At 33.3% G+C, this 144,179-nt stretch overlaps 1 protein-coding gene and 4 long non-coding RNA genes across 16 annotated transcripts; 4 read left to right on the top strand and 1 right to left on the bottom strand.

The window, feature by feature from the left end:
• Positions 1–10,656: 10,656 nt before the first annotated feature.
• LOC127852780 (uncharacterized) lies at positions 10,657–14,653 on the bottom strand. Its single transcript, XR_008036262.1, has 3 exons — positions 14,377–14,653; positions 12,332–12,645; positions 10,657–10,802 (listed from the first exon to the last, which is right to left on the bottom strand). It is a non-coding gene; the product is annotated as an uncharacterized LOC127852780 (long non-coding RNA).
• A 3,487-nt stretch (positions 14,654–18,140) lies between these two features.
• On the top strand, positions 18,141–22,364 carry LOC127853463 (uncharacterized). The gene is made up of 4 exons (XR_008036620.1): positions 18,141–18,658; positions 19,069–19,179; positions 19,736–19,822; positions 20,887–22,364. It is a non-coding gene; the product is annotated as an uncharacterized LOC127853463 (long non-coding RNA).
• A 25,579-nt stretch (positions 22,365–47,943) lies between these two features.
• On the top strand, positions 47,944–139,278 carry LOC127853269 (receptor-type tyrosine-protein phosphatase eta-like). Of its 12 annotated transcripts, none has more exons than XM_052387622.1 (27): positions 47,944–48,172; positions 112,702–112,763; positions 113,515–114,979; positions 115,241–115,558; positions 116,111–116,392; positions 117,156–117,413; positions 117,709–118,020; positions 118,766–118,953; positions 119,435–119,603; positions 119,817–120,122; positions 123,049–123,339; positions 123,620–123,793; positions 125,264–125,404; positions 126,051–126,202; positions 127,952–128,026; positions 129,620–129,692; positions 130,443–130,554; positions 131,129–131,218; positions 131,531–131,618; positions 131,910–132,000; positions 132,450–132,526; positions 132,831–132,965; positions 134,150–134,275; positions 135,590–135,744; positions 136,168–136,303; positions 136,590–136,656; positions 138,495–139,278. In XM_052387622.1, exons 2-27 carry the CDS (start codon positions 112,731–112,733, stop codon positions 138,563–138,565), a joined length of 5,385 nt encoding a protein of 1,794 aa, XP_052243582.1. In that variant the 5' UTR covers positions 47,944–48,172; positions 112,702–112,730; the 3' UTR covers positions 138,566–139,278. The 12 variants fall into 12 exon arrangements, with proteins under 12 accessions (XP_052243582.1, XP_052243585.1, XP_052243593.1 ...); XM_052387624.1 differs by lacking the exon at positions 47,944–48,172 and adding an exon at positions 108,983–109,158; XM_052387626.1 differs by lacking the exon at positions 47,944–48,172 and adding an exon at positions 108,983–109,246 and having other exon boundaries at positions 119,441–119,603.
• LOC127853270 (uncharacterized) lies at positions 77,993–80,799 on the top strand. Its single transcript, XR_008036545.1, has 3 exons — positions 77,993–78,392; positions 78,801–78,867; positions 79,054–80,799. It is a non-coding gene; the product is annotated as an uncharacterized LOC127853270 (long non-coding RNA).
• On the top strand, positions 88,644–90,984 carry LOC127853271 (uncharacterized). The gene is made up of 3 exons (XR_008036546.1): positions 88,644–88,694; positions 89,136–89,225; positions 90,950–90,984. It is a non-coding gene; the product is annotated as an uncharacterized LOC127853271 (long non-coding RNA).
• Positions 139,279–144,179: the final 4,901 nt, after the last annotated feature.

The following is a 144,179-nucleotide window of genomic DNA, read 5'->3' as shown; positions in this document are numbered from 1 at the left end:
TTGAATAAAAAATGTTGTTTGTTTGTTCAATACTTTTTATCCTGATGTATTTTAGTTTTATTTTATTTTATTTTTCCTATATGATATATATCATATCTATCTATCTGAAAGACATACGTATGATAATGATTACATAATAATTAATAAATAATCGACATACAAGCATTCCTTGCCTAAAATTGCCAATTTGTGTTCGCTTTTTAATTTATAAATTAAAAAAATGATTAAAACTCTCCATTTGGTAATATCGAGATTGTTTGAATAGTGCCGTGATATTATATCTTGATAAATTAAATCCATGCCTTAAACATTAACTTCATCATGAATGTATGCAATCTGTTTCGCCCTAAACACAATCTTTATTTGCAAAACAAACGTGATCTATTTTTCATCAATAAACTAATTAAAATCAATAATATCAAAACGATTTGCAATTTAGTTTATTTTTTATACAACAATAAAGTAAGGTCTATCAGCTTGAAACGGTTGATGTATATTTATCCAATTATGGTCGAGACAGATGCGCATTTCTGAAACATAAATGATAATCATTATTGTAATAAATAAAAAAGGGAGTATAAACTATTCACTAAAGTATCATGCTAATTGGACAAGCGGGGCATAAGGCAAGACTGATCGTTAATGTGTCAAAGCACACATAAATTGAGGCAAATGGAAACTGGTTATAAAAAATGAATTTTGATAACATGGTCAGGTTGGCCAAACATATGCAGCGTAACAAAGAATCTTCAAAAGCTATGCATTAAACATAGAAACATCTTGTTGCTATATACTATATTGCAAATCAGACATGTTTTACATTTTGGATTTTGTTTGACTGTTTGAGATTGTGTGCTTCATTATTTCCCCTTTTTTTCTCGTTGCGACATAAAACTGTTAAATACTTGAACATAATATGCAATCACTGATGATCTTTATATTATGATGGTTTTATAGGAATGAAAATAGTCCACTTACCTTTAATCATACTTTATCACATTTATTTGCCCCATCCATATTTTTTGTTTTTGCCTCCCCATCCAAGGCCATTCCATCCGCCATAATAATCGTCATCATAGCCGTTCCAGCCGTTCCAGCCGTTCAAACCGTTCCAGCCGTTCCAGCCACCATAGTTTCCGAGTCCGCCATAGTTTGTGTAATCACCGTAGTATCCGGCGTTTGCGACCGGAGCATTGGCCAGAAGCACTGCCGCCGCCACTAACAAACACATCAGCAGTTTGGTATTCATCGTGTGTGATCGTTACTGAAATAAATTGTCAAAACATGTACTGAAAAATTATATTGTAAAAAGCAAATTATATATTTTTTAAATAAACAGCACTAATTGTTTGTTGTGTGAGGAAGTTATAACTATACGAGTTCTACTTTATATGTGATCATATTTTTTTTTAAGTTTTGATCATCAATTTTAAGGGAACCAACGTATATGTAATCAATACTATTAAATGATAAAAATACTTACAAGGAATCGAACATGTAATATCGTATATATGGTTTTATAAGCTTAGAAATAAGATAAAGATTGAGTATAAATTTGTGGGTACTTGTTGTTCAAAATCAGACACCGGAACTGAAGTAACGTTAAAAAGTGATTCGCGGTAACAGGTGTCAAACTTTTTCAGTATAAAAAACACAATTATCCAGTATACAAAGAGATCCTCAACAAATTTAAATTTGGATATCAAATATAATGCAATAAGATGGTCTGCATAATATTGTCAAAGCTGAAAATCCTAATCTGCCACCAAACTGAATGCGACAAATTTAATTATGTATTTTGTATTCCAATTTAAAACAAGAAAGTTGAATATTTCCAGACTATTTTCATATGTTTGACACAATTCCCCGCATCGCATTTATTTTAACTTCACCAATTAATTATAAAACAAAAACATAAAAAATCAGCAAAGAGTATATGTCGCAGACAAATCTAAATTATCATGAAAAAAACACTATTTTGTTGTTGTGGTATATACAATATGTTTATTATATTTCCCCTAAACGATTGAATTATCACTTACAGATTTCTTTAAATTACGATGTCTATTCAGTAATGAATGACAAATCCGTTTATTATCAAATACATGTTTTCAACGTACAACATAAATACATGATTGATTATGTTATATTCACAAGGCTATAATACATCAATTAACCATATTTTCCATTTTCGAAGGTGACATGCGCTAACTGACAACACAACGTTGACAAAGAGGTAACTTTATGCTCCATCTTTCTGAAGCACAGTAATGTATGTTTAAAGTGATGTTGATAGTAAAGATTTGAAATAATATACACTTCCGTGGTCCCAATAAGTGGCAGCTTCTTTTGTAGACCACTGTGTTATTTTCGTGCATATACTTCTTCATAAATGTGTTAAGTAATTTTCTAAAATTGCATTCAATATATTTTCAGCGAACTGCAATATTAAAAAAGATAAATGATCCGCTATCGCGCTTCCTGTATGAAGTTTGCGTTGGCCCTTGTGGTTAGTCACGTGACGGGTGTGCAAAAAATGATGACTTGCCTGAGTTTGTCAAACATGCCGCTGCGCAATAACATATACATGTATATCATTACACAATACGAACAACGTCCTTGTAAGTACTTGAATGAAACGGTAAAGAGTGAAATCCCATGGTATAATACATTCGAGCGATGCTTAACATGTGATTTACTTAACATGTAAAAGCTCTTAACTAAAGTCTTAAATGTTCAGTTTATTCATGTGTGTAATTCAGTTTTAAGCAACATTATTCGTTTGTTAAATGTATTTATATGAGCGTTTCGTTAAAAAATGAAATAAGAACCAAATAGCATGTTAACTTTGTAAAAAAGAATTTTTCCTCATTTACTCAATTTTAAATTTAAATCATCACGATTACTTTGATTAGTATTTCCGCTAAATCGTTCAGGAAAACGTTCAATTACAAAATAGATGTTCACGACTTTTTCTTTTCAAAACCTATTGATTAGAAAACTGGTTACGGTTTAAGTGTATGTTTCACGGAAAATACAAAATAAAGTATGGGAAAAAGGACCTGTTGTATATTATTGACACGCTAAGTTATTCTTACGACTTCTGTTTTGTTTTCAATATATAACGCAAAAAAGTTTTCTATAGTAAACGCGTGCTAATTTCATTTGCAACGTTATCAATTACACGCATTACTGATCACATTATTAAAAATGTTTATACCCTTAAAAAATATATCAGATAAATAAAAATACAAAAAAAGACGTTGCTTAAACAATCGTCAAACCATTATTCTTTATTTGTTCACCTTTATCCAAGTATTCCTTTTCAAATATTGACTTTGTAAATGCTTAAATGAGTTATGATAAATGATAAATTTTAAATTAAAAAAAACAACAACAACTTATGTTTAAACCAAAATAAACCGGTTAAACAAGACTCACCTTTGTCGTCGCTCGGAGGATTCTAAGCATTCGGCAATGAAGCTAAAATGCAGACGTTTATATACCTGAAGTATGGTGGTAGTTGCTCCATTAAATCTAAATCCTGCATGGCCAATCAACTTTCGGCTCATTAACTTGAAAGCTTATTAATAAACATTCGCAGCATTAACACAATGTGCAGATTACGTGTAATCAAGTATATTAAGATTATGTCTATTTTCGGTAATTGGAATAGCAGATGTCATATATAGCAGTGTATTTAATAAATGTCTGATGACTGTCCATCTCTTAATTTGAGTTCCATAATATGTATATATAAGTTTATGCTTTCAAAAAGCGTATGACACCTCAGAACGACACTCTAAAGAAAACGGAATTCAGATCCGTATTGACAATTAATTTATAAAGGCTGACGCAGTTTTATAATTGCATTGCTGGTTATAACAAACACACTTGCATCAATGGGTAATTAGAAAATGGCATGGCATGTTAATTAACAATATAAGAGTCCTAGTTACTAAATTATAAATCTGTATTAAATAATTGGTACATGTTTCAAATGTTTGCATTAGTATGTAGATGTTTTATGTAGGGCGACAATAGCAGGGAGCATTTGTTTCCATAAAATACGCCAGTACCTTTCAAAGTTCATCCATCAAAACTGTTTATAACTATTAATATTTACAAAAACAGCATGGTAACACATCCGTAACAAATAATGTGTGAAATACACATACAACAAATGTAACGTTGTAATTTCGGTGTTTTTTTAAAGCCAGAGCGTCTTTACAAAGGTGTATAATATGGGCGACCTGTTTTATTATAAAATTTTAATAATCGTTATTTGAAAAATATTAGCAGGATGATACGAATAAAATATATCTGTACAGTTTATACCACATTTTACATTTGTAACGTAAAATTTGAGTGCATAAGGAGATAGAATGTGATAAAAGCATACTCTATTTAATAGATTAGTGTTTATAATACTATTAGACAGCTGGTGTTAAAATAACGTACTTAATAAAATGTTGAAAATGCCCCGTAAGTCGTTGTTCTTCCAAGATGTGTTTCTCTTCTATAGTATATAAGCCCGTGTAATTTGGACGTTAATCACATCGTTACAGCGGAACAATTATTTCGAAATACCATAACATATGTTCATTGGATAAGTCTACTTAACAGTTCACTTCCGCCAATACAGTACAATCAAATTTATGGTATTGAGATGTTTCTTCCTAATGGAATCTAGTACAATCATGGTTTGCTGATACCAATTTGAAACTGTTTTCAGTTGCATGGAGTAGAGGTATTTTGTATCAGCATAATTATATAGATAATTCTTAATACTTCTAGAAACACCAGTAACAGTAAAACTATGTATTATGCAATCAATTTATTATAAAAACAAAAATATAACGTGATAATAAAGCTAGTACATTTTTTTCAAAATAAAGAGACAATAATTTTATGTTTTTACTCCAAATGCAAGTAATCGCTGGGTATTTAACATATGTTTCAGTATATGAACTTTAATATACACGTAAAGAAATTATTTTAAATGTAACATTGTAGGTCTTCTTCTTCATTAAAGCAATTGCCAATATACATGTAACAAATAAACCGATGTATTATACTAATGTATTGTGAAACGGGTTCACACGAGAACTTGGTTTTTAAAACAAAGGATTATTGCCTTACCACGAAATTAAAATGTAACTATATTTGAATGTCCTGCAATTACAGTATATAGTTTATATATTCTAAGGTAAACGTTTCCTTACTCATAATTCAAAAGTCAAATGAAGTTTCTGATAAGGCGTCGAACTTATATGGTATTCATGGTTATGAAGCAACTTTGTGCGTTAAGGTTAAGGTAATTAAATGTCATAATTCAAAAGCCACAGGAAGTTTCTGATAAGGCGTCGAACTTATATGGTATTTATGGTTATGAAGCAACTTTGTGCGTTAAGGTTAAGGTAATTAAATGAAACAGTACGAACCTGTAAAGTCATATTGAAAGAAAACCACGAGAACCGCTTTTTACTAGATTAACATTTTATTTGCAATCTGCAGGTGCGTTGTTTGTTTAACCAGGGAAACTATATAAATATTTGTTTACGTTGTTGCATTACACGTTTGATTTAGTTCTATCATATTATGTATTTTAAAGTATGTAATGTTGTTATGAAAATAATTCATAATTTAAGGCTTAGTAGAAATAGTGATGCGTGTACGGGGTCCGCAAACAAATGGTCTTAGCTTTCCAAAAACATTTTGTTTGTACTTCAGTGAATGAATTATAATGTTTTACTCTGTTGTATTGCATCCTGCTGCACGAGCAAGACATGTATGCGTATTTGTTGCTATATATTTCGTGCATAATATGTTGTCTGATTATTGTTGTTGCTTGCTTATGCTGTGTTTATTTGTCTGGATGGTGTGATGCTGTTTATGATTCATATGTAAGTATATAGTAAAATTTATGGCCAAACTAAAAGTTATTTTTTCAACGGAATCCGATTTCTGTGCATTTCATATAACTATTGAAAAGTGTACAACCCTGATATTTCTTATAGAGAAGAACTGATACAAACAAACAAAAAATGCTGGGCATTGTATATTGTCTTCCTGTCCCTCGAGATATTCTAGATACGGTTGCTTTCTCCCTTAATGTACCGTACTAGGATATTGCTTGTCTTTATATTAACGAGAATCGACTGTATGCGGTCCCCAATTTGCACCAGCTTTAATTGGTTTTATTCAAGAAGGGCACTTGTATACTGCTTTGGGCGATATCTTCCAGCAAGTCCAATTTGTGCCTTTCAGGTAAAACTATCCCTACGGCGCACACATATTTGCACATAACTACCAAATATATCCCTTAAACTTAATTCTCAAATATCAATAATTTCTCATAGTGTCACCAGTGTCCCAAAAGAGTATGCTGACAGAGTTACTTCTTGTTCTGTCCATCGCTCGAGACGGCGCTATTCTCTGTCTGGCTATCTTTCACGTGACTTTTATCATGTATATGTGCCTACACAGATAATAAATAAGACTCAGGATCCCAAATTAAAAAAAGCGTTCCATTTTACCTGGTATGGAATTTTCACCTTAGCCTTAGTTACGTGGCAAATGTTTCCCGCAAATTAAAAATAAGTTTTTCAGGATTAAGTGAAATATTATAAGAACGAAGTAACTACTAAGAATGAACCTTTTAACTCTAAGGAACCATGATTAAAGTTGTTTTCGTCCCAGAGCAGCAAGTAGACGGTTCAGTGGCAGAATTGGAGCTATCGTATGGTCTATATTTAGTTTCAGTTAAGTACACTTAGACCTTAGACGTATAAAAGGTAAGTGCTAGGTAATACTCATTCAAGAATACATGTCTTTGAAAACAACTTTTAAATAAAAAGCAGCCGGTTGCGGCAAGTATCACGGTTTTGGGCAACGGTAAAGTCTCCTACGTATCCGAAGGCAAGGGTAAAGTTTTGCATGAACATCCTATGAATGACTTTTATGTACAACTTGAAAAGGCTTGACACGTGTATTCCATGTAATATAAGAACTTCGAACAAATGCGCATGCATACACAAATACACATACCTTCACCTACATTAGCAGGATAGAGTCCTTATCATATGTTTTGCTAACGGTTCGTCAATCCATCCAACAATTTGTAAACCTTGAAAGAGGTTAATTTATAAGCATTTCACATGAGAAATTTATGATATTCCCTGAACTTCAGATAGCATTCCTTAAAATCAAATGACACAATTTAATGTTGTGTCTAGCAATTTTTACGGTCTTCACACAAGTGTAAACGAAAACAATTACAATCATACTAAAAGGGTAAACTGTTTCAGTAAATTGTTACTATTGATACATCGAATTGTTTGCTATGAATAACGTTACCGTCAACTGCACAGTGCTTCGTCATCTTGTTCAGGCTTGCTGTGTACACTGTCCTTGACCACAGGGTTATTGAATTTAGACGCCAACTCAGCTTACTGGCAGTTATAAATGAGTGAGACCAATAACATGATGAACACGTTTGTCATCAAATATGGAGCATTGTTTTGTCAGCATGGTATTTCTCGAGCAATCATGCAACTTATGCATGCACTATAAACGTTGTACTTAGGGGTCCGACATGAAAAGCTGTTATGATGTTCTTCTTCTGGTAATGTCCAAGTCATGTGTCGGTTACATGAACAAAAATACTGCGTCTCTTAATAGGTTCGGTGCGCATAACATGAAGTTTAACCCAAAACATACAAAAACAATTTAAACAAGAAGTTTTTGTTTAGGTTGGTGGTTCGCAGTAAGCTATTTATATCGCACAGTAAACAGTAGCTTAACTGCAAATGCCGCTCTTCTCATAGTACTGTGAGCGAATTTTTGGGGTTACCATAGAATATTTAAACATAAATTTGATGATCTCGTTATGCCTAATGACATCTTTACTTTAAAAAATCTGGCGTGATTATCACAAAACGAGTACGAAACGTTTGAAAAATTTCGTCAGGCGGTTTACCCGTATTTGTTGACACTGACTCTTAAGGCTCTGGTATTGTTGATTGTTTCAGAATGCACATAAAATCAAAGGATGTGTCGTTATCCACGAAAGATTCTAGATCAGACCTACCCATCATATCTCAGGGATAACGAAAAGTTGTAACTTTTGCACAATAGCATACCAATGATGGGGATTTTTCACTGCAGAAATATATTTGGGATGTCCACATGTGTTCCCTTGCACATGCTGACGTCCGTGCAGTTTAAAGGACTTCGCATGTTGGTTAACAATGATGTCAACCCTTGGCCGAGGCACGCCCTACTTTAACTAAGAGGACTCATGTAAGAATCCGAAGGATCCGTGTCTAATGGCATAAACTTAATAAACGAACAAAGCAAAATTTATCAATTTGGAAGCACCGCGTTCAAGTCAATATTTTACAGAAATCCTACAATTGGTATTATTATTAGGGGGCGTGTCCAGTTTAAACTTCAGTTACAGCAACGTTTGGTTTCAACCTCATCACGTACTACTCCCTACCAATGCTCTGCAAATGGTCAGGTAGTGAGGGTTAACGGAGTGGATGTCGGACGTAATATTTTGTTTTCTTTCTTTATTTATTTCATGTTATCATATTCCCTGGTATTGATATGGCGGCTTGGACTACAATTGAAAGGTCTAATGTTTGGGTTGTTTTGGGTGTTTCATATGTTTAGCCAATATTGTTTCAGTTTCATGTGATGTCAATGATTTCTTATTTTGTGCATTCGTGCAAAAACGAAATGGCGTGTTTTGGCATTTGTTTTCATTCCCCTTAGAATAGCGGAAATTAAATCCAAAAACATAAGTGTCAATAGAAGATTTTCTTTATATGCGATTGATGGTGATGCCTTCGGAATAAAAGGGTATTGTATAGTAAATATATTCAATATGTCCTAAATTATGTTTCATGGGAAGTAATTGTTCTTGCATACGACATTTCTGAATTTGAGCACGACTTATTTAGTCGTGTGACTGTCTTAATTAGTCGTGGGAACCACTTATAAAATATAACATATCATTCCAATTGTTCAAATCGGTAAATTCTTCGATGTATTGAAAACTAGAATAAAGTTCAACAGCAATAATACCATACAATAAACGATTGACGAGTTTTATTCAATTAAAAATAATTTTCTGCTGAACAGCAGACAAAGTCTTCATGTTAACAAAACAGTACAATTCATGTCTTTTTCCAGGGACGTAATGTACGCAAATGTTGTTTTGTTTATGTTTTTGTTGATGTCATAGATTGTTAGCCTGTCTCTATTTACGCAATATTAGTTAAACGAATTCAAACACGGTTTTTGTATTATTAAAAGATGGTTACTTTCAAATTTGTTGTTAAAAAGTTGCTTACGTCCGTGAAACATTTCTATTAATACAAACACACATGGGAATGTCCATTTAACTGGCAAATACTTAATGCCCACCCTTCTAAAAATATAGAACAAGTATTATCCGATTATACCAGATTGACACGTTAAATTAAAAAAAATATTCAACGTCGAGAGGGGACACCCCTCCCGAACCACCCCTATCAGCCCCGGGGCGCCTTACAAAAATCATGTGGAAAGCACTGACCAGAAATCATAACGCAGCACAATATATCTAACAATGACACGTGGCCACCATTTGGAAATCTTAAGATAGCAAAACAATATCTATTTTGCAATTTGAATACTTAATCTTTCAGGAAGTTGAACAGTTTTTCAAAAGTCTGTAATCCTTGCTCGTGTACGGCTATAATTTCGACATTGTATTGCTTTATCGATGAAAGAACATCTACAAAGCAATAAGACAGTGGTATTTACTACATATGTAAATGTCGGACACAAGAAGTTAAAGAAATAGATTCACTGTCTTGTATGCAATTGCATATATCGACGATAATTTTAGATATGTATATATTCGTATGTACATACTGAAACACATTGCATTGTGGTGTGTGCAAACCGACAAAACCAATGCAGCATTTGCCTCTCTAAGAAGGTTGCATACGAGAATAATAATGAACAGAACATTGTTCTGATGAACCAAAGCTCTAACTCTCTCTCTCGCCTCTCTCTCTCTCGTCTCGAGCATAGCGAGATAGAGAGAGAGAGAAGTCTCTCTCTCTATCTATCGATCTCTCTATGCTCGCTGCTCTCGCTCTATCTAGCGCTATCTCTCTCTCCTCTCCCTCTCCCTCTCCCTCTACTCTCTCTCTCTCTCTCTCTCTCTCTCGCTCTCTCTCTCTCTCTCTCTCTCTCTCTCTCTCTCTCTCGTGTCACTTTTCATTAATTATTTTTACATTTTGTTTTAATGTGAGCGAAGTATTCTATGATAAAATCTTCGTGAGAATGACACTATAAATATACTCAACATGCGGATTCAGGATGAGTACAGGATATGCTAAGCACACATTGTAAAATACGATTTAGGATATACAGTACAATGCTCTATTTGTTTCTCTGTTTTGTAAGCTTGACATTTATTTATTGAACACTTTAATTGATACAATCGCTGTCATTATGTCGCGATTGTTTAAATATTTTGGTAATATTACTTCGTTTTTAATAGAATCCATAGAATTAACACAGCTCCATTATGAAGTGAGCATTGCTACCTGTGTCGACCCAAACATTACATTTATTGCCGAATCAAAGGTCTTTCCGTGTGTATTCAAATGAAATATATAATACCAAGTCGATTTGCGATAAAGTGTATGTATTGTTTTGCAAAACAATATAGGACCGTCAATCACATGAAAACGGCTGCTGTATGTTTGTCCAATTATGGCCTTAGAAGATGCGCTTTTCTGAAACAGAAATAACAATGACGGTCGTTTTAAAATGCAACAACAATTTTTCGCTAAAATACTACGCTGATATGGCACGCCTGTCAAGAAAATTGAATTTTAATAATGACTTTGTCAAAGTAGAAAAGAAGAAGAAGAAAGTTTATTTGCTACACAGCCAACGGCCCTTGCATATACAGAAACACATTCAAAAGCATATAACATCAATATGAAAACATATAATTCAACAGTGGTACAGCAAAACAAGTGTTTAAGTTAACAACACTTTACGTCTTTCAAAGGCATAATACAAATACATGGCAATATTTCGTATAATGTTTTATGACGCGAGGCAATAACTTCGTTAAATTTGTGTATTGTTGGCTGATTATACAACCTGGAAGGAATATACCATTCACGAAGATCTTAGTAGAAAGAACATGCAAGTAAGAAATGATATGGTTTTCAATAGAATACTTGCACAAGGGACATAACCTTTCGTTACGTTCTAAATTCATGTATCGCCCCTGTTCAATCATGAGTTGATGTGATGATGTTCTGAAGCTGACATAAGCTTTTCTACATTTACGAATGTAAGGGATGTTAAGGTACTTTTCCCATTTAAAATCTATTTTAAATCCTTTATAACTTATCAATTTTGAAGTATCGTCGCAAGATTGTGATCACGACTGTATAAATATATCTTTCAAGCGTTGAAAATAATAGGTCAACAATAAGTTTTCGTGTACAACAGCTTGATCATTCAAGACATACCAAAATCCTACAGAAAGTAAATGTTCACGTAATGATGAGACCCAATTTGAAAAAGAAATATTTAAGAGGCAATTGATCTAAAATAAACGAAAAGGCGAATGAACAAGGCTATTGTCAAGCAATATGGCCTACCGGCTCCACCATTGTCAGAAATTCCACCATTTTCAGAATTATTTTTTTTGGTTGCCATAGCAACCACAATTTTTGACGTAGGAACAAACTGAAAAGTTATCGCAGGATCCAGAAAACCACCATTTTCAGCAGTATTTCTAGTCTATTTGTTGCCATAGCAACCAGAATTTTTTACGTAGGAACAAATTGAAATGACGTGTATAATGTCCATATTGTCATCTATCCATGTTTCAAGTTTCATGAACAAATATGAAGAACTTTTAAAGTTATCGCAGGATCCAGAAAAGTGTGACGGACAGACAGACAGACAGACAGACTGACGGACGGAGTGCAAACTACTGGTGAAACCGGTAGGGGACAAATAAATATAAACGCGCTCACTTTTTCGGAATCAGTCTAGCATAAGCAGCCCAACATCAAATCTTTTAACTGCATGCATTAATAGTAACGTTGTGTTGGTGTCAATTAAATTGTCAGACATCTTAGACAATTTGAATCGTGGTTGACTGTTTAAAAATGTATGTTTTATTGTAATTCTTTTGTTTTCGTTTGAGAAGTGTTTCGTTAAATGTCAAACAAAATTATAAATTCACTCCTGATCTGTATGTTAATAAGTCAAACAGAAATGAAGACATCAGACTTACCTTTAAGCACAACTTCATCGCAGTTATTATTTGCCCCATCCATATTTGCCTTTTCCAAAAAGTCCTCCCAACCATCCGCCATAATAATCGTCATCGTCATAGTCTCCCGCGCCGTTCCAGCCATAGTTTCCGAGGCCGCCATAGTATCCGGGGAAGCCATAGTTTCCAGAGAAGCCATAGTTTCCGGGGTAGCCATAGTTTCCGCCATACCCGTAAACGTTTCGGGCGTTTGCTACCGGAGCACTCGTCAGAAGCACTGCGGTCGCCACTAACAAACACATCAGCAGTTTGGTGTTCATCGTGTGTGATCGTTACTGGAATGGATATTCAATCAATATACTAAAGACACTTATTTTAACTCATGTATGCCTAGTGGACTCTCCCATCCTTCTAAATTTGATCAATTTATTTCTAAAATTAGGGATTTCTAGTATACTTTTTTATATTTTGAATATTTATTACAGAACTTCCTTTAAACAATTCGCGCAGACCCTGATGAGACGCCGCATGATGCGGCGTCTCATCTGGGTCTACGCTGTTTGCCAAGGCCTTTTTTCTAGACGCTAGGCAAAAATGGGTTAAAACTGCTAATACAATATCAAATACAAGACATATACAAACATACATTACAACATAAAGTAGTTTGTGGTTTGGGAAAAATAATAATTATACAAAAACTTCTTATGGGAACATTATATACTGTTTTGATCATCAATAATTAATACCTACAACCGTACCAGGTCATGATCACATACCGGGCAAAGCAGCTTTGTGAAAATGTATTTCTTAAAGGTTTATTCCATACGTTATATATTTGAAAAAGGTTAATTTAATTCCTTGTTGACATAAAACGAAACATAAATAGGTATAAGACATTCCTAGGCTGACATACGTGTTAAATAAGTATTGGTATTGTGCTTATTAGCAATTATTCTGAAACCTACACTATTTTTATATACAATTATGTATTACAAAAATATTATTATATTTTGTTCGACCCACATGTCTATTTAAAATGTGTTATTGTTCATGTTCGTTTCAAATAATAGGTTATGTTTTATTATGCTTTTTGTCAACAATGGTGATTCGACACTTTCTTAATGGAGATTACAATAGGATAAACAATATTCAAATAATATTTTCTCTGAACGTTTAAATGGTCACTGGCATATTTCAAAATATGTAAAAACGTTAATGTATATAAAGTTATAAAATACAATGCTCTGTTCAGTGCCTCCAAGAAATGTACTTCACGAACACCAAAAGTAATTGCGTAGATTGATTCCTTGTTTCTAATATGTACAAGCCTAATATCAATAAAGTCTATCGGTCATTGTCGTGTGCATGCAATACTGAATACATAGCGTTGACAAAGAAGACAATGTATGCTCCTTCTTTCGGGAGAATACGAATGCATGTTTAAAGTGTTTACGATAATCCACAACTATACTATTTTACACACCCATGGTCCCAATCAATGGCAACTTTCTTTGCAGGCCGCTATTTTATTTTCGTGGGTACACTTCAATCATAAGACCGGTATGGAAAACATAACATGAAAAATTACATGTTGTTGAATGTTTCTTTTTCAAAACCTATACATTAGAATACAGGTAATGGTTCGATCGCATGTTATACGGTAAACACAAAATAAAGTATGGGGCAAACGGACCCACTGTATATTATTGTCACGCTTAATTTCTAATTTCTTTTCAATATATTACACCAAGGTTGTATAAAGCAAACGCATTTTTATTTAATTTGTAATATTATTAATTGATCGTATTACTGACTTTATAATAAAAAATGTATACACCCATTAGACAAGGTATCTGTTAGATAAAAATGCAACAACAGAACCAACAACAAAATTCGCCAAACCACCTGTTTATATATATTTACTTTTGTCATAATATTCATAAGAAAACAATCAATTTGTTAATGCTATCAAACGATATAATAAACATTAAGTTAAAAAAAAATCAAAATATTATTAAATTATGCATATTATTTGAACCAAATTAAACCGGTAACAAAAGACCCACCTTAGACGTTGCTCGGAGGATTCTGAGTATTCGGTAACTGAAACTAAAATGCAGACGTTTATATACCAGAAATATGATTGTATTTGCTCCATTAATCTAAATTCAGTATGGCAAATCCACGTCCAGCTAATTTACTTAAAAGCTTAATTAGAAATATGCGCGGAATAAGCATACTTTGCAGATCACGTGTAATCAAGTATAGTCAGATGATCTCGGTAATTACAATAGCAGATGTCATTCCGGATGTACGCGTATTTAATAAAAGCTAATTACTGCTTTTAATTCAGTATTAATTGTAATTAGTGCGTATTTCAAATGTTTTCATTATAATATAGATGTCTTATGTAGATTGACTATAGCAGGAATCCTCTATACAAGCATTTGTTTTCACAAAATACGCCAGTACTTTCCAAAGATAATCCGTCTAAACCCATTGTAATAATTATTAAAAAATACTGGCTCTTAAACCAGCATGGTAACACATCCATAACAAATAATGTGTGCACTGCACATAACGTTTTAAGTGCGGTGTTTGTTAAAAGCCAGAGCGGCTTTACAAAATGTTTATATATTGAATTTCGAAACTTAATTTTTGCGACCTGTTTTAATATAAAATGTTAATACATGTAATTGTTATTTGAAAAACAAACATTAGCATGACGATACGATTAATATATATGGGAACAGTTATACCGCATGTTTATATTAGAAACGTCAAATTTTAAGTGCATAACACGTAGAATATAATATAAGCATACTCTATTTAATAGATTTGTGTTAATAATACTACCAGACAGCTGCTGTTAAAATAACGTACCTAATGAAGAGTTGCATTTGCCTCGTAGGTCGTTGGTCTTCCAACATGTGTTACTCTTCTATTGTATATCAGCCCGTGTAATTTGGACGCTAATTCCATTGTAACAGCTGATAAATACGATTAAATATGTTCATGGGATAAGTCTACTTAACAATTCTCTTCCGCCAATACAGTATAATGACATTTATAATGTTGACCTATTTATTCCAATTGGATTTTACTGGATTCTACTACATCAATGGTTTTGTTTAATCCATACCGACACTTTTGTTAAGTATCAGCAAAGTAAAGGTATTTCGCATCAGCATATATAAATAATTATAAATGATCCAAATGGAAACACCAGTGGAAATAAAGCTGTTATACGTCTATTTTAATTTTACCGGAACGATTTATTCTGTAAGATAGTGTTCACTCCAAATACAAGTAAATGCTTAGTATAACACTAAATTCGCAGTATATAAGCTCTGATAGGCACCTTACAAACGATTTTCATTGTAATATCATATTCTGTTTCTGGCAATTAAAACGGATTCTCACGACAACTTACTTTTGAAAATTATTGCCCTTCTATACAAAGACATATTCGTGTAATTTGCTGTCCTGAATCTTAATACATATCTAATATATTTTATGGTAAACATGTCCCTGCTCATTCACATATTTAAAGACAGATACTGATAAGACGTAGAAGTAATATTGGTACAACATGCTTATAAAGCATCGTTTTGTGTTTAAAGTGATTAAAGAGACAGTACGTTTTAAGGTTTCAATACTTGTATTAACGTAACAATATACAAGTACACAATAAACATACCCATATAAATAATAATATGCATACTGTTGATGAGTATTTCCATTAGATCGTTAAGGACAACTTTGAATGAAAAAATAGATGTTCACGAATTTTTCTTTTCAAAACCTATAGATTATAATACCTGTTATGGCTAAATTGTATGTTACACGGAACAGAAATAAAGTATGGGGAAAAGGACTCGTATATTATTGACACGCTAAATTATTCCTACGACTTCTATTTTGTTTTCAATAGATAACACCAAAGTTGTACATAGCAAACGCATTTTAATTTAATGTGCAATGTTATTAATTAAACGCATTACTGACCATATTATCAAAAATGCATGGACCCTTTAGGCCACAACAAATTGATTAAATGTTCGTCGGATTTGCCGCACCTAAAAATCTTAAAACTAAATAAAAATATTTTTATTTTTATTTCGCGCCCGCAGCAACAATTTTGCTCCGCATGTATTTGTTTACAGATTTAGTTTAATTTAGCCTACGTTTTTTACGACTTTTATAACGCTTTGCGCGATATGAGATTGGTTTATGGTAAAATAATGGCGGCGCTTGTCTGCATAGTCGTGTCGGCGAAAGCCACCAATGGTAATTCAATTTTTTCTCCTGCGGCAATGTGTCACCGGATTACGGATGATTTTAGCGATTTATTTATCGCAGCCGCATCATCATCCGGCCTAGAAATGTCGCCCGAATGCGTGAATTCTGTAAATATATCTGCAGTAAAGTTGGTAGTAGCGATAGAATAAAAATTTCGAACATCAACATGCAACTAAATGTCGCAGTAGAACTTGACAAAAAAGTGGTCGAATATACAATTAATTCTGCACGACTTCCATCAAAAAGTTCAAACTCCAATGCATTCACAGTTTTAATGAACAAGTCCAAGGTATACAGTATGCCCAAAAAATATGAAGTAAACACAAGCTCAAAAGTAAAGAAACTTTCTGGTCCACAACAACTGTACTGCGACTTGATTGATTGGGCCCAAAGTACTGGGTGTGGATGGTCATCTGATATTGTCGAGGACAGTGGAAAACAAGCCCCTACATCTCTAAGCAATGCCTTGTGGTAAGTAGATCACTGCCATGCAAGACTGAAAGATGCCGGTTGTCATGTTCCAACTGAATTAAACATATTTCAAAATTACAACAACTACAAATTACTTAGGCACAGACCACCTATTGTAAAGGCAGCCAGACTTGGCGAATTGGTTGGTGATCTATACTCCGCCCTTAGTTTGCCATCATTGAGTGATAAACGAAACACAGTGTTAGCCAAAATCATGGGTGAATTAGCAGAATCTCTAAAACAATACAAAGACAGACTTGAAAATGATAACCAAAAACACCAAAACATAAGTCATAAAAGAGAAACAGCTAACTGCGGTGACTCGAACTCGGTTTGCATAGATCCTGTAACACCGTCCAATGTTAAAGAAGAAAATAGTCATTTAAACGAGACAATAATGAAAACATCAGATTATACCTATGTGCACCTTGACAAGTTTTGTCCCAATAATCGTATTGAACGTCGCAAATTCATCAAAAACCTTCGTTTGTCCAAACCGATTATGTTGTATAGGGTTGCTTATGGAGGAAGCATAGGAACATTAAATTTCATTTGGAGTGTTCCAGTAGGTCAAACAGAAGACAAAACATCCCGCAACATGAAAGTTATCTCTCAAATTTCAGAAGATCTTCCGACGTTCTCAAGCAGGGCTATAAGACAAGAATTTATTGACAAGTTTATAAGTTATGTGAAATGCCCAAAGTCAGTCATTAGACACATGTATTTTAGCCTAACAGGGCATGAAGAAAGTGTCAATTCTTCCAGTGAAAAAGAAATTAATGAAAGGGTGTCGAAGATCATTGGAGCAGATGACTCTCAGTTATTGATTGATTTACGAGCAACTGGCACAGGCAAGCAATTTGTCTAGGTTATGGAAAGTTTAATTGTGTCGCTTTCTGAGAAAACTGGGCATAATGCATGTGCGTAAAGTGTCGTCCCAGATTAGCCTATGCAATCAGCACAGGCTAATCAGGACCGCCATTTTCCGCCTATACTGGATTTTTGCTAAGAAGAGACATTATTTAAACGTAAAATTCCATAAAAGCGGAAATTGTCGCCCCTGATTAGCCTGTGTGGACTGCACAGGCTAATCTGGGATGACAAATTATGCACAAGCATTATGTCCAGTTTTCTCAGAACAATACACAATTATTCAATTTTAAAAGTTAAATGTTTACCGGGTAACATTATTCATTTTTTTATTAAATATTGGATATTGTGAAGACTATGCTGTCTTATTAACAATATTAATGAAAACGTGTGTTTATTATATTTTATAATGAAAAATCAACCTATGTATAAAGATACATCTTGTTTAAAAAATGAAAAAAACAACAACATGTTTTTAATATGGAAGAGCGTCTATAAACATCAGTGTCCTTTCTTCTAAAGGATTTCTTTGAGAGGCATGCAGAATCCAGCCACTACTACTTCCAGTTAAAGAAGTGTTCATCCGATGAATGTGGCTACTGCTCAGTCAACCCAGTCCGAAATCAGGATGTTTTTGACCGCCTCAGGTTCCTCCCTGAACCAAAGCCGGACGAAAATGGTGAACACTACCTACCATTCAGTGAGGTATATTTATCGCATTTGTATTCAATTGTATGACATATTTATTGAATGGATGAAGTTGTGTAAATTACAAATATATTTTGGAAACTTACTTTGGCATTTGAAGGTTGTGTACCTGTGCAAATGGTCAATAGCTACATTTCAATTTCAATAATCAATTTACTCATGTTTACTTCATTGATCTGACAACATATTATGTTCTGCCTTTTGTTTAATAAAAAGGCATAAATATAATTAACAATATACCTTGTTGACATTTTAGTTAACTTAACTTGTCCAGCTGACATGTAGTTAATTTAATGATTTAAATGATAATGTGTGACTATTGTGTTTAGAAACTGGAATCAACATTTGAGATAAGATTTAAACATGCTAATTCAATTATATGAATTATAATAACATAATAATTCCAGTTGTTTGGGAAAGATCTGACCCGTGACAAGTACAGGCCCTCAACCAGACCATGTGGAACCTATGATGAGGAATTACAAAACCATGACAGAGAGAATCGAGAAATTTTGAGGGTAATGATGATTATAATATTTTAGAAGCTCGCAAATCACTTAACACTTAATTTCATGTTTATATTATTATATTTAGGTCAAACTGTCAAACCTCATTGTAAGGTCGCCGTGGAAAAGTGGATATGGTGTCCGCCTAGCGACCGAGAGGTCACGGGTTCGATCGCCATAGTAGTAGCGTGCTTTAGATCTCCACATAGACACCAAGTACTGGTTCTAGTCCCAGGAAAAGGACTCTAGAGCGTTTCAAAAAAGCCTAAGGCTTTCAATGCAATCGAGTTAAAATAAATAGGTTTAAACTAAACCTCATTGAATTACAACTGTGATATTAAAATAAAAATCAGAGAAATATTCATGTGCATTTTTGTTGCAGTATTAATCCGTTCCTTCTACCACCTGGCAATTGGCAACACCAAGAGAAAAAGTGATCATGTCAAAATGATGCTATCATGGTGCCAACATTTTTGCAGGCTGGAAAGTGAAGCGGGCATTTTGCCATAAAAAGCATTTTTAAAATATTTTTGCTTTCATTACACTATATCTTTCCATTTTGTTTTAGAATGATAAGCTTCGAGATGCTGTCCTTTGCGGAGAATGTAGCAGGCCAAGATGTGTCTTCAGTCCAAACAAGCTTGACCGACAACAGGTAAACGTTTTGTAAAAATACAATCTACAGCGTGTTTCAACATTATAGGATCATAACATGTTGGTTACATAATTTTTAAGAGTCTAAATTTACATTTAAACATCACAGTTATACACAGTGAGGCAGGATTATAAAAAGACACGTATTGATCCAATAAATTGATATGAATGAAACATATTTTTACAGATCAGAAAAAAGCTCTTTGGCTTGTTGGTTTGCAACTTAGAGCCCGAATATTTTTTGTTAATGTCTGATCAAACACGTTATGTGTTCATATATCACCAGATTGACATTGCAAAACATTGTTTTTTATTTCATACCATCAAAGGCCCATTCAAGATATAAATAGTTGTAAAACAAAAAATGATTTGGTAAATGATAATCTTAATATGAAGGAAATGCATTCGTTTTTGCTTTGATTTGAATAGGTTTCAAGTCTAATAATGCTGCAAACAGCAGTTTATTGGAGTCACTCTGTCGGTCAATCCTTCTGGCAATTTGTTTGCATGCGAATCACCATAAAGTGTAGATTAACATGACACAATTTTCACACATATTGATTCACTTATTCCTTAGTTACATGTATGTGCTCTTGAACTTAGCCAAGACATAGCTGCCATCAATTCCATGTCTATGAAGAGTCTTTGGAGAAGTATTACAGTAATAGAAATTTAGTAATATTCGAAATTTTACTAGCCTGAGTCAGAATTTTCGAGCGCAACCATTTGTGTACATTTTGTTCAAAATAAGAGACACATTTTTTATTATTATTTAATCCTTCGAATACATGGCAATTTTCTTCGTACTTTCATCTTTCTGAAAGTAAGCTTCTAATGGCAGTTGATTAAAGTTGCTCAAATTCTTTTTGGAAAAAAAATAGCGAAAATAAAATTAGAAATTGTTTAATATCTGTTTTTATGAATTTTACAAGCACTTCAGGCTGGTAAAATTGGGAATTTCTATAAGCCTGAAAAAAAGACCATACATTTGTTCTGTTTGGATAGGGCGAATAATGATGACTGTCAATTTTGTGAAATGCTCCATAACATTTCACTTCCTTGCAGGAGGAATTCTTGCGGAACATTTAGGCATGCCATTCGTATATCTGTGGAGATCAGTTGGAAGATGCACCTGACCTGTATGTTCGGAGATGCGTGACCTGCAGCTCTGAGGTGGAAACAGCTTATTACTCAGCCAAGTGTCGGCATTACCTTCCACCAGTGTGCATCCACTGTGGAACTCCTGACAGTGTGTTAGATGACAACGATGCATATGTTGCAGATTTGTATACAAAATATTCCATAGTCAGGCCAATTTGTGTGTCTTGTCGACATTCTGGAAAAGAGGAAAAAACATGAGGCGCCAAGAAGTTTGTAAAAAAACAAAAAGTCAAGTGAACTCATTCAAGCCTTCAAACGTTCCTACTTTGATTTGGTTTGTAAATGAGACCAAAGCAAAAGTATGTGTTTATGATGACCATCATCATCATGTTTATAAATGTTAACATTGTTTTGTGTTAAGATTAAAGTTGATACTAGTCATTTGTGATGGCACTGTTCTTGGAAAAGTATGTTTTATTGTAAATTGATGTGTTTTTTAAATAGTCATGCTAAATATTGTTATACTACTATTGTTATAAATATATATTATAGTACTAGTCATTTAATAAATATACTAGAACTGATACTAGTCTTTTTATGCCCCCGGTAGGGTGGCATATAGCAGTTGAACTGTCCGTCTGTCTGTCCGTCCGAAAACTTTAACATTGGCCATACTTTTTTCAATATTGAAGATAGCAACTTGATATTTGGCATGCATGTGTATCTCATGGAGCTTCACATTTTGAGTGGTGAAAGGTCAAGTTCATGTAAAAAAAAAATATATATATATTTTCAAAGCGGCGCAGTAGGGGGCATTGTGTTTCTGACAAACACATCTCTTGTTTGGCACTCAAATAAGGCAAATATATGTTACTGTGCTATGTTAAAATAAAGGGCTCCTACTAATCACATCTTTAAATAGTTTTGATTAAAAGGCATGTGTTTTATATTAAAATAAAAAACTTTAACTATTCATTTCTTATTGTTCTTTCATAAGGAAGTTATGTTTTTTTTTATACTTTACAAAACTTAAACTTCTCATTTCTAATTTTAACATTGCTAAACTAACCAAAGTAATGCATTTGAGTATAATGTATACTACTACATGTATAACCTATGATATTTAGAACTGATACAGATTCAAGATATTTCTTATGCTTGATGTTTAGCATATTATTTATTGTCATGTTATTTAACTTTCATTGACAGAAGACTGAGCTTCTTATATAACTTTGCTAGTGAAAAGTACAGTGTACCATGTTAACATTAAGTAGTCACTACCTGTTGTGAATAAGCAGAATAACTGTTGGAGAATATTTTGTTTATCATACTTTTACAAACATTGGACTAGAGTAAAACATAGTACTACTAAATGACCTTGTGTTTGTATTTTGAAGATATCATGCATTTATTTGGCAACAAATATCAATTTACAGAGACAATATATCTATTTTTTATTTTTCGCTCTTCGCTCGCCTGTGATTTTTTTATTAATAGAATAAAAATTAATTTATTTTTATTTCGCTCGCTCGCTCCATTTTTTTTGGCTAAAATCCGTAGAACAAATCATCAATTTGTTGTGGCCTTATAAAAATATATCAGATGAATAAAAAAAAAAAAAAGAATACGTTGCATAAAAATTCGTCAAACCGTTATTCTTTGTGTGTTCACCTTAAACCGAGTGTTAATTTACAAATATTAAACTTTGTATATGCTCATATACGATATGATAAACGAGAAATGTAAAATTAAAAAATATATATTATTAAATAAAAACTTATATTTAAACGAAATTAAACCGGTTTAACAAGACTCACATGTGTCGTTTCTCGGAGTATTCTTGGCATTCGGTAATAAAGCTAAAATGTAGACGTGAATGAAGTATGGTTGTAGTTGCTCCATTAATCTAAATCATATATGTCAAGTCAACTTCTAGCTCATTTACTTAATAGCTTAATGAGGAACATGCGCGGAATTAGCATAATTTTCAGATTCCGTGAAATCAAGTATATTCAGATTATGTCTATTTTCGGTAATTGGAATAGCAGATGTCATATATAGCAGTGTATTTAATAAATAACTGATGGTTGTCCATCTTTTAATTTGAGTTCCATTATATTTATATATAAGTTTATGCTTTCAAAAAGACCTCACTACAAATGCGAGAACGACACTCTAAAGAAAACGGAATTCAGATCCGTATTGACAGTCATTTAATAAAGGCAGACGCAGTTTTATAATCGCTTTGCTGGTAATAACAAACACACCTTTATCAATGGGTACCCAGAAAAAGTATGGCATGTAAGGTAGGTAGCCAAAAAGGCGATATATCGTGTTAAATATATCGTGCGTCGCCGCGACTGTCAAAAAAAAGATCAAGTATCGCCGCGACTGTCAAGAAAAATATCAAGTATCGCCGCGACTGTCAAGAAAAATATCAAGTATCGCTCCGTGTGTCTAGTGTCCCCCTTGATGAAAAGAAGTGCGAGATTATTGATGGCACTATTCGGAGTCCGTACTACTCATACATACATTGTTCAACACTATTTCATTTTGAAATTGGGAAAAGTTACACTTGGCACATTGCATTCTGAACATCCGATAACAGTCCACATTTAATCATGTAGGAATTATTGTCTTTTGAATAATATATTGGGTCTAATGTGTTTTGTTCCATTGTGACAGTCTGATGGAAGTCTCTTTGTTTCAGCGAACTTTGCATTCAACTCGGTTCTATCAGCATGTCTGCGATATACGTTCTTAAACCTGTTTCTTCAGCAACGAGATGATGTGCACACACCGGCAGTTCCGAGATGGCTTATGACCTCTGGGACTCTATGCTGTAAATTAGAATATACAAACCTAGTTTTTACATAATACTACTAAGTTCATGTTATTTATGTTTGTTAATTATAAAAAAAATCAACCATTTTCATGCATATATAGACAGTTTTATTTTGGGGGCACAATGGTGTTAATCCAAATAAATGACAGCATGCATTTGTGAGATGAATTATAACTAAATATATTCAATCGCCAATAATCCATAACAGTAGATTTGCATTATGCCTGTACTTGACTATTTCGAGAAAAAATAATGCAGCAGCAGTTTGAAATTTCTAAAAGTATTTCGTGTGGCTGCGTAGTTGGCAAATACAGACCGTAATGCCTTCAGGCAACAATCCTTCAAATTGAAATGTGTGATTACTTCAGAATGAAGTTGAAAGCAAAACAATAAACTATCCTACAGGAACAGAACTTTGACTTTTTCTATATTTTACTTCAATAAAAATAAGTGTGCGAAATATCCATAGCTCGTGCTCCACATCAAAGGGAACAACTGCTTCATTGCCTTCAACGCATCCACCAGGCTTTTACACTAATGAGCAATCCATGTTTTTAGCTAATCCTGCTTACATCCATACCATTGAAACGTGTGAGGTTGTCATTATAGTATTTACTATATTTCAATAACATTGATTCAAGTATGGGGTTTTTCCTAAAACTTCAGTCAGGTTACATTTACATAAATGAATTTTAATTGCTGAAAGATCTTACATTAAACAAGAACGTTAAGCACATATTTACATTAATAATCTGTTAAATTGCTTCAAATAAGTACACACCGATTGTGTGTCGTAAACTATGCTAAGACTTTGTAAATTCAGTATTATATGGGTAACACTAAATGAATAAACTAGGTAGTCAAATAGTAATATTAAATTGTTAAAAAATTAATAATAGTACAGTGTAACTACAATGCCACATGAATCAATTTCATCATCGGGCATCTGACTGGGTTCCATGACACTGGATGCAGCCAATACAGTCCTTTAGTTCGTCCTTAACTCATGGCTCACATAAGTCTGAGGTGACCTGTTAAAAAAGGTAAAAGTAGAAGGTTGTCATATTGTGGTTAGTTTTTCATCAATAAAAAATCGTTTTATTAATGCTGAAGAAATGTCTTTATGTCTGACCTGTGCACACAAGCAGGTTTCATCCTACAAGGCTGTCTGTAAATCGTATATATATTCGTTTCACTTTAAATTAATAATGTAATATTTATGCAACCTCACAAGCAGAAGAAACAGGTTCTTGAAGTAAATAGTGAAATTGTTACCATCATTGTTTGTCAAAAAATAGAAAGAAACTCTTAAAACATGTTGAATGATATTTTGGGATATTAAAATTTTTAAATACACTTAAATAAAATTAGAAAAATAACAACTCCTATTATGCCAGACGTCGAGAGCTACAAATCGAATAAGCCGGATATCCAGATTCGTAAAAATCTGTAGCTTTTGTATCCAGCAATTGATCAATTGATATAACCTGATGAATCTCCTTAACATTGCCTGTTTCTTTACTCACAAATTCTGCCTAACTGACGCCTGGTGTTTGTGAACGTTTTCAGAAATTTCATCAAATGATAATTCGAGCTGATAACCTCTTAAGACATGTAAAATGTTATCGTAAATGTATTTAATTATGATTAGGACACAATTTGCATGTCAATGGGAGCTGCAAGTTCTTCATCACCAAAATCAGCTACACGGCTTGCAGGCTTATACTTAAAAAAGCACCATTTTCATAACTAAGTTTCACATGGTCTTTGTTTTTTCTCGATTTTCAGCATCTTTTCTACCATTCCATTCTCAGCTTCTTGCAAATGGTATGCACTTGTCTTAGGATTGTTAGCATAGGTACATTTCATGTAACTAGTAACTGAATATTGGTGCTTTGGACTGTCTCCGTGTATATTACGACCCCTTGATCGATTCAAACCCCACATGTAAACACGCTGAGTCTGTTGACACATCTTTCGCAGGCAAAAATATGGCCACTCTCGCTAGCGCTTTAGTACATCAATTATTGATATTTTGGTTCGTATTTGAGACAAACATTCCTCCTATTATAAAGTAAACTGAAATTGACTGATTGAAATTATATTTGCAGATGTTTTATGACTGCACTACGTTCTTAATTGTTCGTTGAGTCATTTTCCTGAACATCTTAATCGGTAACCTTTGATTAAATAATCTGATGGACGCAAGGTGGATTCAGGAATGGGCAGAATCTGTGGTTTTCGCATAATTTCACAATGTGTTATGTATGGATCAGATTCACTTGGATATGTTTAATTGGGTCTTGAAACAGCTTCCTTTTATTTCTGGTTCTCGTTGGTTGTATAAAAGCCATATTTTTGTGTTCATTTGTATTTCATTATAAACGATAAATTTAGAACATTAATCATATTAGCCTGTGAGTTTCGTGCTTCTGTATTTTAACCGAAAAAACAAAAAGCTATCAGAATCTGGACTTAAATAAATAACTTTCACAGTGCGACTAATCTAGATTGTGTAAAAATACGTGGCACCCATGACAACCTCGTTTTAACAACGTTAGTTTGAACAACTAAGCACAGAAATACACGATGTTACCTCATTTGTTTTCAGTGTTATCTTAAACAATCGACAATATAAATCAAACATAATACATTAAACATATTAACCTGTGTCTCCTCGTTACCACACAGTCAAATAACGATCGATCATTTACTTTCTGTCGCTTATTTAACGACATTTATAGTATGTGATATTGCGCGACAATTATAGATAACGCGACAGTGAATCGTCGCGAGTAAACTCCCTTACCATGAGAAAACAAGAGTATGTATATGGCGGCTTCTATGGCGCACCAAAGGGGTCGAAACTTTAACTTCTGCTCGAGCAGCATTTAAATGCTGCTCGAGCAGCATATTGCTGCTCGAGCACCAATTTACTGGTCGAACAGCATTTAAATGCTGCTCGAGCAGCAAAATTCCTGCTCGAGCAGCAATATGCTGCTCGAGCAGCATTTATTTTTAGAATAAGCCATTGAACCCGTCAGCCAATCAAATTTGAGCTTACAAACGGACGACATTAGCTATCTCTACGGAAACGAAATAGACCGGTGAAGCGTCAATATTGTCAGATCGTGAGATCTGACGATTTTCACAGTACCCTCGTGATATTGCTCCGATCAGTTGCCGTGAAAAATGTGAGATTGATGAAAAATAATATTTAACGCATTGTTGTTTCAATTCAACTTAATTTCGCGTTTTAACAGCTCGCAGTTATTTTCGGACATCTTTTTTTTCGGACGTTGAACCTAAACACATTGTTCACAACAAAGATATCAAAACAGTAGTTCTAACACCATGCAAACATTTGAATTTTAAAACGATTTTCGTTTTAAATGCTATATATATCGATGATGTACATGCATTACGTTGTAAAGAAATATGGTAATGCCTAATTTACAGTCATGAGTGTTGCAGTTTTTTAATACAAAGATATAGCATTGATTTAAGAAAATACTTTCAGATTATATATATATTATTTCAGCTTAAAAAAGTTAAAAACTGATTATGAACCAAATTCAGTTCCACAAATGTATAATCCCAATAGGTGTTTTTATCATTATTTTAGCTTATTCACATGTACACTCAATTCAGGAAAACTATTGTATTATATTTCACACAATCATATTTACCACTGTCATCATTTATTTAACATGTCAATAAGCTCGATTGGTAATTGTTGGTTCGGCTCGGGTAATGCTTTAAAGTACCCCGTGTACCTTTAAGTATACTTTAATGTACCCCGGGTACGCTAAATATACTTAAACGTACCGTTGGTCTGTCTGTCAGTGCAGTCACTCACAAACTGTTCAGTGCTTTATCTCAGAAACTCAATATAAGTTTTCAACATGAAACTTTATGGTTGTATAAATATAGCTGAGGAGAGGTGCCATGCACAAGAACCATAACCCGTCGCTTTCTGAAATAAGAGTTATTTCGCTTTGTTGTTTTTGTATGATGTAACTAGGGCTATATCTCAGATACTATACAAGATTTTAACATGAAACTTCATGGGTGTATAATTATCAATGCACGAGAACCATAACCGTATACTTTCTTACATAACTGTTATTGCCCTTTCTTGTTATTGTTATTTTATAATGTAACTTTTCAGGGCTATATCTCATTTATAGAACCATGCATAAGAACCACAACCCTTCACTTTCTTAAATAAGAGTTATTGCCCTTTGTTGTTTTTGTATGATGTAACTTTTCAGGGCTTTATCTCAGAAACTATAAATACAAGATTTCAACATGAAATTTCATGGGTGTATAATTGTCAATGAGAATAAGTGCCATGCACAAAAAACATAACCCTAGTACATATGTACATGTCTGATGTTACTTTACAGGACTATATCACAGATACTATACACGATTTAAAGATGAAATTTAATGGATGTTAAGATATCAATGAGGAGAGGTGTCATGCACAAAAACTATAACCCTACACTTTCTTAAATAAGAGTTGTTGCCAATTGTTTTTTTTATGTTGTTACTTTTAAATAAGTGAGATAAGGGTACAACCCTTCAAATAAACTTTTCTGTTAGTTCTGCACCCATCAATAATCAAAATTTATTTGGCGGGGGATATCAATTAAACGAATTTGCTTATTATTAGTCTCAACGTTGAAAAAGACTTAATATTTTAAGTAGCAATGAGAATATAAGACACAACAGACTCATCAGTCATCAGTATTATGTTAGCATATCTTTAGTCCGTTACTTAACTAGGGCAAATAAAGTTGAAGTTTATCAGGTGGTCTAAAAGTCCTCACCGCCTAGCAGATAAGTCTACAAAGTTTTTAAAACCGGTTCATGAACATGAAATGATAAGTCATTTACGCCATCGGGATTATTTATTTTAAGTCAATATGTTTTTGGAATCTTAAGGCACACCACTACATAAATAAATATCTAGGTCAATTGTGATTCTGTCAAGCAATGATTATCATATCAATTATTATCTCCAGAGTTATTCTTTTTTTCTTGCACTTATCATAATCTAACCATCTGCATTATTTTTGCCTAACAGGTGGTTTTGCAATCTGAGCACCACAATCATCAATATATTTGTGTGGATATAAAGATGTTATAAAAATGTAGGATTTAAAACCTTAAGTTTTATTGTGCTGTACTTGTTTAGGAGATGTGTAATACCAACTGGCTACTTCTGTTTTCAGAACTAAAAGGCACAGAAGGATTTTATTAATATTTTGTTGAGTTCTCAGATTAATCGAGCCCAAAGCACTTCCTGCTACAAAAACATATTTTCGAGCAACAACACATATTGATAATATCCATTTTAATGCCTTGCGGGTCTTTACAGTGGAGTGATCGAGTCGCACAGATATGTTTGCCGCACTCCATGAATCAGAAGTCTGCGTCTCACGACTAGTCTGGATAAATCATGGGCCTGTCGCAACATTGTGGGATGCTTTTTCATGAGCAAATATTTGGCAGTCTGAAAATAAAGTAAAAGTCATTCATACTTAACTTAAAAAACAACAACATTTGTTTGCAATAAGAAAAGCATATATTCACTAGATTAAGTGTTCACAAAAAATACTATTTCTGAAAATAAAATTGCAAAAACGATAGTTTGACAGTGAAAAGTATTCATGTTTTATGCATCATAAATATACAATCACATTAAGACACTGAAAAACAAGTTTTCATACAAAATAATATAATGGAGCAAAGAAAATGCTATTTTTCATTATATGACACATTAATTAATTAAAATATGAGTAATCTTCTTGTTTAACCTTTTTTCAGGGTTATTTGACAAAAGTGGGACTCTATAACACAGTTTGATCCTCAGGTTATGATATTACATATGAAATATCATGTCCTTTATAAATTAAAAGAAAATGCAAGGCTCTAAAAACCAATGCACCAACAGAAAGGTACGATGATTATATTCTACATTCTCCCATTATTTTGCTGAATAAACGTTAATGCAAATCTTTACTAAGCAAACTAGAGCTTTGTCACAGACGTGACAAATACCCCCACGTGCCGCATTGACACAGACTATTTTGCATGCTGTCTTCACAAAACAAGAGAATCAAATTTATGGCGATTTTGCAGATATAGACGTAATTCTTTTGCGTGACACACCGTCCAATAATGGTGAACAAATGTGCCAAATGATTTTAAAATCTCACAAGAACAACATAGTTATGGCCTGGACAAGCTCATTTATGGCCTTTTTTAACCTTTGAACTCAAAGTGTGACCTTGAACTTGGAGTTATCGACGTAATTCTTTCGCGCGACACACTGTCCAATGATGGTGAACAAATGTGCCAAATGATTTCAAAATCTCACAATGAATGACATAGTTATTGCCCAGACAAGCTCATTTATGGCCATTTTTAATCTTTGAACTCAAAGTGTGACCTTGACCTTCGAGATATTGAAGTAATTCTTTCGCGCGACACACCGTCACATGATGGTGAACAAATTTGCGTGATTTCCTGTAACTTATAAATCCGTCTAAAACAATATGCCTACGCGCAATGTTATGCTGGTTTAACCGAAAGGAGTTCAAAACAACACTTTGTTGTCATATAATGACTACATACGGTGTCGTCTAATCATCCTGACATTAAATCTGTAAACCCAGAAAAAGACATTGTCGCTCCAATATTAAACGATTTGATTGCATCGGTGGCTTTAAACGTTAGAAAACACGATGGGAAACGGAGGAGACAGTGAAATAAGTGTTCATTTACTTAGCTTACTAGGTGGCTTGTGTTTTCTTGTCAAGAAAAATGAAGAAATAGTATTAGTCATGAGTTTTAATGTGTAGTTGTATTTGCATCATAATTCAGAATGGAAAACCTTATACAGTAACTGTTTAAGAAGCTACATATATTTATTATTATTGCTGCAAATGTTTCTGTAAAGTCAGTTATACACCCTTCAATATTCAAGAACACGGGTAGTACAGTACTACCTGTATTTTTGGATATGGTAGTACAGGTACTAATTGATTTTAAGCGTTACTCCTTTTCTTTCTGTCAGTGGCAGTACCGTTACTAATTTCACAAATCCTTATCTGGAGCTCTGGATTCACATTTGGAAAATGTCTGTTGCATCACTGTTTTTCTCGATATGTTGAGCAGAGAATAAGTTTTAAATGTTTAAGATAGTATTTTGTGAAAGAATATATCAGTTAAATGTGAAAAATGTGGATCTTTCTGATAATGTGGTTGATTTGGGCCAATAACTGCTTTTAAAAGCTGTTTTGGACCGGTCTTTGTTAACTGTCAACTTTACGGGAATTTCTGGTTGACTTTCCTTATGGGTTTGATCCATAACTTTAAAGTCGCGCCAGTCAAAATTAATAAAATGCGAAAATCCTAAGTTATGGTACCCAGAACTAGCCCAAGGCTTAAGGACATATCACTTCCTGAAATGGTCAAAGTGGGTGGGGTAATGTTAAAGAATAATTCCTTATAAAAGCATTCTATATTAAGTTTGGAGCTATATGCATAATTAAAACAGCATATACTTCAGTGATACATGAACCAGTTGTAATGAAATCTTTCAAAAAGAGTAAATAATCACATATTTTCACCTTTAAAACCACTTTCTTCCTGGGCGACCAAAGTCCTTATTTTCTTATTTTCTTCATAAATTCACTGTTACCAGCTGGAACATACATCACTGTAGAACAAAGTGTTAGAGTATTATTAAATTTAACACACTAGAAACACTGAAAGAAACATTCTTTTGTGTAAGAAAAAATGTAAACAACTGAACGTATAAAAACTAGCGCGAAACGACTGTCCTGTTTATTTCTTGTAAGAATTGCAGTAAATAATGATCGATTAAAGTAAGGAGAAAATCTACTAAATGACGAGTAATTAACTGTTATTTATTATTACATAAAAACACGATGTCATTATTTATTTCTTTTATGTTAAGAAAAAATACTGTTGAAAATAACTGTGTGCTCGTAACTCACCTAAACCAGTTGCTGACCGATTCACCGAGGTCCTCTCTATATAGGGAGTAACGATAGATAAAGGGAGGTAACCAATCTACTCGGTAAATAGGTCAGTAACTGGTTTCCAGATTTATCTGCGCGCGCTCGTTTTCGAAACGGGAACCAAAAAAGCTTCTGAGATGGATGTCAAGTGTGTGGGGTCACACTCTGACACACAAACCAGTACTACAACGTTATACCGAGGTACCCGTAGAAACGAGCGGAAATTGTGTACAATGGTTTTTACAAGCGGTTGGAGAGGTACACGTACCGAGGTCTAGGGAAAAGTACCTCGCTATTTTTTGGTACCTCGAAGTGTGGCTGTGTAATTCTATGAAGTACCTCGATGTGTGATATAAACCAACGCACACACACACGCACACACACACACACACACACACACACACACATACAATGACAGACAGGCCAAAAACAATATACCCCCGATCTTTCGATCCGGGGGCATAAAAATGAGTAAAAATCTCTGACCCGGCCCCACCCCAACCCACATAACTTTTGACCCAGGGGTCAGATCAAAATTCCAAATAGTGCAGGGTCGCACATATGCTCATAGCTACTATGTGTGTAAGTTTCAAGGTTCTAGTGCTTATAGTGTAGGAGGAGAAAGTGGCCAGGACGGTCAGACGGACGGAAGATCCGAAAAGCGTGGGGATAATGAAGCCTAAATGAAAATTTTTCTCAAATTTTAGATGTTAAGTTATGGCAACAGTTTTGTTTGTATTGCATAGGGAAAGGGTTCAAGTTTTATAAATGAGTAGGGCCGTTCTGTCAGATGTAATCGCTTTTTCACAACAAAAGATGTTAACTAAATGTTTTGATTTTTTTTTATAAATGTACATGTCTTTTGCACTTAATAAAATCCCATTAAAACATGTTATCAATATTTTGTGTGTTTTGTCAACATGCAGTATGTTCTTAAGCAAAATTTAAATACAAAATCAGAAGTGTTCTAAAAAAAAATATGGAAAAAAATGAAATTTTCATGTTTTTTAACACATATTTTTCAAAACTATACTCCTAAAAGTTTTTTTTCCTGGCCTCAAAGCAGTGTATCTTAAAGTAAAAACTCAGATTTATCAAAATATAGGATGGCCTTCAAATATATGTGAAGTTTTCTTTTATTATATAAGAAAATCTGCAAAAAAAATTTTGCCAAAACTGTATACAATTTTCAAACATTTGTACACTTTGGACACTTACATGACTTTTGTATACAAGTTAAATAAGCAAACCATTCAACATATATAAATACTTTTTAAATTTTTATTACATTTGACTATACAAATTAATGTTTCCCCAAATAATGTTCTGTGTCCGTTTGATGATTTAAGGTTGATGTTTAAAGATTTAAGGTTATTTGTACTTGACAACTTTAGTTATCATTTATTCTAAGAAATACCCAAACAGTCAGTAATATAGAATACAAATTAAATTGGCATAAAATATTCTTATAAAATTATAAGATAAGTTACAGGGAACTTGAATTGTTTGCTGAAACGATCTAGCATGATTTAAGGCCAAATCTGTACACTTGGGACATTTTCAAAATGGATGAAAATCTGAAGAAAAATAGCATAACTTTATATGTATTTCATTTGAGGTATTTTTGTGGCCCTAAATATGTTTATAACCGATGGGATATCAGAGGCATAAGGAATCTCCATAATTATGCAGTATGTCATTGATCTGTATTTTCCATATAAAAACACATATATTTCACAAATTGTAGATACATTTGACCTGGTTTTAAATATTTTTCACATAGTTGTATATATTTTACTTTGGTTTCATAATTTATCTTGTTCTATATAATAAAGATCTATTATACATTGCTCTCTATATGCTGGAGATCTATATGCTGGGCATTGTTCTCTATACAAATGGATAGCATACCTTGTTCTCTAAATATCAAATGATGTTCTCTACATATTAAACATTGTTCTCTATTGCATTGACCTTGATCTTTAAATATAAGACATTATGCCTCTTCTATATGTTGGAATTTGATATCTATATATAAGACATTGCTCTCTATACTTGAAGTTGATATAATATTGTGTTCTCTATATATTGGACGCTTTTCTATAAATATTGAACATGGTTCTGTATACAAATACATGTTTATATTTTTTTTATAATAGTTGACCTCGTTTTCTATAATATGTGTCTTGTTCTGAAAAAACTGGGCTAAATTCATGTGCGTAAAGTGTCGTCCCAGATTAGCCTGTGCAGTCCGCACCGGCTTATCAGGGACGACACTTTCCGCTTAAACTTGATTTTCGGTAAGAAGGGACTTCCTTCAAACTAAAAATACCATAAAAGCGGAAAGTCTCGGCTCTGATTAGCCTGTGCAGTCTGCACAGGCTAATCAGGGATGAGACTTTACGCACATGAATTAAGCCCAGTTTTCTCAGAACAAGACACATATAATTCACTGTTCTATATTTAGACCTTGCTGTCTATATATTAAACATTATATTCTCTATATATTGGACCTTGTTCTTTATAAATTAGACCTTGTTCTTTTTATACTTTATACACTAAACACGATGTCCTTTTACTTGACCTTCCTCTGTAATACAATATATCCTCTATATATTTTGGTAATGTGTCATTAAAAATGAATGAAATAATAATAAGTGCTGTACCATTGTTTATCGAAGGTTTTAACATGGTTTTTTGTTTAGATGTGTAGGAATTGTACCACAAGGGTGACAGTCTGCGTGGTTTAATTATAAGTGTCTGAAAGACTTTTTCATCCATCATATTTGACATTTGACCATGTTCAACTTTTATTTTGGCTTTTTTTTCAGTTGCTTTTGAATGCTTTATTAAATCAAAATTTAATCATTAATTCTGCTATAATAAAAGTTTGTTTTCACTTTCTGGAGGTTTATAAGAAAAACATTCATTTTGTGTCCCAAGTGTACATGTACAACATTTAATAACCAACTTCAGGCTAACATTGAAGATAATTGGTTTTGATTAAAATTGACATTAATTTGAGAACAGGAAATGTGTTTTTGTAATAATGTTATGGTAAAGTCAAATATAATTCCCACTCATTATCATTTATATTCTTATATTTTTCTTCTGAAGACAAAATATGGAGACATACCCATATAATAAGAGTAGTTAACCCCCAGAGTGAAGACACCACCTTTTTCTTTTGGAGATTACATCCTTCTGTGTACTTTTTTCCAGAAAATTAGTGCCTTTGTTTATTTTTTAAAAGCTATCACCTGTCCATCTAACATGATAAAAAATTCGTACACTTGGGACAATGCGATATTTGTCTTGCAAAAAAAGTTCACAAGGTTTTGGCATCAAATTTTCAGTACATCTAGTGATAAGCATTAATGGTTTGAAGAAAATGATGTAAAACCTTGAAAATTCTATCTTATGAAAATTTTTAAATAACTTTCTTGCAAAATGTACACTTGTGACAGGGACAAATTCTTACCACATTTAGTATTCAGCTGTTCAAAATTTACATGAACAAATAATTGTATAAATACCTGTACAAATGTGTAGAAAAAACATGTGACAGGTTAAAAGGACACTTTTTGCCTATAAATATTGAAGCACTTTATGATCCCACCTCTTAATATACGTGAAGAGAGTTGAAAATTGTGGCACAAAATTGACAAGAACATCATTGCTTTGAACACTTGCTACAAAAGATATCAACCTAAGTAAGAAGCATTGTTTTATTTTTCTTAAAGCATATGCATTTTTATATTCATTAAATGATGGCAATACCTAATATTTCTGAAAGTTTTATTGAAGTATAGAATTGAAAATTGCCTTTTACATAAAATGTCACACAAAACCAGTACACTTGGGGCAATTTTAAGGATATTTTTCAATATATTTTGTTAATGAAGAAAGTTATTGAGAAGAATTTTCACATTTAAGTTAATCACATGGAAACACTTCTGTAAGATAAAAAAAGAACTCAAACAAGCTTAATGGTAAGAAAATAAATGCATGTTTTATTTAGGCTTCATTATTTTTAAATCACCCATAGGATATGATGCGGCATTTGTCTTTACGGAATATAAAAAAAATCAATCATTTTTACCCGGAAGTTGGCGCTGTAATAAATTTGCTATTCTGTGTGCTCTTTTACCAATCTTGATAAGGAATTTTTGAAAACGCGCCATGGAGATTTTCTTTCACCATTTAAAATAATAGTTCACGGATTCAAACCATAATTCCTGATTAATATGTTGCTACAGTGGATTCCTGTTCTTAGCATACCATGTCAGCCAAAATTATGCTAATAACAGGAATATGCTATTAACAGGAACACACATTTTAGCATAAATATAGCAACTGGGGGCATACAATAAGTCAAATCTGTTAATAATTGATCGTCAAAGTGAAATTTAAATTCAACATTGTATATGATTGATGTTTAAGATAACTATTTATCAAATGGAATTGTATTCTAAGGTATTTGCATTTGCATTTGAGCATATTTTTGCAAATTTAAAGCATATTTTCTTGGCATTCTGAGAATGTTCTATGCTATAAAGACTTTAAGTGAATTCTGAATATTGGGGTTAAAAATTATGCTATTAATAGAAGAAAAATACATTAAAATTTAAGAATTAATCTGTGCTTTGACATTCTATATGCTAATAACAGAAATATGCTATTATCAGGTATGCGAATACGGAGGCACCTTTATCGGTGAGTAGAAATATTTTCCTTTTATAGTTTACCGATTTATATAGGCTTTTGTGTTTAGGTACCACCCGTATGTTGTTGTTTTTTTTTGTGATAGCCAGCGGAAATGGTTTTTTTCACATTTTGTATTTCAGTGAGTGACTTTCCATCCCAGAATGTGCTGCGCAGGTTTCAGGACATGTGCAAGAGAAGAAAGTGATAGTTTGCTGGTTTTATGCTAGTTGTGTGTGTGTGCAGTCATAGTGTTGTTTTATTACCTTTTCTTTACTAGGGCACCCAAATGAGATCACTCTTTAAATGCATGAATGATTAATTTATTTGCTCAAATGATTGTTGGTTTGTAGAACATATGACATATTGTTTTGCTGTATACATGAAGTAAATGTTGTATTAGTATACATATTTTGTATGTAAACTTTGAAATTTTGTGTAGGGCATATGACATATTGCTCTCTGAGATGTTGTGTAAGACATGATATGACATATTACTCTTTGAGATGTTGTTTAGAACATATGACATATTACTCTGCTGTATACATGAAGTTAATGTTGTATTAGAATACATGTTTTGTATTTATTAATCATTGAAATATTGTGTTTAAATGCATAGTGTTGTAGTGACAGTGCAATGTAAGAAATAAATGTTAACATACATGTATCTTTTAATTTGTTGCTTTTTATATATTATATCTCAGTAATTTGCTTAAATTGCAAAAAATCATTGACTCTCCTGCGTTATTATTAGGACTCTTTGAAGTTTGATTTTGACTCTTGAAAATATGGTCCCTAGAGTCCTTGACTCTTGAGATTTGAGGTCTAAGGAAAGCCCTTAATAGAAACTGAAAGTACAGACGCTTTACAAATACATGCACAATGAGCGACGAATTAGGTCAGATTGAAAACGCATAGCGTTTGAATAACTATGACCGTTTGCTGAGCTTGCTGAATGTAAGCGTCACCGCGTTACGATAACAATTCCAAAGAGAAAATACCTAAAATGAGCAAAGCATTTTTAATCGAAGTTTTGTATCGATAATTTGACGAATTTGCGTAAAAGTCAAATTGGTTGCGTTTTCAATACTCATGATATTGTATTTCTTTACATTTTTAAACATTTTAATAGGGTGAAAGACGCAGATACGCAGCTTATCTGGGGCACTGAGAACTGGTTAACAGACATAATATTTTGGATAATTGTAAAAGTTAGGACAGCAGATATACATGTATGGGGAGAACGAGAAACGTAAACAATGTTAACCAGAAAGGCACAATCACAGGCAATCGGCACCTGTGTCGGAAGCAATTATTAAGAATCTTTAAGAAAGTAATTCGATAGAAACAGAGAACCTACACTTGCGCACCCATTGAGCAATTCTTATCAGTCATCGTCGTGATTTTCGCAAAAGTTTTAACAGCCGTTAGACATTTATGGTCGATTTTCTTATGAAGCGAATGGCAACAATTTTTTGATCGACTAGTTTGCAGACAAAATATAAAGCACTTACCGCGTGTCACTGTTAAACTTTAAACAGGTCGTCACATAAACTTGCAGAAGATGTGAAAAAGGCACCATCATGGCGGCAGCCATTTTTTCCAAACAAACCAGTTTCGCACCATGTGGCAAATATAACAAGAGTTCTGATTGGCTAATGCCATAATCTAAAAATAAATGCTGGTCGAGCAGGATTTTTCTGCTCGAGCAGAAAAAATGCTGGTCGAGCAGTAAATTTGCTGCTCGAGCAGCATTTTGCTGGTCGAGCAGCATTTAAATGCTGCTCGAGCAGCATTTTTTCCTGCTCGAGCAGAAGTTAAAGTTTCGATCCCTTTGGTATCCCATAGGCTTCTGTTTGGTACGTCACGACTGAGTCATTCATCGAGAATTAACTTCCTTGCGATGGGACCTTATCTGTTGGGTACTTCACAGTAAACAAGCATACGCGTTTGCGTTGAGTTAACTAACCTAATTCCTGGCGAAAGTGAGACGAAAAAAAAAAATGTTGTTTGCATTGGATTGTGTTTCTTTTTGGTAAATTCGTAACGCGGATTACTGAAAATGACCGCATTTTTCGTATTGGGGAGACGCGGAATGTATTTTTAAGCCACACACCTTGACATTTAGTACATGTAAATCAATACATATAGATGCATTTTGAAGTTTGCAAAATTGTCGTCAAATCTTTAGCCTAGTTAGCAAGTAATTTATTATTTTTCAAACGGTACCGCTTTTAAAATCGAAAGTATTATTTCTATACATATACGTCAATTTTGACAAACGCGGTTATTTTTAAGTTTTAAAGCGCAATAAGGACGTGTTCTACATTGTAACCACCAGATATATTCTAATTGGCATACATACAATTAAATCGATAGCTTAGTTAGCAAGTTATTTATAATGTTTCAAACTGTAACGCTTTTAAATTAAACCGAAAGTAGGATTTCTAGACGTCCATTTCGACAAACGCGATTATTTTAAAGTTTTAAAGCACAAAAAAAGAAGGATTTCTACCTTGTAACCACCATATATAATATAATTGGCATAGCTACAATTTGTTTCTTATTAATACTTAAATTTACTATGCCAAATAAGTTTTGTGGCTTTGAAGATTATATATTTATTACAAAAAGTAACAATCGATTTAGAGTTGCCTCTTTTAAATTATGAAGATATTTCTATTCGGAATTAACGCAATCGGAACGATTTCAAAAATTAACTTGCTTTCGGATAAAATTATCTTATTATGCGATGTATCAATATATAAACAGTGACACCAAATGAAAATGTAATATGTATCAGCTTTCAAATTATCCATGTGTAAAGTCAAACAATATACCGGAGGCTTTAATGCTGAAATCCAACGAACACAAAAACGATAATTCTATTATCTAAAAACATTTTTTACAATATATCGACGATCTATATTTGACGCTCAGGGAAATTGCAATAATAAACTTGTTACAAAACAGTAAAATTCATAGATTTTACAAAATAAGCCGGCTAAAGAGATTGTGATTTTTCCATAACGACGTTGTTGAGCCATTTACGTTGAGCGCGTTAAATTTAAATAAGTAGATGTATTCATTTTATGTTATTATCTTCAGGCCTGGCAATATCTGTACTTAATATATTTTTTATTTTTATATAATATTCTTTCCTTTAAAACCAATACCAAAATATGTATTCATTCAATATGATTACACTTATTTTTTACATAAACACATGTTGGCTTAAGCCCCAGTCCCATATAAGCACGGATGGACACGGTAGTCCCGGATCGTGCCGGATCATCACCGTGGGCTTTTAAGCATTTTTAAGCGTCGACGGTCTTCCAAAGACCACAGCCCCAGTTACACCACGGCATCAACACGGACAAACACGAACAAATCCGATAGAAACACGGATAGTCCCGGTTTAAAGCGGCATATACTCGGACCATCCCGTACCTTCACAACACGACACGGACCAATACGAAGGCGACATGGACCAAAACGATCTACCCCGGACCGGAAATAACTCGTATATAACCAAGCTATATTTGGGGGGGGGGGGGGGGGTTATTGCTTCATTCCACAATCGCTCTTCGTAATTGTTTACTCGTATTTCGCATACATAATTAGAGGGCCAACCTGTCAGCAAACACTAAGCGTACCGTCAGAGTGGACCTTCCAGTTACGGACAGTTCTTCAAGAGCAGCATCCGCTACCGATAGAGATGGAGCACAACACCAACGAGAAGAAGTCTCGAGGTCTAGATCAAGATCGTCATCAACTTCACAAGACATAAAACTACCACCAACCGAAACTGACCCTAAAAAGAATATGAAGGGGTCCCTCGTCCTTACAAAGGAGCAGGAGGTCGACATGGCTGATTTGCTCAAGTAAAACCCAATGTTTCATACAAAGTATGAAGGGGTACAAAAACAGTGACAAGAAGACAGACTTCTGGCATTCCAAGGCAGCACAGATGAATCTGGAGTCTGGGCCTATTCTGAAGACCTGATATGAGAGCACCATAACGAGGATCGGGAAGCTGTCAGACAAGAGGAGCGACTCGGTAGATTTTGGATTACCTTTGTAGTTTTAGTGCCAGAAGTCACCACGCCGAGGACACTGTGTTGCGATTTGCTAACCGTCTGAACAAAAGCACAGTTGTAGAGCTGCCATTGGTCGCCGAACTGTTGCTTGCTGTTTTTCTACTCCTCTTGCGTTTCAGGACAGGAAATGAGTTGCTCAGAAATTCTAGGAGTATCGCATCACATGCCTGATATATGATCTTGGAGATGGTGCCGTGTGCGACCTGGAATCCATACATGGAAGAGTGGTAGCTGTCCCCTGATGCAAAGTACCGCAATTATATTCCCAACTAAATCAAGCTGTCAGATTCGTCTTGTAGTCTGAACTTTTAAGCTCGATTATGTGTTCAATGCGTGTTAGAATCTCTTGGAATGTCTGATAGTATACATGGGAGAGTGGTAGCTGCCCCCTGATGTTTGGTTCCGCAATTATATTGCCAACTTAATACCAGCTGTCCAATGCGTCCTGAAGTTATAACTGTTCGGCCGGGTTATGTGTTCAATGCATGTCAGAATCTCTTGGTGTTTTCTCATAGTCCATGACGCAGCAAATTTAAGAATCCCCTGGCGTCTTCATATATATATATATATATATATATATATATATATATATATATATATATATATATATGAAGAGTACTCATTAAAATTTGTGGTTCTAGAATATTTTGGAAGATTCGCATTCCTAACATTTGGATAGAATTATTTGCAATATTAAGTTATATGTAAAACACTGGCGAGAATGACACTATTAATATAAAACGGAAACTCTACCAATACCCTTCTTTTCATATCGCACAAGTAGCTTTTAACAGATAACAGAAGAATACTATGACATGGCCACCTTGAAGAAATCATGTGATACATAATTATTTGTTATACATTTTGAATGTCGAAACTTAATCCTATCAGGAAGTAGAATACAGTCTTTATTTTCTATTTACCTTTGGCGTATTCCACTTCGCTTCTGACATTTATTGCTTTATTGATATATGATCGTTAAGCGATTGATAAAACGGTAAAACTGAAAAAGTCGACCGATTACTTTTTAAGGAATGTCTCAACGCCTTGCAAAAGAAATGTGTTGTTTTTTTCTTTGTTATTCGAATGCGTTAACTTCAATTTGTGTATTAACTGTAATACGTTTCTTACTCCGGTGTGTTCATTTATTTACATAATAATTACGTCACGTTATGTATTTGTACTAAGAGATTATCATATCAAAGACAGTAACAAATCATTTCCCTCTCCACTAAAGTTTAGAAAGAAGAAATGATTGGCATAATAAAGTTTCCTTTTTTGTGATAAATATATTTCTCCTTTCTGTCGTGCTGTTTTGCATTATGTTCAAACGACTCACGCCAAATGTATCGTTCTTTTGAAAAGACAAGGCCGTTAATCACGCGCGCCACCTCTTTTTTGCGATGCATTAATAAATGAGTCATTGCAAGTTCCGAGGTGGCGCTCAAGCCCGGATGTTTTGAAATTTCATGGACAATGTTACAGGGTGATTAGATTTTACATGTTTTTTTCAACATAATTCGCATTATTTTTAAAGGCCTGTAAACATAATAGAAACCAAAACACAAATTTGTTCACTTTAAAATAGCTATAAATGTGCATTAGCGCCGCCTCCTAATCTGAGCGCCGCCTCCTTGGCAGTGGCTCCATCTCTTTTTGATAAATGCAAATTTATCTATTAGATCGACTAGAAGCCGATGTTTTTGTGCACGCATTAACTTGAACAGTTTCAAAGCAATCGTTTTATTTAATGAGCGATTTAATTGGCAAGAATTTGCTCGTCACACAGGCAAAAGACATCGATATGCATTTACGAATTCTACCATGCCACACCTTATAAAGGTCCTCACGTTTCTAAATGGGTTGTGATTGTATGTTTCTGTACATTTTTAGATGAATTTATAGTCGTTGAATCGCACTACCTTGGCCGATTTTTTAAAATATTGCGAAATGTGTTGAAAAACATATTAAACCTAATCACCCTGTAAATTTATCCGTTAAATTTCAAAACATCCGGGCCTGAGCGCCAGTTGCATCGGCTCATTTATTAATGCATCTCAAAAAAGAGGTGGCGCGCGTGATTAACGGCCGTGAAAGAGACTTGCATACGATTGCACGAAAAACACGCCCGTAAAGCAAATGTTATAAAATGTGAATGGGTTATCTTATATTTAATCTAGAATAACAATACCATCGCAACTAAAAGGGTGTATTCGTTCGTGAGATAACAATCTTAATAGATAAAACATCTGCATTACTCGTCGCGTAACACTTTTGTCATGATGTTTTCTATTCAATGTTCTAGATCATTACTTTTGTATTAAAATCAAGATAGTCAAAGAGGAAAATGCAGTTCCCGTCATTATGGAAAATGTCCAAAAGAAAATGACAATTTATGTTATAATATTCAATCTGGATTTAAAAAAAAAAATCCAGTCATTATTACATGCCCATAGACTAAGGAAAATTTTTGACGCGCACAAGTTTTATCCTCCAGACCTTTATAGTGAGTGTTCCAATGCGGTGACCCCAGTTAATGTTTGCTTATGTTGCGCGTTTGGTATGGGTTGCATAGCTGGACAATAGGTCACTTTAAAACCAATGAAAGTCCGACAGGTTATAAGTGCTCCATTTGTTTATATCTGGCATGGTTTTAACATAAATAAGTAACCCTATAATACTTAGTGTAAATATTATGTTCATAGATCCCTTTCACTTTCAACACTGAAAACATCACTATTTGTCTGAATATCAGAGTCGAGCGGTTCCTAAATTAAATGACCATTTAATCCTTATTACACCTAAACTCAAAAACCATACAAAATACAAGCGCGAACTGTATCAAAGGTTAGAACGTGCATACTGTAAACACTCACAAATCAATAACGTTTGATAAGTATCATTTATCCATAATTTCACGGTGTACAAGCGGTTAAATTCCGTCTCCGTTATATAAAACCCAAAATGCATCGTCTCCGTTAAGGTACGTGTTACTCTGTTTCATAAATAAACACGGAGCCTTACCAACAACGTTATTATTTATATTTCAATCGCTTAAATGAGTAATTTAGTTTTTTAACGAAACATTGGACTGTTCATGTCTCATGTATTTTGCTTGATATAACTGTTTTTTCTAGACAAAGGGTAAAAACAGTTGAGAACTTTTAACTTAAAAGTGCAAATTTCATAAAAGATTAGATTCATTATAAAAAACACACTGTGTAGTACGAAGGCATTAACTCCTTAAACGATTAACCTATTTATAGAGGTAGGTTACCGATTGCTTGCACTATTTAAGGTTTGATATTATGATATACACATAGGTCAAATCGCAGAATATTAAGAGGTATTCAACTACCCTTAACTATTCCCACAGCTCGATATATATGATAAATATTTTCGAAATAGTAACGCTACATTTATCAGAAATGCTTTCTTATTTTCTGTGAGTGTTTGTATCGAGACCCGTTTGATACAGCATTTTAGAATGTGCTATAATGTTTTCAAAGAAGCATTAATGTAAAAACTAAACAACATTTAAAATGAATCCAAGTCTTTAGTATGATTGATATAGTTTATGAATATTATGATGTTCAATATATAGTCTTAAATAAACAAATCCGGCCGTAACTTAACTTCCGTAATATCGTTTGCCAGTCAGAACGAATTTTCAGAAAACTGTTTTTTTAAGCAACACTAAAAATAACAACATATATTACCCGTTAAATTGTTCAACACATCAAGCTCTACGGTGGAACGTAGGAAGCATGTTGAATACCCTCAAGTACTCTCTTGAGAACATGCAAGTGTTCACGTAAAGATTTCCGCGTGCTCTCTTGCAAGTCTCCACGTGCGCACGGGACAGTTATCAAGCGTGTAGTTACAGCTCTTAAAGTCTGATCTATTTAAGGTATGTGTATCATTCAATTAAAGCCCCAGTCCACAGAAATTTATTTACTGATTGTTTTTTTAGAAGGTTATTACTAAGTAAGAACAGTGTTATTATTTAAAACAAAAACTACATTTGAAGCGCGTAAATACGTTTTCTGACTCAAAATTTATACTCGAACGCAATCTTAAACAAGTGTATAAATCTAAACGAGACATGTATTATAAAATCTATTTACAATCTTAATAAGATACACTACGTCTAGCGCGAGCTCGGCCTTAAACACATTCCCACCTTGGAGAATTTTTCGTCAGCGTGGACAATCGCCGTGGTCCGAAGTTGGTTCCATAGTGATAAATCGCGGTGACAATAGTTGAGCACCGCGGACGTTATCGGGAAATCGACCTCATGGTGGACCATCGTAATCGCGGTAGACCAACGCGGCCACGGTGGTTCACTGTGAATACAGGTAAAGGTATAGTTTCTGCATGAAGTTTTGCCTGCGTTTATTTAAAGAGTTGTTTTTGTTAACATTTCGCAAATGCTTTTTCGTTTGCTTACATATAGCTTGCCAATATTAACTTATAAACATGTTACATGTACATATAATTTGATATCAGACCATTCTAGTGATTTCGTGTTTCTAATGCTTCATGTATTGATTCGAATATACATTCGAAACTTCGAAAGTTAGTATAAAAGTCAGTGATAATTTAATGAAAACAAATCAGGTGTTATATTGGCGAGTGACTATGTATATACCTGTTCTATGAAGTAACTAGTTCATTTTCTCACATACGTTAAAGAAAAGCGTTATCGAACGAGTATTGTGATAAATATTTATTTATTTAGTATAAAAGATCTTTGGTTTGTAATTAGTTTCTGTGAATGTCATATTAGAGTTTCTTTAATTATCCATTAACCTACTATCAAAATATATCGCCGTGTTTGCGGCGAGTAGATGAGAGTGTGAATATTTTTTTTGATTGTTATAGAAAATACTGTCAGAAGTGAGAACAGGCGTGCAAATACCATCTGTACAAGTTTGTTATGTGTAGATGGATTTGAACATCAAAGTCCCCATCTTTTCTAGATATTGTAAAATTATGAAGATATCACTTTTTCCATGTTTTGTTTTTTAATACGGGACACGTGCAATAAAACTACATACATGTATAAAAAAATCATATTTGTTATATTATGTATTTTAATAAATGTGTATGATATAAAAAATACAAATCTCGTCATCGTTGTTATTACGTCCTTATTTTCAGAAAAAACAACATATTCTTGGTCGAACCTAAAATTAAAAAGTTAAACAGTTTTAAAAAAGCTCAATGTGATATTATGACTCGTTCAATACACCGCGATTTCTTATCAACATTTCTTATCGAGACTGTACATATTGTATATCATGTATATCTTATTGAACAGTGATTAACATGAACATCAATCGAAGCGAAGATTTGTAATTCTTGTTTTTCTTAATGATAAGCATTAATATTGTGATAAATGTCGATTAACATATTATAAGTAAGTCAATAGTGAGCATCATGCTAAGTTTCCTTTGTATACGTTGTTTACATATGTATCGAAATAGACTTGTTATAAACAAAGCACAGGTATTACAAAAAGTCTCTCGCCAACATGAAACATGTTCTTTTCGCATGACTATTTTTTTTTAAATATCACTGAATAGAATACTTACTGCCGATGTCTCAAATTTATGGTGAGCTATGTACAAAAAGGAGCAAGCATGTTCGAATTGCTAACAAAAACAAACCTGTAAATTAAAACAAGTGAAATTTCATGCAGAAACAATTGAAACAAAACATAAGGCATGAAACACAATATATATTCAAGCTCGATGTAAGACATGCCAACGGATTCTGTTAAGAGTGTAAATATAATATAAAAGTTTTGAACACACGTCTATTTTAATATGAAGTATTAAATGCAAATAAAAACAATATATCTACATGCACTATTAATTCACATGAGCAAACCTGTACCACAAATTACTGTGCCGCGATCGCGGTGGTCCAACTTGATATTTCTTGCCCGATAACGCCTGCGCTCGAGTTATTATCAACATATTTGATCGAGCCTGCCATCGCAATTCGCCACGGCGACATCACTGCGTTTCATTGTGTTCCGCGGTGTACCATCGATCAAATATAGTTCACAAAAAAAAAAGTTTTCGCCGTGACCGAAATGTTATTTTTTGCAGCGCCAAACTTGTTTCTATATGTCGTATGTACAGATCTGCATAAACTACTGATGGATCTCCCAACAATGTACCCTTTTTTGTTGCTTGTTGACATTTACGAGTTCCATAAGGTACAGTGGAAAATTATATGTAATTGAATAAAACATTATTAGGTTATCTTCTGGTACTATTTATTCAAAATGTGTATCCTAGTTGTGTATCATCAACGTTAATCTGTTTTGAACAAAACTGTAATTAGATCGTATGCTCGGTTTAATAATAACATCCCCTGATTTACGAAGACGATTGCACTTATAAGTAAGTTGTGCCAACTACGTAGAAGTGTCGTATGCACGACTAGGTAATTCTCACAAACAGTATTTCGGACGAACGGAATTTAGTCACTATGTACTCGAAGAGTATTCCGGAGTTACCGACATCTTTCGCGTATGGATGTTATTACAATATATGATGTTCATGAATATATCTGAGTGTGACTCGGAGCAGTATGCATATGTATTCAACGCACTTACTTCTTGTGTGCATATAATTACCCTTTTAAGTAGGAAGTAATATGGCCGTTCATGTAATGCACCATATAAAGAGTATTGTTATAAATTCAAAAGAGACTAAACATTGCTTAACAAAGTACACAATAGTCTCTTGTGGCATAAAGCTACCAATTGTGTATATGCAACGTGTATTGTGTGATATTCTTAAAAAATATGTAAACGATATTCGGGTTGAGTCCTGCAATTTTTTAATAAAACGCATTTCCAAAACTGCAATCTTTTTCTACAAGCTAAATTTATAGGAATTTATTTTTGTTATAAAGGAGAGATTTAATGTACATCGAAGGGAAAATAGCGTCAACAAACATTGCTCAAGAGGATAGGATCGAGTAGCGGAGTGATTCTCAATTTAGTATTTATGTAGAACATAACATATTATTTACACCATTTGTTATTTTTTCTTACTTAGGATCATTCGTAAAATACAATGAACGTAAATGTACATACAGTGTGTATCATATAGCCACAAACTTGAAATTCAAAAATGACAAATTGGAGACTATCTAAAATAGGTTCCTTTCGTAAACATGTTTTCATTTGGCGATTTTTCAAATGATACGATTGTTCAAATCTTCCTGCTGATAAGAGATTTGCACAGATTGTAAATCTTATTTTCGGTATATAGCACGTCGATGCATTCAGGTTCGTTATAGGTAGAGTATTTAAAAGAAGAACATTTACTTGATTAAAATAAATTTTCATAACCGCACTTAAACGATAAATCAATTGAAGTGATCAGTTACGTTGATAAATTTACCTTGTGATATAAAACAAGCATTATTGTTAGTAAGCTTGTTTAGTGGAGATATTATTGGAGCTTATTATTTTATCAACTAGAGTAAGCAACTAGGTACTGGACGGGTTATTTCAACAGGTAAGTGACATGACTATATACTTTTACCATCAAATACATCTTAAAAATAGGTGTATCATTATGTATTATGTTATTTGTAATCAAAGAAAACCTGTATCCACCATACCTACTTTAAGGAAACACGTATTTAAATTCAGCTATCATATATAAGAAAAAACTTAAATCAGTTTAAAGGTTTAATAACATGTAGGTGAAAATAACCTGATCTGAGACAAACACAGTGATTTTAATGAAGTTTGAGATACAATACGATTTTACGGTGCTACAATCTTTTTATCCTGTTATTCATTTTTTGTTAAGTAAATAGTTTTTCTATTTCTCTATTCAATATTACCTCTTAATATAGTACTATACAATCGAATGATTATTTCCTTTATTGTATTTTAATTTATATTGCGATAGTAAATGCGTTAAATGATTAAAACTACATGTGTGTTTTTGTGATGAATGTTGAGCCAAGTTTGATCATTCTTGCCTTTGCGTTTGTCCCAGATTTAATAGTATATTTTTGACACCGTTTTTTATTGTTTTGAATTGCACAGGATTAACGTGTCAATTATCTTGTCTGTTTTAATAGCCAATTGTCTTTTTAATAATGTGTTTGGAGTTTCTTTGATGTTCGACTATATGTGCACTATTGCATATTAATCATGGACACATGTTATGGGTCAGAATAAGTTGTGTAAGGTCAGCAAGACACTATTGTATCATTCCCTTAAGGTGGAAGTATATAGTGGCCGCTTGGTCCGTCCGAGGTTGTATAGAATTGATTTTGCTGGGTTATGAAAATAATTTTCCGCAAATTTATTTCCGCCTACTCAATGTCAGTGCGTCCTTCCGTACACCCATTCGTCATTCAAAATTTCCGTGCGATACCTCAGATACTAATGATCCGAATATGGTGAAGCATTATAGTAGTATTCTGTTAGGAAATAAATTCGCAAATCATGTAGTCGTACTGCTGCAATTGTAATTCTTCTTATAATGCTTCATTTTCCTCCAATATCCTATTAAATAATGATCCGATTTATTAAACATTATATACCGTAATTTTGTAAAGTGGAAAAGTGAAAGTTTTGTCTGCTCATACTGTTTTTATGGAGTTATGGCCCTTTGAATAATAATGATTACTCGCAAGATTTCAGACCCAAAATATATGAATGTAGTGAAAGTTTACATCAAATTACCTGATTTTTCAGAGGTTGGATTGTAATTGCCCTCAGGGTAGTACATAGATTTCCGGCAATTTCTAATGAACTTTTAATTTGAATTTCATGAAACTCTTTATGCAGAATCCTGAAAAGATTGGCATGTAGTTATTGTCAGGTCGAAAGATTTTTTAAGAATTTATTCCATTTGATTGAATTGATTATTTGTTATGAGATATTGAAATAAATTATCCAAAATTGATGAAATACTATTTAAACTTGGAGATATTGAGAACTCGTTAAACTCGAAAAAAAATGCTTTACTACTTATAGTTTTTGCCCTTTTATTAATAAAATAATAATTATAATGTATTGTTCTTTCTCCTCTGGGACTAATAATACGAATTTGATGAAACGTTTACACCTATGAAGAAACTTTTCCTGTTTCTTATCTTAACAAGACTTGTTCAAACATTGTCAGAATGATTTTTTTATTTACCAATATTCCAAGAAGAAAAACAATTTTAATCAAAAGTTAAAACAACTCTCTGAACATTGTAACAGAAAAAGGTTTAAAGTTATAATCTAAATAATCGGTTAAAGGGATCAAACGCCAACGACTTTGTTCTTTACTGACGACCTATCGAATTTATTTTTCTGTGCATTGACCGCTTAACAATGTTAAATCGACAGTTATTGTTTAATAATTAAAATTTCAAGCTCCGTTTATTTGCTTTATGTTTAATTGTCACTGATGCGGATCAAGTAGAAAAAAACAAGGAATGATTATCTTTGAACAAGCTAATACATAACATTCACGAATAACATGTTATTACTAAACTACTTTATTGTGCAAGTATATGTAATAGATCAAATACATACTATTCCACAACAACAGCAACTGCTCGATCTTAAGCGCAAAAATAATAAAATATTGTTATTTATTGTAAGTTTCAGTTTATAACAATCTTGTTTGCTTATTGGAAATAAGAACAATAGAATCTTAAATCGTAAATAGAGAATACTAGGTAAGCGTTGAATAGAGAGAAGTTTATGTTGCGAGGCTTAGAACACCGGGAGTGCGTGCCTTGGCGAGTGCTTTCGGTGTTTGAGCCGAGTAACATAAACTTCTCTCCATTCAACGCTAACCATAGTATTTTATTTATCCTATTGATTTTTTTTCAACGTGACATTTAACATAAATAGATCTAATAAACGTGACAATAATTTTAATTCATTCTTAAAAGCGCTTAAAATCTATATCTAACGAATGTAACCATGCGTAGTGATATAGAATGTATTTGTTCTGGTACGAAAAATAGTCTTAACAGATGTCACACAAAAACTGTAAAACGAGTAAAAATATCACCATATGCCTCGATTCAATTTTACGCAGCGTGCAAATTGTAACACATTACGACCGCGGAAAGAAGATTTTACTTTAATATAATTCATTTAATTTTTCGAATGAAAATGATCAAAATCCAATATGGCAGCGATTGCTCATGGTAAAAATGATTTCGATGTCAACATACATGTACATGTAGATTTACACAAAGAGTCATTCTTAACATAAATTATCAAAGAAACTACACTCGCCCAATTTGTTCATGGACGCTGCGGATTTTGATGGCGTCTGGATCTAGGCTTAATATCCTGTAGTTTGTGACCCAAACACAAGATAATCCGTAATAATTCTATTAAGCTTTGAAACACTTGTTGCAAACGGGTAATTCTTCCTGAATATACTTTCTTTGATAAAACAACAATGACAAAGTGTATTCGTCAAAGAAAATACCCTTACGTTTACTTACATCCCAAAGAAAAACAATTCGAATAGACCACTGAAACAAAATACACAACCATCAGTATGTTCTACACACACAATTTCACATCCAAATAGGCACGCACATTCTGAAAATCAATAACACGAATAAGCGATATCTACATAAAGATTTAAATCCTTCGTCTCACCAGTTCCATCCGAGGAAAGTTGCCCATAGAATATGCACTTTTTCATAATTAGATCTACATCCAGGATACATTAACACGAAATAAAATGCGCGTCTTCAATGTTTTATTCCCAGACATCGCATACCAGTTTCGTGAACACCAAAATATGACATCACATATTATTGGAAAATGACGCAATAAGTATGTCATTTTATGACGCCATTAATCAGCTGATTTATTATACGGATGGCGAAAAAATATGGGTTGAAGGTCGAATAATTGTAAAGCTTAAGTTTTCTCGACTCTCGATAAAAACATATTACTTAACATCTCACCAATCAATCAAAGTGAAGGCACAATATGAATTTGCGAAAGTACAATGACAGTAGGACGTATAAGGAAAGTGAAATGCTAAACTATTCGAGTCCAATAACACAAACTGTTTTACAGTGGAAAGGTCGTTAGCCACCTACGCCGTAATAATAACCCTTTGTCCTGTGATTCAAACTATTTGCTTGCGTTTTTTAGTACCGATAACGTGTTGTTCAATGTACATACGAGAAAATATTATAAATTAAAACTGCATAACCAAATGATTTAATTGTCGCATTATAAAAACGAATGGATGTGAATGGATTGTTTTTCTTTCAGATAAACACGGCATTGAAATTGTGTTAAACATGAACAGAAAACTATCACTGAATTTATTAATCGTAAGTATTCTGTTTATATGCTGACGTATTAAGTAAAGCATATATGTATCTTATTTTTCTGTAAAACAATATCAGCGATATTAAAACAAAAACTGGTGAATGATATCTTATATGTATTCGTATCCAGCTCTACTTTGCCTGCAGTCTTCTTACATTTATATTACTTTATACGCAACCTATTATAGCACGATTAGCTTCAAACTTCAACAATCCATACACGATTGTTACGCATGCAAATTACTAATCAGGCTACGTAAAGTAATTGCCAATGGAGGCCTGGGGCCATTATTATTAATTTAAACACGGCAAATGTGAGACATTCTAATTTTTATAATAAATATAATTGCTTAAGACCAAATTCTATGACTGGCGTCTAATTATATTTTTATTCTATTAATCTAATTTATATAATTATAATTTCCTTTAGTTTAAGAAAATATATTATAATTAGAATATCGATGTATATTGTTGTGTGCGAACATTTTGTTACCTATTTTTTTCAATATCTTTGATAATACAACGGCCAGAATCGTGGATCGTTGTGCAACGTCTGCTTATCTTAAGAACCAACCCATAAATACTTTAAATATTGAGGACAATTTGTGCTACATATGTCTTAAACAGTGTGAACTTAACATTCAAACATAGAGGTAACAGTTTCTTAATATTGCCTAATACAAATTACTTTTACTAATCGGGCAAGTCTTCCATTTTCTAGTCTTATAAATATTGTCATTTTTAAAGGTTTCAACTTTCGTCCACGTTGCATTTGTCAACACAGCAACAACACCTAGTTTGCAATCAAGTACAACCACAACAATGTCACTGGTTGTGACACCAGAATCTACATCAGTGTCGTTAACAATCACAGCGGACTCGCAAACATCAGCATCTTTTGCCAATACATCGGTATCCACATCAGTGTCATTAGTAACCACATCAGAATCGCCATCGGCGTATTCAGCAACAACATCGCAATCGAGGATAACAGATTCTCTTACAATCATATCAGAATTGACGACAACAGCAACATCAGCAAAAACATCACCAGCAACACATGCCTCTTCAACAACCACACATGAGACACAAGCGACAACGACTCCGTCAGATTCTATGCGTAAGTCGCAATACATTTTTTTAAATAATAGCAGCATAAACTAAATTGTTTATAGCAAGATAAAAACGCATACATCATATTAAAAAAGTGTTTACCATTAAGTCAAAAATTCAATACCTCTTAAATTTACCGTTCGCGCGTTTCAAATTAGAAGCAAAATTAATAACTTAAAACAAAAGAAACATTGCGTGTTGAATTTGTTTAATATTTTATAGTTGGCAGAATTATCAGTTTAATGTTATATTCCCAATTTCTTTACAGCACCGAATTGTACTACGGACTTCTATATACAGCACGTTACACATAACCAGGTGATATTTAATGTGACCAATATAGCGGATGACCACACATTCGAGTTTTATGTAATAAACACGCATAGTAACGGAACAACTAACAGCACGAATGGAAACTGTGATCTTACGATACAATTTTGTTATGTCAGCAAAAACACAACTCTTGCAGTCAATGGACTTCTGTCGGGAACACCCTATACTTTTTCATTTAGAACGGCTAAAAAGGAAAAGGACGATACATTCTTGGTTAGCAGTGGAATTTGCGAGAATGTCAGCTTTCACACAGGTAAAATGAATTCCGTTTGGACTATTTGAATGAGTTGGCTAAGAAGTTAATTTTTTGAAGCTGACAACGCGCCGCGTTTTAAATGCAGTCGTCAGATTCTGCAATAAATGTTCATGCTATTCAAGTCGTCTACCTTAAAAACAAACATTTTGGCATTTCGCAATTTATATGCCCCCGTGTAACATACAATAAATGACACTATGATTTTTTTAGTTTTATCTGAGTTATGCCTATTGTTATTTATGTATAACGTATAAATTTAGTTTGATAAAACAAAATATGTGTATTGATTTTTCATATGTTTGGAGTGTGTTGAATGAACGCATATTATATCATAAACATAATCGATGTCATTTTAACTAATAAGAAATTTTAATTTTAGCATTTATGTTTGTGAAATATCAATAATTGTATAATATATGTAAATATACTGTTTTGTAAGAAACAAGAGTTATACATGCAATTGTATTTTTCACAGACAATTAATATAACATATGACATTATTTGTTGTTTGCAACCATATTTGTATCATTCCAGCCCCATCAACACCGACGAACGTATCTGTTCCGAAGGGTTTTATCTTTGAAACCAATTTTACAGTCAACGTTCACATGTTAGACGATCGTTTCAGTCATCTGGAAATTTTTGCTTGTACAGAAAGCTGTATCATAATTATATCCAATAAAACAGGAGATTACGAAAATATTTCTCTCGTTGTGGATAAACTTAGCGGTGCAACTAACTATTCCATCACAGTAACAGCTGTACTGGACAACTTTACAAGAAGCAAAGAGTCAGAACCAATTCACTCCATAACAGGTATAAAATGCTGCAATTACATCAGCACCAGGGAAAACATTTACACAAACAATATTATAAGAAGCAGATATTGATATTGACTACTACTACTACTACTACTACTACTACTACTACTTCTACTTCTACTACTACTACTACTAATATTACTTCTACTACTACTGCTACTTCTACTACTACTACAACTATTATTATTATTATCATTATTATTATTATTATCATTATTATTATTATTATTATTATTATTATTATCATAATTATTATTATTGTTGTTGTTTATGATGCTACTTATGTCTATATTTATGTTGCATTGTTTGAAAAGTTGTATATTCATCAAGTTAACTTTTTAGCCCCATTACCACCAAACGCGACTTTGGAAGCTTCTGAAAATAGCTCCATAGAACTTATGCTGACAACTGACGCGGATGCTTGGTTTGACGGGTATCTTATTCGATATAACAATGCCACTGAACGACACGTGATGCGTGAGAATCGAACGTCGGCTGTAATAAACAATCTTCATCCTGGAACAAGCTACACATTCAGAGTATTTACAGTGTTATCGTCCATAACAAGTGAACGATATGCTACTGTCAACACTTTTACTCGTACGTTGTCTATTCAATTATTCGGCATGCTTTTGAAATTTTTAACCGTAGTATGCTTTTATTCCATTAAAGGGGCCTTTTCACAGATTTTGGCATTTTTTTTTAACTTATTCATTAAATGCTTCATATTGATAAATGTAAACATTGGATCATAAAAGCTCCAGTAAAAAATCAAGAAAAAAAATATAAAAAGGAAAAGAACATTGCCCGGAGCAGGTTTCGAACCAGTGGCCCCTGGAGTCCTGCCAGAGTCCTGAAGTAAAAACGCTTTAGCCTACTGAGCTATTCCGCCGACTACAAATTGCTGACGTATTTAATACCTTATATAAGCAATCTTCGTAGTTTCACAAAATTAAACGACAAAAACAGAACTCTCCAAATTATTCAATCGTTTCGCGTTGCAACGCTTTATAATTTTTAGGTTTTAAAATCATCAAAAGATGCAAATAATGGCTATATTAGAGCATGGTTAATGTTCAGTATTACTGTTTTCTCACAAATATCATAACTAAAACGAAAACTTACGAATCTGAAACAACTTTTTTCAATTTTGTCAATTTACCAAAGCGTGAAAAGATCCCTTTAATACTTCGTTTATACTTCGTTTCTATATTTGTATAATGACGTAAATCTATCGAAACATACCGTTCTAATGAATTCATAAAACGCAAACAAATAAAACTAGTTTTAACACAAGTATCGATATCCCTAATGTGTGTTTGAAATTTTATTTGAAATCATACGTGCACCAGGCGCTGGAGATGTTATATTTGAACTCAAAGATGATGTATCCGTGAATGCTATTTTTTCAGGACCATCGCCTGTTTTAACAGAGACCGTGAACATCACATTAATTACAAACAGCTCGATTCATTTAGTGTGGGATTCTGTAATTCCCGAAGATGCTGGCGGTTATGACGTCAGCTGCAACTGCAGCAGCCCAAATGCAAACAAATTAACAACACCAACATCATCGTCTTCCTTACCGTCGGCATCTTGTACTGGACTAGACCCAGGCACATTCTGCACTATCTATATTCAAACTTATATCATGAATTACGAACATGGAAATCTTACTGGCGAAAGTATGTTTATACACTTGCAAAATAGCACAAGCGAAGAAGGTATTCTTTTGGATATTTCATGCAGCTTCATATTTTATGATAATGTAATAAATAACCTGTATACGCCATGTACATACGTTCGTCCTTATTTTATCAAGTATTATCAAGCTCCATTTAAATAAGCGCTTATAAAGACAAATATCTATTAAGCTTTTGTCAAATGTTTTTTTATAAGCGATAAAATAGTATAGTGTCAGCTTGCATTGGCATTGTGTTGTGTCTGCTCGTTCGGTCCTAGTGGTGTGCAACCGCAATTGTGCTGTACGTTTTATTTTTTATTTATATGTAAGTATTTGTTCCCGACCGTTAAGTAAATTCACTTCTAACAACTGGAGTTTTGTGAAATCTGTGTAAATTTGAGACATTAACTAATTTGAGTAGTTGCCTGCTGAGAATCGTGCCCCAGTCTAGCAATTTAGTTACGCCATTGTCGAAAGTTGTTCAAAATAGTAAAAAGTAAATAACATGACACTTCATTTGTGTAGATGCCTTTGATTTTGTAATTTACTCTTACAATGCGTACACGCAAATAGGCGGTTTAATGTAAGAAGAACACATCTCTTTTACCTCCTCATATTAGCGAGAAAAAACATTGAACAAAAGCTCAAAAACATTGAACGGACCGAGCCATCCCTAAACCGTTAGTACTATGTTTTAAATATAATCATACTTTATCTGATTATACAAACTCTTTGTTTATTGCTCATTCCCTTTTCAGCACCAGGGATTGTCTCTAATGCGAATGTGTCTGATTTGAATTCGACATCAGTAACATTAAGTTGGCAAATTCCCGACATAAGAAACGGTATTATACGTCAGTATGTTTCTGTTATAAAGACAGAAGACACTCCGTTTGTATTTGCGACTCTGTGGCAATGCATCGACTGTTCAGGATCACAAACAATTGTGAGTGAATAGTTACATAAAATTAGCTTGAGCTCGCTATGTATGAACGTGTTTTTTTCAAATAAAGGTTCTTGTTCACATATTGCGGTATTTTGTGCATTTAAAGACATTAATAAAGTTAATCATATGAATAAAAAATATTCAAGCAAATAACCAGAAAATATGTGTTTAAAAAAGGATAGCAGATGCCCCGTTTGGAATTCAATCTTAGGACCTCTGAATGAAACGACAAAAATCCTTTAGCAATTGATTATGCAAGCACGTTTTTACGAGGCTGTAGTTTTAATGGCATTTACCCGATCAAGATGTTGATTTAAAAAAAAAATGAAATTATGCAATTGTTCAGCATTACAAAATCCTTACAATTTTCTCAATTTCAGATTATATAGATTCTAATCGATTCCTTAACATAGCGTCTTGTTATCGTCCGCGAAAATCAATACCACGTATTTCTTTCATGCAATATGTCTTGTTATAAAAGTTGCAGGATGTTCTTATCAACAAAACAGTCGAGTACAACAAATCCTGTACATCTTTCTCTGATAACGTTACGGGCTTTTACCCATTTAGAAACTACACGTATACGATTTTAGCTTATACAGTCAAAGAAGGACCGGGGGTTATACATATATTCCAGACAATGGAAGATAGTAAGTACAGTTAAAAATTATATTCGGCATACAATATAAATTCATTGTTAAAATAAGACACAATAAGATTTCATTTCTTTTTGTTTGAGTGAGTTTGCTTGTTTGAAAGTTGTGTGTGAGTCCTGAAAATAATATTCAAATTGATTTGATTCCGTATTGCAAATGAACACGAAATTGCTTCCCGTTTGTTAAAGCTTATATATGTATTTAGTTCCAGGGAAACCAGTTAATGTGAGTTCCGTTGACATAGGCAAAAATTCAATTGTACTTACATGGAAGCCGCCGATTGAAAGAAATGGAATAGTGTTGAAATACACAATCACGTACATGTTCAAAGAGCGTGTTTGTCGTGGTTTAGGTGGCTACACGTCAAAATATTTACCCGTTAACAGCACATCATATACTTTGATGGACAGTATTTACCCACACTGGAATTACAGTATATGGATCAACGCTTCTAACAGCGTTGGTACCGGGAACGTTTCTGACACCGTTGATATTTCGACTATAGAAGAGAGTAAGTAAAATACTTGTCTGTATGGTCTTATGTTTGTCCGACAAAAATAAATTGATATTGATCTCTTTCATTTAATCGAACGGTTTGGTTTGGTTCGTAAAAGAAGTCAACCTTTCAAAAAGTCAAATTTTCTAGGTCAAGTGTCACAAATAGTTTAAGTTGATTTACACTCGACCCATCTACGTGCATACAACTCAAAATTAGATTGTGTTGTATATTCGATTCATTACAAACAACATATATACAGAGAGAAATTATTGTAATGTCTCTTCCTACGTATTATGGGATATGACTTGTCGACAATGCCTGTGTCGATTTGTAAGTTAAACTATGAAGAGTCAACGAGGAATGGCAACATCAAAATTATATTATTTGTTTCGTGGAATTTAACTTCTTAATGCTATTCGCGTACGTGTGAATAGGCCTATACGTAAACGTTATTGATCAGTTGTACTACTGATTACGAAGTAACCCATGTTCTTAACAGATGACAAACTCTGTACAATTACATAGGTACAAGACGAAACGCATATGCACTTTATATACGATCTGGCAACTCGTATATGAAAGTAACGTGATCTTGAGGTGACAGTAAATTAACATTTAGTGAATAAAAAATGAAAATACCAATGGTTAAGAAAATTACTATTTAAAAAACATATAACTTTAAATTTATCAGACGACCAAGTTGTACAAGAGTGTGGTTTATTAGTTGTTCGCTTGCGAACAACTTAGTTTAAGAGCAAGTTTTGCAAGCCAGTTTTGATAATGACCCGAAACCTGATCACTGCCTGCATACGCGCCGAGAAATAATTCGCGGCGTTGTTTCAGTTCTTGAACTACAATCATTTACAAATTGAAACATAATATGAATATCGTGTTAAATGAAAATAATTTTGAAAGGATCATGTATATAAAATGTCAAAATCATTTTCTTAGCTATACGTGTCGCGGAAGAGTCCGTTTATGGATGATTAAAATAGTCACTACGCACTACTTCAGGCAAGTGGTATTTTTCCGCAGGCACAGTTCACTCCAAATCTGAGGCTATTAATAGTCGACTGCTGAATAACAATCTGATGTTGAGATTGCAATACACTCTTATGCGTATTTTGCGTAACCGATATCGCTTGACTACTTTCTGGTAGTACTGCTTCTGATATGGCTGGGAAATTTTCGAAGGTTCGCAATGGACTGATCCCGGAATTCGCTAGAAAACCCCACTTATCACCCCGGTACAAACAACGCCGGTCCATTATATCAGCCAATGATAGCTTGATTTTAATAAAAGCGGTTGATACGGTGTGTGTTTTTGAAAGGATTATAAACACACACACTGCCGATTCATTTTCTGTTCAACGGTAGAAAAAGGGAAAAACTCAATACCAGTTTACTAAGTGATCAATAGAACCATTATTTCATTATGTGAAGTAAAAAAAATTAAAGGGAGAATGTTTTATTCTTGTATGCATATAAATTCTATTTTATGATGTTTCATAAAGATGCGTAATACGCTCTTAATTGAGAAAAATCGTGACAATCGGAAATACATTATCCATATTCGCTTAAACTCATAACACACATTTCATGCGTCGAATATGCGACTAACAAGTGAAATCAACAATAACAATTTCAATCTTTTTTATAAATTAAATTATTAACGAAACTTACTTTTTCTTGCTAATATTGGTGACGGGTTGGGGATAGTAGAGTTGCATGTTAATGTCGATAGATCTGCATGAAAATTAATAAAGACGAAATGGAAAGAAATTCTCGTTTCTAAATAATTAATTGAAAACAAAAGTTTAACTATTGTGTGTGTGTTTTTACTTGTTCGTCGCATAATCACCGCATGAAATGTGTGTTATTATAGTCAAACCACACATTAGTGTTTGTAGATGAAAATTATATTACGGGAGTTCTCATCATGTGTCCTCACATGGCTTATTATGAGTTCATTTCTTCTCCATCGAAATATATCGTATGTTAACATTTAACACGAAGTTTTCTTTCGAAACATTCAAATCACGCATTCATAGCCGCGTCATGCTAAAAAAGATATTATGTCGTTTCGACCGGCATATCTCAAGCCAAGCTTGTGCATTTGCGTTGTTTGGTCAGAGGCGATGCTGTCCGCTATAAAATCACTTAAGGTTTTATGGTCTCATTATGTTTATCCTGACCAGACTGAGAGATGCGCATGCTTGGTGGGCTATAGCTATGATGGGCGCATATGGCATTAGACCCATTTTTGCATGACGCGGGTCATTTTAAATCTCATTGCGAGTTGTAAATGGCATATTTTAGCACAATGCATTTCGATATAAAATTGATTTCAAAAAAGCAAATCCAGCAAACTAGCAAGTTAGGGAAGCCTATTCAGACTTTCAGGGACGATTTCCGGACGTGCTGACCGAGTATGGCAAACATTTGCGGTTAGATAATTAAACGAGTTTCTCTTAACATGACACTCTATTATTTCGGGACATCTTGAAAGCAAAACTGTGTTTATCGATAGTCACTTATGTCTTCCCCTGACGATTTAGTGACCGAGAACAGACCCTGAAATTATGAGAGGTGGATTTTAATGCGTAATTGTAACTTGGCCACAATTTGTGTCTATATGTCGTTTAAATATGCAGACAGTAGTCCTATATTCCGTACATTGTTACATCCTTTACGCTGCGCACAGACACATTAAGGCAGCCAAATTTCAGGGAATTTCTCTCGAATCAGCCTTTTAAATATTCGAATGTATTCATTCGTGCCTGCTGGCGTTATGTAGAGGTCATTTAAGGTGAAAAGCTGGGTAAAATAGATACGCCGACAAAACACATGAGTGTTCCATACCGAATTTAAGGTAAGAGACTGGTTGACACCGTATGAACTACTAGGGTAACAAGTTATACATCAACAACAAAGTAAGGGTAAACAGCGCTGTATTTATGACTACCTAATTCGTGAGTAAAAACTACTGCTCACGGTTTGTTTGTTTTTTATTTTCATCAATTATCTTATTGTATATTTTGAATTGTATATGGTGTCAAAAAAGGTATGTTGTGTAAAGGGATTTTCGTTCATGAAATTATATTCTTAGTGTGATAGTTATTCGATATTCCAAAAATAATATTCATTTAATATGATGGTGATTGCAAATTTTATTTTTTATTAACTGGTTCTCATTTTACCATTTTCATCATATATTTTCAGAACGTCAAAAAAGAGACATGTTGTTGTTATTTTGTATAAATTATCTGTATAACATAAATATCAAGATAAACAGTGCACACACATCTCGACCAGTGCGTTTAGACACACTCTGTATAAATTTGAATGGGTTGTGTTCATTTCAAACTTGCAATTTAAAAAGCTATAATTAATTTTGAAAAACGAGTTTCGTCTAAGATTATGCAATAGCGAACAACTTTGGTGATTCATCCCCTTGATTTAATAATGTGATGAAAAATGATTGCCCAGTGATCAATTCATAGGGGAAACAACAACGTGACATTTATAAACATCAATATTGCCTCAAACAGAATATTCGTATTTCATTTGTAACGCCAGACTACACGTCTACCGTCACTTTTCCAATATAAGGTCAGAATAAAAGATTGTCTTCCCTTTAATAATATTTAATGTTGAGCATTTTACTAAAATGAATACGATGAAATAATTATGTCAAATACGAACTACAATTTGAAAACATTGCACACGGGTTGTTTGTTCTGTCAATTCACTGAGACCATCTTCGCATTGACAAGAAAGGATTAAACTGAAAATAGATAAAACTTAAAGCCTAGCAAGTGTAGCATGATTAATACTAGTAATAAGGAAAAATTTTCTACGTGTTTCATTTCATATGTCTTGAAACATAGCTTGACATGAACGGACATAAAATTTTGATTTAATATTTTGCTGTTGTTTGTTATAGGGCCTAGTAGTGATATCGACAGCATTTCAAGCGCCATGGTAACGTCAACAAATGCAACAATAAAATGGTCGGATCCTTGTTATTTGAACGGAATATTAACCGCTTACTTTGTGGAATTGAACACCACGGTAGGTGAAAGTCGAGGTTTTGACGAGTGGAAAATAGATAGACGAAACATAGTTTTGTACGGACTTTTGCCATTCAGAAACTATTCCGTCCGCGTAAAAGCAGCCAACTCGGCGGGGAACGGAACTTACAATGCTTCGCACCGATTTCAAACCGATATAGACGGTATACATGTAACTATTTGTTTAAAATATTTGTTTTATATATTTACTTAGTGCTATTAATATATATAGTATATGATGCATACACATCCTTTTTTAATTCTGAAAAAGCACCAGCATGCATCATAACGATATGTTTGTGTTACTTATGAAACTCCCAAAAAGTTACTAATAGACACACTCTTGGTACAATCCAATGGTGTTTTATTTAAGGAAACGCTATTGGCAAAACATGGTCATTATTTACATTTATATGTACATGTATACCTACATATTTCACAGTTCCCGATTCACCATCTGATGTAACGACAGGTGATGTCACATGTTGTTCGATTGAGGTTAGGTGGAAAAGAGCGTTAAACTTCACGGGGCCAACACAGTACACGGTTATAGCGACGGACTATCACAATACATCCATTGAGTTTATCAATACAACACATGTTGGATGGTGGACAGGTAACCGATAAACATTATAATACATACTACAGAAAAGTAGAGCTTTATTTCTTGAATATGTATTACGTATTTTACTATAGACAGTAACATAATTACGTTGCTATTATTTTGATATGGTTTTGAAACGGTCAGGCATACACAAACGGTTTGCCGATATAGCTTTTCTATTTCCTTATTTTCAATACCGGTTGGTGTCTGGTACATGATTGGTTTCACGCGCCTTTGTGAACTGAAAGTGATGTCATAAGCAAAGTGAAAATTCGCTAACGGTTTTAGCAGACTATTTTTTATTAAATTGCCATGTTTATGAACATGATACTACAATAAATCTATACTCTCGTGAATTTCAAACCACCTTTGTTGATGGTACGTAAGTAATATGAGTTTCAACTTGTTTTATATTCTTAAATCAGTATGAATGAAAACGTCATACATAGTCGACGTCCTTTTTGCGTACTTTCAAATAGAAATTACGAAACAAACTTTGAATCCAAAAATCAAATAAATTGTGCGAAATTACGCAGTGGTTACGCGTTAGAGTTATGTAAAAAATATGTTAAGACGCGGCTATGGTGTGCAATGGGGCCATAGAGCCACAACTTCGGTAGCATGGTTCCCGGGCTTACGTTCTCGGGTCAACACTTCAGTAGCTGTGCCAAAACGAATCCATGGCACAACAGAGCCGTGAAATAATCGTTACATATTAAATTTAATAAAACTAATATTATATTATACATGACCGTCTTCATTATCACGTGATAATATGTTATATAACTGTAAATAGAAGAACATAGACGTCATGAGCTGGTCATTAGTTGTATCCAACGGGCCGATATAAATCTGCACATGGCCTTATTTTAATAAATGAAACGAATCTTATCGCGATAGTTCATCTTAACTAAACGTCTAAGTCAATAGGGATAAAACATTATTGAGTCTCATGGCATTATAAAATGCCAACATGTTCAGTGGAATGATAAAAAACCTCAATAGATCTAAACCTTAAATTGTAGATTAGAAACTATACATACATTAAATACATTGAGCTTTAACGAGTATTAATGAGTAATCAGTCTTCATTTATTAATCGATGTACTTACTTACATACTTAATTCGCGCTTCTCTTTTCTATCAATGTATTTTCAATTAATATAAACCACAATACAAAAGACATGCATGTATCGCATCATTTATGCATAATCACATACTCCGAAATATAATTTGAATTCGTTGATGCTGATGTATTTAACGTTTTTTTTTCTTATTTCTTTATCGAAACGATAACTTAAGTATCGTTGTCCTGAGAATCCAGGAATTCCAGCACTCTTGTCGATTATTTATGTGTTGCCCAGCATTGCCGTATTTTAATGACTAACTCCTTATATAGAACTTGACGATAAATCTCACTTTAGATGAACTCGCCAATACGAGTGTGGTGCTAGGCCTTGATCAGTTTTGGAGATATTCAATAAAGGTGATTGCTGAAACAACGTATGGCAACCTAACTTATAGACATTATTCTACTCCTGTTATAATCACAACCGCAGAAGATCGTAAGTATTTGTTAAAATATACATGTATGGCAATTTATCCATTTCATATATTTCTAATTTACAAATTATTTATTAACTAAGAGCGTAGTGATCATTGTTTCCATTTTTCGCGATTACAATTTAATGAATTGTTGGATCAATCCTCTACTAGCGACATATGAAATTTGACTTAAGTATATTTACCCTAAGATTAATCCGTTTGCTAAAAGTATCTTTTTTGAAGTTATAATTTGTATCAAAACTGAAAAAATATTTTTTTAAAGTTGACTTTACGACAAGATTGCAAGAAGTCAGATACACATATGTTTGAATGTAATATATATCATGGTCAAAATTTCAAAACGATATATTTATGAATTAATAAGGTTACAATAGTTTACACGTTTTTAAAATCGACATTATGATACATGAAATTTATATATCAATAGCATCTTAACAAACCACAAATCAAATATTTGGTTGAATATTAGGACGGCATGCATGTAAACCACCGTTGACAGAATTTGGGGCATAATTATAAGTAATAGTTGTCTTTTCCTTTTCGCATCATCCATTACACTTGCAAAACATCAATACATGCACAGTAACATATAAAACGATGGTTTATCTTGTAACTAATGGCATGTATTTATGAATGTCCTCTTTAAAGGTCCAGGAAAGGTGCAAAATCTTAATGTTACAGCGGAAAAAGATCTTCAGAAGCCAAGAAAATTGTACGTGTCATGGGATCCACCAATTGAAAGAGACCTTAACGGAATCATTGTTCACTATGAAATATACTGTACGAATGGGAACCAAACCGTATGTATTGTTTTTGTTTTAGTTAAGTTTCATATAAAAACTGGAATACTTCAGGTATGTTGAGGTTAGGTTATTGGATAATATAGATAAATGTATGTTGATAGACTTCCACATTGGGCAGTACTGTGTTAATCTTGTGGTTAATGTTCAAAACTTTATAACAACGCATGTAGCATGTTGTCAAGTTGATACAGAGCACGTTGCAACAGACTTTAGATTTAACTTAATAAAGGCATCAGAGCATAAAAACGTCTAAGATTCTTGAAATACAAAACGAAAATGGTTTCTTAAACGACATTCAATATCAACAATTGAAAATGTTTGTATTGGTATTTAGCATAAATGTTTAGTGTGTATATTTTTACAAAAGTTAATTTATAAAAACTGGGCATGACATTTGTAATTCGTTTTTAAACGATCACTTGCAATTAAGATATTATTATATTACTGTAATGTTTTTTCCGATTGTCTCTAAAAACATCTTTTCTTTTTTTACAAATAAAGAATAGCGTTATGATAAGAATAATTCGATTATGTTGCATGGTATCATTTATGAGAATGAAATTTTACATCATTTCCACCACCAAGTATGTAACAAGTGTGCAGTCTAAATTACACACTTTTGAAACCATGGATGGAATATCGTGTTACACATCGGTACTATCAGCATTAAATTATCTTATTTATAAGATGCGATATTGTGCAAATAGTACTGACAGCATTTGCATTGAATTGATATTTAGAAAAATATTGAATTTAATAAAAAGGTAAATTATGCATACAAAGCTTTCGCTGTGTTATAATAAAAAGCACACAGACGATTATTAGAACCGATCTTATTATTGGTGTTGCGTGTTTCTTTAATAATATTTGCATTACTATTTTCTCATGTGTAGATGATGGAAATAAGACGTGCTGCATTTAAGTGTGCTTTTATTAGGTCCGTTAGTTTACCACTGTTTAAAGGGGCCTTTTCACAGATTTTGGCATTTTTTAACTTATTCATTAAATGCTTTATATCGATAAATGTAAACATTGGATCGTAAAAGCTCCAGTAAAAAATCAAGAATAAAATTAAAAAAAGGAAAAGAACATTGCCCGGACCAGGTTTCGAACCAGTGACCCCTGGAGTCCTGCCAGAGTCCTGAAGTAAAAACGCTTTAGCCTACTGAGCTATTCCGCCGAGTACATATTCTTGAAGTATTTTATACCTTATATAAGCAATCTTCGTAGTTTCACAAAATTTAACGACAAAAACAGAACTCTCCAAATTATTCAATCGTTTCGCGTTGCAACGCTTTATAATTTTTAGGTTTTAAAATCGTCAAAAGATGCATATAATGGCTATATTAGACCATGGTAAATGTTCAGTATTACTGTTTCCTCACAAATATCATAACTAAAACGAAAATTTTCGAATCTGAAACAACTTTTTTCAATTTTGTCAATTTACCAAAGCGTGAAAAGATTCCTTTAAGATTTTGCCTGTATCGAATCACATTACCTGTCAATTAGTTCGATGCTATGCACATATCAGTTCGTCCGCTATAGACCTAAACACCAATTGCAATTTTCGCTGCATTGCAATACACCTTAGGTGACCAAAGCAAACATTCATTCACTGCATCAGTCTTGTCTGAACATTTAATTATATAATCCATTAAAGAGTCCATATGAAGGTTTATCAAACTTCGCTCAACATTAAGCGTTCTGTTTACGGTAAGGTGGATTCCACTTAGACAATTACTTGTCTTTTGTTCATCAAATAGGTTTGAACTGTTATTGTACTTTTTATTATAGATGGTACATACAAGAACGTGTTTAACGTGCACAAAAGCCTTTTATGTCACGCATACAATCACAATTCTATGAAAACATTTTCACTTACAGAGCACATTTTCTGTTCAAGGCTAAGAAAATAAAATGTGTTTGTTTTTTATATTATATATAGTTGCGTAATTTTAATTTGTTTCATAATGTCAGAAACAAAAAGACAAAAAAAAAAATTCTAAATATGCATATTTTAAAATGCTTAAATGTTTATTCTGTTGGTAATACGCTATTCAGATTTTGACATAAATATTAAATACACATCTCAAACTCATTAATTGTCTGCCTAAAATGAGTGGTAGAGTAAATACTTCCGCTATATGCATCATATAAATGAATACGAAAAGAAATTATTTTGCAGATTGTTACCACACCCAGTTATCGTTCACTGATAATACCTCTATCTATAGACAGCGTTACGAATGTAACGGTTCAGGTAGGTCTCGCATAATTACATCAAAAGTATAGTTTTTACATCGGAATCAGATTCAAATCGTTTATGTAATATCATAAAATAAACATTAAATACGCCGCTGTATATGTAAAGAAATACAATTTATATGTAATACTCTTTGGCGTACGCTGCAGCAACGTTAATTGTCGCACCGACTCTAACTGTCGCATTTGTTGTTCAATGTCGCAAGGCTTACATTAAATACTGCGACATATTATAGAAATAGCAAAAACGCCTTACGCTTAATGTCGCATATGTAACGCTAAATGTCGCAGTAAATTAAGCCATACCTTTAGGTCGCAAATTCAAAGGTAAAAGTTCAACATATTAAAAACCTTTTTTGTAGGACGCTTATTCGGAAATTCCGTGTAATAATTACGATCAAGAGAAACTTATGTTTCAATATTAATATCATGTTTGTTTATCAATTTAATATGTTGAAAATTATTTCGCAATATATAAGTGTATATGTTTGTATTTTTTTCCTTGCTGTCATACGATGTTTCAAATGTGATTATTTATTATAATTATCATGATGAAGGTAAAATAGTTTTGTAATGAACATTAACATCTCTTTATCCATGTCATTACTCTTGAAATTGTTTTGTTTTATTGCAGTTATTAGTTGTCAAACTTTTTTTTAATTTTAGTAATATATGCTTATATGTTTTAATATTTGAAGACAATACTCACTATAACGGGAAAAGGCCTGTTCTAACGCACTTTGCCGTTTTGAGATGTCGAAGTATTCCATTTTTATACGGTTCAGGTAAACCAGGTAGACACTGGATCACTAGTCCGGAATACGTCGAGCTCTTAAGAGTGAATATAAAAGAGTGCGGCATTTACTTTTGTAACTAAGACATTTAGCGGCGGTGCAATTTCTTGCGACATTTAGCGTTACATATTGCGTCAGTATATTTTACGCTGTTGAGCGTTGGTTGCGATATTAAGCGTCAGCATTGCAGCGTCTATTCACATTTTAAGATATAAACAAAGAACGTGTTTGTTTTGTTTGAAGGTTCGGGCAGAGACAAGCGTAGGTTTGGGAGAACACGAAGAATCGACAGTTGAAGTGGACCCTAGAAGTAAAGGTCGTTGTGTTTGTAGACAACTTAATCTTTATTTTGACAAGGTTTAAATTGAGGACATTATCGGATGTGTTGACTTACAAGATAGTAGTATTTATTTCGCTTAACAGTTATAACACACGAATACAATTCATATACATTATATACAAAAAACGTGCACAGATAATCCAGCTAATCGGCATATACATGTCACAGTGATATATTGTCGGGAGCATAACGTTCCAACCCTTACAGCATCAGCTTCAGACATTGCAATGTGAAGTGCCCGAGAGGTATATGTTGGTTGCGGTTTAATCAGAGTTATGTATCGTGTCTGTCCCTTAGTAAAGTAATGCACATTGGTGATAAACCTTCTTAAACTATTTATCCGGGGGGGGGGGGTGGGGGGGGGGGCAGGGCAAAAAACATTCTTTGTCATGTAGATTCCAACGTCAACATGGATTAGATAGAGGTTTCGGGCAGATCTATTATTATCTTCACGTGCATTATTGTTTTAGCTCACCCGCTTTGCTTTTCTGTTGTGTAAAAACTAATTTACACATATAAATAACGTCTATTGAAATAAATAAAATTCAATTTTGTACACCTGCATTGTAACTAAAAACTAAAAGTTATCAACCTGTTAATAGTAAACTGAAATACTTATAATAAAATAAAAGATATATGTTGTCATAGCATTCAAACTTTGCTTATTTGATTCAGTTCATATTATAATATAAATTTCTGATAACAACTCAATATATGTAATTGCAGCTGGGATTTCAGCTCCCAATCTCATACCTGCAATAGTCGGTGGTCTTTCTGCAGCTGTTGTGGTTATTGCCATTGTTGCTGTTTTTGTGTACACAAAGCGAACCAATAGAGTGTAAGAAGAAAAACAATTATAGTACATACATTGAAATTGTTTTGTTGCCCAAAACATTTATTTTTAGTAAACATTATGCATGAGTTGCTGTTATCATACACTTTAGCTTAACTCTCCTTGTTTCTGAGGTTCGCCGAGCTTTTAAACAGTTGTAAGCACCGTTGCATTGAATTGTCGTTGACCCTAGCTGTAATATTTTTATTGTAAATATGTTGTACGCATAAGTACCTTATTTACATGGGTTACTGAACTAAGTACAAAATTGCCGGACGCTGACATGAATGCCTCTTTTTATGATATTCCTGAATAGTAATTTTACCTTCTTTTGCACGGTATACCCATGTTTGTGATGAAAACGTTCTTTAATTTATTTTAATAATCAGTTTGTGTAGAGGTCATACAATTTGTAACGTGGGGGGATTGACAACATATTTAATTTTATGTAATGTTATTATATCGATTTCTTTGACTTAAGTGAATACATCGAACTATGTTTATTGATACACAAGATTCCTGGCATAACAATCGTTAAAAAATTGAAATAATTTAACAAAACTTTAGTATTTTATTGCAGGTGTTTTTCTGCTAAGACAGTGGAATCAGGTCAAATTGGGAAAGAAATAGAAATCTCCGAGTTAGCTACCGAGTATGTCTTCAAGTAAGTAATTATATGTATCTACGCGTACAAAATATATAACATTTTTAATGAGCTTATTTTTCGTGTCTTTAAGCTATACATGATTAATATAACTACACAACATATTATAATAACAAGATGCCATACGACAATAAAATCAAAAATAGAATACGTTATAATCCACGAAAGCAGGAATTGCAAACGATTATTAAATCAGGGATAATTTATATCAAACATAATAAATACATTGAAATTTCTCTAATGCATGGTAAAAAAAAATACTGTTTGCTACGTATTTTTCTATACGTTATCTTGAATTTATGTTTATATTAGGACGGGTACAATTTTATTGGCCGCATTCCCAGATCACGTGGAAAAAATGCATAAAGACAGTAATCTACTTTTTGCAGTTGCATTTAAGGTAAAAAAAAGATGTCGAAGTTGTATTGTATATTGTTCCTCTTATAGAAATAGCACATTTATATTTAGTGGTCGTTTATTTATATGTAATTTATTCATCTATAAATTATAAATATCCTTTTATTTGCATTAATAATTAACGTTGTATATATAAAACATTACTAACAACACGACTTCGAAACCAAAACAAGATGTTGAAAGACAAGAGTCCTGCCTATCCGTCAACGGCGGCTGAATCCCAGCAGTGCAGACCCAAGAACCGTTACACGAACATAATGCCATGTACGTTATAGAGATTATTACATTTAATAACAAGATAAGTATTGATGCAAAGCATCAAAGGGCGTCGGGAATTTCAGTATAAAAGGCACTCAATGAAGTTACATGGAACGATTTTTTTTCTACTGTAAATATTAACATATTAGCCGATTATTTTAAACAAAATAGAAAAAGATAACTCGTATAACCAGTATCTATGATTTTGTGTTATAACCCCCAAATAACCATTATCTATGATGCTGTGGTATACCCCCCCCCAAATAACCATTATCTATGATTTTGTGTTCTAACCCCCAAATAGTTCATAGTTCATTTTATTTACATTGGTTTCCTTTTTTACTGCCATCCGTGTGCAGTTTTCATAAATGGAACAGAACTGTGTCGGTTTTAGAAAATCTGCTTCATCTTGTAAGCGTAATTTCATATATTTCTCAACTTCAAGGGGAGATGATTCTGAACTTATTATTACGTTGCTTATTTACGATAGGGGTTGAGTACTCATTGATATGAAAACACTGTTTAAGTTTTAATGTGTTTACGAACCCCCACCCCACCCTCTCACACATATAGTTCATGGGCATAATACAAAAAAAAATGGTTACAATAAAACAGCATATTTATTTAAACTAAAATATCTACATCAAAACAAAATTTTAACATTGAACACAAATAAAATAATTTGATTCTACTGGGGCTCGAACCTTGGGCCTCTCACATGTGAAGCGAGCGTGTAACCACTACACTACGGAACCGCTTGAAAAATCACCTTCTAACTAAGATATTAATAAGCTATTAATAGTCGGTTTAAATGTAAACACGGAAGTTTAAACGCTGGATAGTGAGCGGGATTAAAGGTCCATAGCAAAGGGTCCATACCACTGGCAAGATACGGGTCAGGTCTGCGGCCTTCTATATGTGGTTCTTACAAAAAACCCTGTAGGAGGACTTGATAGTTATGAGACTGGGGTGCTGTGATGGGGCTCCTCATTGATAAGCGGCTGCTTCTTTTATCAAGACTCATTATTATAATTAATTAAACGTGTCGCGCTTCGCGCTCTATAGCGCCTTTATAAGTAAATAGGTGATTGCTAGGATAGTGGAACAAAGAAGTTTTGTTTTTATACAAAACCAGAAAGTTTCACCGGTTCGCGTATTTGCCCAGTCCCTGTGATCTTTTAGTTTTGCCCAGTCCCTGTGATCAGTTATTAATTAAAACAATTAGCTTTGCATTAATGGCAATAAATGTTGTAGTGAATGTCATAAGCACAAATGCAGTACTTATTTACACTAATTTACACAAAAAATCACCACTAAGCAAGATATTCTGACAACAAAAATATATATATTGATCCGCAAAATAACTTCTCCTCCCATAAGCAAAAAAAAGTATTACATACTAGTCGCCGCACTTCAGTGCGACGCCAATAATCACTTTCTAATATATCGTTACACAAACTGAGAGCATATCAGTGGTGAGACGTAAATGATCAATAATTTTATCGTGTTCAGCTCGGCATGTATCAGACAGAAATCATAACCGTATATGAACAACTCAAAACTAAACATGGTTACTTAGTGATCTTTCTTTGCACTAATATCGGAAACAGCTTATAACTCTATTTTACACACGCAAAAGACGACATATAGACCCATTAAATGAATGTAGTTACGTCATTCTAACGTTTTTTGTTTACAAAAGTATCATTTTAAATCTAATTTGTTTTTAATTACTCTAATTATATAAATGTCCAGAAATTACACCTGTAACGTGGAAAAATATTATAATTTGTTTTTAATTAAAATAATAATTATAATTATAATAATAATAATAATTATTATTATTATTATTATTATTATTAATGAACTTATAAAGAAAAAATACACACGATGCTAAAAACAATTCTTCCGTAGGATTTGAACCCGTTGCCATACAAGCCTCCAGTAGGATTCGAACTCACGTCATCATAAATAGCCTACTTTAATGGAACATTTACTACAATAAAGTCCCGTAACCGATACTTTGCATGATATAGTTTGACATCGTTGTCATTCATAACGATTGTAGCATTGATTTTCCCTCGTCCTAAGTGTCCCCGATGACAATCTTCCTTTTTATATAACCGTCGATATGACAATAAAAAGCTGCTGCGTAACATATGTGAAGAAGAGAAAATATAGCGTTAGTGTTTCGAATTCACAAATACAATGTAAAATTCAATAGAACTGCATAAAATAACATTATTGCCATGTTATGTCATTATGTAAGTTCTGAACTTCCTAATTTTCCAACTTTTTATTTGTATCAATTTCAAACCCTTTTTAGTTTTAATAACTTCTGGTTGAATGTGAAAATACCAGCTAGGCGGACCTAACTATTCATTTTCACCATGTATTTGCATAAACAATAATTTCAAGATAGAAATCAAATAATACTATCAATAACGGCAGCAAAGTGATTTGAGCATTTGCTTGTTACCTGAGAGATCCGGATTCAATATGTGTACGACGTTCAATTTAATTAAAGAAAAATCAATACATAAATGTTAATTGGAAAAATATGTGCAATTTAATTAAAGGGAAATAAATATATAAATGTAAATTTGATAAATATTATTAAAACTAAACATATAATCACACTAATTTAAATAACTTATCGGATTCAAATATGTTTAAAATGCCGAAAAATATCAATGCTGTTTGTTCAAACAGCGAAATGTCTTAAGTCTATTTACAGGAAAGTCTTTTCCCAACAAGTTGTTAAGTTTAGTTTCGTTTTATTTATTTATTATTATTATTATCATTATTATTATTATTATTATTATTATTATTATTATAGTAGTAGTAGTAGTAGTAGTAGTAGTAGTAGTAGTAGTAGTAGTAGTAGTAGTAGTAGTAGTAGTAGTAGTAGTAGTAGTAGTAGTAGTAGTGGTAGTAGAAATAGTAGTAGTAGTAGTAGTAGTAGTAGTAGTAGTAGTAGTAGTAGTAGTAGTAGTAGTAGTAGTAGTAGTAGTAGTAGTAGTAGTAGTAGTAGTAGTAGTAGTAGAAGTAGTAGTAGTAGTAGTAGTAGTAGTAGTAGTAGTAGTAGTAGTAGTAGTAGTAGTAGTAGTAGTAGTAGTAGTAGTAGTAGTAGTAGTAGTAGTAGTAGTAGTAGTAGTAGTAGTAGTAGTAGTAGTAGTAGTTGTAGTAGTAGCAGCAGCAGCAGCAGCAGTAGTAGTAGTAGTAGTAGTAGTAGTAGTAGTAGGAGTAGTAGTAGTAGTAGTAGTAGTAGTAGTAGTAGTAGTAGTAGTAATAGTAGTAGTAGTAGTAGTAGTTGTAGTAGTAGTAGTAGTAGTAGTAGTAGTAGTAGTAGTAGTAGAAGTAGTAGTAGCAATATTAGTAGTAGTAGCAGCAGCAACAGTGGTAATACAGGTAGTTGTAGTAGTAGTTGTCGTAGTTATGGTGGTGGTAGTAGTTGTTGTTGCTGTTGTTGTAGATTAAGCCATCTGACTTGTTGTTGTAATAGTATATGTATTACACGTGTATAAGTAGTAGTAGTAGCAGTGACAGCAGTGGCATAAGTAACAATAATGATAGCAGTAGCTCTAGTAGAATTAAAAAGATCATCAGCACCAGCAGAATAAATATCTGCTTCTTATAATTTTGTTTGTGTAAATATTTTCCCTGGTGCTGACGTAATTGCAGAATTTTATACCTGTTATGGAGTGAATGGGTTCAGACTCTTTGCTTTTTGTAAAGTTGTCCAGTACAGCTGTTACTGTGATGTATAAGTTGTGTCCCCCTTTGATATAATCTGCGACGAAGCAGCTTTTAAACCGCTCTCTGCAAATTTGCATAAACATATTTAACATGTCAATGCAAAAACCCAACTGTGATAGCATGAGATCAATATATGCCCTTGAACAATATGTATTTATTGCTTTAATATTTCCTTTCAACAGCATTTGTTTTAGTTGTGAAAAAAAACTTAAAATACGTACTTAAACTAGCAAACAATGGGAAAAGACTCTATTGAGGGCAAAAAAGAAAGACAATTGTTATAATTATTCGAAATTTGATTCCATGCCGTACGAGTCATTGAAGTCGCACATGTAGAGAGCTACATTTTGAATAATGTTTTTTATGTAGGTATCGGATCAGAAGTAAACGAATGAAAAAAATGATTCCATATTTGATACGCATGTACCGTTGTTATGATTCTCGTCATGATAAGGTTGCATTGATATTTTCAATTGTTATATTATTTTGTATGTGTGTCTGTACTGCATTTCAAGATGATCATTCACGGGTAAAGCTCCGCGAAGCAGACAATATTGTTGGAGCCGACTACATCGACGCAAATTACATTCCGGTTTGTTTTCCATCGAGTTTTATTTATATTTTAAACATCCTTCAAGAGACGGCGATACACGTATTCTCTGTTAATGTCATATCGTTAATAGTCGATAAGCACGGCCAGTTTGCATTGAGATGTGTATGGTATACTAGTACTCATGAAACTCTTATCAATCGACAAACACTAGTTTTCGAATAGTATGAACTTAATCAATCGTACACATGACTGAATTGTGTTGTAGTCCGTATAAACTCTTGAATATTTAAAGTTTAAACATACATTTAAATGAGTAGTTTGGCAGTTGAAGCAAATGAAGTTACGTTACGTGGTCGAGCGTCCATGACCATGTCCCTCGATCGCCTGGTGATTTCTGTTATACTGTTGGCAGGGATATAATTCTCGAGGAGAGTACATCGCCACCCAGGATCCGTTACGCACAACATTTGACGACTTCTGGCGCATGATCTGGGAACAGAAGGTGGACATTATTGTTATGCTGACAAACCTGGCGGAGAAAGGAGCAGTAATAAAACATTTCTTTATAAGATGTTAAGTATTGGGCAATACATTATTGTGATGTCTTTAATATATATCAATAAAACATGGCATTTCTGAATTATAGATACAATTATTTGCGTTATTTGAAAAAAACTGTTACTGGAAATTCCGCATCATATTTATTATGTCCAACATCTTAAGCATGAGTAACATGGAAAAGACATTTATGTTAAAAAGAATATTAATGGCACTCACATCAAGTTTACTCTTCCATTTACTGATTTTAATTAATCACTTTGATATATTTCCCGTTTTCCGAATGTGGTAGGACTTCAGAATATCAACATGGCCGCTGAAACAATCTATAAAATTTACGTTTTAGTACCTTACCATGCCGCTAACATGTTCGAGTGTATCATATGATTGTCCCCCAATAAACAAATATCAAATGAATCACAACTGTTTCTTAATCGTTGTCTGGCCATGAAAAAGGTGTAATTTAAACATTGCGATAGGTAACTATTTCTGAATGGGTTTAAAACACATTCTTAAGTGTTCCTATTTAACCTGCATAGACATATTTAGAAAATTGAGAAATGTTTATTGCTGTCATGTACACTGATACATTTAAAAAGGCAATTAATAATGAAATTAATAGTAAATAGCAATGTATTCGCAAATATTTTATACTCGGTTCAAGTGTGACATGCCGGGAGACGCGCCAGTCATTAACGGGAATATTCTTGTATCAAAACATTCCGAAAGGGACCTGTCGCTCTACAAACTGTGTATCTTCGATATTAAACTGGTAAGATTACTCTGCAACATATAAAAGAACGGTGATCCAGATAACATTTATGTTTAAAAGGTATATCATGAGTTATTGTTTTACACAGTATCAGATTAACAATAATGGTTAGTTCCAAAATGATCATTTATGAAGTTATCAATTTCAAAACACCTTGTTCTATGAAGATATTGCATCTTTCCTAAATTCGACTGCTTAAGTTGGAGAGCAGTATTTATATCAATAAATAAATATATAAGTGATCAGATATATTGTATGCCATTTTCAGGTATGAACAATGCTTTATTTAAATCATCTAAGTGAAATAACATTTGTGAATAAACAAACAAAATACAAACGTGTTAAGGCCATTCGCTCCACCTTTCTAAAATTAATTCTCAAACATGACGTATTTGTAAACAAAATGTATGAATAACTTAAAGCACATACATTTTTAAGTAGTAAGGTACAATTAATTCAAAATCAGTAAAACCGATGGTAGGACGTTATTGATCTCAATTTAAATAATGGTAAAATTATATTGTTTTCGTTTAAAAATAACATAGTATATCGTCTTACACAGCTTAAGTTAAAAAATCTCCTTAAACGAAACGGTGTTTTAATTTAACTAAATTGACTACGGTTTATTACGGTCAAAATAGTCCTGCTCTTTCTTTCAAGCGTTGCGTTGTTTATTTCATCAAACACTCTTTTAAGTTTCCCTCATATATTTCAAGCATGTTTTAGACTTCTTTGTCTGATAGTTCTTATTTATTTAAATTTAAGTGCATACGGTTTAAAATTCCAGTTTACAACATATTTCACGAAACCTTTCAATAATTTTACTTCATTCGTGAATTGCAGTCCGCACAGGCTAATCAGGGACGACACTTTCCGCTTTTATGGTATTTTTAGTTTTAAGAAAGTCCCTCCTTTCCGAAAAATCAAGTTTAGGCGGAAAGTGTCGTCCCTGATTAGCCTGTGCGGACTACAAGGCTTGTCTGGGATGACACTTTACGCACATGCATTAAGCCCAGTTTTCTCAGAACACGGCTTATATATATTTTGGTCGTTCAATATTAAAACAATAATACTTGTAAACTTTGAATATATTTATAATAGTTTAACGTGTGTATATAATTGTACATGTCATCGTTGAAGAAAATCTATTCGACCAACATATCAAGTAGATTCATTGTGATACTATAATAACATATCGTTTGTACGGAAGTTTCATTTATAAAAAACATAGAAAATGTATAATTAATTTTCAATTTTAGAACAATGAGCACAGGCGTATAAAGCATTTCTGGTTCAATAAATGGTCAGACGCCGGGTGTCCGGAAAAGCCCGTAATGTTCTTTGACTTTGTAAAAGCAGTACAGAAAGCAAAGACCCCGGCAGTTAATGGTGGCCCTATTGTTGTCCATTGCGGGTAAAGCTGTATATAGCTAGTCTATTCAATATTCGTTCAGCATTAATTATTTGTATATTTGCAGATAGCAATATCATCACAAACATTTACAACCAAACACATAAAACTATTTTTCTGAAAAAAGTCTACGTTAGTGACTTTCAAATTCATAAATTCTTTACTGTCTTAGCAAATTAAAGATGTGCGCATTATCTCATGTGTCTGTTTCGGTAGTGATGTGTTAACCTTCCCATGTTTATTACATATGGTAGGAGAACAATTGAAGTGTATTGCAAAAATGTTTTCAATGCTAGCGATGGTGCTGGGAGAACAGGAATTTATATCGCGGTAGATCATCTACTGCAAAATATCCGTGACCATGACGACGCAGATATCTACCAACTTATATTGGACATGCGTGAACACCGATGCAACATGGTTCAGACTGAGGTATTGGTAATTAACGAATATGAAGAAAAACATAGGTTTAACCTTGCCAAAACCATACACATGAACTGTTTAAGTAAAATAAAGAGTTAAACTCATCAAACATTAATAATTTGGCCACATTTGCCACAATCAAACGATTAATAATTTAACCAATCTATCATTTCACTAAATAACGCCAGAGTCTGACATCAAAGTAAAGCATGTGTTATACGCATATTCACAAAAGCCTTAACGACTCTCCAAATTCCGTTGCACACGGGTTGTTTCGTAGTGTAATTTAGCTCCTTTATGCACAATAGTAAGTATTGGAAGGATAATTAAATGACCGTATGTTAAAACATTATTTAGTAGTCAATTCGATTAATACACTATTTTGCAGTCTCATTTGTTTTATTATGTTCGTTTCAGGCTCAATTTGTTTTCATATATGACTGCTTGAAAGCGTTCGTCAAAGTCGGTCATGTTGACGACGGACGTAAGATAGCTTTTGATATTAGCTAAGAGTGCAATATTTTATAAGATTATTTTTACAATTGTCATTTCAAATCCTTAGTTAAAGTGCAATACATGAAGACTTGTTAAATTCACGTTACAAAACAAAACTGTTAAACTGTCATGTATATGTTTCCAAACTTTTGATGTTTTATATTATCCATTTCAGATTTGTATCAAAACACCAAACTTGGTACTGAACCATTGGAGCACACGTACGAAGCCTTGAATTTCAGAAGAAATTTATTTAAATAACGAGTGTAAGCTATTCGTTGACTTCATAGAAATGTTATTTAACAAAATAACAAGCAACACATTGACTTAATACACTTTTTTAGATATATCACAACTCAAATTGTTCTAACATAAAAAAAAAATTGGTGTTATTTCTACGAGTCTAGACCCTAGCAGGTAGAGCACATTAAAATGTTATACCATTGGTGTAAAGTTGTATTGTATGCATGTGTGCATATGTATACAATTGCTAAACCAAGTTAACACTAAAATGTTCAAGAGGCGAAAAAAAAATCAAATGGATCATTTTTTACAAGAATGAGCAGCAAAACTTAGTAAGTCAAACTAAGGTAAACACTATCTTCTTTTTTTAGAATAATATTGGATTCTAAAAGTACATAACAGCACTTCCAAGTAGGTATCAACAAACTTTATATTCAATACCAAACTGCTCACCGCAAACCAAAGATTGTCTTATAGTCTTCATAATTAATCATATTGCCCTTTTTTATAATTAATGGATATATATATAGAAAGATAGATACATGTAGATAGATTTATTTCAACATAAAATGCATAGATTTACATGGCAGCAGGTTATATACACACAATAAATAATGCAAATAACCTGCATGTATAAACAAAGCCATGCTAACATTTTACGTTAAGGATTGCACAATACAGGGTTTGCAATGCAACCCTTATTTCCATTATGATCCTTTTGATATAATATTGTATGACATAGGAGACATCGTTTTATATCACAGTAAATAATAATATCACAGTATATGATAATATTACAGTATATAATAATAAAACACGTATGACATATTAAAATTACACTTACTTGTGTAAGAATGTGTATAGAATATATTCTGATATGTTCTTGACTAGGCATTATTTAGAAGTTATCACATTTCAAGTGTTTAAAAGTTTTACATAATTAGTTGCCTCGCTATAAAATAATCTTACAGAAACTAGATAAGATACGATAAATTTATCTATATTAACAATCGTATTAAATCAACAGTAAGAAATCGTAAAGAGATGCATATTAAAATTATACTTGTCTAAAAAAATGCTCCCTAACAATGTGTTTCAAAGAAGAAATACTTTTGACTCTCTGATATGTTGAGGAAGAGAGTTCCAGAGAGTACAACCATTGAAAGCAAATGACTTTTTGCCATACCCATTGACCCTTGGAATGGCATACATGTTGCAATCATGCATGTAAAGATCGGTATTAAGTGAGTCTGACTGTGCTCTAACTCCGAACCTAGTATTCTTATTGTGGATATTACTAACTGGAGTAAAATTATCTCCCAAATATGGCGTAGCCAACTTTGAGCTATTTAAAAAAAATGACAAAGTGTGATCTGGTTTACTCGACTATCAATAGGCAACAAGTTAAATCTAGTAAAATGTTCTTTACCAATTTGAGACCTAGGATTCAAATTAAATATGAACCTGATAAGTTTATTTTGGGTGACCTGTAACTTGTTTTTTAACATTTGGGTAAAACCAGAGTACCAAACAGAACAACCGAAGTCAAAGTGGCACTGAATTAAAGACATGACTAGAAGCCTTCTAGTATCTGTGGATAAAAACTCCTTCTTTCGATATAAAAACTTTAACCTTGCATTGGCCTTCTTGATGACTGACTCTGCCATAGAAGATAAACACAATTGTAACCCCTAAATACTTGCCTGATGATGTAGATGAAATGGGTGTTCCATCACATGAATTATTTAAAATGAATTGTGACCTTAGTTTCTACCGTGACCCAAACAGAAATGACTCTATTCAGAGAATAAGAAGACGAATTTCAATACGCCCTAAAACAAATTCGCCAATTGATCGCGAGAGACTACTCTATACGCCCAAATATTTCCAAGTACACCGAATTAATTCAGTACTTAACAACATTACCATGACTAAACGCACAATTTTGTGTACCCGTAAAATTATGAATGCATTCACAAAACCACGCTAATTCACTACTAATCGTTGAAACTGAATCAACTGGGTAAATCGATTGATTTCAAAATCATCGTCACAGGCTGTATAAAACTCCTTCTAGACTCAAACAATCAAATTCGACTGAATTATATCTCTTCATGTCTAGGCTGCTAAATAATAAAAAAACAGGTTTTTTCACATGCAATTTAACTACTGGAATATATTAATACATAAAGTGTTTATGGGTTGTGACTTTATTTCTTTAAACGAGTATTGTTTGCCAAACGTCTAGCAGCTGTAACCAAGATTTATATTTTTCACTTTATCTCTTTATGTATATTTGTATTTCTTATAACCAGAAACTTGCGAAATTCAATATCTTATGTATTTCTTTGTTTTACTTAACTTTGTCAGAAATCTGAAGTTATTACTTGTGTTATATACTATCATTCGCTTGAGACGCTTAAAACATATTTTAGGACCGTTTCACTTCATACGTTGTAATAATAGTATCGACTGTAGACTATATTTAGAATTTTACTTTTTTGGAAGAATAGATTCTGAATATGACCTTACTTAATTATGGTTAAATAAATCTGTCCCGGGGACAAACAATTTACAACGAAACATTCTGGTTTCAATAATTCTCTGATATTGAGGACTATTGATATTGAATAATATGTGATATAACACAGGCTGACGACCAATAGAGATGTTTATGCTCAAATCATTTATGTTTTATCCTGTAACGTGACACAAATAAATATATATGTTTGATGTTAGAACCAAGTTGGGGCAACCTTGCTATAACTACACCTGTCTTTTGTATCACACAGCTTGTGATATCGATGAAATCGATGTTAACAGATTAAAAAAAAATTTTACCATACTTTACTGTTAGCTGGAGACCGAAATCTTCAAAGTATGTAAAAAAATTTTGCCCCCGAAGGAGGGCATATAGTGATCGGACCGTCCGTCTGTCTTTCCGTCAAACTTTAGGTTTCTGCGTATAGGTTTCGAAAAATGCTTATAACTTCAATGTCCCTTCAGATAGCAACTTGATATTTGGCATGCACGTGTATCTCATGGAGCTGAACATTTTGAGTAGTGAAAGGTCAAGGTCATCCTTCAAGGTCAAAGGGAAAAAACAATCCAAGGGAAGTAATAAGCTTCAAAGGGAGATAATTATCTGTACCTGCCAAATGGTAAAAACACAATTAATAAATCAAGGCGGCGCAGTAGGGGACATTGTGTTTTTGACAAACACATATCTTGTTTGTTAAGAAATACGTTCATTAAAATATATGGTTTTAACAGATTTCAAAGAAAATATAGGGTTTGGTACGGACATCAAGTATGATCAATGCGTAATATGAGCTGTTCCTTAAACTACGAAGAGAAAAAAGTGTAGTTAAGGCATAAACAGCCATTATAAGTTTAGATTACTACTATTTCATATTGTTTAATTATTATGCACGTTCATCTAAGCTCTGTCCACAAGCATTTTTACACAATTTGTGTTGCGTTTCTATTGTGATCTGCAATTGTAACTATTTTGGGTTCTGAAATTGTGTGAAACAATTGAAATGGAATTTAGTAGAATATATTATTTAATGTTGCAGTTTAATTAATATTCAAATGTTAAAAAGTAGATATTGAATTTGCACTTGTGTGATTTTAATTATTTATTTTTTGTATTTTTATTATCTTGTTTATTTATTAAATGGGCATTTAAATATGTTTGTCTTCAAATAATAACTTAGGCTTCTTCAAAAGAGATTCACTTACGGGTTCTCTTCTAACTTGGATTGCCTCAAAAAGGCTTAAGTCATAAAGAGGCAATAACCTAAAACCACCTCGTTAAATCCACACATCTTGAAATGAAATACATGGCATAGTAAATTTAAGTATAGATAAGACACATATTTTATCTATGTCCAATAGAATATATCAGGTAGAAATCCGTCTCTGTTGCGCTTTAAAGCGTAAAAATAATTGCGTTTGTCGAAATGGACGTATACGTCTAGAAATCCTACTTTCGGTTTTAAAAGCGGTACCGTTTGAGAAATAATGAATTACTTGCTAAAAGGCTATAAATTTAATTGTATCTATGTCAATTAGAATATATCTGGTGGTTACTAGGTAGAAATCCGCCCTTTTTGCTTTAAAACTTTAAAGTAATCGCGTTTGTCGAAATAGACTTATACGTATAGAAATCCTACTTTCGGTTTTAAAATAAAACAAAAAAAAACTTTCTAACTAGGTTAACATTTTGGTGACAATTTTGCACACTTTCAAATTGCATCTGTATGTTTTGATTTACATGTATTTAATTTCAAGGTGTGTGACTTTAAAGAAGGCATACATGTATACGCGACACACAACTTGAATTTACATTGGACATTCCGCTGCGCACTTAACATTTATTAAACATTCGTTATACTTAACATTTATTAAACATTCGTTATTACAGAAGCTTATACAGCAATGTGTGAGGAAACTATTAACGCACGCACGTGTAAAGGTTGATGTTTAAGTATCTTACACATTTTATATCGTCTATCGTGAGTATTATATGAAAGAAATGCATACACAGGAGAGAAATATCGCTAAAGATTTAGAAATAAGCTGCAAAAACTATTTTTTCTCATGTGAACTCATTTACTGAACTTGAATTTGTGTAATTTTTATCATTAAAGAACGTCTCCAATTTGAATTGACGGAGTCTTCAAGAGTGTTAATATTGTTTTCGTTCAAATTGTTTACAACACCATCTGCAGTGCTGTTTGAACAAGTCGTGAATTTAGATGTTTATCGTTTGATTTTGCTTTTGTGTCCTGGCTATTTAACTCTGAAAAAAAAATAAAATATATAAGAGCAAACACTAACTCTTTATAATACATTTCCATAATTGAGCGTTACCAGTGCTTCTTTTATATAAAAGTAAATTGATAATGTTGCCTTAACAAAATGGTATACACAGTATGTATGTTTCTGCATGTACTGTAATATTGATTTGCTTTTATGTATATGTATTAGTCTCATAGCGAATGGCAGTAAGAAAACGAATATCACTTATTCAATAAAAGTATAAACGGATTGCAGATAGTAACACTACAAGGTTAGTGTTGAATGCATAATTATATGTTTTAAATTCGCTTTAAAAAAGAAGCCTTCGCGAGTTGTTCTGGATTTGTGTAACAGATAACTTAGTTAATGTGTATTCAAAATAACCTGATTGATCAGCGATAGATCACATCATTATTCAATTTTCTGTCTGTATTTTGAAAGTAAATCACACATTATATGGCAGAAAAAGAACATGATAACATCAAGTAACGCCAAACCATTATTAAATGACGTCATTAGACTGTATGTTTGCTGTTTTCAGCAAGGTAAACTTTTAGATATGGTTTTGTGATTGTGTATACAATAAATATGAAGCTGTGCGCAAAATGAAAAGCTCTTTAGGGTTTAGTATTGAAATTGGAACTTCATCTTCAATATTTAGGACTACTAATTTAAACTCATGTTTCGTTTTATTTTCAATTTGCATTTGTATGTGACATGTAAAAGACGAGCGTTCCTTTCTTTTGAATTTAAGTATTTTGCAAAATGTGATTTTACCTAACATACTTTATTATGCCACTTTAAACGTAAAACAATTTTCCAATACCCTTCATCCAAAGAAGCACAAGAAGCTTTCAACTGATAACAGAAGAATACTATCACATGACCACCTTCAAGAAATCTTGAGATAGGATAAACATTCCTTTGTAATAAATTTGAAATGTCGAAACTTAATCCCATCAGGAAGTAGGTAATTGCGGCGATTTTCTGTTAACATTTGGCGTGTTCTACATCGTATTCGACATTTATTGCTTTCTTGATTTATATTCGTGCCGCGATTGATATTGAAAACGGAAAGAAGTCTCCTTTTTATTATTAAATGCATATATAAATGCATTTCAAAAGAAATGCGTACTTCTCATTCCTTGTCATATTCAAAAGCATATACAGTTTTATTAATTTTACACTCTACACTATGATAAGCTTCTCGTATATTCTCGTTTATTCTTGGTTATTCGTAGATTAATATACTAATACATTAACGTTTATGTTGTACCAACATATAACAATTGCAACGACAACACAAAAAATAGTTTATTTCCCAACAAAAGTGATGTGGAGGGTTTGCCATAATAGCGTTGACATTGTTTGCGATTCAGTTATTTCAATCCTCTCAAAATGTTTTGTATTTTGTTTTACCGACGCTTATAATAAAACCACACACGAAAAACAATAGTCGTTTAAGAAGAAAATGTCTAAACGTGTATACGATTGCATAAAGAGCGCATTCCATTGAAGCAAACATTGTAAACTGTGATACGGGTATTTAATGTTCAATAATATTTTCCTTAAAACGGTGCTTTTGTTCGTACGATAAAAGTAAATAAAGACAAACTTGACGTATTTTATTCAAACTTCCTGATCAAATTTGTGCGTTAAATTAAGATATTTAAAGCGGATAATACAATGCCCGCCATTAACGAATCTTTACAGAAGAAAATGAACCTATGTTTTAAGACTCAAACTGGATTCTGCAAACTGTATAGCTTATTCCAGTCATTGTTACACACACATAAACTGAATGAAGTTTGATTATGTTGTCATAAATTGTAAAACTTATCATACAATCATGTTTTAATGATAACACTTAAATATTATGAATGATTTAAATTGTTATTTGTCCCATGAGATGAATAATGGGTAATTTTGATTATTGAGCTTCTCATAGGCCGCAATATAATTTAGTATTTAATGCTAGTATACAATACCAGGCAATACACAAAACGTTATAGTTGCCGTATTACAAATAAGATTTACTTATCCTCTGTTTCGCATTTAATATATTAATAGAAGACGATGTTGTAGAAATATAACTTGCGGTGACTATGGTAGAAATAGTGTGGACCCTCCGAACGGTATAGCCTCTCTATCTTATAATGAGGGGTTTAAGGCGGTGACCCTAGTTATTTATGCTTTATGTTGCGCGTTTGTAATGACTCGCATCTTTGGGCTATTGGTTATTTGAAAATTAAGTAACATGTGTTCCCTTGTTTATATCTGACATGGTTTTAACATGTAAAGTGTAACCCTACACTATTAAGCTTGAACAAATTGGTGTATTTATAGATCACTGCTACTTTGGCTCGATTGGTCATTGTCGGCTCGGGAATTACTTACATGTACCCCGGGTACTCTTAGTATACTAACATGAACCCCGGGTACGGTAAATATACTAAAACGTACCCGGGAAATTTAAAGATAAATCGGTCGTTGTCGGATTTTTTTTAAATTAATTATATTCACATTTATGTCAATTTTCTGTAAAATGGCCTCTATATTATCGAAACGCATACTAAAAAAGCATGTTGATGCATTTTTTTAAAGAGAAGTTTAAGATATTCGGTAGCGCGTTTTACGACATCGGCTTTTGGGCGAGAATACAACTCGGGTACAGTCTAATATCGACCGGGTCCGATTAAGTATATTTACCGAGTTTGACAGTCGAAGCCGGAAAACGGTCAAAATTTCACAACATAAAACACATTGGCTTAAAATGAAACTAAACTGCAAATATATTTGCGAAACAAAAAAATTGCATGAAAACTCACAAACAATGTATTATCATTGTGTTTGTCGTTTTCTTCTATCAAATCATGCCCTTTCATTTAACTACATTGTTTTCGTAGATACATAAGTAGCTGTTTGAGCATGGTCGCGATGCTTCTGCTAATGAACCTGCTGACAATGATAAATATGGAAAGTCTATTTTTTGCAGTTAATTCTTGGTCGAAAAATTACATTCGCGCCGATTTTGAAATTTTTGACTTGGACTGCTGAAACTCTAAATGGTGAGAGAATGAATCCCACAGAACATTACAAAACATCTCGACACACAAATATACTATCAACAATACAGAAACTTGAAGATGAAAACATTACATTTATAGTTCGTTTAGTCCCTTTAAATATATTAAAATTTTCAAGTATGATTTGTAATTACAAAATTCTAGAACGACTGCTCAATGTTTACAAATCATCCATTGAAGATAAAACAGTTTCATTGGAATGCAATGTTTCGATAAACTTCTGAAACTACTATGCGCAATATGAAAACAGAATTGAACACTGTGAAATAATGCCTTATTAATAATTGTTTTAACTGATGTTCAGTAGAACGTTGTAGTTTTTTGTGCTTTTGTTGTTGTCATATATTATTAAAAGTATGTCTCAATTTAAAACATATAAGTTTTCTTCAAAACTCGTTTTTTATATTGTTTAAAGATGATTGTGATCACTTCTAACGTGTTCTTGAAGAGTAATTTCGTCCGTAAAAACTTTCTATTTATAACAACCGCACTTAGGATTTTTCATTTCGATGACAAACACTTAACGCCACCCCCCTACTACGATATCATCCAAGTAATTTCAGCTGATAACAGAAGGCGTACAACCGCGAATAAGGAATTTCAATGACACATGGCAAATCAATTTATATAATGAAATGTGGGGACTTTATCTTTCAGGAAGTTGAACAGTTTTTCAATAGCCTGTAATTTGTTTGCGTACACTGCTTTTATCTTGTCATTCTTTTGCGTTATCGATCAATGAACATATCAAAAATGAAAAAAAGATAATGGTATTTAGTAAATGTGTCAATGTCGGACAAACGTTTAGAGAATATGCTCACTGTTTTTTCTGATTTCGAATACGTTCCCCGTATATTTACTTTAAAATTAGGTATGCATATAGTCGTGTTTACATATTCTAACACAATGAATTGTGGTGTGTGCAAACAGACAAGATTACAATTTGAAATCAAAATGTGCTGAAATGTATCATGCAAAGCGACTACAAAGATTGCATAAACTATGTTTCATTTTGAGTTTTCAGCAGCCATATAATGATATGTGATTCACGGCAAAAGCCAAACGTACTCTGGTAACACATACGAGTAGAGGGAGTAAATTGGCATTAATCTATCTTAAATACTTGTTCTTCTCTAATGTTTAAGAGGTAAATAATATTAAACATGTGAATGAACACCTTATGCATATGTTCTTGTAGATTGTTAACCGTTATTTTCCTTTATGAATTGTTCAAATGGTAATTATATTTAAATCATCCACGTACGTCGCACGCTATTTTGCACAATCGCGACTTTTAGTGTACTTGCTAAAATAACACTCATGGAAATTATCGGTAACCAGCAGAAACCAATTTAACCAATTTTATCGTCCTTACATTTCAATTGTGAACATTTTGAGATGTTTCCATGTTATTTCTATCCTAAAAATGATATAATTAAACCATATTCTTATGCAAAATATGAAACAAATTCAACGTTACGCGTAACAAAATAGTCCGGTGGCCCTTGTGTTTTCGAAGATAATTTTGTCAATTTTGACGTTATTTCATCGCAAAAAAAAACAGACAACGTTAAAATTTGCCGCCAATTTCAAAGTTCTCTTTTTTGACGTCATTTCCGTTTTCATGCAGCGTAAACAACAACAAAATGAACGCTGATAGCGATGTTACGTTCATTATCCGGTAAGTTTTGTTCCCTGTCATTCTTGTTTAAACTGAAATATTAGCAAATCTTATACTATGTAAAAGTGCATGGAATAACAAATGCAAACATGTATTTATTTATAATCAAAACTTGAAATTAACGCGCACAGCAGAATTTTAAAAAAATTACAAACAGAAAAAAGTGACGTAAATTGTGTGTTTCATAGCACCGTTTCTTCATTATATTTTATTAATAATTTAATTTCATTTTTCATGTTTACAATTAACTAAAAGTGCATTAAGTCTGTTTTCTGGAGAAACCGATTTTATATTCTTTAAATATAATTATGCGGAAGCAGCATACTTTAGAAAAATTACATACACGGCCATGACGGCGTAAAATGTCCGATTGAACGGTGTAACGTTTTAAATAAAAAGACGTTATCTAGAAAAGAGCATTTTAATTTTTTATATTTACAGGCACATGGGTACAAGTTAACACATTTTCCCCGAGTACAGATCAATGAAGCGGTAGAAGATTGAAAGTCGAATATGAATAGTTCATCGCTGGTAAGTTCCTTGTTATAAGCAGCCTATAACTAATGATTGCATAATACACGTACATGCGTTCAATGCTATTCGGTCCTCAAACACTAAAGGTTAAAACTTGTTTATGTGCGTTTAATGTAGACTTAAGACTAGTTCTTTATTTCATAAATTTAATTTACCTCACCCAAGCAAGGCATTGTACATTGTTCTGCATAGTAATTTGTATAAAAGGTCAAAGAAATGCACTAGGGCCTTAATCACGTGAATTCCTGACATAGAGCACATGTAACTATAGCTATAGTATGCCTCCGCACATCAGTGGTTAGCGCACTTAGCCCCGTCTAATGTAAAGACCCTGGTTCGAATATGGGCGAAGCACACGCGTATGTCCGCCATGTTTCAGCAGAAAGCTTTGTCCGGCATTAAAAAAAATATTTAAAAAAAAATCATGCGAAACTCAGATAGAGTACACATTTAAAAATGTTATACAGTTGAAAACATTCAAACTATTTTGTAATAATTGGTGCAGAAATTATCACATTAACAAAAACAAATGTGCACTAAATAATCGAAATGAGATCTCTCTCTATTTGCTCTCAAACGATTAACCTGAGTTATAGGAACTATCTCGCATATAAAAGGGCGACGGTCGCGTTTATAAATGGCGACGGTCGCGCTCGTTAAGTGCGACGGTCGTGTTCAAAGGACGATATATCACATATAAAAGGGCGACTTCGCATTCGAACTTTTTGAAAACGCGACAGTCGACAGGCGATATTATTACAGCGATATTTGAACAGTACAAATATCGCGTGAAATTAGACCGCAATACACGAGATTCGGATAATATGGGCAATATTTGAATAATACAATATCGTGCGTCGCCGCGACTGTCGCGCAAAATATCGTGCGTCGCTTCGTGTTTCGTGCGTCCCCTTTGAACGCAAGGCACGACACACGAAGCGATACACGATAGTAGGACAGCTAATAGTAGTAAAACCCTATATTTTTTAAACAATTCATAAATCATTCTATGTCGCTATCACATAAGGGCAATATATTGCGGTTCGTTATCAGTTTAGTCTGTAAAAGAAGACATTAAAGATTCCGCCGTAACTGTAGTAAATAAACACTCATAACCGCGATGCAATGATTAAACAGCAGTATTGTGTTAGGTTATGGAATTATTGAATAACGCAAAACATATTTAAACGTTGAACTACTGGATATTAATAATATTCGATCAGGTCGGACACATGTGGAACGCATGTACACATTAAAAAATATATTTGATTGGTGAATGTGTTGTTTATGTATTCACTGAACAATATTTGATTGAGATAACCGTTAGGTGCCATGATGTAGTTGTTAAAACTCATACGCATGTAAACATATATTTGCATAATAATAAATGTAGCGTAAATAAGTTCATGTTATGATTGTCATAGCTATCAGATAAATAGTTTTCAGTTGTGTATTGTTAAGCCTAAAAATATTCATAACGGACGTAGGCATATTTTATGTGCCCATACTGTCTTACAGTTTTAATGATTCCGTCTTTCGGTCTCAGATCTTCTAAGCTCTACTTCATGTCTGTCTCTATTTTTTGTGTACGTAAAAAAGTGTACAGCCCTGATAATTCTTACAGCGAAGAACCAGTACAAACCAATTAAAAATTTACTTGGCATTGCCCTTCCAATCTCTCGAGATTTTCTTGATACGGTTGCTTTCTCCCTTATTTTTAGGGTGATGCAGTTTCGTTTACAGAAGTGGAAAAGGGTGAGGAATCGGTATTTTTGTATTTATCATACTAGGATATTGCTAGTCTTTATAATAACGAGAATAAACTGTATGCGGTCCCCAATTTGTATCAGCTTGCATTGGTTTAATTTAAGAAGAGCAGTTGTATACTGCTTTGGCGATATCTCCCAGCAAGTCAATGTGTATCTTACAAGTAAAACAATCCCTACAACACACACACACATTTGCATATAACAACCAAATATAAAATAACGAAATAATCCTTCAAACTAGCCATATACAACTGAATTTATTCTCAGATATCAATAACTTCTCATAAAGTCACCAGTGTCCCAAAAGAGAATGCTCACAGAGTCAAATCTGCAAATTTGCCCTTGGCAATAAACAGAGGGGGTTATCACGTGATAGTCAAGCTGGCGACGTCCACGCCGAGATAGATATTTTTCGCCGTTTTCAACACATTATTAATCTTGTTTAATTGTTTAAGGACGCCTACTTTCCATCCTTATCAGTAAATTCGCTTTGTATCTCGACTTAACTCCCCGCAAATTTTCTTAGTGGAGCCCTAATTAGGTCATTCCGCTAAATATTTCCCACCGAATACAGTCGAGATATAGAGCGAATATTACTATGAAATAAACGTCAGTAACCTTCTTGCTAATATGGCTGGAAAGTGGACGGATTTTACAAATAATACAAGTTATTAAATGGTATAAAACGGCGAAAAAAACCGGCCTCGGCATGGACGTCGCCATCTTGATAATCACGTGATTACCCCCTCTGCCTATAGAATTTGGGACTAATTACCATCGAGTCATGTAAAAAGGAGCAGACTGTGGTATGCTGTTATTTATCTCTTGAGCTTTCAAATAAATTGTATGTGTATTTTTCATACAACACAACAGAAGTGGCAGATAAAAAAAAGAAAACACATGAATCATACGAATGATATCATATAGAGTAATTAAAAAGCATATGAGCACAAATTATATCTCATATTATTGGTGCAAAGGTCATTTAAGTGTCACATTTCAAAAGAAAATTTATATAAAAAAGGGTATTTATAATTGTTAACAAGAGCTGTGTTCGTGAAACTTAAAAACATATATTTGATATTTGACCTTGAAGGATGACCTTGACCTTTCACCACTCAAAATTTGCAGCTCCATGAGATACACATGCATGCCAACTATCAAGTTACTACCTTCAATATTGCAAAAGTTATGATCAAGGTTAAGTTTTTGGACTGACACACACAATAACAGACGGACAGACAAGCCAAAAACAATATTCCCCCGATTTGTATTCACTTAATATATATAATTACAAGAAAAAGTGCATTTAATGCTCATTACATGTAACAGTAATTGCGTTGTATTTTTATGCATTTAATGTGAATTTAATACACTTAAAAATGCAAACAAGACACACTTTTAACAGAAAGAAATGTATTTGTTCTGCATTTTCTAGCATTAAAACTCTTCAAGTGTATTTTGTATCATCACAAATACACTTTACTAGGAAATAAGTATATAAACCCTTTCCCACTCCAAAGTGGAAATGGCTATGTGCAAACAGCATAAAACCAGAACAGCTTATGAGTTACTCACAGTATGTTCAGGTTTTATGCTGTTTGCTGCTCATCTAATGTATGTAGATGAAGCCTTAAAAACTTGAGTCTTAGAAGAGAGGTGTTAAATTAAATATAATTCCAGTTTCTAAATGTGCGAAAATACGTACATGTATTTGAGTGGTTAAGGGTTTAAGTGCATTTTTAGTGTGTTTTAAGTATATTTTTAAATGCATTAACGCACTTTTTTGCAAAACATGATGAACACAACAATAAAGAATACTCAAATGTTGTAATAATTCAAAAAAATTAAGTGCATCAAAAACAGTGCCTAATTAGTAGCAATAGGCCTTATATGGTATACTTGTGGTAGAAATATTGCATTTTGTATAATACTGTTACAGTATTTGGTTCTTTTAGGCTGGTCTTACGGCAGGTAAAACACAACAAACTGCAAATATATATTTAAATACTATATATTAATGGATAATAGGAATGCTGTTCATCGTACGCATACAACATCAACAAGGCATAGCATCAACGATTAATGTTATATATATATATATATATATATATATACATGACGACAATGTAAACATAAATAACAATGGCGACGATGGATGTTATGAATACTTGAATATAGGTCTCACAGATAAATCAATCTAACTTACAGGTTACATTAAATACAATATGAAACTGGCTTATACATACCGAAACATAAAACAATGTTACTTAAGCAATTTACCTGCAAATATATATTTAAATACTATATATTTATGGATATATATAATGCTGTTCATCGTACGCATACAACATCAACAAGGCATAGCATCAACGATTGATGTTATATACATACGATTGTTCAGCGCTAGAGGGGAATTAGCATAACAAAGAAGAGTGGACAGGTGGACAGGTGAAGATAAATATAGATGTTAGTTTACCTGATTCGGTATATGTCTGCCTACGCCTACGTACATCTACGAATACGATGAACGTGACGGACGGCCCTCAACTGTATATATTAGGTGATGTAAAGTAAAACAAAATCATTTCAAACATTTATACATTTTATTTATAAATGATTCAGTTATCGACCTGTAACAATACAACATACATTACTTAATCAATATAGCTTCCCATGCAGTGCAATACAATGTTTATTTAACTACACAATGCAAAGTTGGAACATGGCATTAATCTCGGATTAATATTTTCAATAATGTATATGCTGTTTTAATTTATAAGTGAAATAGATACTTGCATATAAAAACTGATTTTACATATAAAATTTGTTGCTTAATTTGATTTTGTAATTACTAAAAATATCAAACAGTTTATAAATGCAGTCAGAATATTAAAATATGCAATCACTATAAATATTAAAGTAATAGAAACGCGCTTACTACTGGAACTAAAAAAACGAATGAATAATACAATAATACATTTTGAATATGTAATTTACAGTTTTGTCTATGAAAATCACCGATTTTTTTCATATCAATGTACATGATTCTGGTATAGTTTTGTGCAACTCTAAATAGTATTCAATGCATTGAAGTAAATTTTTCATTTTGAGAGCATAAATTGTTGAATTTGGCACAAACAAATTTGATATAAAATTTCAATCTAAGTCAAATTTATTTTAAGATTTCTCTTACAAGATTCTAGAATACTAGTCCAGAACTCACAAAAGTTAAAGGTATTTATAACCTTTATGGGATAACCATTAAAATGTGTTCCTTTGTAAAAAAAACTTATTTTGTATGTACTGTTGAAACATTGATCTTAGATACTGGAAATTTTAATCATTCTTAAAGTTTTTAACACAAAGTGATTATCATTTGAACATGTATGAGTTTCCTGATGATGTAAGTTCTGTATTTAATCTTACACACAAATGCCGGAGTATATTTTTGTTAGTAATGATTTCTGTGTAAATTGAAAATAATTCACATGTATATTTACCGTTTGCATTTATTGCCTCATTGGAACAATACAGACAGACATTGAGCTTCTATGGTTATGTTCATTTAAGTCAAAAAAGTATGGCTATTAAAACTGAAATAATACACAAAGAAAGCACGTACAAAACTTTAGTTTAAACCTATTTATTTTAGCTCGATTGCATTGAAAGTAATTCCTAGTTATTTGAAATGCTCTCGAGTCCGTTTCCTGGGCCTAGAACCAGTACTTGGTGTCTATATGGGAGATCGAAAGAACGCTCCCACAGCGGGGATCGAACCCGTGACCTCCCGGTCGCTAGGCGGACACCATATACATTACACCACGGCGAACTTGTGACAAAACTGTTCTACTTTAGGAGATGTTAATTGGTATCATATATTTAATCATTAGAATCACATATATATTAACAATATTATCAGAAAATTGTCAACATATAGTGCTACATTTATGAGTAAAACCAGCAAATCCAATTAGAGCTGATTATTGTTATTGTAAAGATTTTCAATATACATATAGTGTGATAATAGCATTACTTAAAAATGCAAAAAATACAAAAATATTAAACATGAATGTCATGTTTTTACCAGGCATTTTGTAACAACTTGCAATGCATACAGAAGGACCGATATTGATAGTTGCAAAATTGAATAACATTGTCCACTTTTGACCTAAATTAATTGGACTAGTGTAACATATATGTATGCATTAAGGAAGTCATCATAATCAGAACTGATTAGTACCCAACATGAACACCTTGTTATTGAACTGGGTCTGGTTGCTAAAAATACATTAAAATGTTATAGCCGAAAGCTGTACATTTTTGTATAGTTATAAATACTCCAGTAAACACGACATTGTCTTTCGCATTAAAATAAATATTTTTTAGACTATTTTCACAAAACTTGACCAGGAAACATCTGGTATTTTTTATTCAATTTCAAGTACATTAGTTTTGGATTGATCAAATGTAAAAGGTAAAGCAACTGTGTCATGTTTAAGGATAGGTACATACCATGTACTTAATTGAAAGATGTTGCCCAATTATATCAGGGACACTGCAGTGCTGTAGCCAAACTGATAAGCCAAATGTAAGCGCAAGCATGTGAAATTGTTTTGAATGTAATATCACATTTCATTGTCCATGTCATTTCCTGTTTTTAAAATAACACAAGGCACTTGCAGGTTTACCGTTGAGACCTGCTCTACCGATATCTTGCATGTACTTTTCAAGTGTTGTAGGTGGTTGCATATGAATAACTCTTGAAATTGAAGGCGCGTTTAGACCCATACCTAAGGCAACTGTTGCAAGCACTAAATGGACTTTTGGATTGTTCTTTCTAAGCTCAGAAATAATGTGAGCTTTAATTCTGTTTGTGTAGTCTTTGTGAAATTGTGCCAAAATTCGATGACCTGGTTGTGTACTGGATTCAGTACAAAATGCATGTTTTCCTAGTTAATGGCAAAGCAGTTGAAAGCAATAGCCTAGAGATGTCAAATAATCACAGTACGATATGTTGGTATTTTAGTTCAGGCAGCACTCCATACATTATCATATCATACTTTTCATATTTGTGAATATTTGGCATTTTTTCTTTTTTTCCCCCAAAAAATATTTAGGCGGTCTGGGTTGGCTAATACTTATGTCGTGTTCTTGAATTGCAGATTTTCAATAAGGTTTTTATAGCATTTGGTGTTGCTGTCGCTGTAAGTGCCAAGTGAGGTATTTTGGGAAACACACATGTCAGGTCTCAAAGTCTGTTGAACGTTTTGCGTAAATCTGAACCCATGTAAAAACAAGACACATTATAACAACGATGTTGTTCTGTCATAATTCCAGCAATCAATATTTTAATTATTTTTGAACATGATTTTTAGATGAACTGGAAAATGCAATTAGACAATGCAACTTTTTTCATTCTTTAAACTAGGAATGTGTCCATAGTTACTCAGAAATCTGTGAATAATGAACAGTCAGATATATTAATGAATTATCGCTCGGCGTCGAATTAGCAAACCTTAGCTTATTTTCAACACAATCGTGGTAAAGATCGCGAAAACATCTTACTGCCTGAAAAATAATGCTTTTGTCTGTGCCAGTTGGAAGAACTGCGATCGTATCTTTCAAATAGTAAAGCCTCATTAGCGCTTTCAATTGGTAGTCTCTAAAACAAAACTCTATAACCAGCTTGCTCATCGCATCGCTCATCAGACTTGAAATCTATTTTAACTCTGAAATGTAAACAATACCATGCAATATACCATTTGCCTTAAAAGTCATATATTGATTTATTATGTAATTATATATAATTTAATTGCTTGTTTTTGCATGACAAGAAAATAATTTTGAATGATAATAATGCGTTTACCCTCTGTGTATTGCATCACTTTTTTTGTGCGTAGAATATCGCCTTAATACGCAGGCGGATCACGCGTTAGGTGTATCTAAGCCAAGATGGCTGGTAGATAGGTACGAGTCTACTCTTTATGGAGAATCCGGAGATGGACGAAGTGTTACGTTTGATAAATTTGATGATTTCGTGATGTCTTACGACCACTTTAATGTCAATCATCTTGAGTTATGATCACAAAACGAGTTAGAAACGTTTGAGGGTTTTCGTCAGGCGGTTGAAATTTATGTCACTGACTCGTTACGCTCTTGTATTGTTGGTGCTTTCAGAATGTAAAGAAAATACAAGATATCGGATATGAAACGCAGAGATTTACATGGAAGGAGTTGTAACTTTTGCACCATAGAATACCAGCGATGTTTTTTTTTGCACTTCAGAAGTACATAATGGGGCTTCCATATGTGTATCATTGCACATGCTGAGGTCCATGCCGTTAAAAAAATTTATAATGTTAGTAAGCAATGATGTAATACCTTGGCCGAGGCACGCACTACTTTCTCGTAACAGCTTACAAAAAAGGGACATATAGACTCATTTGAACAGTCACTTTAAATCTTATGTTGAGTTCAAGAACGTTAATTTATGGAACATGCGTTTTACTTATATAAAGAAATTTAAAAAAACTTCAGAAACTATGTATAGGAGAGAAAGATCTGTTCAGATCATCGACTGTTGTAACAAAATACCCAACGATAAATATAAAATCCTAAATACTGGGACCTGGGCTAAGGAACACTCAATGCAAAGCAGACCATACCCGCGTCTCCAACGATTGTAATAATATTCACATATGCAGACGAAAAAACGTGACGCGAGAGTCTAATGTAACATATTTTTAGCCTAAGACGATTAGCGTAAAAGTTGTTAAGCCATTAGCGTAGGGGAAAACAGATTCCGGATTGTATCTATTTTTTCATGAAAAGGAAGTCTCTTTTTAAAATAAAGTATGCACATGCTTTTCTGGGACGATACTTGGCTTACATGTATTAAGCGCGATTTTCCTAGATCGCTACTCATACATAACTCGTTCAACACCATTTCCTTTTGAAATTGGGTAAATTTACACTTGGCAAATTGCATTCTGAACATCCGTTAAGAGTCCACATTTCATCATGTAGGAATTATTGTCTTTTGAATCTTATACTGGGTCTAATGCGTTTTGTTCCATTGTTTCAGTCTGATTGAAGTCTCTTTGTTTGAGCGAACTTTGCATTCAACTCGGTTCTATCAGTAAATTTCCTATATACGTTCTTAAACATGCTTCTTCAGCAACGAGATGATGTGAAACATAGTGGCAGTACCGAGATGGCTTCATGACCTCTGGGACTCTATGCTGTCAATAACGATATTTTAAACTTTTTTTACATAATACTATTCAGTTCATACTATTTATGTATGTTAATTATACAAAATTCAACTATTTCATGCATATAAAGACAGTTTTATTTTAGGGGCAGAATGGTGTAAATCCAAATAAATGACAGCATGCATTTGTGAGATGAATTATCAACTAAATATATCCAGTCGCAAATAATCCATAACAGTCAATTAACATTATGCGTGTTCTTGTCTATTAGAGAGAAAAACTAATGCAACAGCAATTAGATTTTTTTTTAAGTATATCGTGTGACTGCGTAGTTGGCAAATACAGGTCGTACTTTCTTCAGGCAACAAGCCTTCAAATGGAGAGGTGTGTTTACTTCCGAACGAAGTTGAAAGCAAAACAATAAACTATACAACAGGTACGGAACTGTGAACTTTTTTATATTTTACTTCAATAAAAATAAAATTGAGCGAAATATCAATCGCTCGTGCTCCACATTAGAGGGAACAACTACTCTATTTCCTTCAACGCATCCACCAGGCTTTAACAATAATGAGCAGTCCATGTTTTTAGCTTATTCTGCTTACATCCATACCATTGAAACGTGTGAGGTTGTCATTATAGTATTTAGTATATTTCAATAACATTTATTGAAATATGGGGTTTTTCCTAGAACTTCAGTCAGGTTACGTTTACACTTATGTATTTCAATTGCTGAAAGATCTTACATTAAACAAGAAACTTAAGCACATATTTACATTAATAATCTGTTAAATTACACATAGTGTGTGTATCGTTGAACTATACCAAGACTTTGTAAATTCAGTATGATATGGGTAACACTAAATGAATAAACAAGGTAGTCATCTTATTATATAAAAGTGTTAAAAATTCAATAACACTAAACTGACTAAAGTGTTACTTCAATGCCATATGAATGATCGTCATCGGGCATCTGACTGGGTTCCATGAAAATGGAGGCAGCCACTAAAAGGGTCCTGTAGTTCTTCATTAACTCATGGCTCACATAAGTCTGAGGTGAACCCGTTAAAAAAGGTAAAAGTAGAAGGTTGTCATATTATGGTTAGTTTTTCATAAATAAAAATCGTTTTATTAATGCTGAAGAAATGTCTTTATGGATGACCGGTGCACACAAGCAGGTTTCATCATACAAGGCTGTTTGTAAATCGTATATATATTCGTTTCACTTTAAATTAATAATGTAATAATAATTTGGCGATTTTCAGCATCTTTTCTACTAGTCCATCCTCTACTTCTTGCAAATGGTATGCAATTGTCTTAGGATTATTAGCAGAAGTACATTTCATGTAACTAGTAACTGAATATTGGTGCTTCGGACTGTCTCCGTGTATTTTAATACCCCTTGATCGTTGCAAACCCCACAAGTAAATACGCTGAGTCTGTTGACACATCTTTCGCAGGCAATTCACAATATTTTCAAAAAAAGCCACCCTCGCTAGTGCTCCAGTACAGCAATTGATATTTTGGTTCGTATTTGAGCCAAACAGTCCTCCTATTACGAAGTTAACTAAAATTAATTGACTGATTGAAATGTCACGCATCACATCGAAATGTGCATATGTTATTATGACTGCACCACGTTCTGAATTGTACTTGAGTCATTTTCCTGAACCTCTCAACCGGTAACCTTTGGTAAATTAATCTGATGGACGCACGGGGGATTCAGGAATGGGCAGAATCTCTGGTTCTCGCACAATTTCACAATGTGTTAGGTATGGATCAGATTCACTTGGATATGTTAAATTGGCTCTTGAAACAGCTTCCTTTTTTCTGGTTCTCGTTGGTTGTATAAAAGCCACACTTTTTGTGTTCATTGGTATTTCCGTATAAACGATACATTTTGAAAATTTTGAACATTAATCCTTTTAGCCTTTGAGTTTTGTTATTTTGTTTTTTAACCGACAAAACGAAAGGCTATCAGAATCCGAACTAAAATAAATAACGATCACAGTGTGAGTAATCTAGATTGTGTTAAATTACGTTGCACCCATGACAACCTGGTTTAAACAGTTTGAACAATTAAGCACAGAAAAATACACGCTGTAACCTCATATGTTTTCTCTTTTATCTTTAAAAAACGACAAAATAAATCAAACATAATACATTAAACATATTAACATGTTTCTCCTCGTTACCACACAGTGAAATAACGATCGATCATTTCTTTTTTGTCGCTTATTTAACGATATTTTAAGTATGTGATATTGCGCGACAATTGTAGATAACGAGACATTGAATCGACGCGAGTAAACTCCCTTATCATTGAAATAGGAGAAAACAAGGGTATGTATATGGCGCCTTCTGTTTGGTACGTTACGTCTGAGTCATTCATCGAGAATTATCTCCCTTGCGATGGGACTTCATCTGTTGGGTACTTCACAGTAAACAAGCATACGCGTTTGCGTTGAATTTACTAACCGAATTCCTGGCGTTATTGAGACGAAAAAAGCAATATTAAATGTATTGTGTTTCATTTTGGTAAATACGTAACGCAGAATACGAAAAAAGACCGCATTTTTCGTATTGAGAAGACGCGGAATGTATGTTAAAGAACAAATGCTGAAATAAGAATAAAATCAAATATATATATTTATTAGAAAAAGTAACAATCGATTTAGAGTTGCATCTGTTAAATTTCAAAGAATGCAATTTGAATGTTTTCATAAATTAACTTACTTTCGGGTAAAATTATCTGATTGTGGGAATTATCAATAACTAAACAATGACAACAAATGAAAATGTAATATTCAAAAAAAATACCGGAGGCTTTAATGCTGAAATCAAATATTCCCTTCCCTATCTCTTCATGCAAGTGCTTCCCACCATAACCACACGACATTAACATCTTTGTCAATTGAAGTCCTTCTCGCATAATGCATCGTTTTTGTTCATGCTCTCTGAACGACTTTTATAATTAGATATGTTTAGCCTCTAGGTCAATCCACATATTACTGTGTATATTATTCATGTATATTCATTCCGAAATAAATATTTTTAAACTAAGGCAACATGGACCAAAAACGATCTACCCCGAACCAGAAATAACCAAGCTATTTTTGGGGGGTATCCCTTCATTCCACAATAGCGCCTCGTAATTGTTAACTCGTATTTTGCGTACATAACTAGAGGGTCAACCTGTCAGCAAACTCGAAGCGTGCCGTCAGAGTGGTCCTTCCAGTTACGGACAGTTCTTCAAGAGCAGCATCCGCTACCAATGGAGATGGTGAACAACAGCAACGAGAAGAAGTATGGAGGTCTAGATCAAAATCATCATCAAGTTCACAAGACATACAACTACCACCAACCGAAACTGACCCTAAAAAGAATAGGAAGGCGTCCCTCGTCCTTACAGAAGAGCAGGCGGTCGACATTGCCGATTTGCTCAAGGAAAACCCAATGTTGCATACAAAGTATGAAGGAGTACAAAAACAGTGACAAGAAGACAGACTTCTGGCATTCCAAGGCAGCACAGATGAATCTGGAGTCTGGGCCTATTCTGGAGACCTGATATGAGAGCACCAGAACGAGGATCGGGAAGCTGTCAGACAAGTGTGCAGCTTCATGAGAACGCTGCTTTGAATTTTATTTTGACCTTTGTCCTTGAAGGATGACCTTGACCTTGAAGGATGACCTTAACCTTAAACTTACACCACTCAAAATGTGCATGAGATACACATGCATGCCAAATATCAAGTTGCTATCTTCAATATTGAAAAATGTGTTTGTCAGAAACACTATGTCCACTTCTGCGCCCCTTTGAATTAATTTTTTTTTTGACCTTTGACCTTGAAGGATGACATTGACCTTTCACCACTCAAAAAGTGCGGCTCCATGAGATACACATGCATGCCAAATATCAAGTTGGTATCTTCAATATTGCCAAATATTCATAAAATGAGCGATTTTGGACACGTATACTTGACCTCTGACCTTGACCTTTCATCACTCCTATGTTGCATCGTCGGTAGCACAGAAATACCTGAAGTGATTTTCGAATATCCCATATTTAAATGAACATCCGTCATCGTTTGTGTTATGCCGTGTTTCTCCGTGATACTCAAACTTTTCATCGTGTTTACATCGTGAAGATCCTTGTTTGGACCCTGTCTATGCGGCATCGGCCGTGTATCCGCCGCATTTCAACCGTATTGTCCGTGTTTGTACCGTCGTCCCCCTTAGTAGCTCAGTGCTGATCCGTGGTGGTAGCGATAAAATCAAACTGTACCGGCGTGTTCCGTGAAAGCGCTGCGAAGGATTCAGCGTCAACCGTTCAACTTCCGTCATGGTCCATGGTGGTACGGGGCCTGAAGTTTCTACCAGGACAGTCAAGGATGCACACGGATAACCAAGGCTAGGTAAGACTGTCGCCGGACCCATACGGCTGCCCCCGGACCCTACAGGGCACCTACACGGTCATACCCGGATGGCGCCATCTTCCCGGTTTGTCACGCATCACATCGGAAGTTTTGAACTTCCCAAAACTGCCGTGTTGGCCTTCCGAATCTCCAAGTACAATTCCGCACGTTCTAGGACAAACACGGTCCTACACGGCGGCTACACGGTTTAGATGCCGGATCGGGTTGGATATGAACCGTGTTGATCCGACATCTTTATGGGACTGGGGCTTTACTTAGAGCATATTCAAAGCAAAACCAGGGGGGACACGCGTATACGGGAGCTTACCGCGTTTAAGTGAGGAAGTTGTTGCAAAACTTCAAAGATGGCGTCGTTTGTTGGATTTTCTTAAAGGAAGGGAGGATATTTTCACCTGGTTAGCCCCTTTGTATTTATAATTATTTTAAATGAATAAGCCGTTTCGGCTCTCCGGTGTGTGTGCTTCCCTCGGTTTTTTGTTTCAAGATCGTAGACGTCGGGATAAAAAAGTTATTGAAGGAAACCCGTCCACAAATCTGTTGTCTACTACCGGGACGTTCGAAAAATTGGATGTACAAATATCATGTTTTCTTATAATACACAGTATTGACACACGTGAACAGTCAAATATAAATAAAATCATGATTATTTCATTTTACCGACGCCGTTTTATCACTGATAATTAATTTATTTGCAAACATTATTGGTTTAACCCCCTTATTTGGAACTGACTTCCTTTTAAGCACATTTTGGGACCTGACTTCCAAATGACAAACAGCTCTTTCATATTTCGGTTCAGATTATCTGGAGTGTATTCTCTGTTAAGCTTTTTCTCAACCGTACTATAACAAAAGAGTAATTTAGTTATCCCCACGCTTTGCAATATATTCTGGTTATCTCCGCCGTCTGTCTGGTTGTCCGTCCGCCCGTCCGTCCGTCCTGGCCACTCTCCTCCTACACTTGTTTTTTCCATTTATTATGAATTTCCATTTTTATCGTACTAGAATATTGTGGAGGATTTGCGTTGCTTAGTTTTGGATTAAATTATTTGCAATATTCAGTTAAACGTAAAACACTAGCGAATGACACTCTAAATACAAAACGAAAACTCTACCAATACCCTTCTTTCCATATCGCACATGTAGCTTTTAACTGATAACAGAATAATACTATGACACGGCCATCTTGAAGAATTCATGTGATAAACAATTATTCGTAATAAATTTTGAATGTCGAAATTTAATCCTATCAGGAAGTAGAATACAGTTTCTATTTTCTGTTTACCTTTGGCGTATTCCACTTCGCTTCCGACATTTATTGCTTTATTGAAATATGATCGTTAAGCGATTGATAAAAAAGGTAAAACGGAAAAGGTTGAACGATTACTTTAAAGGCATGTATCAACGCCTTGCAAAAGCAATTTGTATTTTTCTTTAATTGTTATTCGAATGCGTAAACTTCAATTTGTGTATTTATTGTAATAAGTTTCTTACTCCGGTGTCTCATTTATTTAATTACGTACTTTGCTTGATCTTTTTTCTAGACAAAAAGTAAAAATAGTTGAGAACTTTTAACTTAAAAGTGCAAATTTCAGAAAAGATTATATTCATTATTTAAACAAATGAATATTACGCAGGCATTAACTACTTAAATGATTATTAACCTATCTAGAGAGGTAGGTTACCGATTGCTTGCACTATTTACGGCGTGATACGGAGTGATATTATGATATACACATAGGTCAAACCGCAAAATATTAAAGGGACTGGCAACCACGACGACGAAGAAAAGAAAAGTTGTAAAATACCGTATTTTTGTACACTTTTTTGTTTATATTGATTCAAATATCACGACTGGTATATTACATTACTTGAAAAAAGTTAATATTTTCAGTATATTCGGTAATAAAATTTCGAGATGTGAAATAGAAAGTACATCGCGAAAAAATGTGACATAACGATATACACACTATAAATAACGCAAGTAGATTGATCATTTTATATATAAAATATATACAATGCACTAAGCATGTACAATTTGCATTTTTGGTTTACCACGTGACGATGATGATCAATGTACTGGCGAAATTTATTGTTAACTGGTAGTTACCTGGTAGACATAGCCAGTAAAATGTATTACCGAATATACGGAAAATATGAAAACCTAACAACTTTTTTCAAGTAATGTAATCTACCAGTCGTGATATTTAAATCAATATAAACTAATAATTGTAAAAACATACGGTATTTTACAACTTTTCTTTCCTTCGTCGTCGTGGTTGACATTCCCTTTAAGACGTATGCAACTACCCTAAACTATTTCCAATGCTTGATATCTTTGATCAATATTATCGAAAAAAGTAATGCTATATTAAATGCTTTCTTATTATATGTGAGTGTTTGTTTCGAGACCCGTTTGATACAGCATTTTAGAATGTGCTATAATGTTTTCGAAGAAGCATTAATGTAAAAAATAAACAACATTATAAATGAATCCATGTCTTCAGTATGTTTGACACAATTTATGAACATTATGATAATCGATAAATACTCTTAAATAAACTAACTCCGACGAAATTTAACTTCCGTAATATCGTTTGCCCAGTCAGAACGAACTTTCAGAAAACTGAAATTTTTAAGCAACACTTAAAATAACAACATAGATTACCCGTTTAATTGTTCAACACACCAAGATCTACGGTGGAACGGAGGAAGCATGTGAAATACTCTCAAGTACTCTCTTGAGAACATGCAAGTGTTCACGTAAAGACTTCCGCGTGCGCTCTTGCAAGTCTCCACGCGCGCACGTGACAGTTGTCAAGCATGTAGTTGCAGCTCTTTAAGTCTGATCTTTTTAAGGCATGTATATCATACAATTTAAGCCCCCGTCCACAGAAATGTATTTACTGCTTTTTTTTCAGAAGGATTATACTTAGTAAAAACAGTGTTTTCCCTTGAAAAAATTAATAATTTTTTTAAACAAAAAAACACTACATTTTAAGAGCATAAATACGTTTTCTGACTCAAAATTTTATTCTCGCACGCAATCTTGAACAAGAATATAAATATGAAGGAGTTAAACAAGTGTATAAATATGAAGGAGACATGTATTATAAAATCCATTTAAAATATTGATAAGATAAACTACGTCTAGCACGAGTTCTGCCTTTAAACACAGTCCCGCCGTGGAGAATTTTTCGTCAGCGTGGACTATCACCGTGGTCTGAAGGTGGTTCCATAGTGATAGATCGCGGTAACAGTAGTTGAGCACCGCGCACGTTATCAGGAAATCGATCTCATGGTGGACCACAGTAATCGAGGTAGACCAACGCGGCCACGTTGGTTCACTGTGAATACCGGTAAATGTATAGTTTCTGCATGAAGTTTTACTTGTTGTTTATTTATAGAATTGTTTTTGTTAGCAATTTGCACATGCTTTATTGTTTGCGTACATATAGCTTGCCAATATTAACTTATAAACATGTTACATGTACTTTTACTTTGATATCAGACTATTTTAGTGATTTCGTGTTTCTATGTTACATGTATTAATTCGAATATACATTCGAAACTTCCACAGTTAGTATAACATTCAGTCATATTTTAATAAAAACAAATCAGGTGTAATGTTTGCAAATGACTATGTATATACCTGTTCTATGAACTAACAAGTTCGTTTTGTCACATACGTTAAAGAAAAGCGTAATCGAACGAGTATTGTGGTAAATATGTATTATAAGTATAAAAGATCTTTGGTTTGTAATTAGTTTTTGTGAATGTCAGATTAGAGTTTCTGTAATCATCAATTAACCTACTATCAAAATATATCACCGTCTTTTCGGCGAGGAGATGAGAATGTGCATATTTGTTGTGATTGTTATAGAAAATACTGTCAGAAGTTAGAACAGGCGTGCAAATACCATCTGTACAAGTCTGTTATGTGTAAAATGGATGTGAACATCAAAGTCTTCATCTTTTATAGATATTGTAGAATTATGAAGACATCGCATTTATCATGTTATTTGTATCGTAATGCGGGACATGTAAAATATAACTACATACATGTATTAAAAACTCATAATTGTAATATTATGTATTTTAATAAATGTTTATGATAAAAATAATAAAAATCTCGTCATCGTTGTTATGACGTCCTTATTTTCAGAAAAACTTATTCTTGGTCGAACCTAAAATAAAAAGTTAAACACTTTTAAAAAAGCTCGATCTAATATTATGACTCGTTCAATACACCGCGATTTCTTATCAACATTTCTTATAGAGACTGTGCATATTGTATAAACAATTATATTTTATTAAACAGTGATTTACATGAACATAAATCGAAGCTAAGATTTGTATGTTTTTCTTAATGATATGCATATTAATATTGTGATAAATATCGATTTACATATTATAAGTAAATCAATAGTGAGCATCATGCTAAGTTTCCTTACGTTATACGTTGTTTACAGATGTAAACTTGTTATACAGAAAGCGCAGGTATACAAAAAGTCACTCACCAACATGAAACATGTTCTTTTCGCATGACTCTTATATTACAATATCACTGAATAGAATACTTACTCCGATGTCTCAAATTTACACATATATTCTAAGCAAACCATGTCACAATAGAATATATCAAATTACATGCAACATCTTTTAATGAAATTGTTGGCAAGCTATATATATATATTATGTACACGAAGGAGCAAGCATTTGCGAACTGCTTAAAAAATCAAACCTGTAAATTAAATTAACAAGTGAAATTTCATGCAGAGACAATTGAAACAAAACATGAACCATGAAACGCAATCTATATTCACGCTCGATGTAAGACACGTCAACGGACTATGTAAAGAGTGTAAATATGAAATACTAAATGCAAATAAAAACAATATATATGCATGCACATGTTTATTCACATGAGCATGTTCCTGTAATTCACCAAAAATTACTGAGCCTCGATCGCAGTGGTCCACCGTGAGATTTATTGCCCGATAACGCCTGGGCTCGAGTTATTATCAACATATTTGATGGAGCCTGTCATTGCGATTCGACACGGCGACATCACTGCGTTTCATTGTGTTCCGCAGTGAGCTATCGATCGAATATAGTTTACTTTAAAAAAATGAAAAATTAAGTTTTCGCCGTGACCGAAATGTTATTTTTCCCAGCGACAAACTTGTTTCTATATGTCGTATGTACAGATCTGCATAGACTACTAAGGGATCTCCCAACAATATAACCTGTTTTGTTGACATTTACGAGTTCTCCAAGGTACAGTGGAAAATTATATGTTATTTAAGAAAACATTATTCGGTTACCTTCTGGTACTTTTTATTCAAAATGTGTATCCTAGTTGTGTATTCATCAACGTTAATCAGTTTTGAACAAAACTGTAATGAGATCGTATATGCTCGGTTTAAAAGGACATCCTCCGACTTACGAAGACGATTGCACTTATAAGTAAGTTGTGAAATCTACCTAGAAGTGTCGTATGCACAACTAGGTAATTCTCACAAACAGTATTTAGGATCAACGGAATATATTCACTGGGACTCGAAGACTATTCCGGAGTTAGCGACATCTTTCTCGTCTGGATGCTATTACAATATAAGACGCTCATGAATATATCTAAGTGTGACTCGGAGCAGTATTCATATGTATTCAACGAACTTACTTCTTGTGTGCATATAATTACCGTGTTAAGTAGGAAGTAATATGCCCGTTCATGTAACGCACCATTTATAGAGTATTGTTATAAATTCAAAAGAGACTTAATATTGCTTAACAAATCACACGCTAGTCTCTTGTGGCATAAAGATAATAATTGTGTACATGCAATTTGTATTCTGTGATATTCTTAAAACATTTGTAAACAATATTTGGGTTAAGCCCTGCAATGTTTTAATAAAACGCATTTCCAAAACAACAATCTTTTTTTTAAAGCTAAATTTCTAGGAATTTATTTTTGTTATAAAGGAGAGATTAAATGTACATCGAAGGAGAAATAGCGTCCACAAACATTGCTCAGGAGGATAGGATCGAGTACTTGAGTGATTCTCAACTAAGAATTTATGTTAAGCATAACATATTATTTACACCATTTGTTATTTTTTCTTTCGTAGGATCATTCGTAAAATACACTGAACGTAAATGTTCGTACAGTGTGTATCATATAGCCACAAACTTGAATTTAAAAAATGACAAATTGGAGACTATCTAAGATAGGTTCCTTTCGTAAACGTGTTTTCGTTTGGCGATTTTTCAAATGATACGATCGTTCAAAACTTCCTGCTGATAAGAGATTTGCACAGATTGTAAAACATATTTTCGGTATATAGCACGTCGATACATACATTCAGGTTCGTTATAGGTAGAGTGTTTAAAAGAAGAACATTTACTTGATTAAATACATTTTCATAACCGCACTTAAACGATAAATCAATTGAAGTGATCAGTGACGTTGATACATTTACCTTGTGATATAAAACAGGCGTTATTGTTGGTAAGCTTGTTTAGTGGAGATATTATTGGAGCTTATTTGTTTATCAACTAGAGTAAGCAACTGGGTACTGGACGGGTTATTTCAACAGGTAAGTGACATGGCTGTAGACACTTAGCATCAAATACATCTTAAAAATAGGTGTATCATTATGTATTATGTTATTTGTAATCAAAGAAAACCTGTATCCACCATACCTTCTTTAAGGAATCACGTATTTAAATTCAGCTATCATATATAAGAAAAAGCTTTAATCAGTTTAAGAGTTTAATAACAGGTAAGTAGAAAAATAAGCTGATCTGAGACAAACACGGTGATTTTAATGAAGTTTGAGATACAATACGATTTTACGGTGCTACAAGCTTTTTATCCTGTTATTCCTTTTTGTTAAGTTAATAGTTTTTTTCTGTTTCTCTGGTCAATATTACCTCTTAATATAGTACTATAAAATCGAATTATTATTTCCTTTATTGTGTTTTAATTTGTATTACGATAGTAAATGCGTTAAATGATTAAAACTACATGTGTGTTTTTTTATGAATGTTGAGCCAAGTTTGATGATTCTTGCCTTTGCATTTGTCCCAGATTTAATAGTATATTTTTGACACCGTTTTTTATTGTTTTGAATCTCACAGGATTAACGTGTCAATTCTCTTGTCTCTTTTAATAGCCAATTGTCTTTTTAATAATGTGTTGGGAGTTTCTTTGATGTTCGACTATATGTGCACTATTGCATATTAATCATGGACACATGTTATGGGTCAGAATAAGTTGTGTAAGGTCAGCAAGACACTATTGTATCATTCCCTTAAGGTGGAAGTATATAGTGGCCGCTTGGTCCGTCCGAGGTTGTATAGAATTGATTTTGCTGGGTTATGAAAATAATTTTCCGCAAATTTATTTCCGCCTACTCAATGTCAGTGCGTCCTTCCGTACACCAATTCGTCATTCAAAATTTCCGTGCGATACCTCAGATACTAATGATCCGAATATGGTGAAGCATTATAGAAGTATCCTGTTAGGAAATAAATTCGCAAATCATGTAGTCGTACTGCTGCAATTGTTATTCTTCTCATAATGCTTCATTTTCCTCCAATATCCTATTAACTAATGATCCGATTTATTAAACATTATATTCCGTAATTTTGTAAAGTGGAATAGGGTAAGTTTTTTCTGCTCATACTGTTTTAATGGATTTATGGCCCTTTGAATAATAATGATTACTCGCAAGATTTCAGACCCTAAATATATTAATGTGGTGAAAGTTTACATCAAATTACCCGATTTTTTAGAGGTTGGATGGTTATTGCCCTCAGGGTAGTACATAGTTTTCCGGCGATTTCTCATGAACTTTTAATGTTTGAATTTCATGTAACTCTTTATGCAGAACCCTGAAAAGATTGGCATGTAGTTATTGTCAGGTCAAAAGATTTTTTAAGAATTTATTCTATTTGATTGAATTGATTATTTGTTATGAGAAATTGAAATAAATTATCCAAAATTGATGAAATACTATTTGAACTTGGAGATTTTGAGAACTCGTTAACCTCGAAAAAAAATGCTAAACTACTTATAGTTTTTGCCTTTTAATTAATAAAATAATAATTATTTTGTATTGTTCTTTCTCCATTGGGACTAATAATACGAATTTGATGAATCGTTTACACCTATAAAGAAACTTTTCCTGTTTCTTATCTTAACAAGACTTGTTCAAACATTGTCAGAATGATTTTTTTTATTTACCAATATTCCAAGAAGAAGAACAATTTGAATCAAAAGTTGAAACAACTCTATGAACATTGTACCAGAAAAAGTTTAAAGTTATAATCTAAATAATCGGCTAAAGGGATCTTTGTTCTTTACTGACGACCTATCGAATTTATTTTTCTGTTCATTGACCGCTTTACAGTGTTAAATCGACAGTTATTGTTTAACAATTAAAATTTCAAGCTCCGTTTATTTGCTTTATGTTTAATTGTCACTGATGCGGATCAAGTAGAAATAAGCCAAGGAAGTATTATCTTTGAACAAGCTAATACATAACATTCACGAAAACATGTTATTACTAAACTACTCTATTGTGCAAGTATATGTAATAGATCAAAGATATACTATTCGACAACAACAGCAACTGCTCGATCTTAAGCGCAAAAATAATAAAATATTGTTATTTATTGTAAGTTTCAGTTTATAACAATCTTGTTTGCTTATTGGAAATAAGAACAATATAATCTTAAATCGTTAATAGAGAATACTAGGTTAGCGTTGAATAGAGAGAAGTTTATGTTGCGAGGCTTAGAACACCGGAAGTGCGAGCCTTGGCGAGTGCTTTCGGTGTTTGAGCCGAGTAACATAAACTTCTCTCCATTCAACGCTAACCCTAGTATTCTATTTATCCTATTGATTTTTTTCAACGTGACATTTAACATTAATAGATCTAATAAACGTTAATAGATCTAATACACGTGACAACAATTTTAATTCATTCTTGAAAGCGCTAAAATCTATATCTAACGAATGTAACCATGCGTAGTGATATAGAATGTATTTGTTCTGGTACGAAGAATAGTCTTTACAGATGTCACACAAAAACTGTAAAACGAGTTAAAATATCACCATATGCATCGATTCAATTTTACGCAGCGTGCAAATTGTAACACATTACGACCGCGGAAAGAATATATTACTTTAATATAATTCATTTTATTTTTCGAATGAAAATTATTAAAATCCAATATGGCGGCGATTGCTCATGGTAAAAATGATTTCGATGTCAACATACATATACATGTAGATTTACAGAAAGAGTCATTCTTAACATAAATTATCAAAAAAACTACACTCGCCTTATTTTTTCATGGACTCTGCGGATTTTGATGGCGTCTGGATCTAGGCTTAATATCCTGTAGTTTGTGACCCAAACACAAGATAATCCGTAGCAATTATATTAAGCATTGAAACACTTGTTGCAAACGGGTTAGTCTTCCTGAATATACTTTCTTTGATAAAATGACAATGACAAAGTGTATTCGTCAAAGAAAATACCCTTCAGTTTTTTCAACCCTATAGATTTCTTATGAAAAATCATTCAGATATAGAATAAAACGTAGTCCGTGTACGCGATAGGTTTATTCAACAAGGTGGGATAGAGGCTAGTTTATTCCATGGGGTGTTATACCGTCAATGCACGTCTGATAATGGGATAAAAACATATAACTTAACATCACACCAATCAATCAAAGTGAAGGCACAATATGAATTTGCAAAAGTACAATGACAGTAGGACGTATAAGGAAAGTGAAATGCTAAACTAGTCGAGTCCAATAACACAAACTGTTTTACAGTGGAAAGGTCGTTAGCCACCTACGCCGTAATAATAACCCTTTGTCCTGTGATTCAAACTATTTGCTTGTGTTTATTTAGTACCGATAACGTGTTGTTCAATGTACATAGGAGAAGATATTATTAATTAGAACTGCATATCCAAAAGATTTCATTGTCGCATTATAAAAACGTATGGATGTGAATGGATTGTTTTTCTTTCAGATAAACACGGAATTGAAATTGTGTTAAACATGCACAGAAAACTATCACTCAATTTATTAATCGTAAGTATTCTGTTTATATGCTGACGTATTTAGTAAAGCATATATGTATCTTATTTTTCTGTAAAACAATATCAGCGATATTAAAACATATATTGGTGAGTGATATCGTATATGTATTCGTATCCAGCTCTACTTTGCCTGCAGTCTTCTTACATTTATATTACTTTATACGCAACCTATTACAGCACGATTAGCTTCAAACTTCAACAATCCATACACGATTGTTACGCATGCAAATTACTAATCAGGTTGCGTTAAGTAATTGCCGATGGAGGCCTGGGGCCATTATTATTAACTTAAACACGGCAAATGTGAGACATTCTAATTTTTATAATAAATATAATTGCTTAAGACCAAATTCTATGACTGGCGTCTAATTATATTTTTTATTCTATTAATCTTATTTATATAATTATAATTTCCTTTAGTTTAAGAACATATATTATAATTTGAATATCGATGTATATTGTTGTGTGCGAACATTTCGTAACGTATTTTTTTTTATTGCAATATCTTTGATAATACAACGGCCAGAATCGTGGATCGTTGTGCAACGTCTGCTTATCTTAAAAACAAACCCATGAATACTTTAAATATTGAGGACAATTTGTGCTACATATGTCTTAAACAGTGTGAACTAAACATTCAAACATAGAGGTAACAGTTTCACAATATTGTCTAATAGAAATTACTATTACTAATCGGGCAAGTCTTCCATTTTCTAGATTTATAAATATTGTCATTTTTAAAGGTTTCAACTTTCGTCCACGTTGCATTTGTCAACACAGCAACAACACCTACTTTGCAAACAAATACAACCGCAACACTGTCACTGGAAGCGATGCCAGCATCGTCATCAACAATACCAGATTCAACGCCACCAGCATTGTCAGCAATAACATCAGACCAAACGCTACCAGCGTCGTCAGCCACAACAGAATCGAATACATCAGCTTCGTTAGAAACGATATCAGAATCGACATCAGCGTCGTTAACATCAATATCAGAATTGACATCAGCGTCGTTAGAATCCACATCACAATCAGCGTCGTTAGAAAATACATCACAATCGACATCAGTGTCGTTAGCATCCACATCCGATATGACATCAGCGTCGTTAGCAACCACATCCGATTTGAAATCAGAGTCGCTAGCACCCACATCAGTATCGACATCGGCGTCGTTTGAAAATACATCGGTTTTGACATCAGTTTCGTTAGCAACCACATCAGAATCGACATCATTAGTGCAATCATCAGCCGCGTCAGAATCGACATCAGCTTCGTTACCAACCACATCAGAATTGACATCAGCTTTGTTAGCAACCACATCAGCATCGCCATCAGCTTCGTTAGCAACCACATCAGAATCGCCATCAGCGTCGTCAGCCACAACAGAATCGAATACATCAGCTTCGTTAGAAACGATATCAGAATCGACATCAGCGTCGTTAACATCAATATCAGAATCGACATCAGCGTCGTTAGAATCCACATCACAATCAGCGTCGTTAGAAAATACATCACAATCGACATCAGTGTCGTTAGCATCCACATCCGATATGACATCAGCGTCGTTAGCAACCACATCCGATTTGAAATCAGAGTCGCTAGCACCCACATCAGTATCGACATCGGCGTCGTTTGAAAATACATCGGTATTGACATCAGTTTCGTTAGCAACCACATCAGAATCGACAACATTAGTACAATCATCAGCCACGTCAGAATCGACATCAGCTTCGTTACCAACCACATCAGAATTGACATCAGCTTCGTTAGCAACCACATTAGAATCGCCATCAGCTTCGTTAGCAACCACATCAGAATCGCCATCAGCGTCGTTAGCAATAACATCCGAATCTACATTAGCGCAGTCAGCAACCACATCAGAATTGACATCAACGTCGTTAGCAAGCGAATTTGAATCGACATCAGCGCAATCAGAAGCCACACCAGAATCTACATCAGTGTCGTTAACAATTACAGCGGACTCGCAAACATCAGCATCTTTAGCCAATACATCGGGATCCACATCAGTGTCATTAGTAACCACATCAGAATCGACATCGGCGTATTCAGCAACAACATCGACGATAACAGATTCCCTTACAATCATATCAGAATTGACGACAACAGCAACATCACCAGCAACACATGCCTCTTCAACAACCACACATGAGACACAAGCGACAACGACTCCGTCAGATTCTATGCGTAAGTCACAATACATTTTTTTAAATAATAGCAGCAGAAACTAAATTGTTAATAGCAAGATAAAAACGCATACATCATATTAAAAAAGTGTTTACCATTAAGTCAAAAATTCAATACCTCTTAAATTTACCGTTCGCGCGTTTCAAATAAGAAGCAAAATAAATAATTTAAAACAAAAGAAACATTGCGTGTTGAATTTGTTTAATATTTTATAGTTGGCAGAATTATCAGTTTAATGTTATATTCCCGATTTCTTTACAGCACCGAATTGTACTACGGGATTCGATATACAGAACGTTACACATAACCAGGTGATATTTAGTGTGACCAATATAACGGATGACCACACATTCGAGTTTTATGTAATAAACACGCACAGTAACGGAACAACAAACAGCACGAATGGAAACTGTGATCTTACGATACAATATTGTTATGTCAGCAAAAACACAACTGTTGCAGTCAATGGACTTCTGTCGGGAACACTCTATACTTTTTCATTTAGAACGGCTAAAAAGGAAATAGACGATACATTCTTGGTTAGCAGTGGGATTTGCGAGAATGTCAGCTTTCACACAGGTAAAATGAATTCCGTTTGGACTATTTGAATGAGTTGGCTAAGAAGGTAATTTAATTTTTGAAGCTGACAACGCGCCGCGTTTTAAATGCAGTCGTCAGATTCTGCAATAAATGTTCATGCTATTTAGGTCGTCTACCTTTAAAACAAACACTATGGCATTTCGCAATTTATGAGCATATGACCCCGTGTAACATACAATAAATGACACTATGATTGTTTTAGTTTTATCTGAGTTATGCCTATTGTTATTTATGTATAACGTATAAATTTAGTTTGATAAAACAAAATATGTGTATTGATTTTTCATATGTTTGGAGTGTGTTGAATGAACGCATATAATATCATGGACATAATCGGTTCTATGTCTCTTTAGCGAATAAGACATTTTAATTCTAGCATTTATGTTTGTGAAATATCAATAATTGGATAATGTATGTAAATATACTGTTTTGTAAGAAACAAGAGTTATACATGCAATTGTATTTTTCACAGACAATTAATATAACATATGACATTATTTGTTGTTTGCAACCAAATTTGTATCATTCCAGTTCCATCAACACCGACGAACGTATCTGTTCCGATGGGTTTTATCTTTGAAACCAATTTTACAGTCAACGTTCACATGTTAGACGATCGTTTCAGTCATCTGGAAATTTTTGCTTGTACAGAAAGCTGTATCATAATTATATCCAATAAAACAGGAGATTACGAAAATATTTCTCTCGTTGTGGATAAACTTAGGGGTGCAACTAACTATTCCATCAGAGTAACAGCTGTACTGGACAACTTTACAAAAAGCAAAGAGTCTGAACCAATTTACTCCATAACAGGTATAAAATGCTGCAATTACATCAGCACCAGGGAAAACATTTACACAAACAACATTATAAGAAGCAGATATTTATTCTGCTGGTGCTGATGATCTTTTTAATTCTACTAGAGCTACTGCTATCATTATTGTTACTTATGCCACTGCTGTCACTGCTACTAACTACTACTTCTACACGTGTAATACACATACTATTACAACAACAAGTCAGATGGCTTAATCTACAACAACAGCAACAACAACTACTACCACCACCACTACTACTACAACGACTACTACAACTACCTGTATTACCACTGTTGCAGCTGCTACTACTACTACTACTACTACTACTACTACTACTACTACTACTACTACTACTACTACTACTACTACTACTACTACTACTACTACTACTACTACTACTACTACTACTACTACTACTACTACTACCACTACTACTACTACTACTACTGCTGCTGCTACTACTACTACTACTACTACTACTGCTACTACTACTATTACTACTACTTCTACTACTACTACTACTACTACTACTACTACTAATACTACTACTACTACTACTACTACTTCTACTACTACTACTTCTTCTACTACTACTTCTACTACTATTACAACTATTATTATTATCATTATTATTATTATTTTTATTTTTATTATTATTATCATGATTATTATTATTGTTGTTGTTTATGATGCTACTTATGTCTATATTTATGTTGCATTGTTTGAAAAGTTGTATATTCATCAAGTTAACTTTTTAGCCCCATTACCACCAAACGCGACTTTGGAAGCTTCTCAAAATAGCTCCATAGAACTTATGCTGACAACTGACGCGGATGCTTCGTTTGACGGGTATCTTATACGATATAACAATGCCACTGAACGACACGTGATGCGTGAGAATCGAACGTCGGCTTTAATAGAAAATCTTCATCCTGGAACTAGATACACATTCAGAGTATTTACAGTGTTATCGTCCATAACAAGTGAACGATATGCTACTGTCAACACTTTTACTCGTACGTTGTCTATTCAATTATTCGGCATGCTTTTGAAATTTAAACCGTAGTATGCTTTTATTCCATTAATACTTCGTTTATACTTCGTTTCTATGGTTGTATAATGACGTAAATCTATCAAAACATACCGTTATAATGAATTCATAAAACGCAAACATATAAAACTAGTTTTAACACAAGTATCGATACCCCTTATGTGTGTTTGAAATTATTTTTGATATCATACGTGCACCAGGCGCTGGAGATGTTATATTTGAACTCAAAGATGATGTATCCGTGAATGCTATTTTTTCAGGACCATCGCCTGTTTTAACAGAGACCGTGAACATCACATTAATTACAAACAGCTCGATTCATTTAGTGTGGGATTCTGTAATTCCCGAAGATGCTGGCGGTTATGACGTCAGCTGCAACTGCAGCAGCCCAAATACAAACAAATTAACAACACCAACATCATCGTCTTCCTTACCGTCGGCATCTTGTACTGGACTAGACCCAGGCACATTCTGCACTATCTATATTCAAACTTATATCATGAATTACGAACATGGAAATCTTACTGGAGAAAATATGTTTATACACTTGCAAAATAGCACAAGCGAAGAAGGTATTCTTTTGGATATTTCATGCAGCTTCATATTTCATGATAATGTAATGAATAACCTGTATACGCCATGTACATAAGTTCGTCCTTATTTTATCAAGTATTATCAAGCTCCATTTAAATAAGCGCTTATAAAGACAAATATCTATTAAGATTTTGTCAAATGTTTTTGATAAGCGATAAAATAGTATAAATTCAGCTTGCATTGGCATTGTGTTGTGTGTGCTCGTTCGGTCCTAGTGGTGTGCAACCGCAATTGTGCTGTACGTTTGTTTCAATGAAAATTAATTATTTGTCAACGATTGTATTTTTTTTATTTATATGTAAGTATTTGTTCCCGACCGTTAAGTAAATTCACTTCTAACAACTGGAGTTTTGTGAATCTGTGTAAATTTGAGACATTAACTAATTTGAGTAGTTGCCTGCTGAGAATCGTGCCCTAGTCTAGCAATTTAGTTACGCCATTGTCGAAAGTTGTTCAAAATAGTAAAAAGTAAATAACATGACGCTTCATTTGTGTAGATGCCTTTGATTTTTACTCTTACAATGCGTACACGCAAATATGCGGTTTAATGTAAGAAGAACAAATCTCTTTTACCTCCTCATATTAGCGAGAAAAAACATTGAACAAAAGCTCAAAAACATTGAACGGACGAGCCATCCCTAAACCGTCAGTACTATGTTTTAAATATAATCTTACTTTATCTGATTATACAAACTCTTTGTTTATTGCTCATTCCCTTTTCAGCACCAGGGATTGTCTCTTATGCGAATGTGTCTGATTTCAATTCGACATCAGTAACATTAAGTTGGCAAATTCCCGAGTTAAGAAACGGTATTATACGTCAGTATGTTTCTGTTATTAAGACAGAAGACACTCCGTTTGTATTTGCGACTCTGTGGCAATGCATCGACTGTTCAGGATCACAAACAATTGTGAGTATATAGTTACATAAAATTAGCTTGAGCTCGCTATGTATGAACGTTTTTTTTTCAAATAAAGGTTCTTGTTCACATATTGCGGTATTTTGTGCATTTAAAGACATTAACAAAGTTAATCATATGAATAAAAAATATTTTAGCAAATAACCAGAAAATATGTGTTTAAAACAGGATAGCAGATGCCCCGTTTGGAATTCAATCTTAAAACCTCTGTATGAAACGACAAAAATCCTTTACCAATTGATTATGCAAGCACGTTTTTACGAGGCTGTAGTTTTAATGGCATTTACCCGATCAAGATGTTGATTTTAAAAAAAAATGAAATTATGCAATTGTTCAGCATTACAAAATCCTTACAATTTTCTCAATTTCAGATTATATAGATTCTAATCGATTCCTTAACATAGCGTCTTGTAATCGTCTGCGAAAATCAATACCACGTATTTCTTTCATGCAATATGTCTTGTTATAAAAGTTGCAGGATGTTCTTATCAGCAAAACAGTCGAGTTCAACAAATCCCGTACATCTTTCTCTGATAACGTTACGGGCTTGCACCCATTTAGAAACTACACGTATACGATTTTAGCTTATACAGTCAAAGAAGGACCGGGGGTTATACATATATTCCAAACAATGGAAGATAGTAAGTACAGTTAAAAATTATATTCGGCATACAATATAAATTCATTGTTAAAATAAGATACAATAAGATTTCATTTCTTTTTGTTTGAGTGAGTTTGCTTGTTTGAAAGTTGTGTGTGAGTCCTGAAAATAATATTCAAATTGATTTGATTCCGTATTGCAAATGAACACGAAATTGCTTCCCGTTACGTTTAAAGCTTATATATGTATTTAGTTCCAGGGAAACCAGTTAATGTGAGTTCCGTTGACATAGGCAAAAATTCAATTGTACTTACATGGAAGCCGCCGATTGAAAGAAATGGAATAGTGTTGAAATACACAATCACGTACATGTTCAAAGAGCGTGTTTGTCGTGGTTTAGGTGGCTACACGTCAAAATATTTACCCGTTAACAGCACATCATATACTATGATGGACAGTATTTACCCACACTGGAATTACAGTATATGGATCAACGCTTCTAACAGCGTTGGTACCGGGAACGTTTCTGACACCGTTGATATTTCGACTATAGAAGAGAGTAAGTAAAATACTTATCTGTATGGTCTTATGTTTGTCCGACAAAAATTAATTGATATTGATCTCTTTCATTTAATCGAACGGTTTGGTTTGGTTCGTAAAAGAAGTCAACCTTTCAAAAAGTCAAATTTTCTAGGTCAAGTGTCACAAATAGTTTAAGTTGATTTACACTCGACCCATCTACGTGCATACAACTCAAAATTAGATTGTGTTGTATATTCGATTCATTACAAACAACATATATACAGAGAGAAATTATTGTAATGTCTCTTCCTACGTATTATGGGATATGACTTGTCGACAATGCCTGTGTCGATTTGTAAGTTAAACTATGAACAGTCAACGGGGAATGGCAACATCAAAGTTATATTATTTGTTTCGTGGAATTTAATTTCTTAATGCTATTCGCGTACGTGTGAATAGGCCTATACGTTAACGTTATTGATCAGTTGTACTGCTAATTACGAAGTAACCCATGTTCTTAACAGATGACAAACTCTGTACAATAATATAGGTACAAGACGAAACGCATATGCACTTTATATACGATCTGGCAACTCGTATATGAAAGTTACGTGATCTTGAGGTGACAGTAAATTAACATTTAGTGAATAAGAAATGAAAATACCAATGGTTAAGAAAATTACTATTTAAAAAAACATATAACTTTAAATTTATCAGACGACCAAGTTTTACAAGAGTGTGGTTTATTAGTTGTTCGCTTGCGAACAACTTAGGTTAAGAGCAAGTTTTGCAAGCCAGTTTTGATAATGACCCGAAACCTGATCACTGCCTGCATACGCGCCGAGAAATAATTCGCGGCGTTGTTTCAGTTCTTGAACTACAATCATTTACAAATTGAAACATTATATGAATATCGTGTTAAATGAAAATAATTATGAAAGGATCATGTATATAAAATGTCAAAATCATTTTCTTAGCTATACGTGTCGCGGAAGAGTCCGTTTATGGATGATTAAAATAGTCAATACGCACTACTTCAGGCAAGTGGTATTTTTCCGCAGCACAGTTCACTCCAAATCTGAGGCTATTAATAGACGACTGCTGAATAACAATCTGATGTTGAGATTGCAATACACTCTTATGCGTATTTTGCGTAACCGATATCGCTTGACTACTTTCTGGTAGTACTGCTTCTGATATGGCTGGGAAATTTTCGAAGGTTCGCAATGGACTGATCCCGGATTTCGCTAGAAAACCCCACTTATCACCCCGGTACAAACAACGCCGGTCCATTATATCAGCCAATGGTAGCTTGATTTTAATAAAAGCGGTTGATACGGTGTGTGTTTTTGAAAGGATTATAAACACACACACTGCCGATTCATTTTCTGTTCAACGGTAGAAAAAGGGAAAAACTCAATACCAGTTTACTAAGTGATCAATAGAACCATTATTTCATTATGTGAAGTAAAAAAAAAAAAATGTATTTTTGTATGCATATAAATTCTATTTTATGATGTTTCATAAAGATACGTAATACGCTCTTAATTGAGAAAAACACTCCAATGGTGTTCGTGTGTCGTATTAATAGATATATTCACGGGAATTAAAATTTCTATAACGCTCAAAATCAACGACAATTTCACTAATTAGTATTTCGTAAAATAAAGTTTACACCTAAACAATCAGTGTTCCTAATAGCAATAGCCAAAATTTAAACGCTAGATGTGGTATGATTACATAGATTTTTGTGGATACAAAATGCTCGTTTTTATTTATTTGTGGCCACAATTAATTCCCGCGAATATATCTATTAATACGACACACGAACACCATTGGAGTGTTCATGTGTCGTATGAATAGATATGCAAAACAATAATAAAAAAACGAGCATTTTGTATCTACAAGCATCTATGTTACCAGACCACATCTGACGTTGAAATTTCGGCAATTGCCACAAGGAACACTGATTTTTAATTGGTTAAGTTTATTTTACGAACAATTGTACGAAATTTTCGTTGATTGAATAGTAATGTTACTTTAATTGTGGCCACAAATAAATAAAAACGAGCATTTTGTATCCACAAAAATCTATGTAATCATACCACATCTAGCGTTTAAATTTTGACTATTGCTATAAGGAACACTGATTGTTAAGGTGTTAACTTTATTTTACGAAATACTAATTAGTGAAATTGTCGTTGATTTTGAGCGTTATAGAGACTTTAATGTTTTCAGAACGTCAAAAAAGAGACATGTTGTTGTTATTTTGTATAAATTATCTGTATAACATAAATATCAAGATAAACAGTGCACACACATCTCGACCTGTGCGTTAAGACACACTCTGTATAAATTTGAATGGGTTGTGTTCATTTCAAACTTGCAATTTAAAAAGCTATAATATAATTTTGAAAAACAAGTTTCGTCTAAGATTATGCAATAGCGAACAACTTTGGTGATTCATCCCCTTGATTTAATAATGTGATGAAAAATGGTTGCCCAGTGATCAATTCATAGGGGAAACAACAACGTGACATTTATAAACATCAATCTTGCCTCAAACAGAATACTCGTATTTCATTTGTAACGCCAGACTACACGTCTACCGTCACTTTTCCAATATAAGGTCAGAATAAAAGATTGTCTTCCCTTTAATAATATTTAATGGTTAGCATTTTACTAAAATGAATACGATGAAATAATTATGTCAAATACGAACTACAATTTGAAAACATTGCACACGGATTGTTTGTTCTGTCAATTCACTGAGACCATCTTCGCATTGACAAGAAAGGATTAAACTGAAAATAGATAAAACTTAAAGCCTAGCAAGTGTAGCTTGACTAATACTAGTAATAAGGAAACATTTTCTACGTGTTTCATTTCATATGTCTTGAAACATAGCTTGACATGAACGGACATAATATTTTGATTTAATATTTTGCTGTTGTTTGTTATAGGGCCTAGTAGTGATATCGACAGCATTTCAAGCGCCATGGTAACGTCAAACAATGCAACAATAAACTGGTCGGATCCTTGTTATATGAATGGAATATTAACCGCTTACTTTGTGGAATTGAACAACACGGCAGGTGAAAGTCAAGGTTTTGAAGAGTGGAAAATAGATCAAAGAAACATAGTTTTGGACGGACTTTTGCCATTCAGAAACTATTCCGTCCGCGTAAAAGCAGCCAACTCGGCGGGGAACGGAACTTACAATGCTTCGCACCGATTTCAAACCGATATAGACGGTATACATGTAACTATTTGTTTAAAATAATTGTTTTATATATTTACTTAGTGCTATTAATATATATAGTATATGATGCATACACATCCTTTTTTAATTCTGAAAAAGCACCAGCATATTAATAATAACATTATGTTTGTGTTACTTATGAAACTCCCAAAAAGTAACTAAGAGACAAAATCTTGGTACAATCCAATGATCTTTTATTTAAGGAAACGCTTTTGGCAAAACATGGTCATTATTTACATTTACATGTACATGTATACCTACATATTTCACAGTTCCCGATTCACCATCTGATGTAACGACAGGTAATGTCACATGTTGTTCGATTGAGGTTAGGTGGAAAAGAGCGTTAAACTTCACGGGGCCAACACAGTACACGGTTGTAGCGACGGACTATCACAATACATCCATTGAGTTTATCAATACAACACATGTTGGATGGTGGACAGGTAACCGATAAACATTATAATACATAATACAGAAAAAGTAGAGCTTTATTTCTTGAATATGTATTACGTATTTTACTATAGACAGTAACATGATTACGTTGCTATTATTTTGATACGGTTTTGAAACGGTCAGGCATACACAAACGGTTTGCCGATATAGCTTTTCTATTTCCTTATTTTCAATACCGGTTGTTGTCTGGTACATGATTGTTTTCACGCGCCTTTGTGAACTGAAAGTGATGTCATAAGCAAAGTAAAAATTCGCTAATGGTTTAAGCAGACTATTTTTTATTAAATTGACATATTTATGAACATGATACTACAATAAATCTATAATCTCGTGAATTTCACACCACCTTTGTTGATGGTACGTAAGTAATATGCGTTTTAACTTGTTTTATATTCTTAAATCGGTATGAATGAAAACGTCATACATAGTCGACGTCCTTTTGGCGTACTTTCAAATAGAAATTACGATACAAACTTTGAATCCAAAAATCAAATAAATTGTGCGAAATTACGCAGTGGTTATGAGTTAGAGTTATGTAATAAATATGTTAAGACGCGGCTATGGTGTGCAATGGGGCCATAGAGCCACAACTTCGGAGGCATGGTTCCCGGGCTTACGTTCTCGGGTCAACACTTCAGTAGCTGTGCCAAAACGAATCCATGACACAACAGAGCCGTGAAATAATCTTTACATATAATATTATATTATACATAACCGTCTTTAATATGTCGTGATAGTATGTTTTATAACTGAAAATATTAGCACATTTACGTCATGAGCTGGTCATTAGTTGTATCCAACGGGCAAATATAAATCTGCCCATGGCCTTATTTTTATAAATGAAACGAATCTTATCGCGATATTTCATCTTAACTTAAAGTCTAAGTCAATAGGGATAAAACAAATTATTGAGTCTCATGGCATTGAAAAATGCCAACATGTACAGTGGAATGATACAAAAATCAATAGATCTACATCTTAAATTGTAGATTAGAAACTATACATACATTGAATAATTGAGCTTTAACGAGTTATAATGAGTAATCAGACTTCATTTATTAATCGATGTACTTACTAACTTAATGCGCGCCTCTCTGTTCTATCAATGTATTTTCAATTAATATAAACCACAATACACAAGACATGCATGTATCGCATCATTACGCTTGCTTCGTATTATGACCAAATACAATTTAAGAAGTCAAAGAACTGGTCTGAGTGAAATATTTCGTTTCTTTTGAATTTATGCATAATCACATACTCCGAAATATAATTTGAATACGTTGATGCTGATGTATTTAACGTTTTTTTTTCTTATTTCTTTATCGAAACGATAAGTATTGTTGTCCTGAGAATCCAGGAATTCCGGCACTCTTTCCGATTATTTAGGTGTTTCCCAGCATTGCTGTATTTTATTGACAAACTCCTTATATAGAACTTGACGATAACTCTCACTTTAGATGAACTCGCCGATACGAGTGTGGTGCTTGGCCTTGATCAGTTTTGGAGCTATTCAATAAAGGTGATTGCTGAAACAGCGTATGGCAACCTAAATTATAGACACAATTCTACTCCTGTTATAATCAAAACCGCAGAAGATCGTAAGTATTTGTAAAAATATACATGCATGACAAATGATCTATTTCATATATGTCTCATTGACACATTATTTATACAATGAAAAGCGTCGTGATCCTGGTTTTGATTGTTGCGATTACAATTTTATGAATTTTTTTACCAATCCTCTACTAGCGACAAATTTGATTTAACTTAAGCATGCTTACCCTAAGAATAATCCGTTTGCTAAAAGTATCTTTTTGTAGATATAATTTGTATCAAAACTTAAAACATATTTTACAAAGTTGATTTTCCGGCAAGAGTGCAATAAGTTAGGTACACACATGATTGAGGGTAAGATATATCATGGTCGATATTTCAAAAGGATATATTTCTTGATTAATAATGTTAAAAAGTTTACAAGTTTATAAAATCGACTATATTATACATGGAATTTATATATCAAAAGCATCTTACCAAATCACAAATCAAATATACGGTTGAATATGAGGACATCATGCATGTAAACCACCGTTGACGGAATTTAGGACGTATATATAAATAATTGTTGTCTTTCCCTTTTCGCATCATCCATAACACTAGCAAAACATCAATACATGAACAAAAATATATATAGCGATGGTTTATCTCTAAATAATTGGCATGTATTTATGAATGTCTACTTTTAAGGTCCAGGAAAGGTGCAGAATCTAAATGTAACAGCGGAAAAGGATCTTCAGAAGCCAAGAAAATTGTACGTGTCATGGGATCCACCAATTGAAAGAGACCGTAACGGAATCATTGTTCACTATAAAATATACTGCACGAATGGGAACCAAACCGTATGTATTCTATTTGTTTTAGTTAAGTTTCATGTAAAAACTGGAATGTTTCAGGTATGTTGAGATTATGTTATTGGAGAATATAGATACATTTATGTTGATAGACGTACACGATGTACAGTATTGTGTTAATCTCATTATTAATGTTCAAAACTTCATAACGACGCATGTAGCATGATGTCAATTTGATACAGAACACTTTGCAACAGACTTTAGATTTAACTTCATAAAGAAGTAAGAAAGAAACGTCCAATATTCTTGAAATACAATACCAAAAGATTCCTTAAACGACATTTAATAACAAAAGTTAATTCATTAGAACTTGGCATGACCTTGTTGATTCATTTTTAAACGATAAATTACAATTGAGATGCGCATACATTACTGAAAAAAATCAGATTCTCTCTGAAAACGTATGTTCGTTTCTTCACAAACAAACAATGGCGGTACGATGAGAATTATTCGATGGTGTTGTATGGTTTCATATATGACAATGACATCTTACATCGTTTCCACCCTTCAATTATGTTACAAGTGTGCAGTTAAAATTACACACGTTTGAAAGCATGGATGGAATATTGTGTTACAAATCGGTGCTATCAGCATCCTCATTAACATTAAATTTTATTTTTTATCAACTGTGCAAATAGTACTGAGAGTATTTTAATTGATTTGATATTCTGAAAAATAAGGAATTTAATAAACGGTAAAATATGCATACAACGCGTTTGCTAATATGTTATCCATGGCCCTTTGATATTTTTATAAGTTATGTTTTTGTTAGGAATGTGTCAGTTAAATTCAGGACAATTAAATACGGGTATACCATTAGGAAATATTTATAATAAAAAACAAAAATAATTGGGACCTATCTTAGTATTGATGTTTCTTGTTTCTTAAATATATCTGCATTTGTTTACATGTGTAGACGATGCAGAAACTATGCTGCATTTTGTGCTTATATTTAGCCCTTTTGTTTACCACTGTATAACATTTTCCATGTATCGAATCACTTTACCTGTCAATTTGTTCGTTGTTATGCACATAATATACGTCCGTCCGCTATACCTAAACACCAATGTCACTTTTTACTGCATTACAATACACCTTAGGTGACCAAAGCAAACATTCATTCACTGCATCAGTCTTGTCTAAACATGTAATTATATAATTCATTAAAGAGTCCATCTTAAGCGTTTCAATTCAACCTGTTAGGTTTACAAAACTGCGCTTAACATTTTAGAGTTCGGTATACGGTTAGGTAGATTCCACTTAGCCAATTACTTGTCTTTTGTTCATCTATTCAAATAAGTTTGAACTGTTATTGTACTTTGTAGTATACATGATTCCTACAAGAACATGTTTAACTAGCACAAAAGCCTTTTATATTATGCATACAGTTGAAATTTTATGAAAACATTTTTGCATACAGAGCCCATTTTCTGTTCTGGGCTTAGATAATAAAATGTGTTTGTTTATTCGAGGTCGATTAGTATTTAATAATTTAGCTTTACTCAATTTATTTTTGTGTCCTAAATGGACAAATACATCCTTAATGAAAAAATATGCATATTTTTTAAAATGTTTAAATGTTTATTCGGTTGGCAATACACTTATTAACTTTTCGAAATAAATATTAACTACACATCTCTAGCTCAATAATATTCTGCCTAGAATGTATGAGTAGTAGTGTACATACTTCCGTTATATGCATCATATAAGTGAATACGCAAAGAAATTATTTTGCAGATTGTTACCGAACCCAGTAATCGTTCACTGATAATACCTCTATCTATAGACAGCTTTACGAATGTAACGGTTCAGGTAGGTTTCCATAATACTCGCATTATTATCCTATGCCATAGGCGGAGGGATATTGCTTTGGCGTTGTCCGTCCGTCCGTCTTTCCGTCCTTCCGTCCGTCCGTCCGGCACTTTTGTGTCCGGAGCCATATCTTAAACGTGCTTTGGCGGATTTCATAAAAACTTGGTATGAGTATATATATGGATAAGAGGATGATGCACGCCAAATGGCATTGTACACCATCTGTTAATAACGGAGTTATGGCCCTTTGTATCTTGGAACACACAATGCTTTTTTGTGTCCGGAGCCATATCTTTGAAGTGCTTTGGCGGATTTCATTGAAACTTTGTATGAGTATATATATATATATTGATAAGAGGATGATGCACGCCAAATGTCATTGTACATCATTGGATAATAACAGAGTTATGGCCCTTTGTATCTTGAAAAAATGTTTTTTTTTGTGTCCGGAGCCATATCTTGGAAGTGCTTTGGTGTATTTCATTGAAACTTGGTATGGGTATATAAAAAGATAAGAGTATGATGTTGGCGTTGTCCATCCGTCCAGAAATATTTGTGTCCAGAAGTATTTTGGCGGAGGATATCAATTCAATGAATTTGCTTGCTAAACGTATAGTTAACATCGGAATCAAATTCAAATAAAATAAACATTAAATATTGCGCTATATATACCGTATAAGTAAAGGAAAATCAATACAATTAATATGTAATACTCTTTCTTGTACGCTGCAGCAACGTTAATTGTCGCACCGACGCTAATTGTTAAAATGTCGCAAGGCTTACAATAAATACTGAGACATATTCTAGATGTAGCACAAAACCTCTTGACGCTAAATATCGCTTGTGTAACGCTAAATGTCGCACTAAATTTAACTATCGCTTTAGATCGCAAATTAAAATGCAAAAGTCCAACATATTAAAAACCATTGTTGTAGGACGCTAATCGTAATTTGCGAGCAATAATTACGATCAAGGAAAACTAATGCTTTAATACATTATGTTAATGTAAAATCCTGTTGAATATAATATGTTAAAAATTATTTCGAAATTAAAAACGTCTATACGTCTGTACTTTTACCTTGCTGTCATACGATGTTGTTTCAAATGTGATTATTTATTATAATTATGATGATGATGTACATCTCTTTATCCAAGTTATTACTCTTTTAGTTGCTTTGGTTTGTTGTAGTTATTTCTTGTCAAACTTTTTATTTATTTTCATATTATAATCTTATATGTTTTAATATGTTTGAAGACAATATTCACTATAACGGAAAAAGCCTGGTCTTACGCACTATGTCATTTTAAGATGTCGAAGTAATCCAGTTCTATCGGGTTCAGGTATACCCGGTAGACACTGGATTACTCGTCCGGGATACGTCGAGCTCTTAAGAGTGAATATAAACGAGTGCTAAATTTACTTTTGTAACTAAGGCATTTAGCGGCGGTGCAATTTCTTGCGACATTTAGCGTTACATATTTCGTCAGTAGATTGTACGCTCTTGAGCGTTTGTTGCGATATTAAGCGTCTGCATTGCAGCGTCTATTCAAATTTTAAGATATAAACAAAGAACGTGTTTGTTTTGTTTGAAGGTTCGGGCAGAGACAAGCGTAGGTTTGGGAGAACACGAAGAATCGACAGTTGAAGTGGACCCTGGAAGTAAAGGTCGTTGTGTTTGTAGACAACTAAATCTTTATTTTGACAAGGTTTAAATTGAGGACATTATCGGATGTGTTGACTTACAAGATAGTAGTATTTATTTCGCTTAACAGTTATAACACACGTAATACAACTCATATACAAAAAACGTGCACAGATAATCGGCATATACTTCTGTCACAGTGATATATTGTCGGGAGCATACCGTTCCAACACTTACAGCATCAGCTTCAGACTTTGTTAAAATGTATATTTTGGTTGCGATTTAAACAGAGTTATGTATCGTGTCCGTCCCTAAGAAAAGTAATGCACATTGGTGGTAAACCTTCTTAAATTGATTGTTAGGGTGGGGAGTGCAAAAACTATATCTGAATTTTTGACGAAGTGTTTCCATTTGTCATACTTTAGTTTGTCATGTAGATTTAAACGTCAACATGGATACGATATAGGTTTCGGGCAGATCTATTATTTTCTTCACATGCATGATTGTTTTAGCTCACCCGCTTTGCTTTCCTTTTGTTTAAAGACTTATTTATACATTTATACAACGTCTATTGAAATAAAATTAATATATTTCAATTTTTTACACCTGAATTGTGACTAAAAACTAAACGTTATTAACTTGTAAATAGAAAACTGAAATACTTCTAATAAAATAAAAGCTATATGTTGTCATAGTATTCTAACATTGTTTATTTAATTCAGTTCATATTATAACAAACATTCCTTATAACAACTAAACTTATGCAATTGCAGGTATGATTTCAGCTCCCAATCTCATGCCTGCAATTGTTGGTGGTGTTGCTGCAGCTGTTGTGGTTATTGTCATTGTTGCTGTTTTTGTGTACACAAAGCGAACCAAAAGAGTGTAAGTACAAAACATTTTTATTACAGACATTGAATTCGTGTTGTTGCCAAAAAAAATAATTATTAGTTAACACTGTGCATGAGTTGCTGTTGTCATATACATTGGCGTACCTCTTTTTTCTGAGATTAGTCGAACCTTAAAACAGTTGTAAGCACCGATGCATTTATTGTCGTTGACCCCAGCTGTAATATTTGTATTTTAAATATGTTGTTCGCATAAGAACTTTTTTTACATGGGTTACTGTCTGAAGTACAAAACTGCCGGACGCTGGCATGAATGCCTCTTTTGATGATATTCCTTAATAGTAATTTTACCTTCATTTGCACGGTATACCCATGTTTGTGATGTAAACGTTCTTTTCATTTATTTCAATAATGAGTTTGTGTAGAGGTCATACAATTTGGTAACGTGGTGGGATTGAAAACAGACTAATGTTACGTGATGTTATGATATCGGTTTCTGGGACGTAAGTGAATACATCGAACCATGTTTATAGATACGCAAGATTCCTGGCATGCATAACAATCGTTAAAGAATTGAAATAATTTCACAAAACGTAAGTATTTTATTACAGGTGTTTTTCTGCTAATTCGAAGACAGTGGAATCAGCTCGAATTGTGAACGAAATAGAAATATCTGAGTTAGCTACCGAGTATGTCTTCAAGTAAGTTCTTATATGTTTGTAAACGTACAAAAATATAAACATTTTTAATGAGCTTATTGTTCGTGTCTTTAAGCTTTACATGATAAATATAACTACAAAACATATTGTATTTACAAGATGCCGTACGACAATAAAATAAAAAAATAGAATACTTTATGATCCACGAAAGCAGGAATTGCAAATGATTATTTAATTATGGATAAATGATATCAAACATATAACATACATTAAAATTTCTGAAATGCATGGTAAAAAAATACCGTTTGCTACATGTTTTCTCTACACGTTATCTTAAATTTATGTTTATATTAGGACGGGTACAATATCATTGGCCGCATTCCCCGATCAGGTGGACAAAATGCATAAAGACAGTAATCTACTTTTCGCAGATGCATTTAAGGTAAAAAAAGATGTCGTAGTTGCATTGTTTCCCTCTTATAATAATAACACATGTATATTTAGTGGTTGTTTATTTATATGTAATTTATTCATCTATAAATTATAAATATGCTGTTAATTGTATATATATATATATATTTATTTATTTATTTATTTATTTATTTATTTATTTATTTATTTATTTATTTATTTATTTATTTATGGCAAGAATTTCATCAATAGTATACAGTTAAGTGATGCTACAATTAATAAAAAAAATAACTAACAACACGCCTTCGAAACAAAAAAACAGATGTTGAAAGACAAGAGTCCTGCCTATCCGTCAACGGCGGCTGAAACCCAGCAGTGCAGACCCAAGAACCGTTACACGAACATAATGCCGTGTAAGTTATAGTGATTATTACATTTAATAATAATAAATATCTAATATATCTTTACACAAACTCAGAGAGCATATCAGTGGTAGAACGTATATGATCAATAATTCGATCGCGTTCAGCTCTGCATGTATAAGAAAGAAATCAGAAAAAAGACAGTTAATGAACAACTCAGTATGCATATCATTTGAGAGAATGTGTATAGACAACATTATGTTTAGCTCGGCTAGTATGAGACAGTGATTATAACAGTAAATGAAAAACTCAAATTTCATGTCTGTGTTAAGAATATAATTTCTATATGGACAATAATATTTAGGTCGGCTTGTCTTAGACAGCAGTTATCACATTAAATGATCCACACACTCTCTTGAAAAGGGTACGCAAACATTGAGTTTTCTCATGTTCTTATATTATTCACACATATGCCCATACTGAGCGTGTTATCATTGCAGTTGACCATTCCCGGGTGAAGCTTCTTGCTGTGGATGACGTCGAAGGATCAGACTTTATCAATGCAAATTTTATCCCTGTTCGTTGGACTTGAAATCTTCTCATACACCTTATCTGACTTTTTATACACATAATCCCTTATTCAATGTGTTAATGATAATAACAGACCCACTAAATATGTTCTTTAAATCAGTTCTAAAACATGTTCATGCTCTATCATTTCTTTTTTCTTCTTCAAACTTGAGAACTACATACATATTCAATAAAATGTTTTGTCATGATTGCATAGAAGAATCATAAATACAATATAATTTGTGTTACCAATATATGTGATTACATTATTATTAAATAAGATAATATTGTTTTGTATGTGTGTTTTTAAGGGATATACATCGCCCCGAGAATACATAGCGACTCAGGGTCCAATGCAGATGACATTCGATGACTTTTGGCGCATGGTCTGGGAACAGAGTGTGGACACGATTGTCATGCTGACAAAACTGGCGGAGAAGGGACGAGTAAGTAAACGTCGTTTTCGTTTGTAGCAAAACGACTTGTAAAAGGGGTTATGCCCATCAGAGAATCGTCAATGACTGATGAATGTTTCATCAATTCAGCACCATTCACCAACGCGCTTATATTTCACTTTGACGTATACGTTTGTTATTAGTTACGACTTAATGTCAATTTGAGGGTCAATTAACGTTCCAACGCTAGTTATTTTCAAAAGCTAAATTAAACCGTTCTATTTCAACATATTGACAATTACAATTAAGCTGGTATGATTTCCTTTTTAAATCTTCCATACTTCAATACGAGGCATAACTGTTTGACTATCAGCGAATATAACTTGCCACTTCATGTTTAGGTATGTCTTATAAAATACCGTGCACGGTTATGAATATAATGCCTCTAGGTCACTTATGTGTATATGACATATACGAATACAAATAAAAAGCCGTTATGGAGGCTCACCTTCTACAGTTTTGATTTTAATAATTAATGAAGTCATCGTGTTATTTAAAGAGGATATTTTGATTTCATTGCAATTACTGCATGAGTGGTCATATACAAGATATGTTCACGAGTATTGGAGCAAGGAGTTATTTTATTTATTTTATAGGACAACCAATTAAAGGATAATACGATCTTACATTGAGATCAATCAATTTCCTTCTTTGTTCAAGCTCTTGTATGAATTTTTTTTTTAATGCGATAAATTAATGTCTTGTGCTTGGACGTCATGACGCCTTATAATCACAAAAAATGGCACCCACTGATGTTGTTTGAAAATATTACCTCAAGTTTTGAGATAATGACGCTTAAATATATCATTGAATATTTATATGCATGTAATGTACTGAATTTTACTGTTTGTTTTCAATTGAATAAGGAGTTTAATGTTACTCTAACTGTGATGTAATTGACAAAAATCCCCATGAAACAAATGTCACCAAGCTATAGGGAATTATTAGGCAATTCGAGGATAATTTCCACTTATTCACCGCAATGAAAAGGTTTAATCCTATATTCGCTCTTTATATCGCTTGTTTAATATACCATTGAATGATAATTATTATGGTCAGTCCTTGTAAACCCAAAATTCTCCTCCTAAGGTTCCTAATGTCTTTTGAAAGAAAAACACGAATTGCTAGCCCCGGAACAAGTAGCTCCTATGAAATTTATATATCTGTTCTTATAGAACAAATGTGATCAATATTGGCCGACCTTGAACGAGCCAGTGTTTTACGGTGACATTGTTGTATCCATCAAATCCGAGTCGAACCTTCCCGACTATACCCTGCGGATTTTCGAAATCAAACCTTCGGTGAGTTATTTAACTTAAAGAAATTAAGCTATTTGACTACATTAATTTTCAACTTTTTAATGCAAGTGCATATGTTATTTTTAATATGATTGATTAAATCAGATTTGATCACATTAAAATTAAAATCTACGTTGACAATCGGATCAACACTCGCTGTTAAATGCTTAAGTGTAGTGATTTTTACAATATGTACAGCATGTGAATTCATTCAACAATTTTCAAAATTAACTTTCAAGCGAAAAGTAAACGACGTTTCGTGCTTATATTATTAAATAGTGTTAACCTCCCAAAAGTTTGAGCATCTTGATGGAGTTTAGTCTACGTGGGTTTCTCCGATAATTGTGCACATGCTACTTGATATTCGTCCTACGTCTTTCCGTTCGTCAAAATTTTCTTTTCCGCACTAGATCGCAGACACCAATACTCCTAAATCGATGAAACTTTGTATCTGGCATCCATATATAGATTTTATTGCATCATTGTCAGGTCATTCAGAGTCAATGATTGTGTTATCTAGTTATTGCCCTACAATTATTGATATGATCCCTGTCGTTTATAGATTGTTTCGCGAGATCTAGTACACTGATAATCCGAATTTGATTTAACTCGAAAGCGGGCTTTGCTTGAAGGTGAACATGCACTACCTAATCAGGTCATTACGGTTCACATGCATTTCAATCATATATCGGTCATTTTATAAAGGAATGTTTGTTTCAGCGCGAGATATCATAATCTTATAATCAGAATTTGATTTAAGTGCACTTTCCTTTTAGAATGTGCATTTGCATAATGAAAGGTCTTCCGTTACATTGAATTGTCAGAGAGTTATTGCCCTTTTTAAATAAATCCCTACTGCATTTGATCTCTGAAACTTATGATCTAAAGCAGCTAATAATCCAAGTTTCATTTTTTTCCGACAGGGTAGACAAACGTGTATTGTCATTTCGGTATTTTCCAGGTAGTTATTGACCCTTGATCAATATTTGTTTCTACACAATTAAACCGTATATGGACAAAGTGCATCACCTAGGAACATCCCTCAGTTTCAGTGATATAATTATGTTATTCAGATAGGATTTTACAAGACGACCATCGAAACGTAATAATGATCACAATATCAATTTCTCCAAGTTTAACTTTAAAGCATTCTAGGTTAGACAATAAAACAAAAATTTCAGTATTCCGATGCCAGGTTATTTTAAGAAAATGTAAAAGACAATTTTTGACAAATGCTTTAATGAATGTATTCTTGAAATCATGGAAAAAATAAAGTGATGTTATTTTCACCGCGGCACATTGTGTTTGGCGTTAAAGAAAGGACCTAGCCGAATTGTGAAGCATTTCTTGTATCTGAAATGGCCGGACATGGGTTGCCCTGACGACCCTCAGATGCTGCTGGATTTTGTCAAGTCTGTCCGGGATCACACGCAAAGACCTGATAGGACAAATCCAACTGTGGTACACTGCAGGTATTGGATGTTTGGTGATCGCTATATAAATATTGCATTTAAAACGATTTGTTAAATACATCAAATCAATGCATGCAAAATAAACACGGGATTAAATTACTTTAGTTTTGTAATTCAGATTCACGACGCCATTAACGCCCAAAAAATCTATAAGCAGTCACAAAATGATAGTCAACATCCAATGGTAACACTAAACACCATGAATTACTTGGACATGATGTATACATTTTTAAAACGATATTAAGTTTGGCAACAACTTAGAAACTTCTTATTTTATCACATTATACCTTTTTGTAAGCGCCTGTCATGCCTGAAAATCAAAGGCAAAGGCTCAGAATTGACTGGTTTTGAAAGGTTGGTTGTAGATTCTTCGAATTATTGAAAAATAACCTGTAAAAGCATATTGTGTTCTCGGATTTAAAGTGCTGGAGTTGGAAGAACCGGGACGTTTATAGCCGTAGATCATCTTCTGCAGCACATTCGTGACCATGAAGACGTCGATATCTTCCAACTTGTCCTGGATATGCGCAAACATCGGTGTAACATGGTGCAGACTGAGGTAAGGAAAGTAGGCTAAACTAACAACGGGTAATAGATTTGTTTATAAGATGGTTTGTTTTGGGTCGAAATAGTAGGATTAATTTTTTAGTGGAATGATAAACCTTTATAATAACAACAAAGCGACATTTCCAGATATGATAGTATTGTGTTTAAGGTAACTCTTTATACCGTCTTGAAATGATACTGTTTAATGTAATTGAAATTAATATCATACTGCTAAAACAATTATGTTATAGATACAAAAGGTTATTGTTTGTTAAAATTAAATCTTTTTATAACTCTAGGACCAGTTTATCTATATCTATGAATGTCTGAAGACTTTTATCACCAACGATGAAGATCAAGCGGAGCGTAAGTCAATCGGCCTAGGCAACAGTAGATTGTTAACAATTTTAAGAAATGTGTAATATGAATTTAACTTGTAGTCTAAGTATCAACTTAAGCGCTTGAACTTTCATTCAAACTCTTTCCTTTCTTTCTTCCTACCGTCCTGTCAATCATAATTCCTTCATTCTTCCCTGTCTACCTGCAATTATATACTCATGCATTATTGTCTACCTCATTCCCTCATTTATTTCCCTTCATTCCTTCCTGCTTGCATGTCAGCGTAACTTTTCTCTACCTGCTTACCTGTCCACCTGCATGCAAAACTGTCTGCCCTCCCTTAATCCCGCCCTCCCTCCATCCCTTTATTCCTCCCTGTCTTTCCACCTACCATACGTCCGCCCGCCCTTCCTTCTTTTCTTCATAACCCCATTGCTTTCTTTCTTACTTGTTTGTTTCACGTGTGCCTTCTTACGTTCGACGCCCTCCCTTCCTTGCGTCAGTAAGCCTGTCTCGTTGTTCGTACTGATCAGAACTCGATACAAATTAAAGGTATTCAAATAAAACTTCATATGATATGAGATGGCATAACGGAAAAATTCCAGTACGCGAACCATTACTCTCTCGTCAGGATTTTAAGAGTTATCGCATTTTAGTTGATTTCCTTGTGCAGAACCTACTATTTTCAGGTATTTAGATATAACTGTATTCACGGACAGAGGGCATTTAGAAAAAAACATGGTCCACAATTTTTTTATCAGTATTTGTTGTTTATTGTCCTGATTACTTTTTATTTATTCCATTTCTTGCGCTGAATATATATGCAAATGTTAAGGGTATTCAAATGTGCCTTTATATTATGATAGATGACTTAAAGAAAAAACGCGATGCTTAAATAACTCTCTCTGCAGAATAAACAGAGTTATGCCGTTCGTGAAATTTTAGGCAGGAAGCATACATTCATAAATATCTAAAGTAAAATATACTTTGAATGGTGATAAAGGGCAGACAAACTATAATTTCTATGACAGTATTTTTGGAGATATTACCCATTGGTTTTTGTGCAAACACCATAACTTGAAAACAATTGCTTTGCTTCGTATGATTAATGATTCCCCACTTCAATAGATGATGCAAAGTAAAAGTATTATTACTTTTTTTTCCATGTTTACTTAGTTATATCCTTTTAAATTCAATTGCTTCTGTTCGCTATAATTCCATTACAATTAACGTTATTAAGTGAACTTTCATATGTCTACATATAACTTTTTGGTCAGGCGCAGGATACCTAAACTCTTGTTTGTGGAGGTATTAATATAAGTTTTGTTTTTCCTTGTTGAAAGCCCAATTACATCTTGTAATTTTATTGTACAAATAAAAGCTCACAATTAAACTGTATAGTATGACAGAACACTTTGAGTGCAAGTGCATAGTATAAGAACCATAAATTTTTTCATTGATACATAAAGTTTTAGAGTAATTCCTTTATATTTAGTTTTTGTGGAAAGTATAAGTGTAAGTATTAAATAGATTTGAATTTTAAAACAATCATATATCAATACAGAACATGGCAATTTATGTTTTTCAATTAATAAATAAAAATGTTTATGTTTTCCCTTACTTGAAAGTTCAATATCACTGTTTTGGGTTACAACGAAACTACGGGGGAGTTAGTCGCTGACAGTGACATCACTTATTAAAACTTATTTTAATATTTGTTTTACCCTTTAAAATGTATTTATGGATATACAAGTATTGGAAATTTCAGTTAAGAATTTACAAAAATGAAATATAAATGTTGCCAGTATTTAAGAACGTTATATATGTATTGTCCATTGTAACTAATTGTGTTTTTTCTATTTCAGCGTTATATCAAAATTCAGAATTTGGTGCGGACAATATCTACGAAAATGCTGGCTTTCAGACTGACCTATAATTGATAATTTTATATAGGTAAATAGAAAGCACACATGGAAATAACAAAGTTGATCATGGCAGTAGTGTCAGTATGTATAAGGTAATTTTTAGGCAATATCCACCACAGATTTCAATCAAAGTACAAATTAAGGTGTATCAAATGGTTTATTTTTCTAGAATCTGTTATAAAGAAAATACGCATATCTCTTTCTTTTACGTATGAAATGACTTTAAAATACGTTATAGACCGTTTTTGAAGCTGACTGACTCATTTTCAGGAGTCTTCGAAATTAAAGAGCTCAAACAAAAATACAATACACCTATAAAATACTATTTTCTGTGTTAAGAGGATGCCCTATATTCTTATGTTGTTTTTTTATTTAAATAACTAATTGGTTATTAAACAAAAAAACTTTTAGTTCTTCTGATGTTGTGTAGCAAGTTATATCTAATCATTTTTATTCATGACCTTTCTGTTATGTTGCTTTTTGATACATGATCAGTTGATGGATCAATTAGCAATACACTTTTGCGACATTGTTTTGGTATATGACATACATTTAAAATGTGTAAACATGCTTTTGTATTGTCTAGTTTGTATAGTTTTGAGCTTTGTCACTGTATGTTACATTCGTTAGCATCATGATTTTATTCGTTGTATTTACACGGCGATGCTTGCCGAGCCATGTAAGCCTTTCATAGACAATTCGAAATAAATAAAGACAAAAATCTAATATCCCAGTTATCCTACAATATTTTCATAAATTTCTTTGTATTTTATGTTTTTCACAAAAAAAGCATTTAGTTGTTTAAAAACATAACAGAGCAACTAACAAAAACGCAAATAATTAACTGCATGTAACCTTGCGTTGTAATTTTTAATATATGTGTGATCTTTACCGGTTCCGCCTGTTTAATCAGGTTGCCAAATACTTAACAATCATGTCAATTGACGTTACATATTTAATGGCTCAATCATCAATGATGAGTTTTAAACTCACACACGATACAATCGATATATTTTTTCGATCATCCTTGTTATCCACCTTTAAACAGGTGTTGCGCATTGGTAATTCTCTGCGGATAGACAGTTTTTGATCATCGGTCGAAGGAACAACTTTTTCAGTAATGAATTTACCCTTTAATATCACTTCCATGTCCACCGGAACAAAGAATGCACAAAGATATAAGAAATGAATATTTAAAACTGTGTTCACATCAATTTACACAGTACTTACACCATTCCTTTATTCGAGTATATTTTACATTGATATCGAACAATGAAATATAATTCCACTTGTATCGTTCGAACCATATATTCCAGACACTATCGTTCAAATATCACTAATATATTCGTATTTTAATCTGACTGCCTTTCAAAACTGCAAAAACACTCTCGTATTTTATTTGAATGATGCAATCTTGATAATGATTACATGATCAGGCATACACTTTCAGTTTTGAGATTGGTTGTGCGTTATGAAACAAGTAATACATCTGCTATAATGGCTTGATAATACATAGAATTGATTCATATACACTACATTGTGTATATAGCATGTAGATCTATATATTCAAATTTATATATCAAATGATTATTGTGTTTTACATCAAAGATTGATTTTAAAAGAAAATGTCATTACGTATTCACTGAAAAGCGTAGCCCACAATACGGAAGTCTGATAAACGGTGGTGGGCATAAAAAGCAAAACTTTATCCGACACCGCATGTTTTTTCCTATAAAATCATTAACCTGTGGGATAAGATATGTTATAGATGAACCGCATTTTAGTTTCGTGCCATACTTTGTTTTAAAATTGTACTGTTACTTTTGTTTCGAAGAATATTATCAAATAGTTTCTCGAATTTCAACGGCACTATGTACATTTTGGTTTTCAGCCATCGATTTCATATTTAGAATGGAATGCATACCTTTGATGGTGGTAATAAAGGCAACTGCTAATATTTTTTTAATTAATCGCTAAAATCTATGTTTTTTCTGTTATCACAATTTATTTGTATTCTCTTTTAAAACTGTTGTATTGTTGTTTACATTACACGGAATAAAGTATTAATTATGTGACCCTATTAAATGTGTTTATTCGTCTTTTAACATGTCGCTATTGTAATGTATAAAAATGGAGACAGATCATGAATATCATGCCACAGTCTATATTAAATATCACTATTTCATATAGAATATTAAACAATTAACATGCAATATAATGCACCCGTTCACTATTAGCGTCCACGGGCTCATACATTTTTAAGCACAAAACAGTTTCATTACAATTTAGATACCCACTGGTATAAGTGTTTGCACTTAATGAAAATGTGGTTTGATTAGTTTTCGAACGCGTTTTAAATATGTGTTCCAAGAACTCGAGAAAGTATTGAATGAATAAAATTGTCTGCAAGTTTACAATTTAAACCTTGACCCTATGTACACGATTCAGAAAAAGGATGTTTGTTAGAAGTCACACACAAAAAGTTCTGGATAAGTCAACCTTAATGTTTTCAACTGAATATATGAAAATGCCGAATGCAGATCTGAACAATATATGTGGCTAAAAAGCCATTCGAGGCGCAATAAAACAAACGTTGGAATCGTCAAAACATGACATTTTTAGGAAGAAAGGTGTTAAATGTGTTGATTGTAAATGACTTTGCTTATTAAAACCAATGTCAGTTTGAACCAATCAGTTAAATAATAAAAATCAGTAACTTTATCATCCGAAAACGGAAATGTGTGTCTATATAAAGAAAAATGTATGTTTCTGTTTAGAAGGTAACGTCTCATGTTAAGTACTCCCCATCAAGATTGGCGACTTTATTGTAATGATGACCTTAATCGATCACATATCGTGGTGATCTTATCAGTTCCTTTAGGGTATTAAACGATCTTCAAATAAATCTTGTTAATAGTGTTAAGCGTTGACATTTTATAAATGGTTAAAAAATACGAAAATATAATCAACTGCTTTTAATTTGTAATGAGTGTGATCTTACCAAATAGTGATGTATCGGGAGCTAGTCAACTCGTACCTTAGTCAACTCGTACCTTCGGTCAACTCGTACCCGATTTGGTCAACTCGTACCCGATTTTTGGTCAACTCGTACCCCCACTAGTCAACTCGTACCCGAAAAAAAAATATCTTCATTCGTTCTATTCGTGTTTATTGAGCTTAATATATGCGAGAAAAAACGTAACATTCTGTGACGATATGTTGCTATCTACATCAAGAAGCGATTGTCAATCGGGCTATATTTGTATCATTTGGAACATGTGGCTATTATCATAAACACTGCTTATATGACAATTATCAATAATTATAATGGAGGGCGCACTATATATCTATAATGAGGATTCCGGTAATTATACATATTGAATTCACCATATCGATTGCGCGGGTACCGACTTCCCCCGAAGCTACTACTTGTGATGGTGGCAATAGTTATAAATAAAACCTCTAAAATTGCATCCATCGACATTATTAATGGACATTTTAACGCAGCATTATTGTTCCCCTTTCCGAAACGAGAACATGCGATTTCGGTAAGCAACTCTCAGGTTGTACCGACATCTGCCATGTCATTACAATAAAAGATGATATAAAGCATGTTACATTTCTCATATGACATTAATCAATCTTTATAATTTGAAATGATGCAAAAATGGTTTGATCATTTTCTGCAATAAATTACATCATATATATATATATACTTATCAAAGCTGACACTCGAATAAGACAGGTAACGGTGCCGACAACTGATTATTATTATATATAGTTTATCCATGTTACATTAAACATATTGACACTGTTTTATCACATACATTTTTTTAATAAAACAAACGAAACTCGTAGAAAACTTATGTAAAAATCCAAATTCAGTTGCTCGAGGAAAAAGGCGGACACATCGATAGCAACCGGTTTCCTGATTAAGAGATCGATAGTTAGATGAGTTTGATTTACAGGTAACGAGATGTCAATTGTTTAAATCTTGAAAGATATTGCAATCATGTTTATATCGTATCGTGTTGGAGAGTATTGTCTCTTGATAAGCGCAGGGTAACGTATCATTTAAAGTTTCATCTTCAAGAATGTACAAATGCGAGAACCCCGAGTGTGGTGATCGTGTTGAGTTAAGACCTTATCGTCACACTATCATAAAACTATCTGAACTGACGATTTCATGTACAGATTTCAATCGAGCGCAAAGCAAAGTATCATAACGTGCGAACACGCATCAAATTACTAATGAGTATGAACTTGTATAGAAACACCACGATCGGTTAGGTGTCGCCAATAGCATTAGTATAGAAATAATAAAGTATGAAAATACAACTTAGAAAAAAAAACAATAAAAAATAAACATTCCAAATAGATACACATCTTAACGTACGTTGGGAATAAGCAAAATAAAGCGTGTTTAATAATAAGTTTGATTACGTTAAGCTCTTAGATTATCTCAGTGTTCACCGAACTGTATAATTAAACGTTTGCACTTGAGTGATTATAACCAGAGGATTTAATGTGAGCGATGATTTGAATAAGAGCTAACACATTACGTCCTAGTTTTGAGTTCATCGTCCGCCGAATAAGTTAAATTTTGAATTTACACCCGATAAACTTCAATGAGTTTCAGTTGTTCGGCAAAACCGAGAACTCTTTGTGATCAAGTAAAAGACGGCTCCACATTTATATCGTAATGTCTGTCTTTTAACCATATAAAGTAAATAAACAAACAAAGAATACTCGTGACTTTTTTTTGCTTTTGAATATTATATATGTTCATGCTGAGGAGAAATTTCCTTCGTGAAACCCATCGACGAAAAAAAAATATGTTGGCAAGAGTTCCCACTGAGTAAAGTTTAGTTCTAGAGCGCATAATAACAAAATACACATTAATTACCTTTCTTCGTAATTATGTGGCTGAAAGTGAGCGGCATTGAAATTGTAAGTAACTTAAAAAAGATTATCAAACGCCAAAAATGCATGTTTTGGCGCGAACGTCGCGTTATTTTTCTACATTTGATCATTACATGATCTGTTATTTCCAGGGCCAGCACTTCATCGGTCAGATTACAATTCTATTTGTGTGACGACTTGTTTTGCATTGGCCAATGGACGCTGATCAATAAGACTTTCGATTACAGATGGATAATATGTTCAAATTTATAATTTATACAAATCAGTTAACGACACGAACGGAAATCGACACATCAATTGCCTTTATGTAAATAAGCCATGATTTTATTTATTTGTGTTTACCGTTCGTGTGCGCATATGTTTTGAACTATGTCAATGGAAAACAACTCATAAACATATTGTTTATTAGGCCAATACTTCAACTTTCAAAGTGAATAAGACGCCTTAGTTTGACATCGATAAACGCCAACGACTGCGCTTAATTTTCCAATGGTTTTCTCCACTTCTTCTCAGATAAGATTGCCAATTTGCGCAACACTCTTGACAACTTCTGTTCACCATGATTCCCCAAACATTCAGTCATCTGATTCAAGATTGCCACTTGCAACGCTCGGTGATTTCCTGCCAATTTAAGAGAATGAAGTCTCTAAACTGATAATGAAATCTAAATCTACAACATGTGAACTAGATGTTATTCCTACT

The sequence above is a fragment of the Dreissena polymorpha genome, chromosome 12 (assembly GCF_020536995.1).
Source record: "Dreissena polymorpha isolate Duluth1 chromosome 12, UMN_Dpol_1.0, whole genome shotgun sequence".
Taxonomy (NCBI): Eukaryota; Metazoa; Mollusca; class Bivalvia; order Myida; family Dreissenidae; genus Dreissena; species Dreissena polymorpha.
The sequence above is the reverse complement of the archived record's forward strand: the minus strand, read 5'-3'. Positions and strand labels throughout refer to the sequence as shown.

Coding starts and splice junctions, on each gene's coding strand:
- LOC127853269 (XM_052387622.1), top strand. CDS start 112,731: ATGCACAGAAAACTATCACTCAATTTATTAATC. Junction 131,619..131,909: donor TTTTCGCAGATGCATTTAAG/GTAAAAAAAGAT, acceptor ACAAAAAAACAG/ATGTTGAAAGACAAGAGTCC. Junction 132,001..132,449: donor TTACACGAACATAATGCCGT/GTAAGTTATAGT, acceptor TTATCATTGCAG/TTGACCATTCCCGGGTGAAG.